Here is a 144,179-nt window from a genome sequence, read left to right on the forward strand (position 1 = left end):
AGCCCTACCTTCCTACTCTATTACTCTCTCACATGCACACACTGCCCCACACAGCAGTAACCAGCAATTACGACAACACCATGTCATTAGAGACTTATACAGACTCCTATTATCACACCCTCACAGACAGGGAGCATTAAAGTCGACTATGAATAAGAAACGCCATTTTAAAGAAAAACAAACAAATAAACCTAGTGCTGTGTAAGAGCCTATCTGTGTTCAGCCATGGAAAATAATTATCTTTTTTAGCATTTTAGTAATCAAATCAGCATGAAGCATGACTTCATAGGTCTTAATATAATGACTAAAATGCTATTAATTATTGTATATCATTAAGGATTTTGTTTCTTCCTTATTTTGGGGAAAATTGAAATGGCTCTGAGACTATTAGACTCGTATTGGTGGTTGAAAGCACAATCAAATTAGCCAAAATCTTTATTAAGCAAACATGCAAATGTGCAAGAGATATTTAGGATGTTATAAACGATAAGTGCTCCAATTGTATGGAAATATGTAGATCTTTGCAGTGAATCCTGCAGGTGCAGATTCTGCATGAGCTGCTTATGGCTGCTGAAGCTCGGTTAAGTGTTTGGATGGGGGTGAACGTTGGTGTCTGGCTCCTTCATTGACGGTTACGCCCTAGTTGTTCTTTTGTGATCTGCGGTGATGGGGGGCTACCAGTGACACATGAACTGACAGTCTGGGAAAGCATGACATCATTGATTTTTGCCCAAATATCAATGGACCATGACAAGTGAACAAAAAACTCACTTTTATTAAGTGCAACGGCTATTGACCAGCAAAAAAACAAAAAAACAAAAAAAAAAAACATGCATCCTTCAATGTAAGTTTGTGGGAATTTTCATAAATCAGATGGCTTAGAAAAGCTTTTTGGGCAGCGCTCCAACATGTACACTGAAAAAAATTAACTTTGAAGCAATTTTCACTCAGAAATTGCTAGTAATTTTCACAAATAATTATAAAGAAACTGCAAGGAACACACTGAATTAAACTTAGTAAACTGAAATAGTATTTTCTTGTAAAATGTACTCTTTGTTTTATACATAATTTTGAAAAATATATATATTTTTTTATGTAGCAACTCATTAAGGGCAACCTAAATTTGAGTCCCAACATTTGGTCCTTTCCTGATTCCATCCCTTTCTCTTTTCCAATTTGCTTTCTGTCAATTTTCTATACTTTCATGTTCCAACAAAGGCAAAAAAAATAAAAAAATAAAATAAAAAACAAACTGCAAGATTTCAGGCATCACTCATGTCAGTAGCACAAAAGTTATATGCCAACGTTTAATATATTAATATTTATAATATAAATATTGTGTAGATACAGTGTTTTGATTGGGAAAAAATATATATGCAATGCCACAAATTAAGAATTCTGTCCCACAACATTTTTATTCGTGGCCACGACTTGCTAATTTGTTCACTCGTTTTAGTTAAACCAATAGGGAATAAACTAGTACAACATGGCCAAGATTTCAAACAACAAGGAAACATATTTGTAAATTGTGGCCATGAATTAACAAATCATGGGATCAAGTTCTTAATTAGTGGCCACAACATATAATGTTTTACCCTGCGTGTCATGTGTGGGGCTCCGTAGTTTTCTCTGGCATCACAAGATGAAAAATAATTTTCAGTATTTGTATTATTTTAATTGACATATTTTTGATATAATTTACATTTTCTCTGCATGTTATCAAAAGATGTAGTCACATTATAATCCATTATGTATTTGCAATAATGTGATGCATATCAAAGTTACTTTCAAACCAAGCAATTTTCTGAACTCTTCGACTTGAACCTGTTGCGAAATCTACTTTGGAAAACTTTTCACCTTCAGAATTTTCACCAATTCATATTATGGGATTTTGCCCGCGAGCATTTGCTGGAAAAGGTAAAGATTTATGCACCCTACCAAAACTTTAATTTTGCACTCAACACATTAAAAATGCATGCAATGTGATTGATTAATTTTACATTTGTTATTTAAAACCTCTTTAGTACGTAATGCCCTATATTTACTATAATACAGCACGAAAAAAAAAATGTTTTATAAAAACATTCCTGCTGTGGTATTGAATGCAAAGGAATTACAGCCGTGCTGAACTGCTCTTGTGATATTGCTTAAATAACGCAATCCCAAACCCTGTGTCATTGAACTATTTCAAGAATCAAGTCCTGAACAAACTGTTCCTTTAAACTTCTCTGAGAGTGTGTGTGCTGAATGGAGTGTCGTTTTTCAGCGCTTAACTCCTCCTCTGCATTCTGCTCGTCCAGCACACACACAGCGCTGCTCGCGCATTCCCCATCAGCAGCTCAACGCACAGGGAAACGGAGCCTCTTCGCGTCTGAACGCACCGTTTTCAGTGCTCGTGCATTAGCTCAGCAAACATGACGGTTGTAATCCGCAATATGGAAGAAACGAGCAGCTGATCTGGGGTGGAATCTGTGTTTTATGTGACTAAAACACGTCTTTGGGATAGAGACTACGGAGGCGCGAGACCGTTGTTGCAACTTTTGTTGCAATCAGCACGCGCGTTTACTGACGGTTGCGCGTTTTAAAGAAAAAGTCGCTCAACTTTTGCGCTCGATTTTGGATGTAGAATCGGACGAGAATACGCCTGTTTCGACTTTTTTTACTCGTGTCTGGTGAGTTTGTCAGCGGAGGACACAGAGCTTCACGTCTGGAGTTTGCAGAGTTTGTTGCAGGGAAACTGTCGAGCTTTGTGTGATCGCTTCTTAAAGTAATCATGGACAAATTGGATTTAAATTCATGTGTCAAGGATTATTTCTGAAAGCTCCTGTGTGTTTGCTTGCATTGAGTGGACTGTTCCGTTCTCGTGCACTTCAGAGTCAACACAAACTCTTGATTTTGTTACAGTTGCAAGACGCTAGTAAACATGCCACAGCTTAACGGGGGTGGAGGGGATGAGTTGGGGGCGAACGATGAAATGATCTCGTTCAAAGATGAGGGCGAACAAGTGGATAAAATCTCCGAAAACGTGTCAGCCGAAAGAGATCTGGACGATGTGAAATCTTCTCTAGTGAACGAGTCGGAAAATACCAGCAGTTCATCCGATTCTGAGGTAAGTCAGACACCACCGCGTGTTGACAGACGCATGGATGTGGTTGTTGCCGTCGGAAAAATAACTTTTCTGTTTTGTTTTTCTCCGTTCCTCGTTCTTTCCTTCAGCAAAACGAGAGGCGCCCTCAACCAAGAGTTGATCTTGAAAGTTATGAGAGAGCCCGAGAGTATTTCACTGAAGGTACGAGGAAACCGCTGCTATGGCATGCCGATTTAACAACTATTCATTAAAAACTACTTTCTGTTTCTATATTTTTCAGTTTCACTCATAGCTATTCATTATATAAGTGTTTTTTTAAATAGTATAACTATTCAAATAGTTAAGTATCTATTCAGTAGCCTACTTCTAGTTACTATTTATTTGGTGTGCATACCAATAGTAACATTTTCTACTGTAATTTCTACTGAATTTATTTAAACTTAGGTAGCCAATTTAACTAATAATTGAAAACTGAAATTTGTGAGATGATAATTGTTATAGTTTAGTATATATAATTTTGATAGATGTTAATGTAATAAAACATATGTAGTAATATCCAATACGTTCTATATCTGGAATAGATGCTATTATTTAGATATGTCATTTACAATTACTAGCAAAACTAAACTCGGTAGCAGAAACCATTTTAATATATACTAGTAGGAAGTGAGCAGATGATAACTGAACCACAAGTTTACATAGAATTCAATAGGAAAATTGTGCAGTTTGTTACCAGTAGCAATTAAAAATAGTTACTTGCTACTAATGGGTTCTAGTGTTTAATGAATAATTACTGGTCATATTAAAAAAATAGATACTAGCCGATATTGGATTAGTAACAATTATTAACTACAAGCAACATGTCAGTACAAGTACAAATATCAGTAATATGAATAAACGCTGAAATAGCTTGCCATACTTGTTCTTTACTTAACTTTTGTGTCCACACTTTGATCCCTAATCATTTGTCTCTCCACTGTCAAGCTTTGAGAAGACAGCAAGATGGAGGATTTTTTAAGAGCCCGCATTATCCAGGCTACCCGTTTCTAATGATCCCAGATCTTGCCAATCCTTACTTGACCAACGGCGCCTTGTCTCCAAGCGCAAGAACGGTGAGTGCCATTGAACACACTGTCTGCCTCCGTACATCTCTGGAGTTTTTTAAGAGCCAGTGAGAAACATCTTTTGAGTTTATAATGGCCCTCGTGCAGAATGAAACCAGCATGTTTCCTTATAAAGGATACCATTTGAAAATCTGCACTGATCAACCACTATTTTGAATTTTGTAAGGTCATGTCGCCTTCAATATCTGCAGTCATGATCATTCTCAGTCAGCTAGTTGTGTGCTTAAATCTGCCTCTTTTCATTGAGTTTTAGCGATTAGGATTTAGTAGTTCACCAATCAGTTTTTGTAATTTGAAGTTATTTAAGGAACATGCATGTGGAAGTGGATTGCTAATGTCATTTTAGCATTAGCTCATGTTTGAGGCTATTAAACGGTTTAATTGGTTTTAATTGTGTATTTCAGCTATTTGACTTGTATTTGACAGATCGCTATTCATTTATTTGTGGTGTAGGAGATCATGTCTTGTTATCGCCAGCATTTACTGGATCAGATTTGCCAAAATCTTGCATCTAAAGTATTTTATGGTGTTTTGGCCCCACATTTCGGTGTCTAAATACACTGAAGATTCCTCATGTTTGTCTGTGAAATGGTTGGCTAATTGATCTAATACCCAGTGAATCTAATTCGGTGCTGTCTGCCACTGGGCTGTAATTAAGCAGTTTCAGGCTGCTTGTTTAGCCTTCTTTAAAATAAGATTAGTCTGGCCGAGCGAAGAAGTCTGTCAGTGAAATTCTATCTGGGTGTTCGCTCTTCTTGTCCGAGGGCTGCAGAATTTGTCGGTTCTCTCCCTATAGATGTGTTGGAGTTTTGTGTCCATGTCTGGGAAAGGTTGACTGCCATTTTAGCCCCAGCATTGGGTCTTTTCAACCCAATTTGCAAAGAACTCAGCAGGCATTCATGTATGGCTTTGCCGCAGTGTTATGCGTCAGCACTCTGCAGAAAAAAAAAAGAGAATGAACGGTTGGGTCTTTGAAAGCCTCAACTGGGAGTGTTTTTTGGCTAAACCGTGAGCCATCTCCCCAAATCAACACGTTTTACAGCCATTGTTTATTCCAGAGCTCAAATCCTCCTTCCTTACTCTCAATGGCAATGCGATTTGATTGGAGCCGGCCAAGCGTTTGAGCGAAAAGTTGCATTTTCTCCCGTGCCTCCTCCCTCTAGACACTCGCCCAAGTTTTACTTGGCCTCTCCATTTCTTTTCACTCGTCCTTACGAGCTCTCCCTCCTTCCCAATCCCTTCCATTCAGTTCCTGAGGCGTTAGTCTTACATTGTCATTCTGAGTGAATGCTGATGGCTTCATTGGGATCTCCATAGGCCCTCATTAGCCTAATGGCTGCTCCTTACAGACTAGTTCCATAGTAGTTGTGGTACTTTTGTTCCTTGTCCTATATAGTGTTGTTGTGGGAAGAGCCTATTGCTTAAATTATCCTGAAGGAACATGGTTCATCCCACCCTTAAACTGCAACGAGCGAACTTTCCTTTTACGATTCTCAAAAATGTCAAAAATCGCAGACTCAAATGGTGAATTAAGCCAATGTCAAGCACATCTCACGAGCACAGAAGCCCTCTGTTAACTCTAGCATAATGCGCATTAAAGAGCCAAAGGCTAATATGGGCTTACTAGCAAATATTCAGATGATGTCATTTAGGATAAGGATTATAACTTATTTTAATTTGTTTAGTTGATTGGAGACCGTCAAACGATTTGGTTCCCAGAGAAAATGACCACATAACCGAATGCATCCAGATGTGAGACAAATATCCACGCAAGACTCATCCTGTTTTGAAAAAGAGGCATCTAACTCTTATTATTCCTCACAGTATTCAAATTTCAGGAGTTCATAACCTCCAGACCCCGAGCAGATTGGCGCTGGCGTTTTATCTGAAAGTTCCAGAAATCAGATCATCCCGGAGTAAGAGATATCTCAAGCAGATCAGGTCTAGGCCCGTGTGGACCGAGTGAAATGGGAGGTCATCGAGGCAGATGAGCTTAGCCTGCCAGTCGGCACCTCTAGAGCGAGACGAGCATCAGACAATGTGTGGTTGGCATACTTCAGATATTTACACACTAATCTTAAGCTCTCGCTCAAGACAGCCTCAGTCACAGCTGTCAAAATCACATAAGGAAGTTTCCAAACAAAGCTGAGGAACCCGTCAGAATCTGAATGATCTTCTGTGTTACGCACAAACAAATGCACAAATGTAGGGTATGTTTGCCAGGGAAAAGCATGAGTCTGTGCTGTATCCTCTTTTTTTTCTTTCTTTTTTTTCTCCTCCATTCGGAATTTGACAATGTCATTCTAAAAGGTATTCAACAGGTTCAATATGTTTTGTAAAGTGGAGAATTTGAGGAACTGAATTGAATATAAAAGACCTCAGAGAATGTTCTTTGTCAGAATGAAAGCCATTAAACCTCTACCATGTGATGCAAAATGAAAAATTGAGTCCGTTTCAGAAGAAAAGGGTTTTTTCCCCCATGCTAATTTTTCTTTTTCTTTTACAGAAGAAAAAAAAAAAGTCAGAAGTATTTTGGTCTCTTGCTTTTATATGGTGCACTGCATATTTGTACCAGTGAAAATGCAATAAAATCATTCTTAGCTTCGCTGCATAGATTAGTTTTATATTTATTTTCTTAGCATGTGCTTTTCTAAGCAAACCGTCTGTTTGGTTGCTACCGTAAAGTGCACAAATCATATTACAGGAATCTGAGAATACACAACGCTTGCTAAGGCAGGCCTTGAATGCCAAAGTGAAGCCTAAAGGAGTCACAAATAGAGTAAACTTCTAATCATGCCGCTTCTAAACTAATATGTACGTTTCTGTTACGTCTGTTGCTCTGATATCACTGAGGTGGAATTGAAAAGCTCCTCTGAATTCATAGATTTCATGTAATATTTATAGTTGCAGGAAGGAAAGATTTGCCAAAGGGAATGTGGAGTTTTAGCTTTAGTTAAGAAGTGCAAACAAAGACCGTTGCTTAATCCTTAGAATTTCTTAACATTCTTCAGTGACAGTAATGCATATAGGGCATGCACACATGTGACATTGTGATTAATGTGTGTGTTGTATTATATTTAGTGCATGATGTGCTTTGGGATAGAAACTGTCGCAATGATCAACTAGTCTTTTACATGGATTGGCTTGCTTTCTATTTATATCTATTTAAAAACTAAATATTAAGAATTTTGAATAACTTTAAAAACATTATTTTAATGAACGTATTTTAGTTAATATTTAATAATATATAAACTTTAACAATGAGTTCACGATTTAATTCAGAATGTGTTTCCACAAGCTGTTTTTGAGAACATTATGTAAACATGGTAATTGACTAGTCGATTTTGAAATGTGTAATTTTGCACGTCTCTGCTTTGGGGCATTTAAATATCAGTCTGAAACCTGTTGCATCTGTAGGTGGGATTTGTGTGTGTATGTGTTGAGACCTACACTTTAATTCAGAGAACTAACCTTGAATGCAATTGTGAATGCTTAAGCCTTCATCACATATTAATGAAATCCATCAAAAGAAGAAAAACATTCCACCCCCACCAAAAACATAACTTTTAAGTGTTTTGAGGCCTGATAGTCAGATCCACAAGATTAGCCATTGAGCAGTTCAGACCTCACGCTTCTTGTTTGACATTTTAAATTTCTATTCATGTAGCGGCGAGGGCAACGGTCCAGATAACTTTGAAAAGCATCATGTAAGAGACGCACTTAGTAAAAACGGAAAAGAAAATGGTGAAAAAGAGCTGAGAATTGGACTGAAATAAGTGGAAGATGGAAAGAAACAGAGGTATGAAATGACAGAAGGGAAAGATGTGGGGAAACACAGGCGTGCAGATTTCCCACAATTGATTTAGGGCCTGCTCCGAGCTGACATTCCTCAATAATCCAGTGGGACTGTTTTGAAGGATCGAGTGTGGCGGCCAACCAGCTCTACTCTTCTCAATGCTTGTCACTGAGATGAATGCTCAAGCCTGGCTCGAGGAATCGTCTGCTAGGGCTTTGGTGTTGGAAACGGAGAGAACTTGATATGTGGAGTATTCAGAGTATATGCACAATGCTTTTGTTGGCGAAGCAAAATTTAGCCACATTGTGAAAATTAAGTACGCTTTTATGTGGCTTCCTAAAAATGTGAGGCATTAGAAAAGTGTCAAAATCCTTCCTTATTTTGCAAATTGCAAGTATGAGACCGATTGTGAACATATGAGAACTTTGGTGCTCATTTGAGCAAAATGTGTTAAAATAACATTTATCTACATTGTGAAACTTAGTTCCTAGTGTGGCATTAGAAAAGTTTCAATCCTTCCTTTGTTGCAAATTGCAAATATGTGACCCTGGAGCACAAAACCAGTCATAAGTAGCACATGTATTTTTGTAGCAATAGCCAACAATACATTGTACGCGTCAAAATTATAGATTTTTCTTTTATGCCAATATTCATTAGGATATTAAGTAAAAATCATGTTCCATGAAGATATTTTGTAAATTTCTTACCGTAAGCATATCAAAACTTAATTTCTGATTAGTAATATGCATTGCTAAGAACTTAATTTGGACAACTTTAAAAGCGATTTTCTCAATATTTAGAAATATTTTGCATCCTCAGATTCCAGATTTTCGGCCAAATATCATCCTATTCTAACAAACTATACATCAATGGAATACTTATTTATTCAGCTTTCAAATGTATGAATCACTTTTAAAAAAATGACCCTTATGACTGGTTTTGTGGTGCAGGGTCACACATGAGATTCTGAACGCATAAGATAGATCATATTGAAATTTGGTGCTCAGTTGGGCAAAATGAGTTCAAATCCAGCTCGCAACACATCAGAAAGCCAAAAACAAAGTTCTGTCAGTATAGACAGTCAAAGATAATCAAAGATAAACAGTCATTGTCCTGTATTACAACCTGTTCTGTGTACAAACCGCAGCAATGCCTTTCTTCGTTTTGATGACAGGTTTTGACACGGTGCCTAATAATGTGTTGTAAACATACTGAATGGATTCAGTCCTAAGTGTTTTTTATAGGCCTGTGGCGTTTCCTAACATTGTATTTTAATGCACATTTACATGCTGAAATGATTTTCTGGTCAAGTCTTCGCTCTCCTGGAAAAGCCATTGAAAGACTTGGTCGTAATCGGTTTTCAGACTCCTTTTTCATTCGATTTCGGGCTCTACCTTCCAATGCAAAAGCTTTCAGTACAATCCCGTGTTGTTTTAACGCTGTCAGGTTTTGGGCCCGAACAAGGAACCAAGCGACTCGCCAAACCTTGTAACTGCAGCTTTTGGGTTGCGGCGCCAACATCGGCAAACAAACACACCTCAGTGGAAACATATTTTAAACTGTTTAGTCTTGTCTTTTGGGGAAGAATAGCACGGGGCACACGCGCACACACAAATGCACGCTTTTGTAATGCCTGAGCATGTCATCACAGCTCAGGCCACATGTCTTTTACGGCATTCCAGACCTCCGCTGGGCATTTTTCCACATTCAGGTGTTCTCACTCTGCCAGCAGCTCTTAGCACTTAAAATCTTTGAGAGACAGTTGAGTCAATAGTGCTATTGTCTGTGTCTGCATGTGTGGCTTTTTTATGTTCATTTCTTGTGAGTAAACTGTTAGTGTGTTTTCAAGACAACGGCTGTACCTGTAAAGGAAAAACTGCCAGTTGTCTTCGTTTATGCACCCTCGTGTCGCTCATATGTTTTTTTTTTTCTTTTCCATCAAACACAAAAAGCAGACTTTTAGCAAATCTGCTCTATACAATGGAAGTGAATGGGGACGGATGCTGTCGAGCTCCAAAAATAACAAAAAACACAGTAAAAGTAATTGGCCTCTACATTGAGTGTAGCTGTACCTTCAACAGACTGGACATTATTCTTTGTGTATTTGCTCACCAGTGAGTGATCGAGAGATCTGTTGATGGCAACCTGAAATGTAGTTGCCAAATGTTGTCTTTGTTGATACTGGTATCACAACTGAGTAAACAGTCTTGACTGATTTCTACATGTTTTCTTCAGCCTTTAAAGCAATCTACTTTCCTATGGTCAATGTGTGACATTTGACTAAAGGAACATGTCTTGGAATATAATGGCATGTTTTTGTTCATGCTTTTCTTCATTCCATTAGATATTTGAGAAGACAACTAGTAGAATTTTAGTCTTAGTAGTTTTTCAACTGATGCAAATAAATGGCTGTGAGGGATAAAAATTAGGTGTTTAATATGTCGTGATTTCTTGAAGTCCTATTTCACATCTAATCTCGTGATTTATTGTCCAGTGTAAATTTTTTGGACCCTTTGGAAAATCTGGTTTATGTTTTGGAACATGGTTTGCTAGTCATTAGTTGGTAATTAACCGTTTAACCACACGCTAAATGAAGGTTTGACCACCTAATGCTATAAATTACTGGGAAGTGGTTTATTATTGATGGTCCACTTTGGACCAGATACAAGACTGTGGCCTTATGAAGTTGGTTATTCCAGCAGTGGAAAGACTTATTTCGGCGATATTCAATGACGTTTTGGGCCTCATCTATAAAGCTTAACACATTTGTGTACTACATTCATAAATCCATAGAGTAAAGTGTTAAAGGGATAGTTCACCCAAAAATTAAGATTATTTACTCACCCTCATGGTCCTCCAAACCCATCTTTGAAACACCGATAAAGGTATTTTTAATATTTTCACATCTTTTTTTGTCCATTCATTGAAAGTACACGTATTCAAAATCTTCACGCATCAAAAAGTACTAAAAGATCTGTATGAATCGAGCAAGCCTTCTAATTCGATGAACAGATTTAATTAACTGTTATTCACATATATAAACTATGATCAATTTACATACACTGAGCGCATTAAATGTGGGTTTGGAAGGACATTAAGTAAACGATGATTTTGAGTTTCTCGAATAATGGTTGAAGGTTGTATTTCTGTCCTTCACAGATTTTTATTTTAGCACTGAAATGTTGAGTTTTTTGAAAAGATGTTGCAAAATACAGAGCAGCAAACTTCTGTTGAAGAAACTTTTCTCAGTCATGTTGAAGGTTCTTGTCAAACACAAACTCTCCTTAATCCCATCAACCATTCAACTCGTGTCCTAGAAAAACTACCAGTGCATCGTGCAAGCATGTTCGCATGCTCTATACTCTGTGAATTGTCTGAAACACTGCCAGCCTTGGCCTTCCCTCCTCCTTCCTTTCTCTTAGGAGAGCGGGAGTTGGCGTCGACCCCTTCTGCCACCCATAGCATGCCCATCATCCCTCCCTCTGTTCCGTCCGTGCCATTACATATTCTGTTTAAAGCCTTCGCTGGCTTTTCAAGAGCCGGGCCCTTCAGGAGAGATTCAACCCCCCGTGAGGACTGGCAAACCAACCAGCCCTCCTCACACACACACACTCGCTACATTCAGTGACATCAATGAGAAGGCCTTTGAAGCTGCTTGGGATGAGCATGTGTATAAATGTATTTTTTCATCAATTTATTAATCTGAAGCGGGCGCTTCGGAGTCGGCCAGGTTCAGACAGCAGCAGCGCTTTGAGACGCCCACTTTAATTCCGCGCTGGGATGTTTTTGACAAGACACAAGTTGTTTATTCCATCTTTAAAGTCTATATCGGACTCTCAGCGGAATGGTGCTTATTTCTAGTAATACACATATATCAAGGACTAGTACAGTAACTCGCGTTTCTTTTTTTCATCTGAAACCAGCTGTTCATAAACAAGTGCGTAAGTAGATTCGCAGTAGATATTTATCATATTGGGTGGCCACATGATTGGGAATGTGTGTGAAAGATTGGGAATTTGTGTCACAACAGGTTCGAGTTCGTCACATGAATTTGCCAGTTTGATTTGAAATATTACTTCTGTGATTCATACTTAGGGCCCCATTGAAATCCATATTTTTTTTTCCCAAATTCTGTTTTTTTTTTTTTTTTTAACATTTTAATTTTTATAGTCTTTAATGGTTATAATAAATTATATTAATCAAAAAGCTACTTAATTGAAATCATGAAAGTACACAATTTCACAGCAATTTATGAAAAGTAAAAAAAAAAAAAAAAAAAACATTAAGACCCTATGAAGTGTTTTCATTTTATATTTTTCAAATTCAATTATTTTTTTGTATTCTGTTTTCCATTAGTTTTCTGAGTTCAATTTTAATGGTTTCATAAAATTTTAATAATCAAAAGCAAATTAATTAAAATTTGGCAAATTCCATGACTTTCCACAATATACAGTAAATTAAGTTTTTATAACCGAATTCTGTGATCCAGTCTGCGTTTTCCACATCACAGACCCTACATGCATTGATACAGTATTAACAATACACAATGGGCTTTCTTGCTCTCGAAGTTTCACCAAATTGTCACTAATGTGACCACAGTTTAACTGTTCACTTGTTTCCTGTGTTAGTTTTGCTCAATTTAGGGGAGCTGGCTAAAATCAACATTAGCTCAGCAAATACACCCACTAACCACTATGATCTAACATTAAAAATTACGGCTAAAAACAGGACGGCCACATAAGGATACAGTGACTTTAGAGGGGCCTTCATTACTGTGGGAGTTGATTTGTTAGTTCAGTGTCTATATTTGTTAGCTGGTGGTGTAGTGGGTGTTTTCAAACAGTTTACTACTTGTGATGGTATGCTCTCAAAGACCTGGCCCTGTCTCACTGATGGAATATTCCAGATGTCTTCTTTCTGTTAGCGGTCTATAGAGACTTTTGTATGAGAGCGATGCATTTATTGAGTGTGATTTGAAGAGTGACACTCCCCTGAGTTTTTAGATCTTAGTCAGGAATGATGTCATATTCAAAGTAATGCGAACACAAATGTGTGGAGGACTAGTAGTATCGCTTAAAATAAAAATGAATCAATCCATTATCAATGCGTTCAAAAAAAAAGTACATTTTCAAGTTATATTATTATAACTGAAGATATTTTAGTGTTACATCACTGTAAAAAAAATGCTTCATCAATAGTTACACATTTAAGATAACTTTAAATATCCAAATAAAGTTAACCAAACTTATAATTTTAAGTTAAGCATAAACACTTACTTAAGTGATCATCATTTTAAGTGGTTCTGCTCATCTGCTATTAAAATGAAGCCTTCCAAGTGTTATTTTATCACTTACTATTTTAGTAGTTAATATTTTAAATGACCTTTTATTTCCAGTTCTCATTTTCATTTGTCATTTTATTTACTTTTGTCCTTTTTATTCAGTTTGATGTTTTTATATATCTGTTTAACTTTAACATATATTAATATTTTGCAATTGCAGTATTAGTTTTAGTATTTTTAATACTTCAACTTTTATTTCAGTTGCCAAGGTAACATTTCTAATTTTATTTTTCATTTTTATTTCTCATATTTAGATTTTATTTCAGTATTTTTACAATTAATAAAAACTTTTCAAATAGATTTAGTTAACCGTAACGTCATGAGGGTTTTGAGGGATGAAAGAATAATGCATTCAATTTGTCATATTGGCCTACACCAGCATGAACCATTCACACCCATAGGGAAATGTATACCTCTGCACACAAGGACTCGGCCTAAACACTAGCGCTCTACAATGTGGAAAATGCTTGGGAAAACAATGCAATGCACTTAGTGTTGGTCCAACAAGAAATCGCAGCTGCTCACAAGTCAAAAATAAAGCCGACCATGATGAAATATAGGCCTGTTTGTCTGTGCATGTTATAGAGTTCATGCTTGTCGCATGTCAAAACTAATACCGTCTCGTCACGTGCACTTTAGGAATACAAATATGCGTGCATGCACTTATCGTATGTCCCGCTAATACCCGCTTGCCCCCTCTAGGCCGTGTGGTATCAGTGTTAGACCAGGTTAAAGCCCCCAACCGGTGGGCCAAGGTTAACCCCCTGTGGGCTGGAGGGGTGTGGGGGTCATCCATCTCTCTTCAGGGTGATAAGGGCTCTTTGCCTGATTGATAGCAGGGCTCTGCACAACCTCCACCCCCTCGACTACAGCGGGGCCCCTCCGGATCATGTGTGGCCCCTCACGTGGAGACCAGGGTTTTATTTCACATTAAGAGCCATCAGTGCTCTTAAAACCAGAACACTAAGTGCTGGAGTGTACGCTAATAAAATCTGATTGTGCAGAAAGAGAGTGAGAGTAGGGGGGTGTGAGCGAGGGCAACTCCCAACCAGACCTTCATCAGTCTGGTATTCCAAGCAGATGGTTTCAGTTAAAGCTTAGCGGAGAGAGTTGGAAAGAGGAGGCAGAGCGGGCCTGACATGCTGCACAGTTGGTGGGTGGAAGGAGGGAAAAGTGATAGTGATGATAAGGAAATAAGTAAAAGGGAAAGGGGTGAACGAGAGGAAAAGTGGAAGTGTGGATGGAAGAAATATTAAGCTTAGTTGTTTCACTGCTGCATGAAAAATGGGTTGTTTCTAAATGGAAGTTTGGAGTGTTGATACATGGAATATGTGTATTCGTAAATGTGTCTGCATATTTGACATGTTTGGCATCCCGTATTGATGGATCAAATTGATTTGCTGAAGTTAAGTGATGATAATATGTTGCAATTTAATCTGCACTACCCACAATCCTGAAATGGGCAACACCTCGAATTCCAGCAATCAGAAAAGCTGATTACCAAATAACTACTCCGAAACTCCAACTCCCATGATGCATTGCGAACATTATTGAATAAGTCTCTCTTTAATCTCAAGCAATTTAAACACTACCATTCAAAAGTTGTTAAATAATAAAATATAAGTATTAATTTTTCCAAAAAAATCTTTATTTGACAATTTTTTCCTATATTAATATACTGCATTTAATGCTTATGATAAATGTATATGAATCAATAGTTGTAGTTGTAGAATCAATAGTTATATTGTACTGTAGCTTTTTAATTTGATTACATCATTTGCAATGTTTCATGCCATTACATTTTTGTCTTTTTTATATATTTGTTATATATTTTGTATATTTAAAGCTTTTTTTGCTTCTAGATCAGGTTTATAATGTTGGTAAAGGCATACAACTCTGTAATGAATCCCTAAATTAGTGGCAAAATAAGCTGCTGTAAGGTGGGCGGTCACTGTTGTGCTCGTTCATAATCCAATCCTTGTATGTGCATGCCAGCCATTAACATAAAATATCATCATCCCAGTCAGTTCTCTCTTCAGGTCAAATACTGGCATGATGGAGCAACAGTTTGAAAAAGTAACAGTGCATATATACTGGTTTAATGGTACAGGCATCTGAAAGTAACTATCACCTATCAGTCCTGAGGTTTTATGCCAACAGTTACGCAAGAGCATGCATTAAGTAGAAGTTGGTCCACTGATAATGCCATGCATTTGCTTGTATATTGTAAGTATGTTTCTGACCTAATAAACCCCAGACCTCTATTTCACTATTATCAGTGTTGTCTCATTGCCCAGCATGTATACACGTGGCCCTCTGGCCCCTGCACACCGTCACATCCAGATGAGGAGCTCTGATCACTATCATATTTGTTTTAAGGCCCTGCTTCAGCCCACAGGTCAGACAGAGGCCACAAAAACACTCGTGAGCCGCGGCACTGGTATAGACAGCTGAAGCACAGCAGTGCCGGTATGCTAATGATAAGACGACACCTCCAGCGTTACACGTCCAAGAAAGAATGAAGCTATTCTTTCCCACTAGCTTTATTTGTTTTGTCTTGCTCTCGGTAGGTCACGTATGTCCTATCGTCACAGGATATGTCCCTGTGCTCGTGAAGCACCTTCTGAATATCCTGCTCTGTTTTTCCTGCTTCTCCCCTCCATCCCGACTCCTTCCCCTCCTCTGTGCGGAACTCCAGATGTAAACGATTAGCTCGTTTAACAAGGCCGCTCCAGGCAAGGCGCTTTGCAACAACAACAGTCCCAAACACTCGACTAGCTTTCTGTGCAAGTATAAAACCATGCTAGTCACCGTTTCCATTGGATCCGTGAGATCTTGGAGAACTAGTTGTGAATCTGTAAAAAGCACCTTTTTATATTACATGGAATGGCATCACCGGTTTCTTGATTTGGATCAGGATTGTCTGATTGAGGTGGAAATAGATCCAGAGTAACCCAATTAAACATCTCCTTAACTACGGTGACCTCTGGGCAGATAAAATCCGCCTAACCTTTGAACAAACCTTAGTGTAAACTTGTCTAAATCAATTAGACTCATTAGTCACAATGTTCCACTGTCTTGCTAGATTCAATTAAGACCCAGCAACAATTCCTATTTGTTGATTTAATGACTGGTTAAAACATTTGAGAGTAACACTGTGATATCTCTAAAACTATTAAGATCAACAAAAATGTTGACTGTCTCACATCTTGTCTGTGCTAATTCCAACTAAAGCCACTTTAAAGCAAGGTGGTTCACTTGGCGGCCATATTGGTAGGCAAACAAATACAGCTCCTTCATCCAATTTGTTTCCATTACCCTTCAAATTGTGCAAATTGAAAATGCGCCCAGTGGAAATGCATGAATTTTTCAAAAACTCTCATGTATCGCAAATAAGTTTTTATGCTCGCATGAGGTGATTTTTCAGGAAAATCAAAAGAGGTTTATTTTGCAAAAGTGCAATGGAAAAAGCCACAAGGAAAAAAATTACATCACATTTGTAAATCGCATCACATTTGTAATATAAATGCCATCATTTCGCAATTAGTTTTTTTTTTCCGACATTGTGAAAGCTTTGCAACATTTTCTAAAAGTCCTTTTAAGGCATGGTAGTTTACTTGACGGCCATCTTGGTAGGCAAACAAACACAGCTCTCTTAACCATCTTCATTGCGATTTAAATCACTCATGCAACTAAATTTTGCGCTTACGTGGTTAAATATTGTCTGTCATTAGCCACTGGCTAATAAATTGTTAGTTCACTCGCCACCTATTGAGTTATAGGCTAACAATAAGTTTAGTACAGATACATTGTCATCGCTATACACTACAACAATTTTTGACAGGAAAAAAATGCATACACATTTAACAACGTGAACAGAGGTAAAATATCAATGATTTACAGTTAACTGGTGGAATTCAGTTTGAATTTTCAGTATTTTAGCCTTTCACGTAGTAAACTGAAGCAGCATTCGTTAACACACCTATTGCCATCCACTTTTTGATTTTAATAAATCAGTCTGAGCGAATACAGACATCATAATATTCATACGCCAAGCTGTCTGTCACAATTTAGCATGTTTTATGTGATTCTTTTATTAGTTTTATTGTTAGTCTTTACAGAAACACTGAATTACCAATAATGTGTCAAGCACCACCACAAGCCCATAATTCACTAAGATTACTTTAATATCATATTTCAAGTCATTTCCAAATCTGAGAACAATGGTATCATACATTTATCTCAAATCATGCTAAATGAACTGAGGGCAAAGATGAGTGTGTCTTTTAAGTATGCCTGTAGCTGACGTATTAGGTATTATGATTTCTCTCATTCGTTTTCCTACAATTGATCCATTTCTTCCTCTCGTACTGCCTCTTCCATCGCACCCAAAGAAAACTGTATTTAGCTTGTGAGCTCAGGCCTTGGGATTCCCCGCACACGTGACTCTCCATTGTTAATTTCTAAGATGGGTTTAGCCTGCATTTGAGTTTCTAAGATAATTTTAGCGGAGCAGGAGCGAGGCGGCCATGGTGTGTTGTCCGCGCAGCACTTAAGAAGGAATGTGTGCATTACATTGGTCTGTAGAGAGTAAAGGACAGCGTGTGTGTGTGTGTGTGTGTTGGCAAGTGCAGCACTGGTAGTGAATGGGCTCTTTGAGAGTTTTAGACTAGCATGTGTGACAGGACAAAGAAACCAGAGCAGCAGCTCAGAGTCTTACAGCTGAGGCCTACACATAAACACCTTACACTCGTTTAAACTTTACTGCTAGTACTGCGTCTTTTTCTCCTCATGCATCTCCTCATCACTCCTGCTCACTCAATTATATAGCAATTCTATGCCTCATTCTTGAATGTGCTGTCATAGGAGCATGAGGTCTAGCTGAATGTGTTTTTCCATTGGACGGATATGCTTATTATTATTATTATTTTAATCAACATCGAGTCAGTTGACTTTGTTTCAGTGCATGTTACTCCAAAGGAAAAATAAAATGACTTTGTTTGACTTCACCCTTCCTTGTTGGATTTTTCAACTGCTTTAGTCCAGCCATCTGTCTACATTACAGTACTTTTGAGTTTTTGGATTGAATTAAGTCCTGATGGATATAATAAAATCCCATCCTAAACTCATTCAATGTCCCATTTCACTTAAATCATATCAAGAAGTAAAATTGCCTGATAATATCCAGTTTTGTTGATCTAAAGTTGAAGTGTAATGATGCACTGAGCTGTGGAGTGCATGCACAAGATGCAGGTTCGAGTACAGAATGCATTGTTTCCTGATCTAATATCATCATTTCAATACAATAATTGAATTGAATATAATATAGTAGTATATTTAATGTATAATTTGTGTATGTATACGTGTGTGTGACCCTGGACCACAAAACCAGTCTTAAATCGCTGGGGTATATTTGTAGCAATAACCAAAAATGCATTATATGGGTCAAAAAGATTTTTCTTTTATGCCAAAAATCATCAGGATATTAAGTAGAGATCATGTTCCATGAAGATATTTTGTAAATTTCCTACCTTAAATATATAAAACTTATTTTTTGATATGTAATATGCATTGCTAAGAACTTAATTTGAACAACTTTAAATGCGATTTACTCAATATTTTGATTTTTTTTTGCACCCTCAGATTCCAGATATTCAAAAAGTTGCATCTCGGCCAAATATTGTCCCATCCTAACAAACCATACATCAATGGAAAGCTATTTATTCAGCTTTCAGATGATTTTTTTTTTTTAATTGACCCTTATGACTGTTTTTGTGGTCCAGGTCACACATATATATTATTGATCAATAGTTTTCAATCAGTATGTTTTTTTTTTTTTTTAAATGTAAAAACAGTACTATTGTAAAATATTATAATTTAAAATATTCCATTTAAATTTTTTCGGATATGTTTTATTGATGCAAAAGCTGACTTTTCAGCATCATTACTCCAGTCTTCAGAGTCACATGATCTTTCAGAAATCATTCTAATATGATGATTTGATGCTCAAAAAACATTTCTTATCAATTTTGAAATCACTTGTGCTGCTTAATATTTTTGTGGAAAAAAAGTAATAAGTTTTTAAGGATTTCTTATTAGAAATTCAAAAGTTTCTGAATAGAAAGTTCAAAAGAACAGCACTTATGTGAAATGCATTCTTGACGAACAGAAATATGAATTTCTTTAAAAACAAAGTACTTCACACTTTAGAACAGTAGTGTATTAATGTATATAATAGTGATATATCTGCAAGTTGATAAATCAGACATAAATATTTGATCATTTTCTGTTATCCTTAATTTAAAAAAAAAAATTTATATATATATATATATATATATATATATATATATATATATATATATATATATTTTGCATTTGACCTTTTATTTAGATATAGGACCGTGTAATGACAGGAAGCAAAGTGGGAGAGCAGGTTTGGGAAAGCTCCACAAGCTGGGATTCGAACTCGGGACACCCGTAGTATAACGGCGCTGTATTTCAGCACACTGCCCATAAGGCTATCGGTGCCAATTTTTAAATATATTGAGCAAATATTGTTCAATAATTGTGTATAAAATGAGTTTATAGTGGTTGTTCTTGAGATGTTGTAGTTTTAGATTACAGCGCACATGAACTTTTTTAATTTGTGTGTGTTCCGCTGAGTCTGTGTGTACACACTTGTTTTATAGTTTTCCAGTCCCCTGCTGTGGTATTACTTATATTAGCTTAAGCTCAGTAAAACTCTTAAACAGGAACCAGCACTGTTTTAATAACTCATTCCTCTCTCTCCTCATCCTCTGTTGCTGTCTGTTTCTCCCCTCGTTCTTTAACGGTTAATCTGACATGTTTCGCTTAATGCAGAATAGTTGCCAAACAAATGTGATTAAATGGCGCAGAGACGTTGACCCAGAATTAGTCTCACTGAGTGAGAACTGGGGCCGCGGGGTAATGCAACACCTCGTAGAGCTCCGGTGCCAACGGCTCGCTTTGGGCCTGTGTACAAACACACTACGACTCTGCTTCAGCTGTCACGCAATACTGTGTTTGCCCTTCAGGTTAACGGTGAAAGGTCAAAGTTCAGGGTCAAAAGCTGAGTGGAGTTCTGGAGACGTGTGCTTCCCACAAAGCCTTTTCCTCCGCATTAAGATTAATACTGACTAATATTTGTGAACTTTCATGTAATTGTTCACTGCAGTTCAGCATATCTTCTAGAAGAAAACCGTTATTGCTTTTTCAATAACTGGTCCTTGACCCTGAAGATCAGTCTTAATAGTTTCTATATAGGCTTACATGTTTGTTTTTGTCAGCGATTCTTCATTCTGAAGTGAAGTCGTGTGGTAATGAATCTTCACAAATCTTGCATATCTTTTTGTTGTTGAAATTTGCCTTGATTTGAATACATCCTTCTGGCACTTCTGGCACAGTTCTCTTGAAGTCCAGGTCTTTGTCATTCATCAAATATTCATAGCTTTGGTCTGAATGAGGTTTGGCTCTTTGAGGAAGTTCATGTCAAAGTGGTATCTCTGTAATTGGCTATGTACTTAGACTGAAGTGTATTCACGTAAAAGATGGGTTGAATGGGTCATATCTCACTGGGACTATCTAAATTAGAAACCATTCTAGAGAACACATCAATATTGAAAGGGAAAATATCTGAGATATGCAGTCTTTAGAGATCAAGCTGAGTCCTCTTTAACTTCATTAAAAAGCATACGGCAAAAAGATCTTGGTTGCAACTTTGAGCAGTGGGATGTTGTATTTGGGTGTGTCTTCTCATTCTCTAGTAACAAAATAATTGAACAAAATTTATACAAAGAATTTACTTGACCCCAGTTCGCCTTAGTAAGATATATCCTGGTGCATGTCCTTTGTGCAACAGATGTAAGACACATAAGGGCACCATTATGCACATTTTTTGGAACTGCGAAAAACTAAAGGAGTTTTGGGATAGTGTACATGAATTCTCTGTTACAGTCTTGGGGAAGAAATATCACAACTCCTTTAATATATCTTTTTGGGGTGGATTTAAATGAGATATCAGACCGTTTATTTATTAAAAGGGTAGGGTTGATTTCTTGCGTATCAAAGAAATGTATTCTATTAAACTGGAAAAAGGAACACCCTCCAACATTTAAACTATTTAAAAATATCATAAACGACACACTATATATGGAATATTTAACATAGTTTAAACCCACATTTTCTTAGAGACCTGGAATATTGTTTTGAACCTATGAACCCTTTGACTCGTGCCTATACAACTTGACATCCATGATCACATTGACCATTCATGTTCTGTCATTCTATATCAGTTTTAATTTGCTAACACAAATTGGATTTGATGATGCATGTTTTTATATTTGTATACTATGATACCTGTTTTTGTTGTATTGTAAATCGAAAAAAAAAAAGATGGGTTGAATGGTGAGCTGCAGCCTTGGATGCAAAACACTGTCTGACCTCGAAGAAAAAGAGCCAAATGGATGAAAGCCAGGACTAAAGACATCAGCCCATATGCCCAGCTGTTTAACTGTGAAGAGAAGATGCACTTTTATATTATGTCTGATTTACTTCAATATGCTGGTCAGATTAATCTCTGGTATGTTTTCAGCAACTTCCAAGGAGGTGTGTACAAAACTTGAACTCTTTTGTGATACAAAGCATTAACTTTTTCATATTCACATTTTTGCTGCTAAAGCTGAATATATTCTTAAATGTACTGACTGTGAGGATTAGTGCACAGTGACATGAAGCCTCAGTTTCCTCCACTTTTCTTTCAAAAGATTGAATTGAATCCTGTAAATTGAAGCAATTATGATAGAAATACGACTACCACAATACATTATGAAATTGTATAAATACGACTATTGCTATTTCATAATAAAAACACGATATTACTATAATTTAATACTACTACTACAGCTAATAATAAGCATTAGTATTAAACAAAATATGACTTATTATAGAAACAATAAATATACTGTACTATTACTACTAATAATAATAAAACATTATAATATAAATAATAATATAATATAAATAAATAAAATACTATTATTGTTAGTAGTAGTAGTAGTAGTAGTAGTAATTATAAATGCGTTATCGTAGTTATTATAAAAACATAAATATACTATTTCTACTACTGCCGCTACTACTACTACTACTACTACTAATAAATAATTGTTTTTATTATTATAAAACATAAAAATACTTCTACTGCTAATAATAAGATTACAAACTATTGTTATTATTATTAAAGGCAATACCCCTTCAGAGTAAGTTCCTCCTGGCTTCAGAACAATGGGTAAAACTGGACTTTATTTGGAGATGAAAGGCTTGTCTTGTTTTATCATTAGACCGGCTGTTTCAGTTTGATTTTATGCCTTTTTCTTTTAAAGAAACCGACCTAACAGCAAAACAAGATCTTCAATGTTTCTCATAATGCAGTTCAAATCACAATGACTGTATTTGTATTTGGTCTTTTTTGTCGTCTTTTGAGCTCTGTTTTATCCTCTCCTGTGAGCGTATTGTTTTTCCTTTCTTTGCGTGAATGCGTGTTTCATGCTCTGTTTCTCTTAGTCAGACTCTCTGGATGGGTTTGGTGTAAATACCTGTGAGCCGATGCAGTCATAAGTGGCTGTAGCTGTCGCTGTAATAGGGTGTTGAGGAGATTTAGCATCAAAGCATATAGAAATCTTAATTCCTTCTCCATTGTTCACACCTCATTTTAATAGTGTGACACATTCTTGCTTTTTTACACAAAAACCAATTCCACCTTTACATGACATCACCCTTCTAGTTGAGTTGGAAGTCCTAACATACGTTATCAACGTGAGCAGAGCGCTGGGAGCTTTTACAAGGCCTTGAGGACGCCTGAGCGCTGACGTAAATATATTTAATAGTCATTTACAGTTTATGGCGTGGATATTTCTCGTTTTTTGACTACATGCAAAGTCTCTATTTTGACTCCCGCTGATGAAAAAAATAAGGCCGAAATAGCGTTTGTTTTCCAAACGTTCTCACCATTCAAATCCACCTTGCGACACAATGAATTTCCACTAACGCTAGGCTTCTAATCCCATTCAAAGTCTTCATTCGGGAATAAACACAATAGACTTTGTTAGCTTGTTAGTTTAACTTGTCCAGCTAATTTCTCAAATGTGTCACGCACACAGTCGGCTCCATTAGCGAAAAAGCTTATTCCTGTTCTGTTTGGCTTCCCATCCATTATCCTTTTCTCAGGGTGAGTTTGTGAACCGTGTTGAGGAGGTGAGAGGGCTCCTGACCCCTCGGGCCATCGACCCGGTCCACGGCCACGCTACGGAGATCGTCTTTGGACCAGAACCTCACGCAGTCAGTGGGGCTGGATGCTGTTTGCTTTTCTCATTGTGTTGCGAGCTTTCCTGTTTGTTCTGCGCTAAAACAACACCGATGATGGAACAGGTTTTGAAGAAGGCCTACTGGTGTTGAAAGCCAAAGATTTTGCCCTGGGCGTTATGAATAAAGATTATCTTACTCATTGATGAAGCGATCAGTGGGTAACAAAAGAAGTTCATCTGATAACTGAAAATCCTGTTGTCCTTTAGTCACCTTGATTTTTCTTTCTTCAGTGGAAGAAGAAAAACACGTTTTGAAGAACGTTCATGCTGCTCTTCCTGAAAAATACACTGGATGGGGACCAGAAATTGTCAAGGTCCAAAAGCATCATAAGCTGCCCATACAACTCAAATGTGGTATTGCTAGTTTCATGAAGTTATAGTATAGCATTTTGTGAGGAACAGATTAATGTCAGGCTTTACCTTGTAAAGCCTGACATGCAAAATAATAGAAAAATCTCTCATCAGGCTTTTATTTGATGCAAGAATATGGAGTTCATACTCTGGAAAAAACACCTCAGTTTTATTCAAAGAATGCAATGCATATGCCATTTTAGTGCAATTGCTAACATTTATGTGGCTAAAAATCTTTTTTTAACAGTAAGTTGTCACTCTATATCTCCCAATAATCTCTTTAAATGCTTACTATTTTTAAATGCTTTTATGATTAAAGCTCTGTAGTTTGCATTATTTTATTGTAGTTTTATTGGAGCCAAACATAATGCAATGCAATACAAAAATTACAGAGCAATGGACAAATAATCATTCATTTTACAATATTGCAAATAATAATATTTTTACATTTTACTTTGTAAAAATGTCCATCAGGTTTTGGTTCATGTGTCTTTTTGCTGTGATTATCTTGAAGATAGATTATGACCGAAGATGGATGGTGTGCAACAGGTTTTTCAGCTAAATTGATTGTTGATAAACTAGAAGCCTTTGAGTATCAAAACAGTAGGCTTTTATAAGGCATGATATTTACTGAAAACATTGTTTTCATTAAATGGGAAAAGAGCAGCTTGGACATTCAGCGAAACTTCTCCTTTTGTGTTTTTCTCCTTTTTCATTGGCAGAGAGACAGCCATATGGGTTTAGAGAGAGTAAATTATCTTTTTGGTGAGCTGTTCTTATATTAGTCTCTGTTATGGCTGCATGCGTGCCTGCAAGTACACGTTTTTGAGTCCGTAAGGGAGCTTCCCTGCTGTGTGTATGTGTGTTTCATGGCATAGAAGGATGTGTAGAGGGTTGTAAAGCTCAGTCTGCGTGCATAGGAGGTCCGGGCCTGTTTCTGTATGCCTCTACTGCTGAGCCAAACATACATCCAGCCCTCTATATACAGCTGTGTGTGTGTGTGTGTGTGTGTTTCTGTCAGAGCGGCTTAAGAACGAACACAATCAGTGCTCTGTTTTCATAAGGCTTGTGGTATGTGTGAGCAGAAACAAATGTGTTTAATTTAGCCCTCTCTGTTCCTTCCACCATCTCTCTGTCCGTCTCTCTCTCTCTCTTTCTCTAAAGTGATGTGTCATGGCAGTGAAAAGGCCGGTTTAAATGGTAGCAGTGTGTGTTCAGCCTCTCGTAGCACAAGCCCTCATTGAGGAGCTGCACGATCAGATTTACGCCCAAGCAAATATTCATTTTCGGCCGCTGAAAACTTTTTAAAGGCTGCATTTAAAGTGATACCTGTGCCTCATTTTGTAATCTTAAGTCTGTGTCAGCTATATAAACTAAGCACTCCTGTAAAATGGAGCCCGTAAAGTTACAGTGCCTCATACGTCACATCTGGACAGAATTTGTCAGACTGTAAATGAAGGTTTACAGATTTTATAGCAGAAACATAGTCTATGCTAGTTTGCAAGCATGCAGAGCCAATAAATACCAAGTATGTTGTTGTGTCATATGTACTTAAAGTTAATTTTATGTGTTTTTGTGATGGATCTGTTTACCAGGATCTGTTTTCATTTACATAACTAGCTATAAATGTTCAGTTTCATTAACAAAGTTAACTTGGACAATTTACTCAGCAGTGTCCTCCATCAGAACCATTATAGGACATTTGGTAACGCTTTATAATAAGAGTTAATTTGTTACACTACATTGGTTAACATGAACTAACATTAAAAAAACTTGCATTTATTAATCTTTGTCACAGTAAATTTCAACATTTACTAATACATTTTAAAAATCAAAAGTTATGTTACCATTAACGCACTATGAACTGACATGAACAATGAAAATTTGAAAAATTAAAAACTAATTATAAATCCTGTAAAATTAAATGTATATTGCTAATTAATAGTTAATTTCAGCTAATGCGTTAACTAACATTATAAATTATATCTTATATAGACCTTATACTTACCAAAATGTATGTTACCAAAATTGTATATGCTTATGGCCAATTCTATATATAAAAGTTTATTTTATGAAACTTAAAATACAAAAAAAACCCACAAATAAATATCTATGCATACATAAATAGCAGAAAACAAACAATGCATATGTGCCATGGATTTAAAAAATCTTGCATGCTCCAAGCAAATAATTAATTTTAATATATATATATATTTTTTATTAATAAAATGAGACAAAATAACGCAGGGTCGTGATCAACCTATCGCCCAAACAGATCCACGGACGATGCCATCTTGGACAGCAACGATGGGAGTTATGTAAGGCTGCTATTCATTGACTATAGCTCAGCTTTCAATACTATAGTCCCCATCAAGCTGGCTTCTAGACCTCGAGTCATAACATCACTTGACTCCATGTAAATATCACCATATCAATAAGCTGTTCATAATTTTTCTCTACCTCATATTGCTGCTATTTAAATACCTGTACAACTTTTTTGCACATTCTTTTGCACATTCCTCTTTATTACTATTTAAGTCAACAACATACTGACCTGCACATTTATATTTATATTTTTTATCTTTTTATTTTAGTCTTTTATTTTTTCTACTTTTCTTTTTCTTAATATTTGTATTCTATATAATTGCACTGTCCTTGGAGCGGACCTGACCTACATTTCACTGCTGGTTATACTATATAATTGTGTATGTGACAAATAAAAAAATCTTGATGCCAATCTATTGATCATCCATACAGAGAATGTTTCTCATATTTGTGTTATTAATGGCATTCTGACACACATTGACCTTGAGCTAGAAGTGTTTGCATTCACATATGTTTCAGCCCATAAACACACCTCAGTTAAAAATGTTTACTGTAAACATCCAGTCATTCATTTGACAGCCAGCTCCATCATTGAACAGCTGCAGTTTCTGGGGTTTGTTATGATAATGTTTGAGTCAAATTTCTGGCTTAACCTGGCAGACGGAAGAGTTTCTTAAGCTCAAGTCCCCCAACGAGCTTGAGTAAAGGCAGTTAATATAAAGTTATTTTTCCATCAGCATTAGTGGTTAAAAATATTGCCCCTGTTGTGAGGTTAATATTTGTAGAAGAATCTGTAACAAGATATGCAAGGTACTGAAAAACCTCAGAACACACTGGTAATTGACTGAAACAATATGGCCGCCTGTCCTCAGTGCTGACAGAGCGCCAGCTGTCGCCAGATGCCCCGATTATTTTCTTGTGCTTCTAATTATGCATAAGGTTTCGATTGACCTTGCGTTGTGTTCTTGAGTACAATAGCTCAATTATTCAATCGCGCTCTACTGCATCAGCTCTGTCTCTCATTCTACGAGTGTGGTGTGAATAAAAGCCTGTCCATGGTCAATGCAATGGTATTATTCCAGCTATACTGTTCCCCATTTAAAAAATATAATTTCCACCGTCTATTCTGATTCGCTTCGAGAGGAAGTCATTGTTGACAACTGAATCATAAGGACGCTGAAACGGGTTTAATATGATAACAATGGCATACAAAGATCCTAACTCCTAATTTAAATATAGCTTATTTTGTTGTGGCTATCAGAGCAAAATATCACAATGTTGGTTTTGGTTGTCTAAGTTTACAACAATTATTAAATAATGTGAAATTTGTAACTCATTTAAATCTTCACTAGTTGATTGCATAATGATATATTGTGACAATTGTGAATATTGTAGGAATCAGTTCCGTTTTACTTTTCCAAATTCCGTTTATTTTTCGTTTGAATTTTTATGGATTCCAGGGTTTTTTTCTTACTTTTTTCACAAATACTTTGTGTATTTGCATTTTTCTGCTAAAAAACTTCTGGTAAATAATTTGTCTGTTAAATATTCCTTCAAAAATAATGTTTTAATTAGTTTATTATTAGTAGTACTATCATTACATATTTCTGCCGCGTTTTCTTCGTTAAACCAACAGATTGTTGTGAAGACTTTTGAGTTTGTATATATGAAGATAGTTTTTCTAAAAAAAACAAAAAAAACAGTAAAATGCTCATGAAGTGACTCTCTGAGCAATTCTAGAGATTGTTGATGTACTCATATATTGAGGCGATGGGCTGAAAACACTGAGCGTCACTCGCGCTTCAGTATGTGTGTAGTAAACAAAACCGTGCGTTTGTGACATTCGTTCACACAGAGACAAATTATATTTAAATGGTCTTTTTGTGGCTTAATATTTACAAATACTCCTCCATATCGTGTTTTGATTGAAGTGTACTGACCTACCTTTGTATCAGTCCAAAATTTGCCAAATTGCATGACATTCAGTGTTATACAGTAAATTCAGTTTTTATGACTGGATTCTGTGATTCCAGCGTTTTCCGCATCGTTGAAATCATAGGGCCTAATATTGCAATGCTTTTAATTCTCTTTAAAATGAGTATGACGTTCAGGAAAGAGTAAGTAAAGTTTCAGTAAAATGTCTTTTGGTTCATTTTAGTAGCAAAAAAACAGTTGGATATGGTAAGTTTGATTAATTTCTATGAATCGATTTAAATTGTCCGTTTTCAGTGGACAATTCATTTATGTCCTCAGCATGGCATTTTTCCTGTCGTTTCTTAGTCTTGTTTTTGTTGATTTTCTAATGAGAATGTACTGCAAGTAGGTTCTTATTTCCATGCTAAAGAGTACAGAATGCATTTACGGTGCGATGAATGCGTTTTAAAGGAACGTTCTCAATGATCCTTGTGTTGCTTCATAGCTAATAAACAAGAGTGTTTTTCAATAGAGTGGGAAATGGGCTCTCCATGCTGTCCTGGCCCCGTTTGATGGACTATTGCTTACCTTAAAAGCCGAATCCATCCATCAGTCCTGGTCAGACCTTGGAATCTCTCAATTGTTCTGTTAAACCTTTGCCCCATCTCTGTGCTTCCCTTGCTCTCATAGAAGCTCACACGCATCTCCGTCCGTCCTTCCTTGCTAATAGTTCTTTTGTGCATAAGAGCGCGTTAAGAGGCCCGTGAGCTCGGCCTTAATAGGGCCATGTTACCATGGAGATGTGTTCACTCTGGCAGGTTGACCTTTGACTTGCTTTTTTAGTGTTTTCAGGCAATGAATGGACGTGCAAGGAGGGTGCGCAGGTCAAAATAGACGCCCGATGAGAGCAGCAGATCCCTGTCAAAGGCACTTAACTTCACTCGTCCCAAAGACTGAGGAATACTTCAAACATGGCAGCCATTACCGTAGTGCTAGATACATACTTCAGATACAGCAGCCATCAGCCTGTTGACGGTGACCTCTAGTCAAACAGTTGGAGTGTGTAGTTCTAATTTGCCAAGGTTTAGCGTTCTGCATGGATTTTTTTCCATTCATTTTATTCATTCATGCATTAAAGAACAATTTGGTTTTGAAGATGGAGATTTTCAAAAATGTGGCTTATGCTGGTCATGTGGATGCAGTTCGAATTTGACATTTCCAAATCATTTCTCTCATTCCTGTTCCACTATTACTATCATTAAAAGTGGTAAAATGGGAAATTGAAACTGAAAAACAAAAAACAGCTAATGACACTTTTCTGTCTGCCAGCTTAAAGATGGAACTCTAGGGTAGTTCACAAATATTGAAAGCTGTCTGTTTTATTGATGACTAACAAATGTAATATTAAACAACTTTTATTGGGAAGTATGAAGCTCTGATTTCAAAAACACAGTGAAACTGGTTTCATCTCCTCATGAGATGCTAAACACCTGCAGTCGGTAGTTGGTGTGGTACTCAAATTGATTATGCAAATGAACCTTGGCTCTTATGAAACCGGTTTTATTTTTCCCCCAATTTTGTGTTTTCCATTTAGATTTAATTTTATATATATATATATATTTTTTTTTATTTGTCATGCAAAGCTGAATATTTTAGCAGCCATTACTCCAATTTTAAAATTAAGTTTAAAATAAAAAATATAATGAAGTTTAACAGGTTGTCTAATCAATTCATTTACTAAAATAATTAACAAAATAATAATTTATTAATTTTAATAACAGCAGTACCCTATGAAATGCTTTATTGTTGTGCTGTCAGAATCCATTTTTTTTTTTTTGGATTCTGTGTTTTATGATTTAATACAGATTTATTACCAAAAATGGTGGTAAACCAAATCAATAGATAAACTTTAATTTGAAATTTAATCTAATTCATCTTTTAAAATGTAATCGAATGAAATCAAACGACTTTCTTTTTCACAAACAAAGTGATTTAACAAAATAATAGTAATACTGTTTTAATACACTGTGTATTATTGTTTGCATTACTTTGAGAAGTGCATTCTATTGTAGAATTGATATTTCTGTTCAATTATTTGACGATGCTTTTATCAAATGAAATACTCATAAAGTGACTCTCGAAGCAGCTCTGGAGATGAAATTCATGTTGCTGAATATGTGCAGTAGATGAGACACACAGAACATACAGACTTTATATTTCAATAGCAGTCTTTTTGTTCTTTAATATTCACATACACTAGTCCATATGGTGATTCAATTACACGTGCAGCCCTGCTTTTGATTTATTCATTCAAATTTGGCAAAATTCCGTGACGTTGCGCGTTATACTGAAAATTCCATTTCACTGCATTACATACTCAAATTCAGACCCAGATGATACAATGTGAAAACAGATCTGTGGAGGAAGGGAGAACGGGGTGGAATCGAATTGGGGTTTGGAAAATCGATCGAACGGAGTAAGAAAATGGCCTCAGACGTTGTTATGGTCTGAAAAGCTCAAATAAATAGCCTCATTGAAATGTTTCGTCTAGCCGTGCTGTAAACAACTCCTTCAGCCAAAACAAACATACCTGTCTATTGAGCGGACTCGCTAATGTGACAGCGTTTACCTATGGGAATGTGTTTCCGTCGAGGGAAATGGCTCAGGGATGTGGATCTATCGACATCCTGACTAAGTTAAACTAGTGAAGCTAGACCAGTGATTTTAATATTAACCGTAAACCTGTGTCAGTGAGCACTTATTTACCGCTTGGGTTTCCTCGTCTTTGAATGCCAGATGATCAGCACCCAAAATGCCTTGTCAGATCTCACCAGAGCTGCTTCAGGTCCGCCCAGTTTCACTGATAGTTAATCTCTCCCTCCAATTAGCATGATTGTATCTCGTTTGCATAAGAATGATTTGTATAATTATTTAATTACCCACAGCGCACTAACACAAAGGCGCCTGGTTTGAAGCAGGCGGGCCGTTCTCACCTCTATTGTGTGTGTGGCCTCTGGTAAGCGCTGGTTGTGTGGTCAGGTTGGACTAACAGTAGGTGTAAATGACTAGTATTTAGCTGACGGCATGTTCTGACAATAGGGTGTCATGTGGGGCAGGACGGTGTGTGTGTGTTTTCTGTGCTGGGCTGCTCAGATTGAGAGATGTGATTAACACTTTAACACACCGGCCACAGGGAGGCCCGTTTGGGTTCATCAGGGGGTCTTAAATACAGGCCACACGCTGGGTGATTGGCATGATCCGCTGGTGCGGAGGACATGTGTGGAGTTCAGCTGTGGTTATGAAGATCATTTTCTGTGCAGAATGAAATTATGCTGTAAAATGTGTCATTTTCATTATGTAATTGTACCATAAAATTGTGGTTACTTGGTGTTTCAGTAAGATATTTTTTAATTGTTTTTTGAAAAGTCACAAGTTCGTTTATTATTTGATTAAAGAATACATGTACATGCAACAAACGTGCAAAAATAGTTACTAATGTTCAAAAATATTTTAAAGTTTTTGAAAGTCTCATGCTCACCAAGTCTGCATTTATTTGATCAAAAATACAGTAAAAACAGTCATATCGTGAAATATTTCAATTTAAAATAGGCCTAACATAGGCTTAACTGTTTTCTATTTTAGTATGTTTTAAAATGTGATTTATTTCTGATCCAAAGCTGAATTTTCAACATCATTACTCTAGTCTTCAGTGCCACATGATCCTTCAGAAATGATTCTAATATGCTGATTTGATTATGAAACATTTCTTATTATAAATGTTGAAAACAGATTTTGCTGCTAAATATTTTTTTTTCTTTTCGAGAAAACTGTGCAATATTTTCCCCTCCAGATTCTTTGCAACTTCAAAAGAATAGTAGCCTATTTATTTGTAATAGAATTATTTTGTGTATATTTTTTATAAATTATATGATTTTTTATAAATTACTTTGCATTCACTTGTAATCAATTTATGATTTAATATATCAATTTCTTTAAATAAAATGAACAGATTTTTATAATAATAAAAAAAATTCTTAGGTACTTTTTGACTTTGTAATAATTATATGTAAATTACCATTGTATGAAATGTTCGATTTAAAAAAAAAAAAAAACCTTGCCTTTCACTTTTCAATTTCACAACTGATATTTATTAAATGATTTTTAAAAAATGTAATTAACTTAAATTATGTTCTTTGCTAAGGAATGTGTATTAAGAAACTAATAGTATTAAATAGTAATAGTGAAACATCATCATCCAGGCTTTTAGATTAAACTTTTTAGCCTAAAAACTTGGTAAAGTGAGCGACACAGTTCTCAAGCGGGCAATTGAAAGCATGTCAGCCCCTCATTACCTCCACAGCGGAGCTGTAAGTTTGTCAGGCCGCTTCTATTTGGGTGCTCTTGGCAGGCGCCGTGCTCTCCCTCAGTAACAAATGTCCCTCACATCTGCCTCACAGCATCCCTGGCAGCGCTGCCTCGTCTCCTCCGAGCTGACAAAGCCTCCTGGCCCCGCGTTCGCGTCTCTCTCCATGAAAGGAGACAAACAATTGGACTCTGGCGCTGGCACCTAGTGGGCCCAAGAGCATATGCCATATTCTCTCTGTTCACCAAACCAAAGGGCCCAGTGCTTGGCTTTTCTCTGGAATGTTCTCTGCCACCTTTTGTCGCATCTGTGTTCTGCCTCTCATTAGGAGAGCGTTCGACTGATGTTCGCTCTGAGCGTTGGAGGCCGAGGCAGAGAGCTGGAAGACAATTAGAGAGGACAGAGAAATGGATCAGATAGCTGGAGGATGACGGCCTGTGTGAGGCCTAGTTTTGAAGTTGAGAGACTATGTAGGATGAGGATGAGGATGAGCCACGACATAGAGTCTGTGCAGCTTGGAGAGAATATAGAGTACAATATAGTCTCTAATAAAGTGGAAAATGTTCCAGAATCCAAATGCATTGGAATGTTTGATTCGGATTTAAAATAAATGCAGTGTCAGCAAAAGCAGTGCGATTTAAAAGGCATAAATATATTCAATAAATAGGCAACTTATATTTGTAATAACAATAACAGTAATAAATACACTTGATTTTATATAGCAGATTATAAAACAAAATTTTGCTTTACAGATAATGTAAATGATAAAAAAAAAATCCACCTTGTAATAGTTTAACAAAGATATTCAGTAAATAATCACATTTATAATATTAACGTTAGTATATACATTCATGTGATATATTATACACACATGCATTATAGATATTAAATATATTTAATATGTATAAACAAATTATTGCAGCATTAGTACATGCATTTGATAATTTTTGTAGATTTTTCAAGCTTGCTTTACAGACCTATATATACATATATAATGTGTTTTGTATGTATATGTGTGTGTATATATTCATATGTATGTATAATAAAAATTAAATATAAAATATATCTAATAATTATAATCACTATAAACAATGCTTTCACTTTGTAATGTAGCTTGTGTAATGGATATTAGTAAATTTACATTTTACAGTAGTAATAATAATAATAACAACATTAGTAAATACATGGATATGTAGTATAATATTAAATAAAAATATACTCACTACAAACAATTCTTCTACCTTGAAATATAGTTTGTGTTAAAAATGTAATAAATTACATTTGTTATCTGTAACTATATAATTCATATAATAATATAATTATATTATGATAATGATAATAAAGATAATTGTAACATTAGTAAATGCATTTGTTTTTGTCGCTGGTTGTAAAATTCAACTTGCTTAACAGAGCAAAAAACAACAGAATATTAAATTGTATATTAAAAAATTATAATTGCTAATCAGTTCTTCTAGTATGTAATATAGGTTATATAAATGCACCTGGTTGCAGATTTTAAAGCCAGAACTGTCCATTTCATTTAACATTTTTGTAGTGTAATAAACACATTGCCTGTTGCATGTGACTGCTGCATATTGCTACATAGTATTGATGTGGTTTTTCCTCAAGGCTGCGTGAATATGAGACAATATAAACCTGATATGAAGCCGTTATCAGTGCAGTGGTTGATAAATGTTTGCGGTGCTCCTCCTTTCCTCTCCTCTTCTCCTCGCTCTCTCTCATGCCAGTTTTGTCTTGTTTTAAGCACAACTCAAGGGCACCTGCAACACATTAGCCCAGCGCCTGAAGTCTACTGTAAAAGCTAATTGGCAAATTGAGTTTATGTGTGTTTCCAGTCTCATGTCATTGTAAACACTTACTACATGATTGCATTCTCGTTCAGCCCAAAGTGCTTTTCCGATTGTAACCACCCTTGTCGTTAGGAGCTGAATTCTGCTGATCAGCAAGAGAGGTGATTTTTCACTGCTGACCCTCTGAGCCAACTTGAGGACAGTTTTAGTAGGCCAGGACCTGACCGCAGCAGCGGGGCAGTCGGCATCAGTGTTTGGATAGAGCCGAAGTGCCAAATGGACAGGATGCCAGCGTGCAACGGCCAAGGGAATTGTGTTAGGCTGAGGTGTTGAAAATGGCTGAAAAGCCAGAAAATGAGAATAGAAATAATTTTAGTTGAAGACGGGAGTGTTGAGTGGTGAAGGTTTTCCTCCTCATGGTCACTGAAATAAACTCAAACCGTCCTGTGAGTATATTGTCATTCTTTCATTACATTGTCATAATCTTTAATCCAAATGTGATAACTTTCTCCATTTCTGAAACAACTTTTTGTCCTTTGAATAATAACACATCACATCCTCCTTCCACTTTTTTTATCTAATCTAAATCAAGTCCTGCCCCACATTATTTTCTGCAGAACATTATATGAAAATGGCAATTATAAAAATACATGAATTTTACAAATTAAAAAATGATATAATGTGACACATTTTAAACTCTCTATTATGGAAATATTAAACTTAAACTAAAAAAAAAGTTTTTATTTTTAATACTTAATACATATTTGAAAGTCACTTATGGAAATCAAATTTTAAATTTCTTAAGTATTTGTTACATTACACATTTGAAATTTGAAAATTATGAAAATCTTACATAAAAAAAAAAAATACATAAATATTTAATTGATTTATGTATTTAGCATATTTGAAAAAGTTACTTTGGAAATCTTAAGTATTTAAAAAAAAAAAAATATATATATATATATATATATATATATATATATATATATATATATATATATATATATTTTTTTTTTTTAGTTATTTTATATATATATTTTATATATATATTCTTAAAGTTAAAAAAGATAGATAGGTTGTAATATTATGAATTTTAAATTCTCTATTACAGAAATCTTAAACTTTTTTTAAAAAGGTAATTTTTAATACTTATCAGTACATATTATCAAAACAAATTTTGCTTTTTCAAAAGACATATTAATGTAACATTACACATTTAAAATTGGAAAATTATGGAAATCTTACATAAAAAAATTCATAACTTTCATTCATTCAACATATTTTAAAAAAAGTTACTTTAGAAATCTTAAATTGACCAAAATTACCAAATTTTACATTTAAACAAGGTGTATGTAACATTACACATTTTAAAATGCCACTAGAAAAGGCCAAAAAAAAATCCTTATTAAAAATGTTTTAAAGTTTCCAAAAAGGTTTTATTTTATTTTATTTATTTGTAAGTCCTTAAATTTTACTTTCACTGTACCATGTGTTTTTAGGCTTGAGATTGCAGCATTTAATGTTTGAACAATGTAAAATCTTTTTAAAGCACTGGCAATGATGGGAGACAGATCTAGGGACCCTTACTGGAACTAGGCTTCTTTACTGGAAGCCATTGTCATGTTATCAATACTTCTTATGACTTAATATGTAGATCTGTGTGTGTTTATATCTTGGCCTGGATTCCTATAGTGGGATAAAACATGAGCAGCTAAAGAGAGTAATAATGGCTGCCTTCTGTTTCTCTTTAGCAGTTGTGTGGGCCCAGTATTCCTTCCCTAACATCAGCTTTCGGGATATATGTGTGTGTGTGTGTGTGTGTGTGTGTGTGTGAGTGTGAGTGTGAGTGTGGCAGGGACAGTAGGGGGAGATGAGTGATGTCAACCTGAAGAATTTCCTCTCTTTTGGATGGGAATGAGGGGCCCGCTCTGACCCCCCCCCCCCCCCCCCCAGTCCCCCAGCTGTCAGGAAACAATACCCTTGGCCTGTTCAGACAAAACTCATTCCTGAAAGTGTTTTTTTTTTTTTTTTTTTTTATCTCTCTCTGTCCTCCCGCTCCCTCCCCTCTTCCTTTTGTGCTATAATGTTTTTTCCATTTTTAACCGTAGCCGTGTAAACTTCCTTCCTCTGAACGTTGTGTTTGAAAGCAAGGTCAAGGATGTAAAGGTTCAAAAGTGGACTGGACCTCACATTAATTCAGTCGAAGCCTCGCATTTTCCAGCTGGATTTCCAATCATGAGCTGCATCCAAGTCTTAATATAAACACCAATTAATTCAATCCAATTATCATGTTTATTAAAGGCAAATAACAACATTTGGCCAAACCCAATGACTATTGATTTATTTGTGCTTCTAATCAGAGCAGGTGGACTGGAGAGTTTGTTTTGACCGAGTCAGATGTTGATTGCATTAACAATATGGATAATTAGCCAATAAGCATTAAGAAACACAATTGGTTTGATTTTAAGAGAGGTCATCATCCAATCAGTGTACAGTGAGCTGTTCTTCACAAACTCGTGTTTTTTTTATTTTTTCTTTCCTCAGTTGTATTTTGCATATAACCACATGCAATGTGGTAGAACCTAGTGGGGTTTTATTTTAGTGTAGTTTTAGAAATGCATGCATTAAGAAAATGAACCGGGGCAGTTTTGATTTCCTGCTGACTTGAATGCGCTCTGCTCAAACACTCCAGCAAATACTACTATGAGAATATTAGCTCAAACTGAATGTGTTTTAATGAATTTAAAATTCTTGAGCAGCCTTAAGAAATCCATGCACATGAAAATCTGCTGTATCCGGCAGTTAAAAACTGATATACAAACCAGATGTCTGAAGTGAACTCCACTGAGACTTCAGCTATGACCATAAGACCAAATGAAGCAAAACAAGAAGATCTGAACACAACCACTGCATTTATTAAAAAAAGCACATTGTGTGTTAGCAAGTATCAGCACACCTGTTTGTCCCACGTGCGACCTGGCCACACGAAGTTTGCTCTGTTCACTAGTTGACTTGATACAGGGAGAGGTCAAAAGTGCAGAGCTATTCACTTGAGCTTTATAGATGTGGCTGTGTTTTTACCACGGTCCAGTTTTCCCACCTCTCTCCATGGGATTTCCTCTCAGCTGTCCCCTACACGAGACGCACACACACACACTCCCTCGATAGTCGCCCACAGCTGGGCTCTGGGAGGAACACATTCTCAGACAAACACAGATTTCACACTCTCACTCTCTCTCCGTTACACACACACACAATACAGACACAGGTGTTTGTGAGTAGAATTGCTCTCTGCTGACCGTTCAATTTATTTATGAGCCTCTGAGAAGCAGATCTCATGCTGAAAGATTCTGTTAAGTCTCTTTTCAGTTCGACGTTTGTTTCACTCATTCATCCATGGTTAGTCATCAGCAAGGCCTGTCTAGACACACACTCTGTTTTTAAAGGTGCTATTGTAAACAGGTCTGACAAAACGTGTTGGTTGACTTTGCCACCCACTGAGGTGAAGTTTCTGCACCTGTTTTGTGCACAAACTTTTCCATTGACTTTTGATAGAGAGATGTGAATTAAAATGCGGTGTTGGTGTCTCATCTGTGTTTTGTCGTTGTGTTTGACAGTATCTGCAGATGAAATGGCCTCTTCTGGACGTTCCAGGCACAGCAGCACTCAGAGACTCACGGTCGCCTACTCCAGGACAATTAGTGAGTATCTCTGTCTCTCTCGCTCACACACACACACACACACACAGTGGCCATTATAAGTATGTAGACACTTCATATGTCAATGCATCAGATAGAAAATAAAAAACAATTATAAAGCTAATGGACATTTATTGTACAGACAGATGGCACAAACACCATGACTTTCTCAGAATGTATCTCAAAAAGTTTTTTTTTTTCTGCCAGAGTAAAAAAAATAATTTCTCACAACTCTGACCTTTTAGTTTATCTCACAATTCTGCTTTTATAGCTTGCAATTCAGTTTATATCTCATAATTCTGTTTGTCTCATTATTGACTTTTTCTTATAATTCTGCATTTACATCTCACAACTCTGCATTTTCTAGCTTGCAATTCAGCTTTTATATCTCATAATTCTGCATTAATGTCATAATGCTGTTTATATCACGCAATTCTAACTTTTCTTGTCAGAATTCTCAGAATTGTGAATTCATATCGCACAGTTGAGTTTCTCACAATTCTGAATTTAAAACTTGCAGTTGTTTATATCTCATAATTCTGCATCTATCTCCTAACTCTGCATTTAGATCTGCCTTTATATCTCATAATTCTGTATCTCATTCTTCTGGATTTAATCTTGTAATTATGCTTTTATGTCTCATAATTCTGCGTTTCTCAACAACTCTGTTTATATCTTGCAGTTCTGTTTATATCATGCAATTCTTTTTTCTTGCAATTCTGTGGGAAAAAAAATTATCGGAATTGCGGGGGAAAACTTTTGAACTGAGGGGGGGATTTATTTAATTTTTTTGATCTCGTGGCAGAAAGAAGCTTCAATTCCCTTATGTCATTCCAAACCTATAAGACTTTAATTCATATTCAGAACATGAGCATATTTTTAATATTCTATCATTTTTGTGTATCTATTGAAAGTCAGTACTACCAAAATTTAAAGCTTCAAAATGTACATAAAGACTTCAAACTGTAAAAAAATATAAATGGATGTAAATAAAACAAATCATTGGAGTATGTTTTACGTCGCATTTTTGGGTACATCAATGTTATCCATATTAATCAAGCATTTTATTCTGAAGAGACGCAATAACTTTGTTGAACATCATGATTTATGCTTTTATTCTTATATAAACGTTCAGCAATGCACATACTAGCACAACAGATAAAGTAAATGGAAAGTGCACATGTATATGTGCGCCGATCGGGCTTTAAATGGATTTAATATTGCTGTTTTTGTTCTGCAGATGAATGAAAGTCTTATGGGTTTTGAAGGACAGAATTTAATTTTTCAATGAACTATCCCTCTAAAGTTAGCATGATATTAGAATGAAAAGTAATTCCGTATTTTATTTCTGATCTTATTGTGAATGATTCGTTCACGTTTGTTTTTGTTGATGTATACAAGGCCACACTGAATTTAAGCAAATCGCATTTAGATGTTTTTTTTTTTTTTCATACCAAATCCGCGATGTGTTTTTAATAGTTGTGTCGGGTAATCTTTATTGATGCACATAAAGGCTACCTGAGCTTGTATTGATTTGTGTAATTGATGTGGATGGCCATGCAAACCATTTGATTTTGTTTGGTGTGGAATGAGAACAGCTTTTCTGAAGAGGAAAAAAAAAAACAGTGTTTCCAGCTTACAACGTATTTTAGAATGAAGTTAATTTATTTTATACTGTACATGGTCAGTTATAATCAAGCAGTTTTGGTTGCCTGTAAGTACATAACTAAAGAAAGCTGTTTTCTTATAGTGATTCTGGCTGAAACCAGAATGAGTGGTACACGTATGCCACTCCTTAGTGTACACTGATCGCTGCTGGATAAGAGCGAGCTTCCCTGTTGGGTAGATCTGGGTGAATTCCAGTCAGGCAGGTTGGAGGTCAGGAGGTGTGCAGGATGGTAGTTTGTGTCCTCAGCAGACCTGTGTGGTTTGATTCACCTCTGGTAAGCTGATGAGAGGTGATAAATTTAACTAGAGCGTTACATTCTTGCTGTGGTGGAGCATGTAAGTATGTGTGTGTGTGTGTGAGAATGTGTCAGGATGAAACATGCAAACACACAACATGAGGAACCTCAGAGGGAGAGTGAGACAGACTGACCCGTACTAAACCGATAGCAGAGTAGGTGAAGGAGTGACTTTTCTGCACGCAGATATAATCATCAAACTTTAAACGTCTAATACGTGATTTATCAGTATTTAATGTCAAATTTATTGTAAAAAAGCATTAACAAATTATACAATAGATAATCGGAATTTAAGAATAAAAAGTGTTTAATGTAAAATTTATTGTAACAAAATAAACATTATAAAATGTATAATTCATGTAGAATTTAAGAACAGAAAAGTGTTGTTAAATGTCAAATTTATTGTTAAAAAAATCAACAAACATTATATAGTGGATAATACACACTGAATGTAAGAATAGGAATAGAATTTAAGAACAGAAAAGTGTTGTTTAATGTGAAGTTTATTGTAAAAAATGAACAGACATTCATCATCATGGCTTGGCTTCGCAAACGAAGATTTAGGAAGGACATCCACGTCTTCTACAGGCATGCTGGTGGCTGACGAGGAATTGACAGGCAGGTCCTGCCACAGCGGTTGCAGGTAAAGGTCTGGTCCAGGGTGGGTGCTGGGGGGACACGTTTTTTCCTTCTCCTTATGTTCTCTATACTGGCCCTGCGGGTATCCTCAAAGAGTAAGATGGCCTGATGGACTGTGCGCCGCCAGGAGTCGCGATCAGCTGCTTTCGTTTCCCACTAACGGTGATCGATGCAGCAAGCAGTAAGGGACTTGAGATCAAGGAGTCTTTGTACCGCTTTCGAGGTGCCCCGATGTTGCGGTGACCAGAGGGCAATTCCCCATACAGCACGATCTTAGGTAGGCGGTATTTCTACATCCTGGAGACGTGCCCTGCCCAGCAAAGTTGTACCTTGAGGACCATGGCCTCGATACTAATGACCCCTGCTGTCTCGAGAACTTCAGTGTTGGCAACGAAGTCACTCCAACGAATGTTGAGGATTGTGCGGAGGCAGCGCTGATGGAAACGCTCGGCGTACATGACCCAGGACCCATACAGGAGAGTGGTCAGCACAACAACTTTGTATACACTGACCTTCGTGTCTTTTTTGAGGTTGTTATTGTTCCAGACACGTCCGTATAGTCTGCTGAATGCACTGTTTGCCTTGGCCAGCCTGTTATCAACTTCTTTGTCAGTATTGGTGTCAGACGGGATCACGTACCCCAAGTAGCTGAAATGGTGGACAAATCTTTTGTTCTGTTTGTTCAATGGAAATGCTTGGTGGATGGTACTCTTTTTGTGGTGCTGGCTGGTGCAGAACTTCCGTCTTCAAGCTGACTTCGAGGCCAAAGATCTGAGCAGTTTTTGCAAAACCGGACGTGATTCGCTGCATAGTTGCCTCTGTATGAGCAAGGAGGGCGGCATCGTCAGCAAATAGCAGCTCCCAGATCAGTAGCTCCATGGTCTTTGTGTGGGCCTGCAGACGCCTCAGGTTGAACACGCTCCCGTCGAGACGAAAACGGATGTATACGCCATCAGCGTTGTCGAGGTCCTCTGTGGTCTGCTGGAGCATCATGCTGAACAAAATGGTGAACAGTGTGGGTGCAAGAACACAACCCTGTTTCACACCGTTTGCAATAGGGAAGGGCTGCGAGAGGTTGTTGCTATATCTGACTTATCCAAGCTGGACGATCATGGTGAGGAACTTTGGTGGGCAGCCTAGCTTTTCCAGAAGTCCCTGCCTGCTCACGGTATCGAATGCTTTTGTCAGATCCACAAAGGTGACGTACAGCGCTTTTTGTTCCCGGCACTTCTCCTGAATCTGCCTCAGGACAAACACCATGTCTGTTGTTCCCCGGTTGGCTGTGAAGCCACATTGTGTCTCTGGAAGGTGAGCTTCTGCTATCGCGGGTACCACTCTGGCGTTGAAGTCGCCAAGGATGACAATCTTGTCATCGGCTGGGACGTCTTGAAGGCTGTGTAGATCGGAATAAAACTTCTCTTTGTCTGCAGGATCTGCCTGGAGAGTTGGGACATACACACTGAACAGTGTGGCATGTTGCTGGTCACGGAGTGGTAGACGCATTGAGATGATACGGTCAGAGTGGCCAGCTGGCAAGCTTGGTAGCAATGGAGTCCCTGATCATGAAGCCAACACCTGAAAGGCGTCTCTCTGTCGCAGGTTTGCCTGACCAATAGAGGGTGTAACCTGCGCCATGATCCCTTAGACTTCCTTTCTCTGAAAAGTGGATATTTTATTCTTGCCTGCGCGGAGGAGCTTTCAAGTGAAGTGCAGCGTGCGCAGAACTGACCTCACCCTTTAAACCCGGGGTTCATCTGCCATGGTCTAGCAAGCTGGGACCGAGACAGCGAGGTCCTCGGGCCGTAGGTTTGACATCTGAGTTTCCCTCTCCTAGGCAGATGTCCTGCAAAGGCTGGAGAGATCTGCCTTCCCTGCTATTCCAAACCATAGCTGGTAGGTGGCCGGTGACTCCGTCGTGGGAGATCATTCGCCCAGTGATGCAGTGTAAACATCACCCCCTCACGCCGTTTAGCCCGCCAGCTGAGGCGGTGTACCGGGGTGTGGCACTAGGAGCCAGACGTGAGAGATTTAGGAGGTGGATGAGGACCCAGTGCTTCTGTCCACCCCGAAATTGGGTGCAGCTGCCAGAAAACAAAAACAGAAAAACTACTTCTACCCAGAGCTCCCTACAACCCAACAAACATTGTAAAATTAATAATTCACATTGAATTTAAGAATAGAAAAGTGCTGTTTAATGTAAAATCTATTGTAAAAAATTAATTAACAAACATTGCAGAGTGGATAATCCACATTGAATTTTATTTAATGTAAAAGATAAGAATATAAATATATATATATATAAATAGTGGGAAATAAATAAATAGTGGGAAATTATAAATTGAATTATATAAAAATGGTTTAAATGAAAAAAATGTCTGATTATGTTTTTTATTTGGAGTAACTAATTTATGGATTATAACAGAAGTAATGGATTTTATAAAACCAAAGCAAAGTTACTCTTTAAATTGTCTAAATGTCATTTCTTTGCAGTTACTATTCTTCTTAGTTTTGTTTTTTGAACTTAAAATCTTTATGAAAAGTTTGGTTAATACTGTTTTTTTTATTTATTTATTATTGTTATTTTTTATTTATTTATGGATTTTATAATTGAAGTGTGCCGTTCGTGTCCAAATACTTTTTGGGCTCCCTGTACATGAAAATGTAAATCCGAGTCTCATGACACTGTAAACAATTAGATTTTTCCTTAAACTGACAATAAATATGATTAAGTTGTGACTAATCAAAGCGATAATTTAAAGCATTACCCCATTAGCAGTTATTCCCAGCACTTAAAGGACAGTTCAGCTACTTAGCAGCTATTAGTGGTTTTAATGATTGAATTGTTGCTTTTACTCAGTCTGAAATGTCCCTGTGACAGGGAGACATAATAAATTATGACATAATAAATACAGGCGGATGACTGACAATGTCATCATTGAGTCTTTGGCAGCCAGAGGGCATTCAGTTGCATGTGTGTGTGTGTGTTTGTTTCAGTCTCCTCTATCCGGCTCAGACTCGCTTTGTCACAGTAACCCCTGAACTCTCTCTAACCTCTAAGCACACCATGAGATTGTCCTTAAAAAACACAGAGCGCCTTGTCTCACCACCCAGCCTGGCCATTAGGCCTTTATTTTATTTGCTTAATATAACGTTATAAAATCATGCACTCGCATTACGGGATCAGCAGAAAATGCGACGTGTAGTCGGGTAATGGCAATCAAATTAGCTGTACTTGAACAGCGAGTATTAAGGATTTGATGAGAGCGCAGTCTTCCTTCCTGTGGCGTTCCTCCTCCCCGGACGCCCCCTTTTTACGGCCGACAGCTGGAGCGAAGGGATTTGCTTAACCTTGGCATTGGCTGGAGGATTGTTTGAGAAAACATCTGATCTTGAATGTCAGACTCGATGAGGGGAATTTGCATCAGGGCGTGAAGAGGGTGACTGAAGGGTGAGCTCAGGTGTGTTTTTAAGGTTTTTTATTTATGGAGGAGAATGGCGCCGTGAATATGACCTGCGGGGAGCGAAATCTATCACCAAACAACAAGTGACCACAGCATACCTGAAAAATATCTCACGTGTGATACTAAAGATGGAGATCAGTGCTAACCGTGTAGGTTGATCATTAGACATCTTTTTATTATTGAAATTGTAACTTATTCAGCCAATAAGAATAGCTTATTAAATTATTAAATTGTATATATTTTGGCCAATAAAAACCCACATTAGAATATAACATCGTCACAGCTGGAAGCCCAATATATGGATGCTTGTGTTTGCTTCGGTTAAAAAAATAAATAAAACAAAATAAAAAATAAATAAAATTGTAGTTGCTACTTTTTCCTTGTAATCGCAGCTATTTCTCACAATTGTTATCTAATTTCTCAATTGCGACTTTTTATCGGAATTGCAAAAAAATTTCACAGTCGCTACCTCATATCTCTCAATTGCCCACCTTTTCTCATAATTGCTACTTCATATCTCAGTTGTGACTTTATTTCTCATAATTGCTACTTCATATCTGACAGTTGCAACATCAGAATTGCAACAATTTCTTTTAATTGTTACCTTCTCGAAATTGTGACGACTTTGTTTTTTTTTTTTTGTTTTTTTTTTCTTTTATAACGCACAGTTGCAACAACTTTTCGGAAAAGCAAACAATTTCTCATCATTTCTACCTCATATCACATTTGCGACTTGTTATCAGAATTGCAACTTTATTTCTCATAATTGCTACTTATCTCATTTGCAGTTTTTCCTCAGGATTGCACATTTTTCTCATAAATGCTACTTCTCAGTTGCAACTATTTCTCTGAATTGTAACTATTTCATGCAATTGCAATTTACAAGTACAATTACAAGAAACTGCAGTTATGAGAGCTATTCAGTGACATGAGTTACAATTACAGGAAACGGTTGCAAGAAAAAATAAAATTTTCTTGTAAAAGCAACTTTTGTTTTTCGTAATTGTGACGTTATTTTTTACATTTGACCTCCAAATTCTGACAGTTGTACAAAACAACAGAGCTGGATTAAACAAACAGGACAATCCGCTGTTAGTATTCATCCTTTATTTCATTCCCAATCCCTCGTCCTCTCACAAACACACTCACACATTGAGCTTTGTCAGATTGAGCCCATAAGGTCGCTATGCTAATGTGTTATTCAGTTCACTCCAGAATGTTCAATAATTCAGAAGACCGGTTTGCTTGATATTCTACTGCACCACCTTTTGTGTGTATGTATGTGTGTGTGTGTGTGTGTGTGTGTGTGTGTGTGTGAGTGAATGCAACGGAGCCCTCACTGTTTTACTGTGTCAGCATGTGATAAGCTAGGCCAGTTGATTAAGTTAGTCTAGTGACGAGGCCTCAGATGGGAAAGCTTTGTGGCTTGGGGATTGGGATCCATATCGTACACAACCAACCACCGATTGCGTGGGAGTTTTTCAGTACAACACAGTGGAGAATTGTGGCTCTTGAAGTAAGGAACAGCCGTATATTTCCATGATCCTCTGTTTTTCTCACTCATTTTCTCTCAAACTTTTGAGGTTTGTTGCATAAGGCACTAAACAACCCAGAGTCCCATGCACAAAAAAGGCACGGAGATGTCAGTAGCATCTAAAATGTATATAAATATTATACATATGTGTGTGTGCTCTTTATGTGTTCATTTGGACCTGTTTTTGCTTACTGAAGCCCTTCAGTTGGGTCCTATAATTTCTGTAATGCTCTTCAACACTGCCTGCCAAAATAAGACTTACCTTTAACCTGAAGTAATTATGAGAGTAATTATAAAGTATAGCACTGTTACAGTAGAACGTACCTCAATAATAATGAGTTATTACAATTTTGTTTTAAGGAATAATCTCAATTTTTTTTCATGTCTTAATTTTAACAGTACTCATTTGTTGTGTAACACTTTGTATGCCAAAGTGTGATAAGGTTTAATTTTTATTAATTTAATTAATTTCTTATATCATCTTTTGATTACTAGAAAAGATTTAAATACAAAACAGAATTTCTGTGAAGAGAAAAACATTGCATTTGCGAATTCAGTTGATTAGACATTGTTTCTGATCATTAAAATGTATTTAAACCATTAAAATTAAAGTCCAAAAAAGTGGAAAACTGAGAATTTGTTGGAAGTAAAGAATAAATAAAACATAGGACTTATATAATACATTATAAAATAATGATATATATAAAACACATTTTTAAACTTTTAATAAATTGTTGTTATTGTTTCATGATTTTAATTAAATAAACATAGTTTAGCAACAAATAACATTGATTTCATAGGATTTGAACAACAGAGATCATTCGCAATTTTTTAAAATATATTTTTTATTAAAACATTGAGCTGTTGAGCTCATGCTGGCAGTGCAGGTTCGAATCTGCCTCAGTTTCCCATCAAAAAATGACTGCAAAAAATTACATAATCTATTGGATATTTATTTATCAGTAGATATTTAGTTTTTAATTTTTGTTTTTCTAGTACATTTTGTTTAAATTTAACAGTCATTAAATTTCAGCGATTGTTATGTTTGTTATATTTGTTCTGTTTTTCTGTGCGTGTAGCTGCTGTAATACTGAAAATACTAAGAGTCTTTGCTAAGAGTACCTAAACTTTCTGTGTCTTTGTTTGTGTGTGTGTGTCCCTCTAAATGCTGATGTCATGTTCTGCCCACTCTTACATCCGCTTCCTGCCTCAGTGACAAACAAGTCTCAGCTATCCCAGCATGCCATGCTTCTCCTTTTTTCCTTTTCTGTCCTTTTTTTTCTTTCCTCCTTTTTTGAAAAGACTCCTCAAAGACTCAGAACCTCCCACTGGAAAGGAAAGAGCAACACACACACACACACACACACACACGGCTCAGGAGGTTGTTTGGTTTGTTGGTTACTCTTGTACCCAGGGGCTGTTTGCCTAGTAATTTATCTCAGATGTGAAGGATTGAGAATCATGTTTGGCTGAGCGAAATCCTCCTACCCTCTTGAACACGGCCTCCACGGCCAACAGCAGGCCGCTCTCCTCTGCCCGGCCCAGCAGAGCCGTGCCCTCTTGGCCAGACCGCCACAGACCTCTGCCAGCTCCAGACCCACACTAACGCGTTTAGCTTTTCGTTCTGCAGCTCTGATTTTTCACGTACTCTCACACTCGTGCCCTGTAGATCGTGAATACCAAAGTGCCCTCAACTTGGCAGTGGCTGCTGGGAAATAGTTGACAGCTTGTTAGTGAATTTTAAAGCTGTTGGTCTTTCAGCGCCACAGATTGTACGTCCCCGCTGTAGTCTGCCCCCTGTTGACAGGATTTTGATTAAGACGTAAGAAAACAAGATATTAGACATGAAATTAAGACATGTAAGACACATTGATCTACTTGTTAAAAAGAAAAGATTTTGTTTTCAAATAACTTTCTCCACTTTCCTTTTCAGCTGACTTCACCAGGACCTCTTATTTTACACCGGCTCTCTTTCAAACACCTGTCATATCAATTTTTTTATCAACCATTTAAGTCTTTTATTGAACATTGTTGCATTCAAAAGCATGTTAAGTCAAGTCAAATGCATTTGCGACTTTGTAGGTGTAGCGTTTAATTTATTATCTGGTACAATATAGAATATTGGCCAATATTGTATAATTGTGCACACTCATTTTGCCATTTTTTGCACACTCAGTTCTCTTATTTAAATTACATTTGTTGTCAGAGCAGGGGTTTTCAACATTTTGACTTCCTCTGTGTACAACAATAATCAAAGGCCCTATGATTTTCCAGTTGTTTAGGATTTACTGGATAAGGATTTTAAAAATATTTTTTGCTTGCAATTTTTTTCCCAAATAACGTCATTTAAAGCTGGGCATAAGTAGAAAAATGTATATTGATATTATATATTGTAAACATGCCCATGGAGTTTTAAGATTGTATTAATTAGACTTTTCCAGGTCTACAAATCACACTTTAGAAATGATTTTAAAAATAAAAGATTTTATTTTATTTTAATGCTTGTTTTTTTGAGACAAGTTGAGAACCACTGTTACACTGTTAAATATAATCTTTAGCAATTTCAAACTTAATAACCATTTGTTCTAATGTTGCATTAACAATTCATTTTATTTCTAATCACAATATTTTATATTAAAACCATCCATTTGATTAGTTTTAGGCTATGACATACTAATATAAAATAATCAACTTCAATATTGGTGTTCCTTGGTGTTAGTTTTTATTTGTTTGTTTGTTTTTAGGAAAAAATGGCTTACTTGGTTATGTTTCCATATCACACTGGGGATATCAGTGTTGTAACAAAATCATATTGTACTTTGAAAAATAAACAACCAAAGTAGTTTTTCTACCAAACTGTTGTGCCAACATTATCCCGGCCACCAGATTGTCATGGAAATAAAGGTTGTGGAGTGATGAATGAGATGGTCTAGATTTTCTTTCCCCACCTTATAAAGCAAACTCCAGAATCACATCGCTGTGGTTTCAGCAATGTTTTCAGGATGATGAAATATTGATGCAGTCATTCCTCAGTCCTACAGATGTGTTGCCCGAACCACAACATCTCTCGCTCGCTTCTGCTAACAAACAGACAAATGTGAACTAGTTTGTGCAACTTCAGTCATTGGTGTAGATTCAGGTTTCATTACATTGAGTGTCATAATCACATGCTGTACGTGTGCATCATGCACCACAGTGTAATGTCGTCCTGTGTTGAGTGAGTGTTGTGAAGTACATGCTGTGTACACAGGGCTTTGGTGTGGCATTGGGTGTGAAGCTAAGCTCTCCCAGCATTCCTTGGAGCACGGCCAGATTCATGCTTCATGCTCGTCACACATACATACTGATATATTTCATCATTTATATGTCCTCTCATACACAACTATTCTTTACACAAGAAGCAGTGTAGTTTACAGCTGACACACTTCTGCTAAACACACAGCACAACTAATTAAGTGGAAACAATGGCAAGTGTCTTTCACGTATTTCTCAATTAAGTCATGTTCAAGCATCTACTTCAGATTCTCTATTCAAGACAAGTAAATAGTCGGTAGTAAAATAAAGAGCAAAGAAACTCATTACAAGCTATTAAGCAAATAGCCTAAAAACAAAAGAACAAAGATGCTAATTGAGTAAACAGAGCTTTATGGGTGTCTAGTTTGAGTCATGCATTTATTGCACGTGCATTTATATGTAAAAAAAGCAAAAATAATCTAATGTGAAATGGAGTGCACGAGTCAGATTCTGGAGATACCATTAAGTTTCTCTGTAGGAGAATTGATTTTGAACAATTTATATTAAAAACTTTTTGTAAATTATAGTGTTTAACATCAGAATTCCTGGTAGGAAAAAAAATAACATTTCACATGATTTTACAAAGAAATCTCCTTATTTATTTTTTTTGTTTCAAATAATAGTTTGTGGTATTGTGGTTGACCTTGTAGCTGGATGGTTTGATTCATGGCTTATAACTCTTGAAAGAATACTGAAAAAAAAAAAAGAACGGGAAAGTACTTCTGGAACCAAGACGACAAAAAAAGGGAACAGGCACGTTTGCATTCCATAGAATTACTTGGTCTTGAATTATTGAATTATTTGCTATAATTATTCCCATTTCAAACTGTTTAACTCATTAACCCTACGTGTAAGCAATAGGAATCCTCACCCTTGCAAACAATGCTGGAAAAAAAAAGTCTGTTTTGATTTTCTGTCTTTATAAAGAGTCAGGACCTGATCCTGTTTCATTCTCTCTTTTAGTCTAATAAGGTCCCGGTGGTCCAGCATGCTCACATGCACCCCCTGACCCCCCTCATCACCTACAGCAATGAACACTTTTCTCCAGGAACTCCTCCAGCCCACCTCTCGCCGGAGATCCTGGACCCAAAGACAGGTACTGCACACTCTACTTGGTTTTAACTGGACTCTTTGTCCTCCGTCATGTGACTGACTGACTGACTGTGTACCTCTGGTTCAGGTATTCCTCGGACCCCTCACCCCTCAGAGCTGTCCCCCTACTACCCCCTGTCCCCTGGGGCCATGGGGCAGATCCCTCACCCATTAGGGTGGCTCGTCCCACAGTGAGTATCCCACAGACTTAGCTACTCTCCACACACCCTGATTCATACTGATTCACAGTCTCTCTCTGTGCATCTCAGGCAGGGTCAACCCATGTATCCCATCACCGCCGGGGGTTTCCGTCACCCTTACCCAACTCTTGCCATGAACGCATCCATGTCCAGGTGAGTTGTGTGTTTTGCAGATTGATTCCATAACACATTTTTAACTATTTTCACAGAGTTTGTTGATGTATTTCCATTTAAATGTAGCAGGATAAATTTTGCATTAGCAAGATACAAAATGAAAATGGTGAAACCTGAAAACAAGTACAAATTGCTTTGAGTGATAAATGTTCAATTATAATTAGGTAACACTGTATTTAAGGTGTTACACGCGTTACATGTACTTATTATAGTAATAACAGTAAATTATGCAAAATCACAAGCAAGTAACCCTAAAACAAACCCTAACCTTATCCCTATAGTAAGTACATTTAAGTCATTAACATTAGCACTTATTTGTGCAATTACACAAACAATGTCACCTAAAAATAGTGTAACCATTTCATTTTTGTTTGCTAGTTTGTTGAATGAATGAATCTGTAGTCTTATTTTTAAGTTGTGTGAGAAATGCAGTGCCGTACAACTGCCATAATCCATGTTTTTCTTAATTTTTCCTCTTTTGGGTGGTCATGTAACCTTAACAGGGGATTCTTCTTTTAACATTTACTGTAGTCTTCCATTTTACCTCTGTACATCAGCTGCACTATTTAACTCTGCTGTTTCTAAACCAAGACACATGCTTGGAAGAGTCTGTTTGGAGTTTATTTCACAGTCGTACACGCTCAAGATGAAATGGATCTGAATCGACAAGAACTGCTCTTAATTTAGCAGTAGCACTGGATTAAATAAGAATGATCTGTACTGAGCTTCTCCTGTTGTGTGTGTGTGTGAGGGATTCTTGAATTATTCATACAGAGTTCATAGTGATCAATAGTCCGTCCTCCTCCAGACCTTTACAACCAATGTCAGTATAAGCGAGCGCAAGCCCAACCCTGCTCGCTTCTCCGTTGGTATTTTTGTGATACAGAAACTACACTTTCTGTAGTTACTTTGAGAAGAGACGTATTGAGTGTTTGATTCAGTCTCTCCTTCCATTTGGTCCTGAATTGAAAAGCAATATCTGCTTTACATTCATATGATTGAACAATACTGAAATTTCACAAGCAAAAAAGATCCATTGTATAATGCCAATGTTGTATATGAAATATATGAAGCACAGCTCACACAGAAATCGCTTTCAAACCCAGCAGCTTCTCACATGAAATTCCCAATCACATGCATTTCTACTGATATACATACTTTCGGTCTAAATTCTCCTTTTGAGGAGACTGCTTTTAGTCTGCAGAAGCTTATCATGTGGAAACATGCAGTTAATGAAGTCTCTTCCTGGTATCCTTGTGCTGACGCCAACTGTAATTCAGAGATTTTTTCATTTAATAAAAGAGTTAAAGAGGAAGGAGGAACATTGGTCACTTTTTCTGGCTCTGGATGATGACAGGCCTTCATTGTGCGTTTGCCTCAGTAGAAGCTCTAGGTGCTGGGATCAGAACCGTGTCCCATTCAGCTGTTGTAGGAAGTGGTTTCCTTGGAATTTGGTCTGGAGTGTTATGCTTTTTGCGTTACCACAGCAATCCCATACTTCACCTGTAACAGGAGCGGATAAAAGAGCTTTTCAGCTGGTACTTTATTTGGACTGAATATAACACATGAATAGAAACAGGAGTGTGCCTTAGTCTAGACACAGCATAGTTCACCCAAAAATGAAAATTCTGTCATTTACTTACCCTCAGGTTGTTCCAAATCTGTATGAGTTTCCTTCGTCTGCTAAAAACAGAAGAAATATTTTGAACAATGTTGGTAACCAAACAGTTTCTGGTCTAGACTTCCATAGTATTAGTTTCTATATTATAAAAATCAATGGGTACCAGTGACTGTTCAGTTACCAACATTCAACAAAATATCTTATTTTATGTGCTACATAAAAAAGAAACTTATACAGGTTGAGGGTGAGAAAAATAACTCATTTTTGGTCTTCTTAAAGACCTATCGTTGAATTTTAAGTATTATTATGGGATGTTTGAGTCATAGTAATTCTGTCATTAATTACTCACCCCCATGTCGTTCCAAACCCATAAGACCTTCATTCATCTTCAAATTAAGATATTTTTGAAATCCGAGAGCTTTCTGATCCTCCATAGATGGCAATGTAACTGAAGGCCCAGAAAGGTAGTAAGGACATTAAAATAGTCATCAGTGGTTCAACTGTGCAAAGAAAACAAAAATAACGGCTTAATTCTACTATTTTTTTCTCTTACGTGTCAGTCTTTGACTTGTGTCTGACGTGTGACAGAATTACATTTTTGGATGAACTGTCCCTTTAAGGGTTAAAGATCAAAGTGTGCAAGGTGAGCAGGTGTGTAAATGTACTCAGAGCAATGATTTAGTGGTTTGCACATGTTTAGCCTTGGTGCTCATGTGGGAAATACAGATTCAAGTTTAGCAAAGTCCAAAATCCTGTTTGGAGGGTGCAGATGTGCTTTCCTTTGTTTCAGAATACAGTAATGCTTATTTGCCACTTTCTTTCTTTGCAGTTTGGTGTCCAGTCGCTTTTCTCCTCATATCGTTCCTCATCATCCTCACGGCCTTCATCAGACAGGCATCCCTCACCCAGCCATCGTCTCGCCGGCTATTAAACAAGAGCCCAATGGAGAACTCAGCCCAGCGGCTAATACGTAAGCACACTCATACAACACGCTTCCCTTTTGCTTATAACTGACAAGCACCCTTTTTTTATTACTAACGGCTAACAGCATTTGCTTCACACCCTCACCTCCAAATGACTCGGTGATATTTTGGAGAAGATATGTTTATCACGGTTTTGTCTACCAGCTTGCCACCATTATACATACACTCCTCCATATCCGTTTTTCTCACTGTCACTCCTTCACGCGCACACACACACACACACACACACACACATCCTGTACAAAGGCTGACCCACCTGTCGTGTGTGTTTGCAGAAAGTCTCCAGTCCCGACTAAGAAGGAGGAGGACAAGAAACCTCACATAAAGAAGCCCCTAAATGCCTTCATGCTCTATATGAAAGAGATGAGGGCTAAAGTGGTGGCCGAGTGCACACTGAAAGAAAGTGCCGCCATCAACCAGATCCTCGGCCGCAGGGTGAGTAAACCGTTTAGTCCTCATATGAACACCCATATTGAATAAGTGGTCAGAAACAAATGCTGGGGTAAATGTGATCCAAACATACATTTGTTGTGTAAATGCTAATGTGTCCCACAACATCAACACATCGCCTACTCGCCTGTAAATCGACCGTTCATTATTTCATAAATGTGTATGTATATATATAAATATTAGTTTTTACTGCATTTTTGATCAAATAAATGCAGCTTTGGTGAGCATAAAGACGTACAAAAATGAAAATATCTTTGAACATTAGTGTGTAACTATTTTTGCACGTTTGTTGCATGTACACACAACGCATGGATGTGTGGTCACACTGGTACGGGTGTTGTGTTAATGGCGTGTGTGTGTGCAGTATAAGTGTTTTTTTGGCCTTTGGCTTACTGTGGTGTTTGTGTTTACAGTGGCATTCTCTATCACGAGAGGAACAGGCCAAATACTACGATCTGGCCAGGAAAGAGAGGCAGCTGCACTCTCAACTCTACCCTGGCTGGTCTGCGCGAGATAACTATGTGAGTCAGACAGTTTCAGCACACGTGCTCTCATTTGTATGCTGTCAAACGCTACTTTCCATCAATACGGTACAGTTGGGTTTCACTTGCTGTTCTTGTAAAGCAGTAGAGACACAAATCCCATGATTTTTTAAATAATGTGTAATACATCAAAAATCTGTACAACATCACCATTATTGGTCTTACAGATCTTCTTAAATCAATTATGCATCATAATCTGTTGTATACGGATCCTTGTAGAAAAAAAAATGTAATTAAAAAAAGAAAAGAAACATCAAACAAATATTCTTTTGATTTTTGGGAAATGTAAGTTTATCAGTAATAACTAATAAACATTCTGTCCTAAACTACCTAGCCTTAGTGTATTTATAACCAGTGTTTTAGTATTGTTTTTTATTTACGATTAAATTTAGATTTTAAATGTTAAGAAATTGTTGTTTTAGTAATTGTTTTGATTTGTAATTGTTGTAATTTTTATTAGATTTTTTAAAACCTCTATATAGTTTATTCATTTTTATTTCAGCTTTTAGTTATTTTAGTACTAAATTAGATTTGAAACGGTGACTTATTGTTTATTTTATTTCAAGTAACACAATTTTGTATGGTTTTAGTTTTAATTCACAATAATTAGAATGCTGACCCTGTTACTCTGTTTTTCTTGGATGATAAATGGTCTATGTTTTGTTATTGTTATATTATAACTTAGTCTAGTTAATTTGGATGGTTATTTCATGTTTTTTACTAGAATGAAAACACAGAGTGACTGGCATTTAGTCACAAACCTAATAGAAAAGGAACAAACTAATATTAATTTTAACCACCTGAGGTTGACATCTTCACTACCTCTATTCACTAATCATTTGTTAAAGAATATTAGGCCTAATTTTAAACCCTATTCATGGAAAGTGCCGAATATTCTTTATATTATATAACTGCACTTTGATGCTTTTGTCCATTCTGTATTATTATTTTACTTCATTCTGTATTTATCGCTCTAACTCTATTTCCATCTCTCTCGCCCTCTGTTTCTCTTTCTGTATTTTTTCTATTCAGGGCAAGCGGAAGAAGAGGAAGAGAGATAATAAGACAGACTCAACACCAGAGGGTGAGGACACACGCACACACACACAGCACAGCCTTTTCTCTCTCGCCTTGTCCATTTCTAACCGCGCTCTCTCCTCCTTGCTAACATGCAGCTTATGAGGTCCAGTGCTAGCACAGGCAGGTACAGTATGTCTGCAGGCTTAGGGGCTGTTCACACAGGATACGCTCTTTTTTCTTCTGTTGTTTAATCATTGATTTACATACACATGCAACAAATGGACGTCTTTGGCAGTTGCACCACGTCTTGCTGTATTTTCATCATCTTGCGCCATTAGCAATGAGAGGCCATGTGAATCAGTGTCTGTTTAAAACAGTGGACCAATCTGATGAATGTGGGAGTGAGATGTAAGCATGCATTGCTAAGTGTTCATTGTGACGGGTGTATGTTAGTGTGCCTTCTGTAGTGCCCGTTTAGCTGTTTTTAAAGCAAGAGTGTCCTCTTAGACAGCCAGTGTCAGAACTGTAGAAGTCAGCCCACTCTTCATTGTGATCTCATCCACGACTACGTCCACCATTTGAGTACCGTGACATCAATAAACGCCATTTCCATTTTGTGTTGAGTATTGTATGGGTGAATCTCATTAAAGCTGCAAAGAAGAACATGTCTAGGTCATATTTCACCCCAAAATCAAATATTTTGCATAAGGATAATGAAGCAACATGACAATTAAGTACATTTTCCACCAGATTCTTATTAATGTAATGCAAACCGCTCAAAAGAAAAAAAATAATCTTCTGCCGAAACTGTGCAGATACCCTCATGTCATAATTATTATAACACAAACCAAATTTGGTTAAAATACGCTTAAGCAGGATACAGGAGATGTAGCCTCACGTCCATTTTGGCGTGTTCTTCGTCAATTTTGTTTGTGTGTTATTCAAAAACACTTTGACTAATCAACTTGAATTCCATAAAATTGTTTTTTAAATTCAGCTAAGAGGTCACGCCTTGACATATCAATCTTTTCTTCAGATTCAGGTTTACCAAACTTGAACTTTAGAACGTAGCGAATTGCGAAACGTCTTTTGCGTGAACTTGCGTTTCCAGTCTTTAGCATTAAAGTGTATGAATAGAAGTCAATGGAGTGAAATGTGTGTAGTGTGATCGTCTCTTAAAATATTCAGATGCATTGCACCAATGAGAATTTGGTGGGAAAATGTGCTTAATTGTCCCGAAAATATCTCTGGATCTAAAAAGACTTTAAAAAACATTTCTTGATTTGTGATGAATTTTTTAAAATTGCAGTTGAGGTTTCTGTAAGTGTATCATGACCTCCCTGTTTCTGGGTAAATTTGGTCTCATCTCTGCGGTTGTTTAAACTCTGAACGGTTAGAAATTCTTGCCATTCATATTGCGTGATTTCCGTCCTCTTTCAGATTTCTCTGTACGGAATAAGAAGCCGTGTGTGCAGTACCTCCCTCAGGAGAAGATGATTGACAGCCCGGCCTCCTCTCACGGCAGCATGCTGGACTCTCCAGCCACACCCTCGGCAGCCCTGGCCTCGCCCGCCGCTCCCGCCCCTACTCACTCTGAGCAGGCCCAGCCGCTGTCACTCACCACCAAACCCGACCGCCACCATCACTTCCCTCTGCTCTCCAAACCCTCCTCCTCATCATCATCCTCCTCTTCAACATCCTCCTCCTCCCAGCCAACCAGCGCCTCAGGCAGACAGTCAACTCCGCCTCTTCTGTCTCGGCCACTCCCCTTGGCTTCCCTGCATGCCTCGCTCCTGTCTCCGCCCTCCCCGTTCCATCAGGCCGCTCTTCACTCCCATCATGCTTTGTTCCAGTCCCAGCCGCTCTCTTTGGTAACCAAATCAGCTGACTGACTCTTCAAAAGCAATTCTCTCTTAATGTCTTTTACATAATGCTGTATATTGCTTTTTACCGTTTGGAGAAATAGATGTCAGGTTAACTTTTTTGATAAGTGAAAAGGAAATAAATATTATTGGTCAATATTTGATCATCTGCTTTTCTGTGTCTGTATAAAACAATGTATTTTTTGTAATGTCTAATTTGGAACTGGTTTCTTATTTGATGCATTTATTCAGTGAACTTGTATAAATACATGTATTAAAAACTACTTTTAAAAGACAAGAAGGAACAAAAAACTTTAAGCTTGCCTGTAATTAATGGTAGTTTTGGAGTTTAATTCATAGTACTGGCAATTTATTAGACCTCTTTGCAATGACCCCCTCTACCCCAGTTTTGAAGTGTGTGAACTTGATAAATAAAACTTGTAAATGGTTTCTAAAAATGGAGGTTATTGTCGTCGTCGTCGTCGTCTTCAAATGTATTTATTTATTGAATGGGTCTTGTCCTTTTCTTTTTTCTTTAAGTTGTCCAGCCATAAATAAGTCATGGGAATGAAATCTTAAAATGTTTTTATTCTATCAATAAATATTAAATCAAATAAAATATTAAAAAATGTAGCCTGAATTTAGCTATCAATTAGTAAGGGTGAGTTAGTTTGAGATCAAATGTTGATGTATGATAAAACATTTATTTCCCATAAATGAAATAAAAATACACAAGCCTTAAAATGTTAGGTTTTTTAAAATGTTTTTGAAATGCATTGCTTCTGCTCACCATCGAATATTTGATAAAAAAATATATATATACAGTATTATATTGTGAAATATTACAATTTAAAATAACTTTTCTATTGAAATATTCTTGATGTAATTTATTCCAGCATTACTCCAGTCTTTAGTGTCACACGATCCTTCAGAAATCATTCTAATATGCTGATTTGATGCTCAGGAAACATTTATTATGATCAATCTTGAAACAGTTTTAATATTTTTGTGAAAACCGCAATGCATCTATTTTTCCAGGATTCTTTGATTAATGGAACATTCAAAACCGCAGCATTTTTAAAGTGATAAATCTCTTTATAGATTGACTTTTATTTTCATGTCTTCTCACCCTATTAATCACGGTCACTTTTGTTGTAACAATAACAGTTGCATGCCAAATGTGGGAGACTGCTCAATATTATGTTTTGGTAATTAAACTGATAAAATACAACTTGCTGAATGTCATGTGTTACGACTTTTTAGTTTATTAGATAAAAGTGCATATAATATTTCACGACAAAAAAAAATGTGATTAGTTCTAATAGGATTCAATTCTAACAAATCAATGGCACCGTATTCGTGGGAAACGCCACAATGTTACCTCAAAATGCAGGGATTTTGTAATACTCCTCTAAAAACGTCATCTAGAGCACAAAATGATAGCATAATAATCTTCTCGAGAAACCCTGCTGATATAAGAGGAATTAGAGTTAAATCTTTAATAGGTGGAATTTAGGCAAACCGCACTGGAAAATAAACAGATGAGCCAGAGCAACAAAAATTCCTGCCAAAAATAAACACGGGTTTAAAAAAAAATAATAGACATCTGTTCCTTCCTGGAATGCAAAGTCCCAAAACAACGACAAAAAGCAGGTCAAACCCGACTTTCTCGCGTTGCGTCTTTATTTGTGGCTTGGCGAGCCGCTGCTGGAGCTGTAATTACGCGCGCGGTAATAGGATGGAGCTCCAGGGAGCTCATTAGGCTTTTCAATTAGTGAAAAATACACAAGGTAGAGTCCTCTGCTTTTTAGGGACTTTAGAAACGGGCAGGGATGCCAAGAACGGTCCCTTTCACTTCCCCCTCAGCTGGGAAACAGGGCGGAGGTGTTCCTGAGGGAATCCGACTCGTATCTGTGCGGTGAGACCCCTATCACACTTAAATCAAGGAATCCCGCTCATAAACTTTACATTTCACCAAACCCGAGGCCTCAGAGTCAGTCGGGGCGATGATGCTCAAATATTCACAATAACCACGCAACCAGAGCCGTATGCAGGGCTTTATAAATACCGACAATTGAGCTTGCTTACGAGTTGCATTACACCAATACATTTTCAGTTTAAAATTGAGAAATTAGATTACAGTAATTTGCATACCTTATTATTTCAGTCGATATTTGAACGCTTTCTCGTAAAACAGCTGTCAAATAGCCTTCTCTCAGTAGCCTCAGTGAACCAGGGGTGCCAGGTTTGCATAACAGAATTAGAACAATAGTAGTCAAAAGTGGCCATATCCCAAATATCAAAACTCCAAATATATTTCCATACTTAAATATTTTACAGGCACATTGAAATTGTAGTGATCATAAACACAGCTCAAAGACTACTAGTATCCTAGCCCTCCTAGGCAAAACGTAGGCTAGCATCTTCCGCAATTTTATCATTAGTGGAATATAAAATATTTCAATACAAGCATTTCAGTCAAATATAATTTATGTGCAATATGTCCAAACCTGTAACCAGCAGGGAGCAGTCAACCTGAAGCAGCACAAAACTGGGGACTTGGCAACCCTGCTGTGAACAGTCTGTTTACTTTGATTTGATTGGTCATAGCAATCATTATCTCATCTCCAATTTTGAGTTTACATCTTGCAATTCAGTTTTTTTCTGCCACAGAATAAAAAAAAATTAAGGTAATTGCAATTTATTTTTTAATTACCAAGTTCTGACTTTTCTCTCGGAATTGTGAGCTTATACTGTATATATACAATTTGGTCTTTTTTTTTATTTAATCTTTTTTTACAATTTTAATATTTTCCTCAGAATTCTGAGTTTTTATCTCACAATTCAGACTTTTTTCCAATTTTATTTATTTTTTTCCACCACAGAATTTTTTTTAAAACGCAATTGCGACTTTTTATCTCACAGTTTGGTCTTTTTATTCTCAGAATTCTGAGTGTACATCTCACAGTTTTGTCTTGCAGAATTGCAATTGAGATACGTAATACCTATATCTCACAATTCTGACTTTTTTCTCAAAGAGTTTATATCTTGCAATTATATTTTTCCACCACAGAATAAAAAACAAAAAAGATAATTACGAATTTTGACTTTTGAGTTTTTATCTCACAATTATGATGTTTTTTTCTCATAATTGTGAGATAAAAAGATTTTTCTTTTTTTTATCCTGTAGTGGAAACAAGCCTCCATACCTTGCAGCACCAAATTAGACTTAATATTATGCAGTTATTTCACAATTTTGATTATACAAACCTTGGGGGATAAACGAGACCTCAATGGCAGGTACAGCCATGCTCCCATGAACGTATCTGTGTGTGTTCACTGGATGAATAATATTGAGCTGCAATAATGTGCCATAACAAGATTCAGACTCACTCCATGCAGAGCTGTGAACGACGCGCCTCACACTGCCAGCAACAGCCAATCAAGTCAAGTTTGAGGAAACGCAACACATCATTATCACTAATTGCTTAATGATGTCTTACAGTGTGTGCTGGTTCCCATATGATTCAACTATGAGCGGTTTTAACAGCATACGGTTGCGCTGCCCCCTCGGTCAGATGTATCATGTGACACGCCGTGTGTGTGTGTGTGTGTGTGTGTGTGTGTGTGCGCGAGCATGCAGACAGACAGGTTGACACACGTTGAGTGCTCATTTCCCTCTCTGCCCTCAGGTGAGGTACAGACCTGTCAGTCACACACACACACATGCACACAAAAGCTTATATTTTATTTTGCTTGGCAGTCATTAGAGAAGCGAGAAATATGGCTTGCATCATCCTGGGCCCTGCAATGCTCTCTGGGGCCCTGTGTCTCTGTGTACCCATAGCCCTAGACCCATCAACCAAATTAAAGGTAATGAGTTGTCAGACAACAGAGAAAGCCTTGCTCCTTAAGGCTGGGACTCTGATGCGCTGGCCTATTCTCCATACGCCCACCAACACACACACACACACACACACACAGAGTGCTCACATGCGACCCACAGCGAGCCAGGCTGAGTGACTTTAATATGACTTCCCTGTTAGAGAGATTGGCTGGAGAAAGATATCTGTGATTATTCTCCCAAGCTTGTTTTCTCCAAGTCAATTCTTGGAAAAGTGCTTGTTAACTCCAGTGGAGTTGCAGGCACAGCACAATTTTGTGTTTACCTGATGAGTTCAGACATTATTTAATTGTGTTGCATTTCGTTGCATTAGCATTTTATCTTGTGTCTTGAATACACCTTGCTGGTAAGCAGTAATGCTATTTGTGATTTTATAATTTAACTGCACATTTAATATTTTATTGAGCTTGTAATTATATATATATATATATATGTATGTATGTATATATAATTATTTATTTAATTCTAAAATCATATTTAAATTATGTAATTATAATTAAATATATAAATCTGTTTAATATTGTATTATAAAATGTTTAAAAATGTAAACCTCCAAAAAATGTATTAAAAATATTCTAATTTAAAAAGATGTATAATAATATATTTGTTTAAATGTAAAATTCCATTAAATTTAATGATATATAATATATAATTATATTGTATTCTGAAATGTTTAAAAGTGTAACTCCCAAAAATGTATTAAAAATATTCTAATTTAAATAGATGTATAATAATATATAATGTTTAAATCTAAAATTCTATTCAATTTAAATTATATATAAATCATATATAATTACAATTAAATATATAAATTTATTTAATTATTAAATAAAAATATTCTAGTTTAGAAGTGTAAACCAAAATATTTAATTAGAAAAAAAAAATATATATATATATACATATATATATATATATATATATTCAGGTAATCAGAGCCTTACTGATATTTAATACTAGAAAGTATGATGCTTAGTAATTACTGAGTAACTTTACCATTCAAAAGTTTTGGGTTGGTAATTTAAAAAAAAAAGAATAATATATATAATTTTATACACTATTTTCATGTATTTTTAATTTATTCTTATGATGCAAAATTATTCTTATGATGCATGAATTTTCATTATTTCAGTCTTCAGTGTCACATGATCCTTCAGAAATCATTCTAATATGCTGATTTGCTGCTCAAGAAACATTTATTATTATTATCAATGTTGAAAACAGTTGTACTGCTTCATATTTCTGTGAAAACCGTTATGCACTATTTGATGAATAGAAAAGTACTGACTCCAAATATTTGCATGATAGTGTACATTACAAACACAATACGGCCAGCTTGTTGATTTAAATCTGTAATACAAGTGCTGTTATATGAAATATCAGCACGCTTGGAATGCGATATAATAACAGATTTTTCAAAATAGAATGTATACTACACACTTGTTTAACCTTTCTATTGCCAAATATTTTTGGTAAAAAGAATTGATTTTCTGTTGGTGTTTGTTAAAAATGTTGCGTTGTCTAACATTTAACCCCTCACACACCCTGTTCTTACTATGAACTCCTTCGTTTGAGGGAGCGTGTCTTTAATAATCAGATGCGGCCGGAAGGAGACAGCAGGAGACCTTCCCCTTTGAATGTGTGCATTGAACAAAGAAGTGTGCGCTGAACTCTCTCTCATAAGAGACATCTGTCTGCTCCTCACAAGGTCAGAATTAATACATGTTAATTCAGCTCATTAGAGCACACTGGCCCCTGGCCAAGCGGCTGCCGGTGGGCCCGGCTTTGATCTTGAATTCGTGCCAGGTTCGGCCCTTTGATGTGTCTGAATCACTTGACATTGTGTTTACATTCCTCTACTCCGACAATCAATATTAAGACAAAAGAATACATAAATCAGCTTGAGTATAGCGCTTGAGTGCAATGCCAAATTAATAGACCGGCGGCCTGATTGTCAGCCTCTGAAAGAGGAGGAACAACGTCATCTTCGGTTTGCTGATTAACCAATCAGTCGATTCATATGTGGTTATTGCAGATGTATGAATCTGAGATGGATTTGCGATTGATGAAAACGGTTGTATTGTGCCACGACGGGAACTGAAGACCGAACATGAATAGTAGCCTTTCATGTCTTCAACAATAAGTTTCTATAAAGTGAGGCTGAAAACATGACTGAATGCTTGAACTTGATGATTCACAGAAACGGAGCGATGTCAAGTTGATGCAGAGTTTATATCTGTGACGGTCTTTCTTTAGACAGATCAGACAGAGCCGTGGTGTGGATTCAGAAGAGGCCTCCAAACACTCATTTTGTTTCTTTATATGAATAAAGTCAGCCAAAACTTTCAAATGTTACCAATTTTAGATAAATACATATTTGAGTTCATTCTCAGTGTTCACATATATGCTGCACACTTGTTGCTGCTTTACCGCTCATTTAAAAAAATACATAAAAATAATAACAAACTACTTTGCTTATATATAAGCTGAAGCCTTATAGATCACAAGAGAAATCCAGTCGAGTGTGTTCAAACATTGGACTGGTAGTGTATATGAACTATATGGGTGTAATAAGAATCCACATCAAATATCAATGTGATGGGGTTTCAGATTTTCACACAATTTATTGTAAGGCCTGTCTGTCAATGTTGATGTGTTAACACACAAAAAATCCATAAAAATAAAAATACAAATGCTATTTTTTTATAACACTGCCTTAGAACATTACATTACAGTGAAAAGCACTTTACAAATAAATCTGAATCACTGTCATTTTGGCATAATGTTATATTCTTTATTAATATTTAAAATTGTTTTTTTATTTTTAAGTAATTTAGTAAATTAAGTTATTTGGTTGTTTTGTCTTTTTTTTTATATATATGTCTGTATTTTTTCTATTTCAGTTTTAAGCTGAAATAGAATAAGTTTAAGTTTTTTATATTTTAATTTGAATTTAGTTAAAGTTTATTTTATTTTAAGCAACAAAAGTTTTTTTTATGGTTTTTGTATTAGTTTATTATTAGTTAATAATAACCCTGCTCTGGACTGAACTGAAAATGTTTATATGTGGGTTATTGCACAAAAAAATAATATTTTAATAATTCGGCTTTAATTCAGCATAGTGACAACATAAATATGTATTATGATATATCCTTACAAACAATGTAAAAAATAAATCCGTAAAATAACAGAAAAAGTACTGACAGCTCATTACACAGGACATTATCCATTAATTTTACGAACATTTTCATTAATTTGAAACACAAAGCAATACAGTAAAATTCAAAAAATACCTGTAAAAAATAAATTCCTTCAAATTCTACCCTATTTTTTTTTACAGATTTAATAATATGTAATAATAATAATAATAAATTTAATCTCTATAATATAAAATATAATATTTTACCCACACAGTACAAATGGATTTTTATAAATGAAAATATTGAGCTTCCTTTATTATTTTGGAAGGGGGTTCCTCATAAGTGGAAAATCATATTTGGGGCTCCTTGACCTTAAAATCCTTTCCATAAGCGGTTCCACCTGTAGGGAACTTCACAAAGGAGGAGGTCTCCTGCTGTCTCCCACTGGCCGCATCTAATTATCAAGACTCAGTCCTCCAAATGAAGGAGATCAGCACTTTTCCATAAGTTTGTAGATAACGGCAAAGTCTTTTGGACACTTACAGTACTGTTCCTGTTAATATTCATTGATTGTTTGATCAACACTCTCATTACATTTGGCAGCGTCTCAGCTGGCAGCTCCTCGTGAAGACAGGTATCACCTGGCCTCGCGCCCAAAACCGCCTCTTAATGTTTTATTTACGACCATTTGACCTTAAAGAAGGAAACGCAGATGAAGAATAAGAGGGATCGTTTTCAGTACTAAATGTCGGGTCTATAATTAGGCCTGGTGGAGTATTTGAGGCTGCGGGGGTTTTGTCTCCAGCTGAGGAGTAAAACATTTATTAACATTAACATGATTTGCATGTTGTGCAAGATCTTTGGTCGCCGTAACAAATTATTCATGGCAATCGTTAAGGTCATACAAGATAAAGATTAGGCCAATTGTTTCGCTGTAGAACATATTTACATGGGAAAGATAATCTCTCACACGTGGTCCATCAAAAAACAAAGGCGTTTTTTATTTAATGGGAGCCAGTTTTGCCAGAAAAGAAGTTATTTACTCACCCTCATGTTGTAACAAACCCGTATGGCTTTCAGTGTGGAGCACACAAAAAAAAATGTCAGGCAGAATGTTCATGCTGCGCTTTCCCACATAACGAAAGCAAAACATGAAAAATCTGCTAAATCTTCATGTTCCACAGAAGGCAGAGAGACATGCGGGTTTGAAACAGCATGAGGGTGAGCAAATGATGAGAGAAGTTTCATTTTGGCTGAGCTACTCCTTTAAGAACCCAGACAGAGGACTTGGAGAAACATAAAGCATCGAGTTTTGTTATTAAAATTAAAGAGGACATCTGCTGTGAAAGAGACACTAGAAAGCATTATAAATCTGCTGGACCGGTCTGCTTTCTCCGATTCTGTCGTCTTCTTCTTCTTCTTCTCAAGCCATATTTGTGAATTTGGCGTGAGTCTGGCCCTCGATCTGCTCATTCTAGATTCAGAGTCTGTTCTGTTCTCCTGGAGGAGGAGCTCCAGTCCGTCTCTAGAGAGTCCTGTCAATGCATGCTCTGAGATCTGAGCTGAACTTCAATCAGTCTTAAAAAACATTTCACTCTCTCTAACATTGTGTTCACTTTAGTGATGAATGAGAGTGTTAATTAAAATTAATTGACAGATCACATTCATAGTTCTTCATGCATTTGAAGTTTAGTACAGCCGAAATGAAAGGGGTTTATTTTTAAGAAACAGAGAAAGAGGAAAAGGGAGAGCTGCATTGGAAAAAAAGCTGAATTGGTAATGTAATTTAGACTGAATTACACATATTATCCAGCGAACAAAAGGCTTTTGACAAATGCATGGTCTTACACTGCCCTCTACGGTCCAGACTTACACCTCGTTTCTCAACTATATCCATTATTATTTATACATTATTATTAAATTAATAATTATTAAATAGTTATTTTGCTAGAATTAATAATATCATCATTTAAACACTTTTATTTTATCATTTTATTTATTAAATCATTTTAACTGACATTTTGTTAATTTAGCATGCAGTTATAAATGAATGTTAAATGTAAAACTGATATTGAATGTGATGTATTTGATATTGATATTTAAATGATATTGAATCTAATGAATGAATTCTGTATAAAAAATAATGTAGAAATATAAAAAAATAAAATGAAAAAAATAAAATGAAAAACAGGAAGAAAAATGAAACAAAAGAAAATAAAAGCAATGGCCTGTGTTTGTTAGCCACTATATTAATTTTGGTCACACTTTATATTAAGTGGCATTAACTATTACGTACTTACATCAAAAAATAAGTACAATGTACTTATTGTGTTCATATTGTATTGCAAAACACTTTTGCTGATATTGAGGTGGGATATGGGTAAGGTTAGGGACAGGTTTGGTGGTAAGGGTAGGTGTAAGGGATGGGTCAACAGTGTAATTATAAATGTAATTACAGAAATTAATTACAGATGTCATTACATAAAGGTATTATTAACAATATAAGTACAATGTAAGAACTTGTATGTACACAATAAGCGCATTGTCTCAAATGATTAATTTAAATGTAAGTGCATAGAAGATAAGGCCACCTAATATAAAGTGGGACCTTAATTTCCCTGATCTGCTGACACATATCATTTCACATCTTTTTTATACTGGTGGACGCATTCAGTGACATGTCACACGTTACGGATGGGGGTGTTGACATCCTGAAAGAGAGCACTCCCAGTAGAGGACTAAAGTATGGTGAGAGAGGCCTCTAGTGGGAGATGAGCAGGACATTAGGTTCATGAGATGGAATTAAACTGAATTTGCCACATCCCAAATAATGTTTAGGAATCTGGAATAAAAAGTAAGATTTAGAAGTCTTCACCGACTTCCATAGCATGGGGGAAAAACACTATGGAAGTCAATGAGGACCAGAAACTGTTTACCAACATTCTTCAAAATATCATATTTTGTTTTCAGCAGAAGACAGAAACTCATACAAGTTTGGAAAAACTTCAGGGTGAGTAAATGGTGACAAAATGTACATTTTTAAGTGATTAAGCATATTTAATCTATACTATATAGAATAGCTTTTTTCTCATCTAATTTGGGATGTTCAGTAATTAGGCCGTCCAAAAAAGGCCGTATTTTACTTTATAAAATACACTTCTGTATTATTGTGTTCTCTAGAAGAAGGCTAATGTAGTTCAGAGGGAAGAAGTAAAAAATGGTTGTAATTTAAATGGTTTTGATGGTTCTGGAGACCAACATAACACTTCTAGAGAAAAAATATATATATGTGACAACTAGCCCCAGTCTCCCTAGTATAAATAAATTAAATTCGAGCTTCCTAGGACATTAATATTTTTTCCACTATGGCCCATATAAAACAATACTCCAATAAATATAACGTAACTTAAATGCTCTAATATGCAGCAGGTATTTGGATTTATTATTATTTAATTGTACAACTGAATCAGGTTTGCTATTTATTCAGTCCAAGTGTCATGAATAAAATCGCGCTTAAAAGGCATTCTCAGTCTCAACTAGATGTGTAACTGCAGTCTAGTCCGCAGTTTCTATCTTACCGTGAGGCTTTTGTGTGTAAACACGGAAGTCGTTCGTTGAACCGGATTCGCGTCGGTTTTGCTGCTCGTGTCACTGTATCACTGTCTGAAGCCATGTTGCGCTTAACTACGCTGTGTATCGTTGTCCTCTGCTTGTATCAAGGTGAGTTAGTGTATTAGTAATATTAATGTGATGTTTGTGGGATTGGGAGATAATATAGATTGAATATTATATTATAGATCTCGTGGCGTGTTTACCTCTAAATCCTTGTCCTGGTGCGCACTGCATTTGGAAATAAAAAAGAAAATCTCTGCTATCAGGCTATTCTACACGTCTAATTATTCGCCTAAAGTACGACATTGATTTTGTAATGCGTGACAGTTTTTTGGGACAGAGGTGGTAAAGCGTGGATCAACCACATTCCTGCGTATATAGGATGTTAGGTCGCCATTGTTTACATCTGTGTGCGTGTGCCTTATTTACTGTATTCTCTCAGTAAATCAGTAAAAAATGTCCAGACAGGTGAAAAATTAAAGCAAAACCAAAAGAACAGCGTTGTTTCAGCATGGAACATCTCTACTGGAGAAATAGGACATGCTTCTTTCAAAATATATTCTTTTATTTGGGGTTTGATGATACAATGAGCTTAAACTGTGTGTTTGCCCAAAATTTTATTGTAATTTTTGTTTCTTCTTCCAGTTTGCTCCCAACCATTGCGAAGGAGCGCTCCAGAAGAACCTCCTAAACCGGCCACAGATGAGGTTTCACAGAATACAATAGATAAACCAAAAGATAATGACGGGAACACATCAGAGAATAAGGATCCAGCAAACACCCCAAAGGAAGGACAGAGTGATTCAGTGAAGGGTGAAAAGGAAAAAGAAAACCCTCAAACTTCTGAAGATGACGCAAAAGATGAAAACAACCAAACCCCTCCTGATCCTAAAGCAGAAAATAACCCCCCCACACCGGAAACTGAAGAAGATAAAGGAAAAGGTGAAGACAAGCCACCTACACTTGCCACAAATAAAATAAACGATCAACAAAGCCACAATGAAGCTGTTAAAAGTAGTGAAGAAGCACCAAAAGAAAAAAAAGATGATGAGGCTAAAGAGATCGTGACCACAGCTGAACAAAATAAAGATGATGAAGGAAAAGACTTGAAGAAACCTGATGATAAACCAAAAGAGGATGAAAAAGGTCAAGAGGAGCATAAAGATGTTGGAGGTGAAAAAGTTGACAAGAAGCCGACCCCAGCTGACCAAAATGAAGAGCCTGAAGACGATAACAACCTTGAAACTTCTGATGAGGATGGAGATGAAACAGATGGCAAAAGTGAAGAGAAGACACCTGAGATCCCTACAGATGAAAACGAACAAAATGGTGATTCAGAAAATGACCTAGATGAAGGTGCAGGTACTTCAAATGAACAGGATCCATTGAACAGCAAAAATAAGGACAGTGACACGAAAACTTATCCACAAGAGGAGAATACGGAGAACAGCCACTTCTTTGCCTATCTGGTCTGTGCTGTTATACTGGTGGCTGTGCTGTATATCGCCAGTCACAACAAACGCAAGGTTAGTGCAACAGACCGTTTGTGCATGCACCTTGTTCCATCCTAGAGACTTTGTGTGATCTTAGGTTTTTACTGCTGTATTTTAAAGATGTCAAATGGCAATTAAATGACAGTCATTTCTTTCGCCTTCGCCTGCAGATCATTGCCTTCGTCGTTGAGGGCCGAAGATCAAGAGGCACACGGAGACCCAAGACATCAGATTACCACAAACTCGACCAGAATGTAAGTAGCGTTACGCACACAGAGCGCGTTAAGACTCCTATCTATTTAAAAATATTTGAAAAATACATAAACGCACATAAAAAAATCATGGTAACACTTTATTTTAAGGTGTTCGTAATACAGAGTAATTACCTAATTAAGTACTTAGTAGTAGCCGTTGTACTTACATGAAACAAAATGTACTTATCATGTAACTAAGTTATGGCACAGCCTGGACTTACAGTTTGTAATTATGTAGATGTAATAGGCAGCTACTGTTACACAGCTAAAAAACACTATAATTTAGAAGCAATAAGCTGTTTTCTGTCCTGTTTTTGACCCCCCTCATCAGAACGCTCTGTTTAAATAGGCGTGGCGGGTTATAGACTCAGAAGTAAACGCCCACTGCTGTGATTGGCTAATAGTTGTGTATGTTTGACAGCAGAAACGCATAAATAACTCAATACATATCAAAAGATCTGTAATAACAGGCAAAGCAATTAGTGATTATGTAATTAAAAACGGTTACTCACACTTGTCGCAATATAGTTGGCACAGCATTATCTTTTAGTTTCAATCTTTTTGAAAATCGAATTGTGCCCTGTTTGTAAACAAATATGCTGTAAAATGAAGTGAACAAAGGACAAAGTTCTGGAGCTTCATTAAATATAAATTTCGTCAAGTGAAATTTATTGTGTGGTTTCTGCGTAAACCTGCATTTGTCACTATCAAAAACGTTTTGAGTTCTGAAGCTTCTGAAAATATTTTTATAGCACAACAATCTCTGTCAAAATATAAAGGGAGTTTTGATTTCTCAGTTCATGACCCCTGTAATAAAGCTTTTATATATTTAACAAAACCACGTTTTAGTTTTATAAAAACTTAGGTCAGCTAAATCAGTCATGTTGTTTGACCAAAATGCATGGAAAGAAAAATAAAATAAAAAACATAAAACAGGAAATGATATCAGAGAGAGGAGCTGTGTAGACCCTCATTTGACTTTTTAAGACAAGACAAAGTTAGTTCAGAAGGTAAAATGTCACTAGGTGTGAAAACTCTCCAAAACCTTTATTATATTTGTAAAAAGACTGATTTTTTTATGAACTTATTCTTGCATATATTTAAAGTGTTCAAGGAAAATGTCATTATGATTATTTTTCACTTTTTACTTGGATACACCACATAAATTTTTCTAAAATTCCACATTCTCTAAAAATGTCAAGTTCCTTATTTTATAAAAGGTTTTCAAAATAATGTGATGTGGATATGTTTTAAGCTACTACAGTCGTGGTCAGAAATATTGGCACCCTTGGTAAATATGTTCAAAGAAGGCTGTGAAAATTAATCTGCATTGTTAATCCTTTTGATCTTTTATTTTAAAAATTAACAAAAATCTAACCTTTCATTGGATAATAAGAATTTAAAATGGAAGGAAATATCATTATGAAATAAATGTTTTTCTCTAATACACATTGGTCACAATTAACGGCACCCTTTTATTCAATACTTGTTGAAACCTCTATTTGCCAGTTTAACAGCTCAGAGTTTTCTCCTATAATGCCTGATGAGGTTAGAGAACACCTGACAAGAGATCAGAGACCATTCCTTCATCCAGAATCACTCCAGACCCTTCAGATTCACAGCTCCATGCTGGTGCTTCTTCTCTTCAGTTCACCTCACTCATTTTCTACAGGGTTCAGGTCAGAGGACTGGAATGGCCAGAGCAGAAGCTTGGTTTGGTGCCCAGTGACCCATTTTTGTGTTGTTTTTAAGGTTTGTGTTTAGATTATTGTCCGGTTGAAACATCCAAACATGGCCCATTATAAGATTTCTAACAGAGTCAGTCACTTTTTGATTTTTTATCTGTTGGTATTTGATAGAATCCATGATGCCATGTGTCTAAACAAGATGTCCAGGACCTCCAGCAGAAATATAGGCCCACAACATTAAAAGTACAGTGGTATATTTCATTGTACACATGGGGTACTTTTTTATCCCTGTGTTCACCAAACCCATCTTGAGTGTTTGCTGCTAAAAAGCTAATTTTTTTAGTTTCATCTGACCATAGAAGCCAGTCATTTGAAGTTCCAGTCGTGTCTGATAACTGAATATGCTGGAGATTGTTTCTGGATGAGCTAGGATGTGGTGACGTAGGTGCTGTTTGACAATCTTTTTAAAGGTTTTCTGACCCTGAAGCTCAACTTTTCTCTAAGATTCTCCAGCTGTGATCCTTGGAGAGTCTTTGGCCACTCAAACTCTCCTCCTCATCGTGCATTAGGATGATGTAGACACACATCCTCTTCCAGGCAGTTTCGTAACATTTTATGTTGTTTGGAAATTCTTAATTATTGCCCTGATGGTGGAAATGGGAGTTTTCACTGCTCTAGCTCTTTTCTTAAAGCCACTTCACTAATTTGTGAAGCTCAATTATCTTTTGCTGCACATCAGAAATATATTCTTTGGTTTTTCTCATTATGATGGAAGATTAAGGTGCCAATAATTGTGTCCAACGTGTATTTGAGAAAAACATTTTCAATTGTTTTAGTTCTGTGGAAGGTTTTTTTTATATATATAAATAAAAGATTAAAAGGATTAATAATGCAGGTTTATTTTCAGAGCCTTCTTTGATCATATTTACCAAGGGTGCCAATAATTCTGACCAAGACTTTATACACTGTATATATATATATATATATATATATATATATATATACAATGTATTTGTCTTTATCAGTTATACTCTTATTTGTCATTAACACAAATGTAAGTTTAACTCAGCTATGGCAACTAAATAAAAAGCTCCTTTATAGTTAAATGTAACCTAATTAGGAACTCTGATTTTGCCACTTTTTCATCATCAGCCAAACGGTTCCATTCCGAAATCTAACTAGCTGTTCCTTATCTTTCTTAGAACTGTTCAGCCTGACGGTGGAAAAGCAGCAAATTCCCACTACGGTAAAAACTGTTACATAATTTAATGTAATAAAGTGGCAACAGATGTTTTCTTTTATAAGTTGGTTTTATTTGATTAACATTAATGTTAATGTTATTCAAATAAAACCATCTATTAAAGAAAACATCTGTTGCCACCTTATTACATTAAATTATGTAACAGTTTTTACGGTAGTGGAAATTTAGATTTTAGACCAATCAATTCTCTTACATTTATTGAAATTGTATTGTGTGTTCTGTATTCTGTTTTCCAGTGAGAAAACCCCGTCAGATGAGTCAGCGGTGGATGAATCGAAATATTTTAACTGTGATTTTGAAACTTGAAGTATCCATAATGAGGCGTATATCACTACTCAGCAACATTGCACGGCAACTGTCACTAACTCGTCCAATATGTTATTAATAATGACAAATTCTCAACCATCCATAGCATGTCAGGTATATTGAAAACAATGTCTCTTGTAGTTCTAAAACTTCTAGGATGATCTTCAGTCAGGTTTAGATTGTTACGAACACACCGGTACAAATTGTTAAATGTTGATTCTGTGGCCTCTCGTTATATTTAATTTCCGAGCCATTGTTGGTAGCGTTGCGTGGTTGTCTTTGTTTTTCTTTTTCTCAATTTATTGCTGGGTGAAATGTGTAATACAGAAGGAACCAATATATATATTTTTGAAAGTATATGTTGGCTGCTTTTTCATGAATATGAATGATGTTTTATGGGAGATTGGGAACGAATGAGTTTTGAAATGTTGTGAGGGCTGCTGTACCACTTCTTGAAGCTGATTGCACACATTTATGGAACAGGTTAATTCTTTCTACAGGTGTGGATTATAAAAGGAGTGGCAAGCTTTTGTTCTTATGTGACAGATGTTCAGAACACCATGAAAGCAACTTAACTGCTCTATGAATGCTAAATTAACTTTGAAAGGCTCAACAAAAAGGATTTTATTTGCTGGCCCAGTCAGACCAGTAGTTCAGATTCATACTTGCCCTTTTCACCGGCCCAACAACAAAAATAATTTAATTCGTCAGAAAGAAATGTTTTTACCCAAAAATATTATAATTTATTAGGGTTTAAAGCAATAAAAGCCAGAAATGAATTGCAAATTTAATTGCACACAGTGTGCTCGCCATCTATGCTGTGAGGTGTTTGAGTCTGGTTAGTCTGTTTTTATTGTATTTGAATTGATCAGTCAGTGGTTCGGTTGTGGTTTTCTAAATGGACTGTGTTTGGACACCTTGAGGAAAAAAACACTATAGCCCTGTTTCTGACAAGTTGCACTTTTCATTCTTCTTAAAGCTTTGACTCAAGTGACTTTAATGTTGAAAGAAGCCATCCAGTTCTGCAGTCAGTCCACTGCATGTTTAGCTGATGAAGAAACCAACCACCTTTGTTGTTTGCAGCAGTCAATGATGCATTTGAAAGAAAATAGTTTTTGGTGTATAGTAGGATTATAATTACCCACGCTTGATTTATGAAGCAGGATTTCTGTGCTAAATCTATATAATGCCCAAGAGTGAGAAACAAACAGATATATATTCATACTCCCCTTGATCCTAAAAGTGTGAAATATTGTGGATGTTTTATTTGGTGCGATTTAAAACACAGTGTCCCTACTGTGGTCCTCGCTGTATTCTCTGTTAAGCCTGTGATTGAGGATTTGACATTTAACCAGTGGCTTTGCACATCAGTTTTCTTGAAATTCTGGGCACTATTTTGAAATATTGCGTGGGTAAAAATATATGAAGGGGGTTTAACTTACTGTGGTCAATCTTTTATCACTATTGAAACTTTTTCACAAGTGATATTCTTTCTATGCTGAAAAGAAATGGAATAAAGATTTGATTTCTTTCTCTGACTGGTCTCTTCTTGTCACCTGGGTTATTATTGTAAACTATAAGACTGAAAAACTAAACTAAAAACTTCAATAAACACAACGTTGAATTAAAAAATATTTTTAATTTCAGGTAATAAGTACTAAAATAAAGCTAAATAAACCTTAATTTTATTTCAAATTAAATAGACGGCATATAAATAACTAATATATAAACTACCAGTCTAAAGTAAAAGAGAACTGGCAGAGAGCGAGAGAGCAAAGACACACTGGTGCAGTCCCATGTAGTGCTTTGTGTGTTGCAATTAGAATTTTAAAATCAATCATTAAAAGCACAGATGTGTTCCTGTGGAGTAAGCACACGAGCAGCAGGATTTTGAGATTTAACTGGAAGGCCAGAAAAATCATTCAAAATCTTACTGTTTAAAAACTTTTGACTGGTAGTGTGTGTGTATATGTATATATATATATATATATATATATTATAAACTAAAAATGACAAAAGCACACAAAATTACTCAAACTTAAAGTTTGAATGAATACACGAAATATGAAATTAAATAAAATTCAAATTATTAACAAAAGCTATGACACTAAAATAGCATTGACCTGAATGTAAACATTAAAATAATAATAAAAAACCCTAAAGTGTAAAATATGTACTAGTTTAATAATAATTAACTGCATTCTGTCATTTGATCAAAACGGATCTGATCATTAAAAAACAGCAACACAAGCGTATAATCACTCAGTCATAGAATAGAAGGTAATATTTACTACAGCCTGAGAAAAGTCCTCCATAAAATGTCTATATTTTGCATATTTTCCCATTTAATATATTAATTGTAACATAGTATCAATAATAAATTAATTCTATTGTTTTAACAACAACAACAACCCCATAAATTCTATTACTAATAGTAACAACATAGAAATGATTTCTTTAAGAATGCTTCCTGGGTTCCTGGCAGTAAGTAAACAGGAAAAGGTGATTAGTTACATATTAACTGACACACCTTGAATCTGATCGATCGTGGAAACCTTTCTCATACCCTGAGCCCCAATGTGCATACCATCCCACCCTATCTGTCCTAAATAGCACTGAAAATGACTAATATCACAGAATTTAGGATGGATAGTAGCTATTCACACAGTGGAAGCACAGCAGCGAGACCAAACTGATCTGAGAGCGGCTCCGTACCTGCTGCTTGCTTGCGTCATACCGGAAGAGGAAGTGAGTGAGTGGTGGAGATTAAAGCGAAGAGGATGGCTACAGAGCCACATAACGCGACTTTATTTCAATGAAATAGAGTTAAAGGCGATGGATGAGTTTCCCCAGCTAATGTGATCGTGATCTGGAAAACAGAGACTGTCGTTATTACCACGGTAAGACTTTATAAAGCTTTATAATCTAACATTATCCAGCTAGCTGCGCAAATTCATAATCTTCATACTGTATCACAACTATTCACCTGGTTATTTTGGGATATGATACAAAATAATGTAAAGTTAGTTTTTGAATGTGATATATCACTTGTTTGGAGTTATCTTTATGTCAGCACGGTATTGTTAACTACTTATTAGTGAGTATAATATAAACTACAAAGTAAGAATATATGAATTTTGTTACTGTACCTTTAAGACATATGTAAACTAATGTGTCATTCATTAAGTTGATGTATTTGTATAGTAAATCTGTGATTATTATCTGAATTATTAAGTGCAAGAGAAATCCAGTTTTATTTGTAACGTGTCCTCATTTGTATCACAGGTTTGGAGGCATAGATTGAGGACGTTGGCCACATGATGTTGGACCACGCCGATGTGAGTTTGACCCCAGATGAACGGGTGCGAGCCTTGACCAAGAAGGGCTGCGCGGTGGACATGAACGAGGCAGTGCCCCTCCGCCGATACTTCCGCTCGGGTATGGAGATGATCCGCATGGCCCACGTGTACGCCGAGGAGGGCAACACAGAGCACGCCTTTGTCCTCTACAACAAATACATCACGTAAGAAGACCTGAATGCCGCTCTAGCTCCTTCTGTTGCATTTTAAACAGACACTTATCATTTACTGACCTTCATGTCATACCAAATTATCTTTATTACTTATTCTGAGACTTGAAAAAAGTCTCAGTGTTCTTCTGCAAAAGAAAAAAATTAAAATGGGTTGGGAACAACATGGGAGTGAGTAAATTATGACAATGTTCATTTTTGGGTGGAGTATCTCTTTAACTTTAATGGGAGTCTCCGTTATTTATGTAATGTTGGTAATATCCAGTTGTCTTATAACAGGTTTAACTCTGGTTCTTTTTAACCCACCAGGCTTTTTATTGAAAAGCTCCCCAAGCATCCAGAATATAAGCTGTCTAATATTTCTGAGAAGAAGGAGACTTTAAGGGTAACCTAGTCTAGTGAACTCTAGATCGATAATCTCAAATTTTCATCATACCATGTTAGTTGTCTCAATTTTGCTGTTGTTCCTCACACAGAAGCTAAAGGAGAACGCTTTTCCTCAAGCAGAGCAGCTAAAGAAACATTTACTGAGGAGATATGAGAAAGAATATGCTGAGTTCATCAGTAAAAAGGTGAGACACGTTTTCCAAACATTGGCAAACCTTTTCATGGAATAAAAGCATAACTGATGAAACCAACTTGTTTTTATGACAGTTTAACACATTTTCCTAATTCTGTTTGCAGTAATGCATTCAGAGATGTGTTTTTCCCCAAATTCCAGTCTTTTTTTTTTTAATTCCATAATTCTAGGATATGCAATATATTTTTTGTTACCATGGAAATCCCCAGAGCCACCCAATCCCCAGTTACCACAAAAACAAAAAAGTTAAATTCTATATAGCCTATTTATGGGTGTGTGTGTGTGTGGTAATAATTTTTTCACGATTTGAGAAAATTAAAAGTAAACTTTTTACACAAAACATACTATATTACTTGAATGAATATCTAATGAGACTAATGAGAGTCACAATACAATTAATTTATTTATTTTTATTCATTATTTTTACTATTTAATTATAAAAAAAATAGTATTAGTCTAATATAGGGATGCAATGTTTCATTCAACTCCCGATTCACGATACTGATTTTACAATATGATTTTCTCACAGTTTTTTTTTATTAGATTTAAGACAAATGAAAAGGTGTACTGTCCTTTTATTATTGCTTGGACAAAATGCTGCACATTTCTTTGCGAAATTAAAATATGCCATAAAATGAAAATAAATATAAAATTTTAAAACAAAACTAAATAAATAACACAAATAAAAGAAATCTGTTCATATAAACAAACTAAGGCTTTGCCTGTGCTCTTTCTATTTAAAATTAGAGGCAACCACTGTTTTTTAATCACAATCCAAACAAAGATGCTGCATACATGCAGCACGAGCAGTTTTTAATCCAAATTAGGTTGTATAATTTCGAGATTTGAAGCTAAAACAGCAGACGGGCTGAATGAAAATGCAAAGTCACTCTCTGTCAGCAGGTGGCGCTTATGGAACAGCAGCGACACAGCGTTTCCTTGGTTATTGCTGTAAAACAAAGCAGCTGCGCTTATGAACACTATTCTAATATGCATAATACCAAAGACTATAGAATACCCAAGACGTGTCTTATGGCCACTCTATCAAACGAAGCCCCGCCTTCTGAGCAAAAGAGCCAATCCCTAATCGGTAATGTCAGCGCGTCACTGCAGCTGCCATTAAAAGTCCCGGTTTCTATAGAAACCGTTAGTGTTCTGAGACATGTGCCTAGGACTGCACATGCACACTGGCAGGTCTAGCCTGAAAAACAGGCTTATTTGAAAAATAAGTGCTATTTGAGCAAAATAAACAACAATTATGATACAGTTGTTGTCAGATTTCATTGGTGATTTCAAATATGAAATTTAATCGTAAGCATGGTGAACAGTTTTAACGAATTTGATGTTTCCCCATGGATGAGGATGGCGATGACCATTCAAAGATGGCCGCCGAGTGACATGACTTGCTTTAAAGGGACTTTGATTATACACAGACAAGATGAAAAGAAAATACCATCTAAACTTTTCTGAAGGCAGTCAGTTCCCCTCAGAGATGCATTCATATAAACTCTGATTGTATCGCAATTCGTTTAACATCAACTTGAATTGTCACATTTGTTTGGGGGGCGTCGTTACATCCCTAGTCTAATTTCCATATACATTATTGACGTTTTTGGTATGATTCATTTCAACGTTAAAGATGCACATGTTTTTTTTTTTCACCTTGGTCAGTCTTATGAGTGTGGTTCTGTCATCTTCTAGCGTGTAAAAGATCAGGCACTGGAGCGGGAGATGTCTCGGCAGCGTGAGCTGGAGGCAGAGAGGCGGCGTGTGGCAGACATGCAGAGGAGGCAGCTGGAGCAGGAACAGTTCAGTATGTTTGAGGAGATGATCCGGCAGCAGGACCGTCACAGCGTCAATGAGTTCAACACACCATCGCCCCACCAAGACGACACACTGCTCATCCCTGGGATCCAGGGTCCCCCTCTGCCCTACCTAGAGTCCCCCACTCCCCCTCAGAGCCCACAGTACCCCTCGGCCAATCCATCAGCTCCCGGCCCAGCTGCACCCCCGACCTATGACCGCTCACTTAAACCAGGTCACGGTACGGCTTGCCTTCAATCTTCAGCAAACATAGAGCAGCCTCTTGTTCTGTGTTTTCAGGTTGTTATGGTGTTTCTCTTTGTGTTTCAGCTACATTGGTCGATGGTTTACGGCAGATCGCTGTTCCTGCTGAGCTTTGCGGTAAATTTCTGCGATTGGCCAATAACAACACCATAAGAGCAGTGGAAACCTGTGGGATACTCTGTGGGAGACTGGTATGACTTTGTGACATGATTTATCAATCATTTTATTATGATTTTGTACCATAATTGAATGCTGCGAGTCACCTAAATTTTGCCTGTTACCAGCCTCAATATGAAAGGCTTGTCAGACCAAGATGAATGTTTGCCGTAAAAAATTAGCTAAAACATTTAACATTTAATTGCTAAAACAGATAAAGATAAATATTTAAACTGGAATAAACAGCTGTTAAAGGCGTAGTTCACCCCAAAACGAAAATTCGCTGGTAATTTACTCACGCTCAGGCCATCCAAGATGTTGGTGACTTTTTTTTCTTCTGTAGAACAGCAAAGAAAATGTTTGGCCCAAACCATGGTCTTTGGTGATTCATAATATGTAGGTCAGCGGCTACCGGCACTTTGAGAGTCAAAAAAGCATATCAGGCGGCACAAAATGAATAGTGGCCCCTGATGATATATTGAGGCCTTATGAAGTGAAACGATCAGTCTGTGCAAGAAACTGAGCATTATTTACAACCTCAGGCTACAGGAAATTCCAGGTCTTTTCCTTGAACTGGATCTTTTGGACAGTTTGCTTCTGGTTCACATAATTGTTTCACCAGTTAATTTACATAATCATGCAGTGTCACATATACCCAATGATGTCATGTATACCCAATTATGTCTAAATATAAAATATGAACATATAAAATGAATGAACTAGTCTTAATAAACTAATAAAAACTGTCATTTCGCCACTTCATTCAAGTGCTCGGTTCATACATGCTCATAACGGCAGCTTATCAGTTCTTCAGTCTCAACTTTTTCTTCAATTCAGTGACTTTTGGAGGAACTGGAGCACTGAATGAGTTGGAAAAAACCCTGCATCATAGGATCATGCGCCGGTATTTCGGCTCATTTCGAGTCGGAGTGACTGTCAGGCGTCCGAAAGTGAGTTTTGATTGAGTAAATTGTAGATCTGTGCTGCTCGAGCTGCAAACTGTTACAGACGTTCAGTCCGATTTGGTGAACTGGTTCATCCAATAAATTCTTAGTTTTCTCCTGTTTTCTTTTTAACCAGATTCACTCGATATAGAATCTAACTATAGAAAGTAGCATAGAGAAGATGCATAGCAGTTTAGTACTTATGAGACCTGTCACAGAAAGACTTGATATTTGCTACCCTAATCAGGCTGAGTCTGCAGACAGACAGATAGATAAAACCCTTTAATACAATTCTTGGATAAGCTTTACCAATACAATGCATTAAGGCATCTGACTGGAGAGTGTTTGTGTGCCTGTTGCAGAACAGGAACGCATTCACGGTGACACACGTGATTGTGCCGAAGCAGTGTGGAGGTCCAGATTACTGTGACACAGAGAATGAAGAGGAGCTGTTTCTGGTGCAGGACCAGCACAACCTCATCACACTGGGCTGGATACACGTGAGTTGCAACCTTACATCACGCTTCTGCCTTCTCTTGCTATATAACTGATATGAACAACAAATATGCAATAGCATGTAATATTTTAAAATGATCAATGACAAAATATCTTTTTGAAATGGCAATTTCCCTGAATGTCTGTCAGTACAGTGGAGGCATACAGTTGTCTTACTGCAGTCATCATTCAGATATCGCTGTCGCTCTGCTCCACAGACTCACCCCACCCAAACAGCCTTCCTGTCCAGCGTTGACCTGCACACTCACTGCTCATACCAGATGATGCTGCCGGAGTCCATTGCCATCGTCTGCTCTCCCAAATTCAATGAGTAAGTCCAGTCATGAGAAAGATGAAAGCAGTGACGGCACAAGTGAGATGCAATCTGGACACTTCAACTCAAAGTGTCTGAATCATTCATTAGTGAATCAGAAAGATTTCATTCTAAAAAGCAATGGGAATTTCTATATTGAGTATACATTTTAAGGGATGTCAATCTTTAAAATATTTGTTTGCTTAGAAATTCCTGAGGAAAAAATGTAACCGGTCAAAAACAAAAACATGATTATAATAAGAATAATATTATATAAAATATATATAAACTATCTAAATGTATATAAAAAAAAGTTATAAAATGAAAGTGAAATGAGGGCCTTGGAGTCAGAACTCTTGAGAAGCGCAGATGTAATACTGATGCACCTGTCCAGGACGGGCTACTTCAGGCTGACAGATTACGGCATGGAGGAGATCTCAACCTGCACTCAGAAAGGCTTTCATCCGCACCCCAAAGAACCTCCTCTTTTTACTGTAAGTGACATCAACCTCTATTATTTACCTGTGTTTTGAAAGGCCATAAGTTTTATGTTTCATGAGTCGTGTATGATAAATAGTTTTTTGTCTTGTTTTTTTTTTCCCCTCAGGGTGGCAGCCACATTAGAATCACAGAAGGCACTGTATCAATGCTAGACCTGCGATGATCCATCTCTGGTGTTCACACAGCGCTACCATGAAACTTATTTTTTTAATCTCTCCTCGCTAACTCCTCTGATGGACTCGCTGTCGTATGGCACCAGCTTTCACTGGTGGTGGGTTTTCTACAGACAGACACTCATCTAAAGCAAGCACTTTTTGGGAAATATGAAGACACTAACTGAATCAGCGTCTTTTGTGACCTCCGTTGGGAGCTCAGGAACGCAAACACCTCCACAGGACAGCAGCCCGTCCGTTTCGGTTTGCTTTGTCCTAATGACATAGTGAGCCGTATGCAAATGTTTTGTTGCCCTCCAAGCTCTTAGTGACGTCTCGCACACTAACATATCACATCTGCAGAAACGGCATTAAAGCAAAAGGTTTTATAAACTACTAAGTATCTTTGGGTAAAGCTGCACCTTTTCATGAATGCCAGCGATTATCAGCTCAATTTCTTATATATTTTCTAAAAGCAACTTCATTTTTGGTAACAACAATCAGTCCATGATCTCAGTTCTGATTGGTTGACAATATGATGGGCCGTTCACATAGAATACGTTTTTGCATTTAAAAAATGTGCGACACAGGACAGTGGAATAAAGAATGCAAGGTTTTTGGAAGCCAAACTTCTTTTAACCTGACTATCATGTATTTAAAACTGTGTTGTGTGAGACGCTGAAAAAGACACGAGTGCAACGGTCAAAGAGACCTTTAAATACACGAGACAGGGCTGTGGGATAAAGAAAAAAAAAATCTACTTTTAACTTGAGCCATGCTTTTAGAACAGAATTGCTTTCAGAATTCTGAGTTTACACCTCGATATTCTAAGGCCCGGTTTACACTGGCGTTTCCGCTGCATTTCAGAAACGATCTCCATTTACACTACACGGTCATCAAGGATACACAGTGCGAATGTGGGAAGCCACGCCATCGTTTTCAAAAGTCTCAGTTTTGCTCCGTTTACACTGAAATGCAACCCTGGAGTTTTCAAACTAAAACGGGGGCTGCAGCGTTTTCAACCTTGAAAACGCCGGAGTAAACAATAGGCATAACCGTAGCAGAAGTTATGTGTTTTAAAGTGAAAACGCACTAGTGTAAACGGGGCCTAAGTTTGTATCTTCTCAACCTTCTGTTTATATCTCACAATTCCAAAAAAGAATAGTTTACATCTCGCAAGTTTATATCTCAATTATTTTCCCCCTCAGAATTGTTTACACCTTGTGAGTTTGTATATCTCTATTCGGAGTTTATCTCTCACATTTCTGACTTTTCCCCCCTCAGAATTCTGTTTACGCATCGTAAGTTTATATTTCGCAACTACGACTTTTTCCCCTCAGAATTCTAAGTTTACATCTCGCTATTCTAAGTTTGTATCTTCTCACTGTTCTGACTTTTTCCCCTCAGAATTCTACATTTATGCCTTGCGAGTTTATATCTTACACTTTTGACTTATTCCTTCAGAATTCTGAGTTTGCAATCTCTCAAGTTTATCTCATAATTCAGAATTTTCTTCTCAGAATTGAGAAAAACAGAATTGTGAGATAGAATTGCAAGAAAAACATGATAAAAGCAGCAATTTGGGTTTTTCTATCTCATGGTGGAAACGAGCTTCTATACTATACAGAGCTACTTTTAATTTGAGCGTTGTGAATGTAGAATGCCGTGTCATGTGTCTTGGCGAGCGCGACCGTCAAACGTCCATCTGGCGCACATTTACATAAAATATGGAAAAGCAGCGCAAAGAATGCAAAAACGTGTTCTTTATGAACAGGTTTGTTTTGTATGCAAACAGTTGTACAGTTTCATATCAGGAGGAAGCAGTTAAATTAGCAAAAGCCCCTTCAGCTGGTGTTTTATGAATGAGACAAGTTATATAGATGAATTTGTGGTGAAGGTGATAAAGGCCGAATGATTGACGATGGGCCACTGAATTATTAATACTTAATGCACACTGTGTATTAATTCAATCTGTTCTTCCTTACTGTAACCCATATCACTGCTTACCTTTATTGATGTATTTGACTGGTAACTTTCCATGTCACATTACAGTTTTCCCTCTTTTAAGGTAGGACCTGATAAAGAAATCAGTCAAACACTAAAGAAACTGTGACAGTCCGTCTCATTTCTTTATTAATATGCAACTAGTTGCTGTTAGCACAATGTATAAATATTAAGAACAGAGACAGCAGGCTGAATTACACATCAAGACCCTGTGTAAAAGATGGGCACATTATATCATAAATTAAGATAAAAAAAAAGTTATGATTTACAGTATTTGTAGATTTAAAGATGATTTTTTTTTATGTGCAGTAAATCAGTTTATGAGCAGCAGTAGATCCATACTGCCAGAGAGATTTCATTCAAATGCTTTTTAAGGTTTTGGCCAGGAAGTTACTCACTGTTCTTTGATCACAGAAAATACTGAAATGTTTCTAGAACCATCCCAACCCGCTAATTAAAGTCCGTGTCCACTGCGGCCCGGCACACAAACATCATTTACTCCTGTCAGAGATTGTCTGGCGTGGTTGCCGGCAGTCGTCTGACATCAGGCACTGTTTTTATTTTTTAAGACTCGATTGTGGAAGTTCACATCAGGCCAGCCAGTCCAGGTCATCTTCATCATCACTGTCATCACCAAACAGAGGGGCGGGAGGAGGGCGTCCTTTCAGACTCTGAGGAGATTCACACAACAGCATCAGTCAGTTCACCTGAACAAAAACAATGTGTATGGCATATACTGATTAATAATCTCTGCTATTGGTCAAACAAACAAGAGTCCTGCCCCCAAAATCACACTATTGGTTCAATTTTATAGTTTGTTTTCACAACAGAATACACAATGACAATTCAGTTACAATTCTTCACTAAATCATGTGATGCATCATGAAATCCAGTCATTATTTAGTTTGATTGACTATTTTGTAATGATGCATTTGGGCATATTCATAATTATGCACTACTGTTCAAAAGTGTGGGTATCAGTAGGAGGTTTTTTGTTTTTTTGGGGTCGAAAGAAATTAGTACTTAAAATGCATTAAACCTTGAGTTACAAAGGTTTTCAGTTTTAAATGCCGTTCTTTTGAACTTTTATACTCAAAGGATCATGAAAAAATAGTTTTTACAAAAATATTAAGCAGCACAACTTTCAACATTGATAATAATCAGAAATGTTTCATGAGCAGCATATTATGATTTCTGAAGGATCACGTAACACTGAAGACTGAAGTATGATGCTGAAAATTCAGCTTTGATCACAGCAATAAATTGCATTTTAAAATGTTAAAATAGTCAATCAACACAAACTCAGCACACCTAAGAAATTGATAGGTTCGTAGGAAAAACACTCCAACAACGATGTCGAATCCAATCAATAAAAAATATCCCGCACACTATCAGTCCATGCTAAATATAGAAATGTATTACAAGAAACAGCAACGTTTCGGGCCACTGATTGATGAAGGTTAGTGGACCGAAACGTCACTGTTTCTTGTAATAAATTTCTATATTTAGCATGGACCAATAGTGTGCGGGATATTTTTTATTGATTGAAAATATTAAAATAGGAAACAGTTCTATTAAGTTGTAATAATATTTCAAAATAGTACAGCTTTTACTATAAATGTAACTGTGTACACTATATTTGATCAAATAAATGCAGTCTTAAGAGACTTTTTTTTTTAAAACATTAAAGGTCCTTGCACACTGAGTCCGAAATTTTCATATGTTTTTTCTTTTTTTTCGTATTCATCATCCTTTCCTATCAAAATGCTTGCTATGGATGAGAAAACACAGAAAATCGAACCTGATTCGAATTTTGTTTTATGACAGACGAAAGTTTCGGTGGCAGTGTGTAAACATGAGGTAATATTTATTTTTTACCGTGCAAAAATTTTGGACTTAAATCTTACATATCGAAAACTGGAGTGACAACTTGCTCTGTAGTAAAATATTGACAAAATACACCAGCTAAGACTGACAAACTCAAAAATTAAAATCTGAATAAATCATTGTTTAATGTATTTGGATATTATAATGGTAAAATTATAATAAAGTACTGCAGTAATATTAAATTATAGTACTGTAATAGTATTCGAGTAATATAATGAATGCACTGAATTTTCGTTATGGAATCAATGCATCACAATGCGCTTTAAATTTTAGAATATTATTTTTTTATTATAATATATTGCATTTATTCATTTTATTTATGACGACTTTCAAGTGATTATAGTCAGAAAGGAACCATCATTTACAGGAGAACAGTTTTCTCCTAGTATTACAGATCTGTCTGGAGTCGCATGTTCATGGTGGGCATCAAACCAACAACCTTCTGGTAACCAACTCTAAACCACTACACCGCATTCATTCACACTATATTAAGAAGCATACTGGGAAACTGTCAATATCAGAAGACAATCTCTAGACCTTTAAATGACAAACAATCATTAATTAGGTTAATTACACTTTCTTAAAAACGACTTGATTTGTCTACAAAGGACATTTTCAGTTTTAAATGACAATCAAATAATTAGTTTGTGAGAATGAAGAGCAGCAGATGGATGTGGTGTGTGTGTGTGTGTGTGTGTGAGTGAGAGAGAGAGAGCCCTGCTCACCAGCTCCTCCTCCTCTTCATCGGCCGCTGCGGCTGCAGGTGCGGGTGTGTGTGCAGGTGCGGATGGGGGCTGGGAAGGGGTGGGACTCTGGAAAAATGGTTCCTCTCCATTTTCCTCTTCTACCCTCTCAGACAGACTGAGAGAATAGCAGGATGAGCACAGATGAGACGAGAGACAGAGAGAAACAGGACAGAGCGTCTGGATGACACGCATGCTCACAGTGAATGTTAAAGTTGTGTAAGCTTGTGTTAGTTGATACGCTTAAGTTAATTTACAGTGTTATACAGTAATGGGAAGATTTCTGAGGTTTACCAACAATCCTAAAAATGATTCAATTAGATAAACTGTAGTGCTGGGACGTCAACAAACTAAATTTAATTACTTGCAAGACTACTTGCTGTGAAATCAAATTACTGACTGTATCCTGTTTGTGCTGCCATGCACTTTCGTGGGAACGAGACTGCTCTCACATATTAGAAGATGATCTGTTACAGAAATCTATTTTACTGTGAAATGAAAATCCAGTCCTCATTTACTCACCTTCATGTTAATCTAATGCTGTTTAACTTCTTTCTTCCGTGAAACAAAAAGGAGATATTCTGAAGAATGTTCCAGCTGCTCTTTCACACAATGATCGTGAGTAAAAACAAATGGGACAAATAGCATACCATAAAAGTGCTTTATAGGATTTGTGCACTATTTTTTAAGTCTACTTAAGTCATGCAAGATATATAGACAGAGAGAGTTTTTAAATATTTTAAATGTATTGTTTTTTTTCAGTTCTTAAATATATATAATATCAAAATAACTAATATTATCTCGATACTAAAACAACGTGAAGGTGAGTAAATGCTGATTTTCATTTTCATCATTTGCAGTGTTTTCTCTTTTTATCTGTCGTCATGACAGTGAAGCACATTGATCATGTTAGCGGTTGAGTGCGTACCTGGAGAGCAGTGCAGATGTATCGCTGGACTCGTCCTGGAGAGCGGGAGGAGGTGGTGGTGGGTTCTTGGGAGGTCCAGTTAATGTCATGTGTGTGCTTTCTGGTTCATCTAAAGGCCCTGAAACACTCTCATCAATTACCTTCACTTCCTGTGTGGGACTAATGTCCTCCGGAGGCTCTGTGGTCACTTCCTGTTTGGATGTGATGTCACTTTCAATCTCTTCTTCGCGTTTAGTTTCTGCACCGCTCTCACTGATCTCCTGATCTTGCACATTGCGTTCTGTAACTTCCACTTCCTTCTCTTCTCCTACTTTCTCTTCACTCTTTTCTTCTACAACTTCCTGTTCACTCCTGTCTTCTTCTCTTTCGAGTTCCTCCGTTTCTTCTTTCTTCTTCTCTGCAGGTGAAACATCTTTCTTCTCCACTTGCTGCTGTCCATCTTCATCCTGCCCTGCAGAATCTGTCTCTCTCTGCTCCTCCTCCTCCTCCTCCTCCTCTCTCTGGCCGTTTATATGCACCTCATGTCTAGGCTGTGCATCAGTCTCCCTCTCCTCCTCATTCTCCTCCTCTTCCTCTTCTTTTTCACTGTGTTCAGATGAAGATCTCTCTTTTTTGGTGAGCAGCTGCAGTGTGACATTCTGCGATTGGAGGAGAAAAACACACTTTGTGGCATGTTTTATTGGCAGAATGAAGCATTTTCAGATTCTGAGCACAAAGCTCACATTGTGTTGGACAGAGATTTGCCAGACCTTGATAGTGCTGACCAGCACTCGGAGTACAGCACTTCCTGCGTAGGTCTCGTTCAGATCAAACTCCCCTCTGAGAGACTGAAACACTCCATTCATCACGCGTTTCACCTGAAAATAAACACAGCAGAGCTTAGAAAGTGTGATCCATCCAGACTATGCTTACTATATGATGAAAATTAAACGCTTTAAATACTTTATTTTTTTAAATAAATAAAAAAATACAATAAAAACTAATTTTGAATTAAAAAAATTTAAAATAACTTTCTATTTTAAGGCATTGCAATTATTCCCAAAGCCGAATTTATTCCTGAGATCAAAACTGAATTTTCAGCATCATTACTCCAGTCTTCGGTGTCCCATGATCCTTCAGAAATCATTCTAATATGCTGATTTGCTGCTCAAGAAAGATTTCTGATAATTATCAATGTTGAACACAGCTGTCCTGCTTCATATTTTTGTAGAAACTGTATAAAACCATGGAACAGAATAAGTTCAAAAGTACAGCATTTACTTGAAATCTTTTGTAACATTATAAATGTCTTAACTGTCACTTTTGGTCTTTGCTAAATAACTTAAAAAAATGCTTTTGGGTTCAGCAAGACTTTTTTTTTTTAAATAACTATTTTTAGTCATTTAAAAAAAACTCTTACTGACCCCAAACTTTTGAATAGTAGTGTATACATAAATTAAAATAAAAACAGATTAGGTCAATAGTACCAGTGATCAAAATTCATGTTACATTTATTTAAATTAATATTTAAAACATTTATTATTTTTTTTAATAATTTAATTTAATAAATTAACTTTCAATGTACATACTTCCTTACATTTTTTTGTTTAACTCATTTATTAACTTTATTATACACAAAATGTATGTAAACGTTATTACAATAAGGCATCAAATTAATGTACAGTATAATAACACCAACATTAATAATACTGGAAAACAACAGTCAGAAATCTACGGTTTAAGATAATGATTCAAGACTTATATAAAACCAGTTTACAGAGGCGTAGCTTGTTTGAACATTTACTCTACTCTTGGTAAATCTTGTGCAGATTTATGACATTTGCTCCAAACTGAGAGGTTTTGATGCATTATACTGACACTGACACTACAGCATACACCCTCTTCTTCTTATTATTATTCACAATTATAATGATACCTTATTAATTGGTTTGTTGATGTAATACAGTTGGAGTTGGAGTGGTAGAAGTCTCACCTCTTCTGCTGTGTCCGTCTGTTGCTGCTGCTCCGTCAGTTTCCTCTCCAGCTCGGAAACCCGCAACTCCCCCTGCTGCTTCAGCAACGCCGCTCTCTGCTCCAGCGCAGAGCACTGAAACACACGCAAGACCACTGTCAACATGTTACACAACCTATACACAAGTCCTGAAGACACCGAAGAGCTTAGCCAATTATTTACATATTGTTATTTATATACTATTTAGTTACACATTTTTATTATTTAGAAGTCATTTACATTTAGAAGTCTTGAAAATACAGTGGCAAAAGGGTCAGAGAGAGGTTAAAAATTGTTGGGTAAAACTAAATAATGACTATTTTTGGTGCAAGAAAACTAACATTACAAAACCAACAGACTAACATTGAAAGAATTAAAGAAATTCCTTGAAAAAAAAAAGAAGAAGAATTTAGTCCTTTAAACAAATTCACAGAGTGATGAAGCCTGAGGCTCAACTTGATGTAAAAATTACAACAGGTGTTTTTATGCTGACTGGAAAACTAGAAACTGGTGAATCTGGTTTTTGCTCAGTGTTTCACCTTTTCTCTGAAGGCCTGTAGCTCTTCTCCCTGGTCCTGCTGCTGTAGTAAAAGCTGTTCCTCTGATTCACGGGACTGTTTGAGTGTATTAAACTATGGACAGGAGATTAAAAAAAATTGTGTTACGGTAGTTTGATTAAATAAGTGATTGTCTGTTCAACCGATTAAGAAAAAGACTAAATATGAATGAGTTTAACAAGACTTTTCTTGTCAAAGTATGATTAACAGGTGCAGACTTTCTTCTGTGTCCTTGCGTGCGTGTCTTCATCTATAGCATAGCCCTGCATCATGAAAACAATATAAGCTGATTTGCAAAAAAAAAAAAAAAAAAGGCCTATTAACATTTGAAATGCTGAGATTAAAAATATCAGTACAGACTTTCCATCATGTATAGCCTTTTTTCCCACAAAGAAAGATTATTTTTCAAATTATATATATGTATTACTTATCAATAAAACAAAAGCAGTCAAATGTCAGAAGCTTCAAAATGTATTTCAAAATTTTAAGGATAAAAAAAGTATTCAAAATGTATCATTCAACTTAGAATGCTACAAAACACACCATATTTTGTGAGAAAGTTTGATATGCTCAAGCAAAACAGCCACTACTTTTGGAATAAGCGCCCAAAAATTAGTATGAAGTACTGGATTTGATTCAGCACATGGTGTAGTGCAGAGGTCTTCAATCCTGTTCCTGGGGACCCACTATCCTGAAGAGTTTAGCAACAACCCTAATCAAACACACATGGAGCGGCCAATCAAGCTCCTCAAGACTGCTTGAAAATTGCAGGCAGGTGTGCTGAAGCCCGTTGGAAATAAACTTTGGAAATCAACCTAATGGTGTAGTGTATGTGTACCTTGTCCTGCAGCTGTGTGAGTTTGAGCTGCAGTGCGTCTCTGTGCTCTGTGAGTTCAGTCATCTCTCTCCTCTGCTGTTCACGTGCCGCTGCCAGAGCCTGATCACACTTCACCTGCCACTCCTGCTCCAGATCAGCCTGCAGCTGAGACAGCTACACACGGGCACAAAAGTAAAACTACTAACTTAAACATATATTCAGTGTCAACAGCTTTACACACCCAGTTACTGTTAGGAACGCGTAAGGAGAGTTGCCATGAATTCAGCATGGATTAATTATTGTCATCATGTGCGAACACATTTACCTGTTCAGCTGCGGCTTGGTTGGTGCTCGTTCTGGCTTTACGTAATTGGCTCCTGAGGTTGTCTAACTCCTGCTGGCCTGCCCTCCTTACCTCTTCCAGTTCCTCATCGCACCGCTGTCTCTCCAACTGCCACTTCCTCTTTCTCTCAGAGAGAGTCTGAATCACACAGTTTAATGCACAAGATGAGGATTCAATCATTTGTTGTTTTCCCCTCACACAGACAGAAGTGTGAATTACTCACTCGTTCCAGACTGTCTTTCTCGGTTTTCAAGTCCTGTAGCTCTTCCTCCATGTTGTTGAGTTTGTGCTCCAGTTCCTTTCGTTTCTGTTTTTCCATCTTGTATTGACTCTGCACTCTGTCTGCTGTCTCCTTCAGCTCTGAAACACACAGATACTTACATCAAGCCTTAACAAGGTGTTTTCCATGCAATTTTCCATAGTTACTAATGTTTGACAAATTTTTCCTTACTGAAAGCAAAAATAGTTCCAAACAATAAACAAAACAAAACTGAAAAAAAAAAAAAACCTCAAAAGATAAAACAAAAGTAATTTTATAAAGGCCAAATAAACAAAAAACAAAATAAAAAAACAAAACCGCAAAGCAAATTAAAAAAACAAGAATATTAATTAAATAAACAAAAAACAAAATATATAACAAAAGAAAAAAGGAAAACAAAAAAAAAACATGTCCTGGTCATTTTTCACCCCAAAATGAAAAAGAGAGAAGAATAAAAGCATATTTTAACTAGAGAAAATTAAGCATTTTTTCATTATTTTAGTGTAAAGAGACTGATTTTTGTGGTAAAAACAGGAATTCTGGGAATATATTCTTCTACATCTCTTTTAGAGAGACCATGGTGGCTTTTCCAAATGGTTGGGCCTTATTTAGGCAAAAAACTAAGGCAGAATCACGTGTATCCTCTATAAAAAAAGTCTTTAAGAAATAATTAAATCTAAAAAAAAAATAAAAAAATAAACTATTTTACTTAATGCTTTTTGGTCAGATTACTTTTGAACATTTGCTGATTTTTACAGACTAAAGTGACTGAATTTGCTGCAGCTTCTCTCAAAAATTACTGTGATATTTGCAGCATTTTGGTTGTATTTCAGTGTAAACCCACCAATAATCATGAAGTACCTATATAATTAGCGTTAGTGACAGTAAGAGAGAAATTATCTGGAAATATTTTTGTGCACAATGACTGAACTTCCAGTTCTGGTCAGCGATGCACATGGCAATGGTGACTCCAGCAAAGAAATACTCATAATTTTGCACTGCTGAAATCACAGCTTGCACACTGACATTAAATCAGTAATCAGTCACATTGATTATATAGTATACATGTTAAAAATTTATATTTAATTTTTAAGAATCGCAAAAATTATAATTTAATAGTGAATAATTATATATTAGTGTTGTCAAACGATTTAATCGCAATCGCATCCAAAATAAAAGTATTTGTTTACATAATATATATATATATATATATGTGCAGTGTATTTTTTATTATGTATACATAAACACACACAAAGAATATATTTACATGTATACATTTATATTAATAAAATTTATATTTCTAATTATTATATTTTTATTACATTATATTTCTAATTTAGATATAAATATATTGAATATATTAACATAACCTTTTTCTTAAATATATACATGTATGTGTGTGCATTTATCTACAGTATACATACTAAATATACACAGCACACACACATATATTATGTAACCAAAATTTGTATTAATAGTTTGACTAATATACATTAATATATACTAATATAGGAAAAAAGGAAAACAAAAAAAAAACATGTCCTGGTCATTTTTCACCCCAAAATGAAAAAGAGAGAAGAATAAAAGCATATTTTAACTAGAGAAAATTAAGCATTTTTTCATTATTTTAGTGATAATTTTCAAAACATTTTACCCACAAATTCATTATTTATGCATCATGATAATACTTGTGATGCTGCCTTTATTTATTTTCTTATATTTTAATGATGTTTAAAAATACTGTAATACAATAATACTGAAGAATACTGGAAAAAAAAACTAAAAAGGTAAAACATTTGCATTTATTATGCTTAATTAAAAATAATGTAAAAATCTATATGCAAATCATTTATTTTTCTTTTATTTTTTAGTGAAATGTGACCTGTACATGTTTATTGTGAAATTCACCCACATATTTATTGTTTAATACATATTTTTGCAAATTTCGATTTTGGACAACAGAGATTTCACTGCAAGAAAACTAGAAACCAAGCGATCAACAGATCATCTTGCAGTGAATCACTTGTTTAACTCATGCTTAACAGATGCTGCTCACCCAGTATCTGCGCCTCCAGTGTTGTGACGTGTGTGCTGTGCTGCTGACTGTCCTGCAGGGCCGAGTTGAGTTTGGTCTGCAGCGCTGTGGTCTTCTGCTGCTGAGAGCTCAACTCCAGCTGCAGCTCCGACACGCGCGCCGTGGACGAAGCCAACTCCTCTGTCAAGCGTGCCTTCCAGAGAGATACAGAGAGAGACGACATTAAACCAGCTCATCCTCAACTCATGTTACAACAGCATTACTCAGATGAAATGATGATGGGACTGGAAAGAAAAAAGATACAAGAAACAAAACCAGTGGCAAGAAGATACGTCAAATATGGTGGGAGAACTATCTATCTCTGCTGAGAGCTGAATGCTGATTGGTTAGTGAGTGGTGCCTGTTAAAACAAAGAGTGAAAACAGAAAGAGAAATGGGAAGTGCTTCACTGAAATAAATGATGGGAAACAGTGAGTGAAGACTATAAAGAAATGGATGAGGCGGGACAGCGCTTTTGCTCACCTGATCCCAACTCAATTCCTGTGGCAGTGCATGCTGGGAAAAGAGAGCAGTCACCGCTAAAGGCTCTCAGCCAATCAGAGCAGTGTTAATTAACCAATCAGAGCAGAGATACATGGCTTAGCAGCAAATGAAGCGTTAACAGTAGAGATATTTAAGAGTTTTTGCTAATGTTATGAATACCAGATTCTTCTGTAATGTTAAAATTTGTGTGTAAAGAGACTGATTTTTGTGGTAAAAACAGGAATTCTGGGAATATATTCTTCTACATCTCTTTTAGAGAGACCATGGTGGCTTTTCCAAATGGTTGTGCCTTATTTAGGCAAAAAACTAAGGCAGAATCACGTGTATCCTCTATAAAAAAAAGTCTTTAAGAAATAATTAAATAATAAAAAAATAAATAAAAATAAAAATATTTTACTTAATGCTTTTTGGTCAGATTATTTTTGAACATTTGCTGATTTTTACAGGCTAAAGTGACTGAATTTGCTGCAGCTTCTCTCAAAAATGACTGTGATATTTGCAGCATTTTGGTTGTATTTCAGTGTAAACCCACCAATAATCATGAAGTACCTATATAATTAGCGTTAGTGACAGTAAGAGAGAAATTATCTGGAAATATTTTTGTGCACAATGACTGAACTTCCAGTTCTGGTCAGCGATGCACATGGCAATGGTGACTCCAGCAAAGAAATACTCATAATTTTGCACTGCTGAAATCACAGCTTGCACGCTGACATTAAATCAGTAATCAGTCACATTGATTATATAGTATACATGTTAAAAATTTATATTTAATTTTTAAGAATCTCAAAAATTATAATTTAATAGTGAATAATTATATATTAGTGTTGTCAAACGATTAAATCGCAATCGCATCCAAAATAAAAGTTTTTGTTTACATATATATACATATATATACATATATATATATATATATATATATATATATATATATATATATGTGTAGTGTATTTTTTATTATGTATACATAAACACACAAACACAAAGAATATATTTACATGTATACATTTATATTAATAAAATTTATATTTCTAATTATTATATTTTTATTACATTATATTTCTAATTTAGATATAAATATATTGAATATATTAACATAACCTTTTTCTTAAATATATACATGTATGTGTGTGCATTTATCTACAGTATACATACTAAATATACACAGCACACACACATATATTATGTAACCAAAATTTGTATTAATAGTTTGACTAATATACATTAATATATACTAATATAGCACTAATATATATTATGAATTACATTTTTTTTTACTTATTTAATGAAGAATTCCATACAACTATGAATTGCATTTATATAATACAATTTACAACAGTAACAACAACAAATATTTAAAAAGTGCATAGCCAGTAAAATTATATATTTATTTAAATCTAATCTACTGGTGAAATCAGGCATTATTAAGACTAACAAATATCCACCCCAATATATGTTATATTCATTATTCCATATGCTTACATGTAAATATAGTGGATCTCTTGCACAGAATCGAACAAATTGCAAGTTGTGAATTAATAAAGATCACTTGGAAATATTAAATATTACCCTCTCAAATGGGCCTGTCCCATATCAGAACATTTCTTTCCTTTCAAACACTTATTAACCTAATGGTAAAGTCCCAGAGCTATATGCAGTCTGTCCATTATATTGCTTCACACAATTGTGGGAATTTAGACAAACTTATACAAAAACCTGCTGCAAAAATTTAGAGTTTGTTGGATTTCGAGTTCAATTCTGCACTCCCAAATTCGCACAATCCTGAAGCGACCGAGTATCACACCATTATATTCACAATATGCTAACATCAAACTCTATTGAAACACACTGGGAGTTGAGTCTCCTGTGCGCTTCACCTCAGGAGCGCTAACTGTATACCAAGTGAAGATGCTGCCTAAGAAGAGCACTTCAGATCAGGCACCTGATGTAGTTATCAGCCCAAGTAGGCAGTAGAAAGCATGGCAGCTCACTAACTTTTGAAACAGAGCTGTTCTCGTGTTATTGTGTGTGTGTAATAGATTGGACTGTTTAATAGAGTTACCTTGTCTTGCTCTGCCTGCAGTATTCTGGCCTGATTCTGTTCACTGCTGTTCTTCAGAGAGTCGTTTCTCTGCTCCATCAGCTGATTACTCTGCTCCATATACCTACACAAACACAAACACCCTCGATTCACAATCTTATTTGACATGACAGTCAAAACAAGACAAGAAGTGATGGGGATAAGAGCAGGTAACAAGACAAAAAACATAGAAAGATACAAAAAAGTAAGAAGTCAAATCTAAAGTGAGAGTGTTGAACTGAATCCTGACCTCTGGTTCTGATTGATGAGCTCGCCGATCTTGCGGTTCTGCTCCTCAATGCGGGAACTTTTCTCAAAAACCTCTTTCTTCAGACATTCATTCTCCTGAATGAATGAAGTCACATGACATGCAGGTCAACAAAATATTTCAGCTTTTTTTTTTTTTTAAGTATTTTATTTTGATTGATTGTTTTTATTTTACAATTATTTATTTATATTTTACATTTTTAGTAGCTTTTCATCAACTCATAATCCGTCTGTAGTTCCCTCACAAACTCTGCAAGTACTGACAAATATGAATGACTGTCAATCACCTGTATGATTCTCTGAATGTTGTGCATGATCATTGCTGTTTCCATGGATACATTCGATAAGCCCAACGAAACACTGCCTTGCTTTTGTAGGTCATCAATCTGAAAAACAAGAGAGATTTCTCAAAACATTGTGCAAGTATGTAATGTAGTAGTTAGAAATATTGACTAATAATATACCAACCTTCGAAGACAAGTGGTCCAGTTTGTCTGCCACTTTACCAACACCCAATCGGATTTCAGTGTTGTGTTGTCGAGCCTCTGTCATCAAGAAGGATGTGACTGAAGGATCACTAGTTCCTTAAAGAGACAGACAATCATTTACAATCCCAACCTTCAAACATTCACATCTGCACCTGAAAAAACTACAATTAAATGCAATATTTATATCGAAGCAGTAAGAGTTTGAACTGTAGGTTGTACAGATTTTATAGTGTCCAGCTATGATCTTTACCTTGGTAAGGCACAGTCTGTGTGGGGTACATCTGACTTACAGGCTGCAAAGAGGAAATCACAGTCAACTGATGTATTATATTTGGTGTTAAGGGTCTGTTCAGGATAGGGTTGCACCAGCCGTTTGTAAGTTTTACTTAAATTGGAACAATAAAGTCCACACTAGAGGTTAATGAACCACTAGCTAGTTTGTAATAAACTCTTTTGATTACACAATTTGTTCTTAAGGCAGAATGTAGCTAGTAAGCACTTTACTTTACTAAAGTAATGCATTGGTGCATAATAAAACATAATAAAAAATGCATTTGAAATTAATATAAAAAAATAAACACTGAAAGAAAAACACACACTGTTTAAATCAAGTGTGTGTTAAAGAGCTGCTAACAATAGCCGGGTTTCCATCCAAAGTTGCGAATTTAACAAAATTGGAATATCGCATAAAACATTTGCGAACAAGCACCGTTTCCATCCAACGAGTCAAAGAGAACAAAATTGTCACTTCCTGGTAAACTGGCACTAAATAGCCTATAGAAAACTAGGATAAGCTACTGAATATAATAATTTTCATATATGAAAAATTACTTGCGCCTCAGAACGAGCAGACGAAACACAATAAATGCGGTTAATGCTTTCGAGGTGAATGCTGCTGTTTGTGAACGCAGTTGTTTAAGACAATTATACAGAAATACTTTGATGACAGACTTTGCTCAGGCATTTCAGAACGACCATAACAACATTTCAGATGCTGTGGATTGAGATCAGTCCGCTGCTAGTCAAGTTATTCTGTCTCATAGCGCAAAGTCACATGACTTTTTTGATGCGCTTGGAGGAATTTATTCGCAAAATGCGTTTCCATCTCCCATTATTCGCATTAACCCTTTTTCGGACACAAGTCAAAAACCATCTCAAGTGAGCATAAAAACTTTTTTGTGAATTAAGGGATTTTTATTCTAAATTTGGCGTTTCCATCACTCGTTTCTCATGCGATACTTCAAAATGTGCATTAAAACAGGGTGATGGAAACCCAGCTAATCATTTATTTACATGTTCTCTCTCTTAAAAAGCAGATGAGTGTAAAAATGATCATATTTCTAAAGAATTGAAGTTTGCCTGGTAAAACATGGGCTTTCTGAAGCAGAGTTACATTTCAAGTTTTACTGTGCAATGCAAGCAAACATACTGCACAAGTTGTAACTTTGTGCCTCTTTAGGTTGCAACTAAGCTAAGTTACACACAGCTGGTGCAACCGGCAGCAGATCACTAACTGACAGTAGGTGAAATAATAATAATCATCATCATCATTTACTCACCCTCACGTTGTTCCAAACATGTATGAGTTTATTTCTTCAGTTGAACACATAAGAAGTTATTTTGAAGAATGTTGGTAACCAAACAGTTTCTGGTCCGCATTGACAGACATACACTTAGAAGTCAACATTCTTCAAAATATCTTTTTATGTTCAACAGAAGAAAGAAACTCATCTAGATTTGAATCAACTTGAGGGTGAGTAAATGACGACAGAATGAATTTTCATTTTTGATATCAGTCTTAAGTTACACAGCACTAGTGAGTTAGCCACCTGAAAGGCATGTACTGCTCCCGGCATCATAGGCTGTGGATTGGCTGTTGCCATGGCAACCGGTAGAAGGGCTGAAGATGGAATGAAGAGAGAGTGAATACAATGTCATAAAACTAAAATGAACTGTATAACAGTAAATAGCTCAGCATTTGGGCAATGGTTTTGTAGGTTTATTCTTAATTTCATTACAAAACAATAAGTATATCTTATAAAAAGTGCATTATTTTACACTATGCTACACTCCTGGCCTTGATCAGAATATGATTTGATATAGGCGTTACCCTGCACTGAAGGTGGTGGGCCGGAGGAGATGTGCACAGGCTGCGGTGATGGTGCACTGCTTCGTTCCTTGAGTCTGGACACACTCGGGTCCTACAGCAATGATAACAGGATCAGAGCGCATGAGGATTATCTCTCATATTTACACTGCATATCTTTATCAAAGGACAAAAACATACACTACAGTGGCAGATTTTTGTGCTGTGTCTGGTTAGGAGACAGAGTAAAACCACTGCAATGAAGCTCTGAATGAATGTCTCACAAAAATAAACCTTGCCTCAAGTTCGGAGTCACTAGAGTCTGGCTGTGAGGGCGACGAGGCCGGGCCGGTGATGAAGGGCAGCATTGGCTGGCCCATTTTAGCCATGCGTGAAATCAGTTTAGCTTTAGTGGCATCAGGATTCTGAAGACATTGCGAAATATGTCAGAAAACACAAAGACATAATTATTATATTGCAGAAGGTTTATTATTAGTGAAGCATTGATATTAAAATTCTAGTTGACAATTATTTTCATACTATGACTGATTACTAATAAAGCGTCTATAATAAAAGTCACTGTTTTATGTAAAAAAGAAATATTACTACAACTACTACTACTACTAAAAAAATAATATAAACTAATTTGGGCATCAAACATTATTATTAAAACTATGACAGATGAATATTCCCTTCTGAGATTTGATAAACATTTAAGAGTGTGATTAAATATTAATTAACGTAGACTGCTATTCCATTCCAAAGTTTGAGGTCTGTATGACTTTTTTTTGTTTTGTTTTTGAAAGTCTCCTATGCTCACCAATGTTACATTTATTTGACCAAAAATATAGTAAAAACAGTAATATTATGACATATTTGTAATTTAATTTAAATTTAATTTATAATTTAAAATAACCGTTTTCTATTTGAAAACATTTTAAAATGTAATTTATTCCTGTGATGCAAAGCTGGATTTTCAGCATTATCACTCCAGACTTCAGTGTCACATGATCCTCAAGAAATCATTTTAATTTGCTGATTTGCTGCTCAAGAAACATTTCTGATTATTATCAATGTTAAACACAGTTGTGCTATCTTCCCCTCAACTTTTGAACAGTAGTGTAAGTCTAAAGATAAACGACAACAGTAAAAATAGAAAATATCAGCCTGAATTATTAAAAATACAGTATATTTTCAATATCGACAGATACTGATTTGACAGACTAAAATCATCTTTAATGTTGGCCAATAATCATTTTGTTCCTGATATACCGTGCACACCTATTTGTTATAAATGCATATGTTCTGCACTAAGCCACAGCTCCAGATGTACTTATTTATAATAAAAATCTGCATTAATAAAACAAAAATGTGTTAAACTGAAAAAAACCAAATCTTACACTGAGCTGTTCATTGAGGGAGTTTGATTTTGCTCGAAGAGGCGGTTCACTGTAAAAAAAAGAAAAAAAAAAAAAAGAGGAAACAGCAAACCTCAATCAAATATTATTAATATAAACAATAATCTCCAGTCAGGCTACAACAGAAGGCATGTAGGGCTCACCTGGGTTTGCTGGATTGTGGGACAGTGCTAAGGGGCTGGATGAGCTCGGAGGGGTTCAGACTCTCCACGCTGGGAGCAGGAGACGGAGCCGCCGAATCTCTTGAACTTCCATCCTTTGCAAACTTAACCTGAGCATGCATCAAGAGAGAATACAGATGAAGAGATGAATCTCAATTTGCATATTCTACAACACTATAAACTGTATCGAGGATGTAAAAACACATACTTTTGAGTATGCATTAACATTAGACAATATACATTATACAGTCAACATGAGGAAGTAAAGGGAAGCTCTGAATATGTTAGAATGCTGTACCCGACGGATCTCAGCTTCAAAGACTAGCGTGCTGTCCGGTGGGACATGGCTGGCAACACCCTGCGACCCGTACGCGAGACTGGGGGGAATCACCATGAACCGTTTCCCACCTTTACGCATATTCAACATCCCCTCCTCCCAACCCTGAGAGACGGACAGACAGAGAGAGAGAGAGAGCTTTAGACTGCCATATGAGTGATAATGACACATGTAATCCAGCCCAGCCAACTTCCCCCTCACCTTAATGACTTTCCCAGCCCCGAGCTTCAGTCTCAGCAGTTTGTCTTTATTCAGATTTGAATCAAACATCTGGAGGAGAAGGAAAAAATAAATAAATAAATAATATATTACATATGCATATATATATATATATACATATACATATACATATATATATATATATATATATATATATATATATATATATATATATATATATATATATATATATATATATAAAGCTAGGTAGCAATAAATAAAACTATTTATCTACAGATTACTTCAAATAATATAATTTATCTATAGATATTTCATTATGCTCATAAACTACAGTCCAAAAGTTTTTTTTAATAAAAAGTCTTACTTTTATTCTGCAAGGACACGTTAAAGTGATCAAAAGTGACAGCAAAGACATTTATAATATTACAAAAAATGTATATTGCAAATAAACGCTGTTCTTTTGAACTTTTCCTGAAAAAGAATTTCCACAAAAAGACGTGTTTTTAACATTGATAACAATAAAAAAATATTTATTGAGCAGCAAATCATCATATTAGAATGATTTCTGAAGGATCATGTGACAGTGGCATGTGGAGTAATGATGCAGAAAAATTGCAAACAGGAATAAATTATATTTGAAAAATTAATCAAATAGAACAGTTGTTTTAAATTGTAGTAATATTTCACAGTATTAATGTTTTTATTTTATATCTTAAATAAATGCAGTCTTGGTGAGCACAAGATACTGAACTTACTGAACTTTAGTGTTGTTCTACAATTCTCATAAAAACCATGTTTACATTCAGAAGAATTTTAATCAGAATTCAGCCACATTCTCATAATGTATGCATCATGCAAATTCATTAACTTGCTTAGCACATAGTACATTTTGGATCATAATGGCATCTTATTTACTCACCAAAGCCATTTTTATTTACACTGTCCATATTGGACACTGTGCACACGTAAATGTGGTCATTGACAAAACATCTTTACCTGTCCAATAGTGTGGTTTTGCAGTAGCCAGCCAGAGTAGGCCACTTCTAAAGAGTCTCCGTTCTCCACAGACTGACCCTCACCGAGAACAAGATCCTGGATCAAGACCGAGTCTAACGCACTGCTGCAGTTTACTTTGGCAAGACAAACCTGAAACAATATTATTACTGCGTAAAAAGCTCCTCATGCAACACCACAGGAAAGAACCCATAAAATACAAACCTCTTTACAAAAGTCTGTAGCTGCTTTCTCAGATTCAAACATCAGCGACCAATTCTGTCTCTGGTCATCATAAAATGTGCAGTAGCTACTGGGCTGGACCTGAATGTGAGAGAGACAGTTAGAAAAAAAACATATAGAAAACAAACGTGTTGTCTGACTTATGTGAATAAGAGCTCACAGTGAGGACGAAGCCGCTGTGGATCCTGGCGGCCGTCACCTGCTTCTGTTGACTGACATACAGCAGGATCTTGTACTGAAATGGGTGCAGACATGCAAATGTGTTAAAAAAAAATAATAATAAATTCCATTTAAGACTGTCAAAAGAAGAAAAATGTGATCATTCGAACCTCTTTAGTTGAATGATTTCCAAGGACGGCTGCTCCAAGCTTGCCTTGTTTCACATACTGTCCGTTAACACTGCACAGAAAAAAAGTGACCACTGCATTTCTCTATTCATAACATCAGTCTGCAAACTTCACATTACCACAGACAACCAGTACACAAGATAAATTCTTGTAAACGGCACTTTGCTTCGGAAGACAGGTTTAAAATGTGCAGCACTATCTGTACATTTTTTTATGCTTTATTCATTACACTTAAAATGAAATAAATAAAAAAAATAAAAAAAAGCTTCTGCATCTTTTCCAACTTACTATCTGTATGCATGTACTGCAGTAGCAAAGAGAACAGCAGGAGAGTTTGGAGGAGGTGCACCCTTTTGGGTTGGGGGTCCTGTAAAACAGAATATGTCATAAAATGTCAAAAAAAACAAAATGCATTAAAAAAGGATTATCGTACTTCATATTCATTATTTTTTCCCTATGAGGTCCTCTTACACTACAGTTCAAAAGTATGCATTAAAATTATCAAAAGTGATAGTAAAGATATTTACATTGTTCATAATTATATTTTAAATAAATGCATTTCCTTTGAACTTTGAAAAATGTATTACAGTTCCAAAAAAAATCTTAAGCAGCACGACTGTTTTCAATGATGATAATAATAATATGAAATGTTTCTTGTGCAGCAAATCAGCATATTAGAATGATATCTGAAGGATCATGTGAAGACTGGAGTAATGATGCTTTGATCACAGGAATACATTACATTTTAAAATACTTAAATACAACACAGTTCATTTAAATTGTAATAATATTTCACAATATCACTATTATTAATGTATTTTTAATCACATTAGTGTAGTCTTCATAAGCCAGAAACCATTACAAAAGATTCTTATCAACACAAATTGTTTTTAGCCTAGGCTATATAAATATATAAATGAGATGTTTGAGTGCACTTTCACAGTTTTAGCAGATGCAATTCATTCTTAGAATATTGTGGTTTCTTTCCTATCAAACAAGAACATTATTGTTTCAGAGACTATTGATATGTACGTTTGCGTCAATGTTTTTTTAACCCGATGCAAACTGACATCAGTGCTAAATTCAAAGGTGTGTTTGTGCCATTGGCTGATTTGCATTGTTCCCTTAGCAAATCAGGCACTAAACTAGCACATTCAGCGTTTGTGGCATTTTTTCTCTCTTGGATCCTTGCAATTAAACCTTTAGAAACAACCCTTTCGTATGGAAGGTTTTGGGTGCTGTGCTTGCAGATTTGCTGTTGTGTTAGATATAGTTTGTAATTATAAATTATGTTTTTATGCAGTTTCTAACTTCCCACCAATTTATTTTATTTAAAACAAAATAGAAAAATTTGATTCCTCATGATATGACCACTTTTAAGCGTCAGTTCACACTTGCAGATGCTCCTACAGTCTTACCTGAGTTGGCAGAGCTCTTGCGGGGCTGTTTGGGTGCCGTGTACTGGAAAGATTCGTTCCCCTGGCTTGCTGCCTGATCCAGTCCAAACAGAGAGGCTAACTTTGCTCTGGAATCACAAAAAAAGCAGCAAGTAAGCCCACTATAACACTGTTCCACTTGTGTGAGATCACATGAGAGTCTGAACGACGCTCAATTCTCAAATTAAAGCTGACCTAATTTTAACTTTGAATGACTTTTTGATCAAACTTTAAACTGAGAACATCAGTGAAAACCTGCAACAACAAATGAAACTGAAAAAGTATGACTTCCACAATATCATCAGGAAGCTATAACGCATACGGCACTGACCCATGGATCTGTCTCCACTTGTAGTCATTGTCCCGCTGTCCTGCCATGCTCAGCTGACCTCTTTCTGACCTGCTGCCTGAGCTGGAAGCTATGCAACCAGTCAATCACTCCTCATGTGCATATTAGCTTCATGCCACATTTCCAATTCCATATAATTTCAGATCTCTTTAGCAGGTCTGGCAGGGACTACAACCACACAGCAGCTCCGCGTGACTGTGGGCGCCCCGTTCCCAGACCGAGGCCCTGCTCTGATCCGGGACGTGTAACTACCAGCATGTGAGCGGCATTAACACACTGACTCTCCACCTCTCTACAATCCTTCTCAACAGCTTCATATTCCCCAATCTCACGTGTGGATGCCAGCGCAGAATTGAATTAATGGATATAACCTCGGATAACACCAGAGAGAAGAAATGTAGTGGCTACAAAATTTTGTGGCACTTAAAGAGATTTGAAAATGGGGTCTGGGGACCTAATGTGTTTGGGAGTCGGTGTAAATGTTTAGAGAAAAACATAAAAACAATGGGTATATTTGAAGGTAATTTACTATCATTAAGCTATTTAATTAAGATGGCATTAAAAATCATGATAGCTTATCATTAAGAGTAATAAAAATAAAAGAAATATTATATATTAAAATAAGCACATGAGTAAATAACACACCTATCAGTATAGCACTATAAAAAGTAGAAAAATGTAATGTAATGTAATCCTGTAAATCCTGACATTTGAAAGAACAGACAGATTTCTTTTTTATGATAACACTTTATTAAAAAATGTAAAAAAAAATATAATATAAATTTTTAGGACAGGGATCTCTTGCATGAGAATCATAATATTTGAGGGTCGATGGCATCTAAAAAAAAATTAAAAACCCTAAACAACACTTAAAAATGTCTGAAAGTCTCACATTACATAAAGCAGAGTTAGTTCTGCAATTGAGAGTTTAATGTTTTTGGTGCCACTAGTGGCCCTTAAAAATGGGCTGTGACATTTTGGAATTTTTGGTTTAGAAAAAAATGATCTGGCATTAAAATACTTCACAGGCTGAGATGATTTTAGTGGAACTGACCACATCAACACCTCGAGCATGAGGTCTCTTCAGCAGGACTGCTAAAGATCAGACATCATATGATCATGGGCGTCATGAGAGGGACACATGTAACGTTCAAGTGTTGAATGTTGAAAGCAACTCGATGTTATTCAACACATCAAACGACTCACTTGTCTGTTCATGCACTTTGTCGCAACAAAAGTTCCTTCAAGTTGATCTGTCAGCCATTAGAAAGCTGCACTATATCTGCTATATTACTGTCCATTATTAGCCAATGAGTGACACTTCTCTTCTCTCTGGCTCCAGAATTGTTTTTCTTCCCCATACCGTCGCTGCATTTTAGTGTCGGTGTTACACATCTACCGAAACTTAATTTAAACAGTGAATGTCGTTTATCTGATGACTTTTGGCTCATGATTTTGTCTGTGTCCGTCAGGAACTCACCCTCCTGTGGGAGACAGAAAGTCTCCGTCCTCGTCGTCTGCAGCAAACATGGCCCTGACTAATCTTCACACCGCGAGGCGAACTGAGGCGCCAGATTTACTTATATTCCAGTCTAGATATGAAGTATTGATCGCCTGCATGCGGTGAATAAATATTAACGAGTAATAATTCTCTCCAGGCGCTTCCTAGTTCTGCTGGTGTCACCTGACCGCGCGCGCTTACGTCACGGCACTTCCACTCAAACTGGCGCGAGAAAAAAACAAAACAAAAAAAAAACTAGTCATTATTTGGAAAATCTAAAATATTTTAATGTGATTATAGTTAAATATACTGAGTTGTTTAGATTTATTAATAATACGAAAAATAATTTTAAATAAATTATTAAATATAACGGCTTTCCTTTATTTATTCCACTACGTATGTTTTATTTTAATTCCTCCTGTTAAAAACACATAACTAATTATTATTTATGTTTATTTATTATTATTATATTTCCTATTATTAGTTATATTCATTTCATATTGCATCAACTATAGTAAAACTAATATAGGTTTGGCGAAAATGTGTAATAATCTTAATTTGAGAACCTATTTTATTTGTAAAACGGATCTGATTTTCATAACAAATACCAGAGCAGCATCGCATCGATTAGCATTAGCGCGTTTACAGTGAAAGCAGGCCAGTGACGTGTTCCTGCTGCTAAGCAACCAATCTTTACACAAGCAGAGGCACAAGTTTGTTATCGCTTGCGACTCGCGAGGATGTACTCTGATGTTTGTTTTAACAAATGAGGTTAGTGTATATAAATGTATATAAGTGTTATAGTGCTATTACACCAAATGGACAACATTTTAGAACGAATCCAGTTCAAATAAAACGTTAAACTAAGCGCTTTTCTTTAATCCTAGGAAATGAATGATTATCACAGTAACAGGACATGGTCTGTTTTTATTGTCACATTGGCTTTTGATTCAGTAATTTAAATGAATAAAAGCCTGTGAGGTTATTTCCAACGTTTCTCACTAATAATATTTTATATGATAGAATATTAATAGGCCTATATAGGCTAAAAAAAAAGACTCTTTAAAGGAATATTTCAACCAAAAATCAAAATTTGCTGAAGATTTACACGCACTCAAGAGTCAGGCAGTCATCCGAGATGTAGATGAGTTTGTTTCTTCATTTGAACAGATTTAGCATTGCATCACATGCTCACCAGTGGATCCTCTGCAGTGAATGGGTGCCGTCAGAAAACAGCTGATAAAACATCACAATAATCCATCGTCCATCTAAGTGCTCTATCCATAATACTGTTTTCTCCGGTGAAAAAGTTGTCTCTCGTCTGAATCGGGAGGGAAATATGCCCAGATCAAACACTGTTTATAAGTGAAAACAGCCTGAAACAGTGGTGAAGATATGGATTTTGATGTAAGAAGGCAAAAACAGATAGACGTTCGTGGATTTGTCTTTTCTCTTCGCAAGACATTAAATGATGGACTGGAGTGGTGTGGATTACTTGTGGATCATTGTGATGTTTTATCAGCTGTTTGGACTCTCATTCCGACGGCACCCATTCACTGCAGAGGATCCATTGGTGAGCGAGTGATGTAATGCTACACTTCTCCAAATCTGTTACGATAAAGAAACAAACCCACCTTAGACGGCCTGAGGGTGAGTAAAGTACGTTTTCATTTTTAGGTGAACTACTGCTTTAAGTCTTTCCACTCACAAGTCAGATCAGGTTCACTGTAGTTCTTTGAAAACTCGTCTATATTCCCTCATTTTTCAGGGACTTTGAGGCCAGTGTGGATGGAGCTCATTGTTTCAGGGTGCTGTGTTCGCACCCATGCTGCTGGGACACCGAGCGCCGCTGCACCAGAGGAATCAAACGCCACACTCCAGCACGCCCGAGGAAACACGCTCTCAAAAATGGTGTGTTTCCATTCCAGATTTCTGGATATTGTGTCATTTCTTTGTGTCATCTACATCCATTCCCTTATTCATTTGATTTTTGTCTGTATAATGCCATATTGTTATTCTGGTCTCTTGTGATACGAGCAGAGGACTTTCCATCTCTGAGTATAGTTAATGTCTCTGAATGGGCTGGACGGGGGAGTCCGATTAAAGAAAGGCCACTGTATGGTGCTGACACAGAGGCGTCTTTGAATGATGTCTCTTGTATTTCTCTCAGCAAACAGACAAAAGACACTCAGAAGATTAATAGGTAAGTCTAATACATCACTGCATTAATACAACAGTGATCAGAACTATTATTTTTCTATCCCACTACTCACAGTCTCTGGTTATTGTTTGGCAGGGCAAATCTTTCCTTCCCAGACATCATGTTGCCCAGCAATAAACCAAACAATACTGTCAAGGTATATAGAGGTTACACTTGACTTCCAAAATATTAATAATCATATCTGAATCAAATAAATCTTGCCTTGTGATTACAGTTAAATACAGTTGACATCAGTCCTCTGATGGGCCGCTCTGAGTTGCCACAGTGTCCAGTGGTTATGTGGATTCCCAACCCACACCATGAGCGTCAGTGGCTCCGCCAAAACAAGTAGGCCTGACCTTACAATAATTGCTTCCCATTGTATCAATGTTGTTTTATAAAATATATAAGTAGTACTACATATTATAGTATTTTTAAACCACCTTTTCTGAGTTATGGATATCAAACATGTGATGACCATATGTCCTCTTTTTCCTGGACATTGTTTTATAAAATATATAAGTAGTACTACATATTATAGTATTTTTAAACCACCTTTTCTGAGTTATGGATATCAAACATGTGATGACCATATGTCCTCTTTTTCCTGGACATGTCTTGGCTTGTCCGGGGGTTTCTAAATTGCCTTAAATGGATGGGTTTTGGCTTTGTTTTCCTATTGACGTTCTCTCTACAATCCTCATACATTATATGTATGAAAAATGAAAGTGTTGTAAATGTACATATATTTAAAAAAAAAAAATTAAACAATTTTGCAGGATTTGCAATGCTGATGACCGTCTATGGTGGGTCTATAGGAATATAAATTCAAATCCTAGACATTTTAGGCAATTAAAAAAAAAAGTCCTGACCAGGACACATCTGAGAAAACGAGAACGTATGTCTACTTGAAAAATAAATTCATTACATGTCACATGTACAATGCTTTTTAATACTTGCATTTAACTGATGTTTGGCATCTGTTTTTCACTATAAAGGTCTAAATCTCCAAACATCACTGTAAAAGAGTTAGTCTGCCTTCCATCTTGTCCAATGACCAAGCCGTCCATAGTGGTGAGTAACCAGGCAAGGTGTCTGCTATAATTATGCAGCCATAATAATATATATTTACAAAAAAAAAGATTTATATGTCATTTAAAATGTGTATTATTAGTATTAATACATTTTGGATATATTCAACTCCTTAATAATAAATACATAAATTTGTCTCTCTGTATAATTATTACCTGTATTTAAAAAAAAATACAATCAAACCAAAAGTTATTCAGACACCAGATATCATTTTGGATATTATTTTACTAGTGCATGCAGGATACTATAGTTCATTTAGGCTAAGTGAGGATAGCAAAATAAAGTAATCTGACATATTATACCCAAAAATTCTTCATACAGTAAAACTGATAAAGAATTGGGAGCAAAAATTATTCACACTTTGACCTGACCATGTTTTGCTTAAGTTTTTTTTCTTTAATTGCTAATGAAACCTTTTTACACCACAGACTGAACAAAATGAAGCATTGCTTGGTAATTGGTTGAGCTAAATTTATATTATCTAATTTTGTACTTAAACTGAACATCTGACAGCTATTCAACCTAATTCATCATCATTACACACCTTTCTATCAAAGTTATCTGACATTATCAAGATGAATTTGTTCTGACACAGTTTAACTGAGTTCTTGTCATACTCTATTACTAGTTTCGAAACTATAGCCAATAAACTGTGATATTGTGAGAAATGTTGAAGGTGTCTAAATAAATTTTGGTTTGACTGTAAGTGATTTATTTACATTTTTATTTTTACTTTATTAATTATATGGAACTCCTAGACTTTTAAAGCATAATTCTGCTGTTTTTGCTTGTTTATGTTCAGGCCAACCAGTGGAAGAAGTGTAATGGTTGTAAAAGGAGAGGGAAGAGAGGAATTAACTCTACACAAGAGGGCGCTGGCAGCCCACGGTGGGTGGGCATTGGCTTTAATCCCGTTCCCAAAACCACCCCACATCACCTCTCCCACAGCCTAGCGTACAAAGGTGAGCATACATGTGTTTTGGGATAAAGCTACACTTTGCCTTACTGACCCATATTAAATGAAATAATTTCTCAGTTCTTTAATTGGAGTATTAGAGTACTACCAACTTAAAGGGATAGTTTACCCAAAAATGATGGACTGTCCCTCATGTCGTTCCAAACCTGTATGACTTGAACACAACAGAAAATATTTTGAAAAGTGGTTACCAAACAGTTTTGGTCCCACTGATTGTTTTTGTCCATATTGGACAATGGAAGTCAATGGGACCCGAAACGGTTTGGTTAGCAACAGTCTTCGAAATATCTTCTTTTGTGTTCAGCAGAAAGTCATACATGTTTGGAACGACATGAGTGTGAGTATAATATGATATAGCATATTATATTTCAGTGTTCATCATCTATTTCTTTGTTCCTTTTCTTTCTGTCTCTCCCACTCATCTGTCCACAGAAAGTGGGTGGGGATCATTGGATCAAAAACTGCCAAGCCTAACCACACCACACCCAAACCCAAAGAGCAGAAGTGTCAGTCCAACCTTGAGCCTGAGTTTAGGATCAGTAAAGTGCTGGAAAGGCCACTGAAACAGACCTAAACAGATCTCATACTTACTTACGCCACATTAAGAAGACAGGTTTTTAACTGTAAATGGAAAGTCTGTTCCAGAAGTAGTTGGTCGTGTCCAATGATTCAGTGTACTTTGTCTTGAAAGTCTATTCCTATTTTAAACATTTAGACTAGTTTCAACAAATAATTAAAATGTAGCCTACATAGTTTGTTTTTCACTGCCTGAACAGTTAATTTATTCACCAATGTGCATTATGAGGTGGCAGAGGAGATCAGAGAGATTCAAATCCTAACTGAACTGAACTTGCAAAGTGATTACAAATTTAGTGTGAGTTCAGTTGATGTATGCTATATGAATAGAACTGCAGTTGACAATGATCAACAACCAAAACATCCACTATTGTTGAAATGTATTTTTATGTTTTAAAAAGAAATCAGTTCTTATGTACAACCAGATAGTGTTTAGTATGTAGTTAAAATCATGTTTTTACCTGTGATCACAGTTTAGATCACTGCTTTCCAGACTTTCAAAAAATAGGGCTTTGCCAACACAGATAGTTTATAATGTATAAAAATACCTCTATAAAAACAAAAAACAGTCTCTTTTTTTTTTTTGCACCAACAAAATTTTGAATTTTAATCCTGTTTCTCTTTTACGAATTAACTTTTAACTTACATGTGAGGATGTTTAAATAATAATTAAAAGACACCTACAATTAAAATTAAACACAGAGGAAGATTTTAATCACAAAAAAGAACTAAAACTAGATCAACCAATCTTTTATTATCTCTAAATTTTGCTTCAATTCATCCTTAATGGTGCAACCCCCTTTGTGTTTTCAAAATTGTGAATAGTAGTGTATGAAAAATAATAATAATAATCTGGTGAAACATCTGCTACAGCATAACCAAGGGTTATAAGTAACTGTGAAACTACATGTCAACTAACTCTCATTAGAGTTTCAGTAGCCTGTTAGGACCATCAAAATAAAGTGTTAGCAGAAATTATGCAGACAGTCTTCTACTCTAATGGCTGCTAGTTGACATGTAGTTGCAAAGTTACTTATAGCTAGTCAAATGTGGAATATCAAAATAAAGTTTTACATAATAAAATATTGTAATGCATTCAACTACTTTTCACTGGCAACCAATGGAGAAAGAAGCTTTCTGGGTCCATATGATGTACGTATTTACTACGTCTACTGGCAGAGGTTAACAGGGCCATGCTAACAAGCCTAACCTTGACACCTTTGGTACAAGCACACACACAGCTGCGGTGTCCACCCTGGGTTGGTTCTCACACCCAGCGTCTGTCTCTGTTCCAGGTAACCTCCCGTCTCACCGCACTCTCATGTCCACACACCCATTGCACTTGTTTTTCCATTAGCACAGAAACATTGAATGAGTTTATGTAGGAGAGAATGGGCAAAAACACAGAGAGAGTGAGTTCTGTGCACTGGGATTTCCACAGCTGACGTCCAGGAGAGGATACGGTTGGTTCCTCACCGCTCACAGATGCTGGGATGCTATAAACATAACGTTTGTGACACGCCAGGTGTGACCCAAAAACTATTCACTGAATACAGCTCTGGGTGACATGCCATATCCACCCAAATGAATAGGTCATGGTTAGCATGAAATTTGTTTGTCACTGAGGTTCCTCCCAAGTGTGCAGGTGCTTCCTTTAATCTGAATCATAGAATTTATAATGGCTGTGTTTGGATTGGAATATTAGTTTGCTACTTTTTATAATCTACGTCTAATATAGCATTAAAAAATACTTTTGGAAGAGAATGTGTTATGCATTAATAACATAATCAGTAGTATGATCATTTAATTGTAATATTTAAGAATTATGGCAGAAACAGAGAAATTGTAAATAAAACAACATCTAATAAACACAATTTGCGCCTTTTTAAAAACTCTGTATTACATTACACTGTATTATCATGTTGAAATACCTTTGTCGGAAATTGGAAGGTCATGTTGAACGCATTGCATTGTGGAATAAAACAGTGAGTGCAGTGTGTTCACATTTTAGCAAATGTTGTTTTATCTGGGTATTTCATGCATACTGGACATTTGCATAAAGTGCACTGTATACGTATACTGCACAAATAGTAAGTGTGGTAGTACAATATGCTTGTCCAAATATAGTCTGTCTCCTAATTTAGTCAGGTGGTAAAACATGACTGGAACAAACACAACTCACAAAGACAAACTGAATAGAACTGCAGTAAAGCGTTACACACGCAACGGGCCCAGACACGTCATTGACTACCAGTGTTTGTTCAGAACAGACGCTCACAACCATGGGACTGACCACAAGATCCTGACCTTCAAACACACACTTAAAAGAGAAATGTGATAAAATGACAATGCCAGACAGATTTGTGTGATTTCTTGGAAGAGAACCTGACAACTGTAGTCATGTATAAAGCATACTGCCATATCCTTACTATTTCTGTAGTAGGGCCTACACTTTTTTTTCTGTATACGCATGTCATCCAGGTGACTATTCTAGTGTAAATTTGCCATTTCCAATGTGATGAATACACCAGTGTCATGAACAATTGGGTTCTTCTGTTGAATCGAATCTACCGAGGACCCCTGCACTGACCCCTATATCAGTGTGCACTTGGATGGGTTAAACGCAGAGCACCAATTTCGAGTATGGGTGACAATACGTCACGACTTTACTTTACTTTTTTTAGTAAATCTAGCAGCAAGTGTTTGCATCAAAACTGAAGTTTAGTTTGCTAGCGGTGTGTTAAGCTAGTACGCTCTTGCAAAACCTAAACTAACAAAAAAAAATGATTCGTGCCACAAATTAAAGCTTTGGTTATAAATTATATTTTGTAATATACGACATAAAAACATAAGTAGTCGTAATAGATTATAAAGTGGTTATATAGTATTCTAATCAGGCACTGAATATAGTACCATTTAAAAGTTCTTTCAGCTAGTGCAATCATTTTGAAGTCCTAAGCAATGTCAATTTTAATGGGCGGAACAAATATTTAAGGACACCAAAAGCAATAGCAACCTTTTTTTTACACATTTATTTGATCTGACTCCCAAAGTTGAAGACATTCTTACACAAAATTAAAAATTACCATTTTTATTTCCAACTCTTTTGAAATAATTATCATTTCATACTGTTTAACTTTAGTAGGCAATATTCAGTTTATACTGCATTTCAGCAGCACACTGGTGTTCCATTACAAATTCAAGTGAGGTGAAGCTCATTCATTAAGCTTTATAAAATGTGTGTATGTATGATTATATGTGTTGACCTAATTGCAGCAGATTAGCTCTGACTTTGCGGAGGATAAAGGCATCTTTTGATGGCCGGTGAGTCAGGGAAAGTCTGAGAGCCTCCGCAGGCAAATAGATTTCATTCTGTTAAATTAGCGTAGGCACCAAGCCGTTTGAGCAAATAGATGATCTGATGGGTCAAGCAGAAATGTGAGTCGTTAAAAAGTGAAATAAATAACCGCTTGTGGGATTGCGGATTGTAAAAGTGCCATAGCGGTGATGTGAATCAGTTTCTTGCATTTCTTGATCATTGCATTTTTTCTCCTGTAGTCATAATTATTAAGCAGGACCTTTGCTAGGGGTAATTGGGGACATTGAACTTGTCCCACTATGGTCCTCTATGATACAGACCACTCATTAGGCCTGGATGGGGAAGGGGGCCACCCATAAAAATGTTATCCCAGGATAATTTGATAAAGATATAGCCATAAGGTCAACCTTCACAGGCAGGCTTTCAGCGTATCCTGTGTGAGGATGTGTGCTCAGCAGTGTTTGTTTGCTGGTAGCACTGGAACACTCTGTGATAACATTTTTCCTCATGAAATCAACAGGCTGGGCTCTGTAAGAGAAACCGGCAGAGTGGTTTTCCCCTGTGTGAGAGCACGTTGCCTCACAAACCCTGACACTTTACCCGCTTTGAAAACACTGTTTACCTTATTTTCTGTGTGCTCAGCACTGCATAAGAAGTCACCTCAGATTCACCAGCAGAATGATCAACTGTTTTTGAACACTGGCTTCTCATAGTAATCAACTTATAATCAACTTGTGAGAAAGCTAACTAAGGTCTGACAAACCCATGGACTATTTACAGAGCATTCTTTGGTAACAAAATGGCAAGACATGACAAACTATCAAGTTGTAGTCTGATTGGCTGGCTTCTATGTAATTTCTTTCAGAAAACACAGTTTTTATCTGCAACAATTAGCATTTGTTGAGGTTTGAGTTTGGGGGTTAAAGGGGTCATCGGATGCAAAATTCACTTGTATATGTTGTTTGAACTTAAATTTGTGTTGGCAGAGTGTGTACACACCCACCCTAGAATAATAAAAATCTACCCAGTGTTTTTTTTTTTAATCCCTATAAATAATATCCCCTTTCTCAAATCAAACTGTTCTTAGCTTCTTGGCTGTGTGACATCACACATGCCAGTGCCCCTCCCACAATTGTCCCTAGCGTTTTACCTTAGACCCGTCCTGAGTGAGCTGTCATCAGTCCGCCATTGTTTCGACGCCAGAGCGATTGAGATGTTCTGTTGGATGTAATAATGTGTCATTGTCAATGTGTCATTTACCCCTGACATCTGAGCAGCTGAAGATGCAGAGGATTACCTTGTTTTTGAAGGGAAAGCACCCCCCGGTCTATCTAAATGCGTCTATGTTCGCGCGAATCATTCGTGATCCAGCTTCCCCTCCAGAAGAAGTGAGTATAAGGTTCTTTTTTGAATCTTTGCAAATCGCCTTTCCTAATAACGTGCTAGTTAGCAAGTTCCGTGGCTAAATGCGGCTAAAGTAAATAGTACTGCTCGTCACCCCATGGAAGAGAGGGGCGGGGTGAGCAGATCTCATTAACATTTAAAGAAACTTGCACTAAAATGGGTTGCTGTGTGCAGAGCTGTTTTTGACAGATTAAAAGTTTTTTTGTAACACTATTTTAACCAAAGTATGCTATATACTTTTCATTAAGACCCTAAAGAATCATATCAACTTGTGGAAAATGGGCATCCGATGACCCCTTTAAGGCACAACTCTAGTTTAAATGAGTACAAAGAGTTTCTCTCATAACTTTTAGAGAAAAATAGCAAACTGAACAGTGCTTGTGTTCATGCATGCTATCAAATGATGTGTACTTTAAAGAGATAGTCATTAATTAAGTACTTTAAAAATTCTGTCATTAATTACTCACCTTCATGTTAATCCAAACCTGTAAGACCTTCAGTTCATCTTACATGGACTATTTTAACGATGTCTTTACTACCTTTCTAGGCCTTGAACGTGTCAGTTTCGTTGCTGTCTATGCAGGGTCAGAAAGCTCTCGGATTTCATCAAAGATATCTTAATTTGCGTTCCGAAGATGAGCAAAGGTCTTCCGGTTTTGGAACGACAAGAGGGCGAGTGAGTAATTAATGACACAATTTTCAGTGGTGAATTATCCCTTTAAGCATTCGCATCAAACCTGAAGTAAACTTTGGTCTTAACAGACCATATGTCTTTTTATGCCATTAATTTTTTTTTAAGTTTATTTATATAGCACATTTCATACACAGTGGTAATTCAAAGTGCTTTACATAAAAGAAAGTGAAATAGACATTAAAATCAATAAAAACATGGAAATAAAAATAATAAAAACAAGGAATTTTAAAATGATATAGAAAATGATTTAAAATAAATTTAAAGAAAATGATTATACATAAAATGTATTGCAGTCAGTTCGGACATATAGCACAGTGCTCATTCAACAAATGCACAGTTAAACAGAACATTATTAACCTGCTTCACCACCTGCATCATTAACGACATTCCTCTTGTTAACCAGCGTGGTTCAAATAATGAAGGTGTGACCTTGTTCTTGTGGTTTTGGGAAACAGTTGTGCCTAGTTGGTTAGTGTTTCCAATGATGAATCGTACTATGATAGTTGGTCGGTGAGTTATAGGCCTACATTGTTGCACAGGAAATGCACTCCAGAGTGGGACATGGACAAGAGAAGTACTTTATACTTTCGGCTTTATACTTTCACATAGTACCTGACAAAATTAGCATTGCATTATAAACAGAGTCTGATGCTTATGTATGTTTTTTAGTCATCATGGCAGGAGAAATTCATCAGGTGATGGAGTAGTCAAGAACACTTTCGCATTTTTGAAAGTTAATTCAGGTGTCAAACACTAGTCCATAGTCAAACGCTGTTTGCCAACAGTCTGGCTCTGAGCTACTAGCTAAAATAATGTTAATACTCATAAAGGAGGGAATGGACCTCAGCTTGCCAAAAACATGCACACTCATACTCTTTGCATTTTTGTCCACTTACACACACTTGGCACACCTGTTCAGCCAGCTGAAAGAAAGGTGAGTTATTGCTGGGCATCAGCAGTGATGAAGGAGGTGATCTCAGAGGAGCTTTCATCACTGCTATTAGATCGATAGAGCCATGCAGTGATCTGTCAAGCCAACACAAAGCCACATTAAAACTCTATGTATGATCATAAGAACTCTTTATATAGAACTGAGATTATTGAATTACTTTCACTCTATCACACCTTTGGAATTATATGTTCATAATCTATTTTGAGACTTAGTTTTGATAGCAAATGTTTGTTATCATTCCAAGGAACAGTGTGAAATCATCCATCATGCTATGTTTGCACTGTGTTTTCAGTTTTTAATCTTTCGCCACAGAGACTACAACTGTTCCAAAACCAAGTGTGATGCTATTTACACCAAGTGCAAATAGCATATTTTTTTAGTGACAGATGCTATTTACACTAAGTGCAAATAGCAATGGATTCTATTTACACCAAGTGAAAATAGCAGTATTTTTTAACGATATGCTATTTACACTAAGTGCAAATAGCTATAGATTCTATTTACACTGTTAAAATAGCAAGATTTTCTGCTATTTATACTACTTATTGCAAATAGTGGCAATTATCTGCACCTCAGTATTGTAGTACATTATAAAACAGTATGCAATAATAACGTACTGAGTGTAAATTATAGTTTTAATTCAAATGTATTAAATGGATGCCACCTTATTGGGACAATAAAGCCCTCCCTACACCTACCCTAACCCTACCCGATACTTTATTTTCAACTTTTTGATTATTTCCTTAATTTTTATTGAAAATAAATGCCTTTCTGATGCGATATGAGATTTGAAAAGGGAGAAAAAAATGTTTGGCAAAAGGTGGGCTCGAACTCGGGTCGATCGCTTCAAAAAGCATGTGCCTTACCATCTACACCACTGAAACTGATGTTGCACTAAATTCTTTTTTTATTGTTGACTAATCCAATCACACGTTAGTGGGCGGGGTTAGTGTAAATAGCCTTTGCCAACAAGATGGGCTATTTGCACTTAGTGTAAATAGACACCCCCCGTTAATTTAATTAGTTGCTAGATGTTCTCCCAGCTGAATCTTTTCAGAATTTCTTGCATTTTCAGCCCTTTGTTGCCCCATGCCAACTTTTTTTGAGACCTGTAGCAGGCATCAAATTTGAAATTAACTCATTTAGTTTACTGCAGCCATGGAAGCCAGCAAACAAACTGGGTCAGAGATTGCACATTGTACCCAATCTAAAAAGCCTCTGCATCTATCTAATAAGCTCTATGACCCGAGGCATAATAAAACACACATAAATAAACTCATCAATTTACAGTGTAAGACTCATCACCTTCCATCATCAGTTGCTCTTGTTTCTGTTGCGTCTCCCCAATCTGGCAACCCACGTGTGATCATCGAGTCTGAGGAGGAGTAGGCAGGAGAAACAACTCTCTCCAGTATTTTGAATTTAGACTGCAGTACCCATTTCATCCACTAGTTGTCTTAAAGTCACACAAAAATGATATTCCAACTCAAACCATTGTACAAAACACACAAATACCATGAGCTGGTTAGGACAAAATCTGATTAAGATGAAAAAGATACCTTTCATTTTGTGTCACATCATGCTTGGTTTGAACGCAAAAAATAAAAGGGGTAAAACTGTCACTTTTTAATTAACGGTATACTTTCCTATACCGAATCAATTTTTTTTTTTTTTGTCTTTCCTTTTTGAATATCTTGGATAAATTTGTCACTAAGCTCATCACAATGCATTCTGGCATTGCATTTTTCTTGAATATAATCTATGAATCTAAATTTGTTTCAAATTAGGCAGTTGGAAATGGCATTTCCGTTGGGAGAGTGTCTTAAAATGCTGTCTCTGTGGCTTTTGGGACAAAGCCTACAACTTGTATTATGCAGTATGTGGATGAAGAGTGGTCCTTGCTGTTTCAAAGTGCAAGTGCAGTGTGTTTTCTAAAGTGTGTGATGACGCAGGAAGCCATGCTCTCAGGAGATCTTCAGGACGTCCTCATGAGGAATGTGTGTGACCTTTGACCTGTATAGGGGGTGTCAGCTGCAGATCGAGGGCTCTGTGAAGCGCAGATGATTCCACACATCCTGACTACTGACACCAGCATGTTCAAGAAGAAGACTTGCATTGCCTCAACTTAATAGATTGCCCATGTCTTTGGAAATTTTGAATTGGAACATTTCAAAAGCTTTTCCAAGAGAGACTTTTTTGAGGTGAAGTTTTATAAAGCATTACTTAATTGTGTAAATGGTTCTTTTAAGAGTTTATAATGTGTCAGTGTTGCTATAATATCTTTTTCTGTAAACATATCCTCACACTCTGTTTGGCTTGTCCCGATGAGTCAGTCATTGAAGCACAAATTCCATTACAGTGCTGTGGAAAAAACAACCCTTCCATCACACTTCACACACCCAACGTCCTGCTGACTCACTGCACCCTCTTATCCATCTTTGGAATTATATGATGTGTTTACAAACGCACTGGTCTGAACACAGGTCATTGGACCGACATATATAGACAAACATATGAAGCGTTTAATGAGGTTTCTTTATTAAAAACTGTGGAACACTGGTTTTTTAATTTATACACAACTTGATTTTGACATTTCTGAGGAAAGTGAGTGATGCATGCTTTGCAAAAGTAGCATATGTGGGTGCCTTTTCATTAATGGACGTCTAAGGATTTTTAAAAATTATATTATCTAATATAATATATAATCCACAGTTGTTGTTTTTTAATATACTTACAAGATTTGAAGTACACTACAAGTGCAAATTCAATACAATTAAATACACTTCTGAGAGGTTCTCTTCAAAATAAAGATTCTTCAGTGTTCTTGGGTTCAGTAAAGACTCATTTTTACTGCATGGGTTCTTGAGGTGATTGTGTGGATCTTTGGTTTCTCATATTATTAGTTTGGCTTCTTGGCTTTTTAAAGGATTAGTTCACTTCCAGAATAAAAATTTCCTGAAAATTTACTCACCCCATGTCATCCATGATGTTAATGTCTTTCTTTCTTCAGTTTAAAAGAAATTTTAGGATTTCAGGATTTTTCTCTATATAGTGGACTTCAATTGCGGTCAGTGGGTTGAAGGCCGAAATTGCAGTTTCTCTACACGATCTAGGCTGAGGAATCAGGGTCTTATCTATTGAAATGACTGGTCATTTTCTGAACAAAAAATAAACATTTATATACTTTTTAACCACAAATGCTCGTCTTGCACTATGAGGTTAGATCTCTGCCACAATTCTGTGTGCGAAAGATCACAATTTGAGTACGCAAAAGTGCATTTTGCACGCACGCAAACTGAGTTTTGTGGAGAAATGTTCGTCTCGCAAAGAAGAAAGTATTTTGATTCTACAAAAATCAGTTTTGCATTCAAAATAAGTTTTTGGATTGGTGCAGACCATCTTTTTTGCACATGCAACGTTTCACTAGCTTGCTCCCCTGATGCCCGTCCTCAGTGCTCTCTAAATGGCGACGGCTCGCTTGCTGAACACAACCCAGCATGTTACAATATGTCATAATTCCAGCCAATCAGAGACGAGGCTGCTAAATTCTGATTGGCTGACTTGACAACCAATCACAGCATTCCCTGCATTACCGACGACAGAAGAAGAGGAAAAAAAATACAGTGCGTGTGCATAATTATTGTGCTTGATAATCTGATCATATTTTTTTCAAAGAACATTTTTACCAATTCCAAACACATTAATCTTAATAACTTCTATTAATCTTGCATTTAATAATTTAAAACTGATATATAATTGTTCATGGCTAGAAATTAAAAACTCCTCATATTCAGGTGTGCATAATTATTATGCAGGTTTTCTTTAACAGATAAAATGAGCCAAAAAAAGAGATTTAACTCAGACTGAAAGTCAAAAATTATTAAATGCCCATGAGAAATATTCAAAATGGTGGAACTGGAAATTAAATGTAATTTCACACCTTAATTCCACATTATTTTGCAGTTAACATGCATCTTTTCTTCTCCACGTGTTTTTGACTGAGTCTGTTGACCCACTGAGCATTTTGTTGTCCAATGGTCATGCTTTAACTTTGCAATTTCTAGTATTGCGTTAGTACTGCAACCATCTCATGGGCATTTTTATTAATTTAAATAAGTTAAATCTCTTTTTTGGCTCATTTTATCTGTAAAAGAAAACTTGCTTAATAATAATGCATACCTGAATATAAGGTGTTGAACAATTATATATCAGTTATAAATGATTAAATACAAGATTAATAGTAGTTATTAAGATTGATGATGGAATTGGTAAAATTTTCTTGGGAAAAAAAATATGATCAGAATATCAACTTGCATAACTTGCTTTTTATAATCTGAAGAACCTTCTTTCGTAACAAAGGAACTTTTGTGAAACAGAAAGGCTCTTCAGATGTTAAAGGTTCTTTATGGAACCATTTAGACAAAAAGGTTCTTCTATGGCATCACGAAGCACCTTTCTTTTTAAGAGTGTAGTGCAAGACGAGCATTTGTGTTTAAAAAGTATTTAAATGTTTTTTTTTTTGAAAATTATCGATGGTTTTGCTAGATAAGACCCTTATTCCTTGGCTGGGATCATGTAGAGCCCGTTGAAGCTGCATTGAAACTGCAATTTGGACCAGTTGGCCACCATTGAAGTCCACTATATAGAGAAAAATCCTGTAATGTTTTCCTCAAAAACCTTCATTTCTTTTCGACTGAAGAAAGAAAGACATGAACATCTTGGATGACTCGGGGGTGAGTAAGTTATCAGGAATTTTTTATTCTGGAAGTCAACTAATCCTATAATGCACTGTTACGTAGATGTTTTCTTAAGAACTTGACAATGAAGACAATGCATTATTTGGTGTATATAACCTTGTCCACTTGACCTCTGCTTTGGAAAAGTTTGTCTGGTCCAGTAACAATGGCTGGGATTGGGCCAGACTGTCTAATAGCAAGTGTTCATAACACCCTCCCTCTCTCACCCTAGTTTTAATGACCTCTTCTCTCCGTCATCATTCAGCGTGAGAGGGCCAGTGCACATATCCTGCTTTTGTGGGACAGGAATCTCTGGAATTCTGGCCAACTCCTTCGCTTTCCCTTCTTCTTCTTCTCGCTGGATTGATATGTGGCTCTTCCAAATAGTGCAAGAATTACTACTGAGCTGACCCTCCTTCTTATGATTCCTATGTCTGGGCATTTGCGTAAAAGGCTGTGTGTGAGGTGCGTACTACACACACACATACACACTGAAATCACACTCACACTGTCAGCGCTGAAATCCTCCTCTGTAATGTCTTTATGCATTCTCTCACACACACACACCTGGTGCGCTCCTACCTGCAGATCATGTTTGGCTTCACTCCTCACTTGTCTGTCAAAGTTACTCGCTCACATTTCTCACCCTCCCATATGAGTCATTCCACAGTATCCAAACTCCCATGCACCACACTGAATTCAGGAGGAGATTTATATGTAATTTAATCAGTTTTAGTAACATCTGATGCGAAACACCTGTTCAGTGTTGCAAAGGTGAAATTTTGCTTCAATAACAAAATAGTGGATAGAAAAAATTAGTTATTTATTTTTATTACAGTTTATCTATTTGAATCTAAAGCATATCTTTATCAGCCATAAAATCTCCAGCACATACACAAAACGTTTGTTATTCCTATCTATATTCAGATTTTTTCTTTTTATATATACAGAGAAAGGTTTGTTCATATAACATTTGCCTGATTTATATAACATTTTTTCTCTAATTTTTATTTTTAATTTTCTTATTTTCTATATGGAGTGATAAAAAGAGATACCCAAATCTGTAAAGCACGTTAAACTGTAACAAAATCAAACAAAAATGTTGAACCAGGCTTCATCCCACGTTCCGATGGTCTTGATATATATGCAAATTAGTGCATTTTAATGAGAGAATGCCTCATTTGCATATTTAAACATTACATTTGTGAAAACTTACAGTATCTGCTCTTAATGTACTGTGATTAATCAACCAGGGGTTTGTCCATTGGTTTATTTTACCCTATTGACTTGATGTATCATTTTTAGTTAGTACTAAAGATTAAAAAAACAAAAAACAATAATGTCAGTATTTGTCAGTATTTTTGTTATTCTTCGAATTTGATTGTCTGAGTGGCCTGCGTCTGAAATCGAATACATTCCTACTTTATATGCGACAAACAGTACACCAAAAAAGAAGTATGTACAAATTCATAGTATTCGGAAAACAGTAGTTTTAGTTTAAACAAATGTACAATTCATATGGCTTTCATTCTTGGAAAAAGTTCATTTTGAAATCTTTGAGTTTTTTAAAGGTAGACTTTAATATCTTAACAAATCTGAGCCCAGTTTGAGACATTGTTGAGATGTCTTAAACTCTGAAGACGTGTGAGATTACTAGGATTTTTTTCTCAGGAGAAAAGACTGAAAAGCACAGAAACCTATAGAAACTCTTTCTTTGTTCTCTGTTTATTTGATTGTTTTGGAGGCTATTCCTAACACTTTCGATTTAAAAAAAAGCATATATTATTATATATATTAAAAAATCATAATAAAATTTGAATCAGATGTCAAATCAGGTGTGTCATTCCAAGAAAAATCAGCAGAAACGGTGCTGAATTGACTGCTTGAAAGCTGTTATATGATTTATATGAAAGCAGTCTCTGGAGGTCAGACGCTGGAGATCTTACTCCCTTCCCATGCTTCTCTTCCTGGGTTTCATAACACAAACCTGAGGCCCAGTGGAGAGCTCTTCCTGCAACTGAATAGAAAACACTTTTCATGTCCTTACAAGATGACAATGAGAATGTTTTGATTTTCCTACAAAAACACGGGAACCTGTGTGAACGGCCGGAGTTTCCTGAATGTGGCCGCTGGTAGGAAACGGTTAGAGGAAGTGAGAAAGCGCAACAGGAAGCGCTCGGTGTGCGAGGATAGTAGAAAGTGTTTCGTGTGTTCGCATATGAGTGGGAAGTGTGTGTGAGAGCTGAGTTGTTTATGGGGATTTTCCTTTGCATCTGCATCAGGACTTCCCATCCAAATGGAAAACAGCTGGAATTCCCTTCTCATTTGTTCCACTATTATGACAATGTTTTTATGCACTCCAGGGCGGCTTTCGTAACACACAACAAACGGCCAATTAAACCATGTGGTCAGGTGAACACCCTGCTGGACCTCTGTATTAAGTGTCTCGGTGGTTTTGTTTCATATAACTGTCCTTTGTAATCCACACTACTGAGATGGGCAGTCTCGTTTTGCAGTTTTGCATTTACACCCTGCTCCCTAGAGCTCCAGCAACACAAATAATAAGGGATCCCCTTATTATGAAGACACACTCCCACTGCTCCGATCCATGCTGATCTCTCTCTCTCTCTCTCTCTCTCTCTCTCTCTCGCTCTCTCTCGCTCTATAAGGTGACCTGCCTCTTTGGAAATGCTCTGACAAGGCATCTGCATTTGAGTCTTGCTATAGCTTAGTAACTAGACTGACTGATGCCCTTTGTAACTGGACTAGGTTTGGAACATTTGCCCTCTGAGGTCTTTGGAGTCATTTAGAATAAAAGTGGATAAACCTGCTTTTGCACTGGGGATTTTTACTTGTTTTTTACATTGGGATTCATTTTTTGAAAAGCTTGGAAATGTGTTCTGGAAGGAATCAGAGGACTCTGGCTGCTCTTTGCACCATCTTGATGTTTCTTGTATGTTCAGCTGAAGGAGAGGTGAGTAGATTTGAGCCAGTGTGTTGCACACATGTAACTTAGACATTGCAGAAGACACCTCTTCATGTTTGAAAGCTGTGCAGGACTACATGTTTCTCCTTCCTTACAAACATTTTATTGTTGTTGAACTCTGGTGCTAATTTCTCTTTATTTAGCATAAAACATTTTGAAATTATGGAACCAGATGTTTGTTTGATTTCAGCTCAAGTCATCTGATTTATTCTATTCTCATAACTGTTAATGAGGCAAACTGATATTGTTTTCTTGAAGATATTTATGAAGATAAAAAAAGTTTTAAAAATGTGTTTAATGTGGTAACAGCTAAATGTTGTGTGATTAAATTTATTTTTAATTTAAAAAAAAAAATAATATTTAAGATCAAAATATACACTACTGTTCAAAGCTTTTGTGTCAGAAAGGCAAGAAATTGATACTTTTATTCATAAAATATATATACAGTAAAGACATTTATAATATTACTAAATATTTATATTTTAAATAAATGCTGTTCTTTTGAGTGTTCTATGGATCAGAGAATATTGAAAAAATGTATCAGAGTTTAAATAAAAATATTAAGCAGCTTAACTGTTTTCAGAAATGCTTCTTGAGCAGCAAATCAGCATATTATAGTGATTTCTGAAGGATCATGTGACACTGAAAACTGAAGTAATGATGCTGAAAATTCAGCTTTACATCATAGAAATAAATTAAATTTTTAAATATATTAAAATAGACACCAGATATTTTAATTTATTATTTTTTATATATATAATATTACTGTATTTTTGAACACTTAAATGCAGCCTTAATATGAATAAGAGGCTTTTTTTTCAAAAACATTTATTAAAAAATATGTGTGGAATGCATTTATTTTTAATTTTAACATTTTACTTGAATATTTAAATTGTAGAAACATGACCTTTTGACCACAGGTTGCATCAGCTATTTGTTTAAAGAGGTCACATCAGATAGAAATAGCTCCTAATGGTAACAACGGCACAGTTTATCTTACCGTGTATATTTATGATTCAATTCTACAGTCACATTTCAAACACAGACACCTAAGTGAGTGTATTATATAAACACAGCCGAACCCACTCATACAAACTTACAAAAACATTGGCCTGATAACTCCTACACTGTCATCTCAGTGAAAGCCTTTCATTTCTGACTGCTGGCGTTATGTAATGAAGCTGTGTGCTCGTCTCTCATCTGCTGTTCCTGCAGGCGTCCAGAGGCTGTTCCCAGCCCTGCTCCTGCCCCCCGTCTCCACCCTCCTGTCCGCACGGAGTGAGCTGGGTGCTGGATGAGTGCGGCTGCTGTAAGGTGTGCGCTCAACAGTTCAACCAGGACTGTAGCCCTGACCGACCCTGTGACCACATCAAGGGCCTGCGCTGCCACCTAGGGGTCGGAGGGGACCCTCGACACGGTCTCTGCAGAGGTAGGAAAAAACACAATTATTAGAACACCTGACAGATCTGAAAATCTTGACCTTTTTTTGCCTCCAAAACATGATTTTTATTTCTCTGAGCTCTGAGCACAACAAATATCAGACAAATATCAGAGTCGTACTGTTTTTATCCACTTTTAACTTTAATATTTGGTATGTCCACCTTTTGCAGCAATTACAACACATTTCTCTGGCTGAGTGTCAATATATTTCCTGAGAACTTCAGCACTAATGTTATCCTATGCCTTCTGCAACTCAAGCCAAAGCCTTTCCTTTGAATGTACAATAGATCTGTCCAATTTGCTCGATGGGGTTGAGGTCCGGATTTTGAGGGAGCCAGTAAATCATTTTCAATATTTCAGTAGATTCCTTCCGTCGCAGGTAGCTCCGGCAATACTCTGTTTTATGGGTATTGTAATAGCCAATTCAACAAAATCAACTGAAACCTCTTAAATATGCCAAGTGTTCTGATCATTTTGGCCACCACTGTATATACTTTGTCTATGCTTATACTTGTATACTTAGTCTCTTAATTTACTTCTTCCTCATTTATAAAATAGAAAGGATAAACTATAGGGCAACTTCTGCTCTATAATAGATGAATAAGAAATGATGTAATATGTTTGTTTTAAAAATGTGACATAGATAGATAATTTGGGGAATTGGGGAATTGATAATTTGTTAGATTTGTTATTTGTTAAATAGTAATTTTAGTGCTGCATCTCTGGCTCTTGACGGAATGACTGAAGACAGTTGTCATGTTTGTTGTGTGTCTCAGCTGAGGCTCAGGGCCGTCCGTGTGAGTTTGCTGGTCGTGTGTATCAGCACGGAGAGGATTTCCAGCCCAGCTGTCAGCACCAGTGCAGCTGTATGGATGGTGTGGTGGGCTGCATGCCGCTGTGTCCACACAACATCCCTCTGCCCCGCAAACACTGCACCAGCCCGCGCCTGGAGACGCCGCCGGGACGCTGCTGTGAGGAGTGGCTGTGTGACGATGATAACAGTATCAGGGAAGACCCACCGGACCCCCGTCCCAATCACACCCCATCCAACCACATCAGCAAACTCATACAGAGCCCTAACAGCGTCCTGTCCCGAAGGGGCTCCTTTCAAGGTATTCTTATTATATACTTTATATATTATATAGTGTGACAGTGTTATTTTAGTATCTATTATTTTTGTTATTAATATTTTAAATTTGTTTTAATTTTTAGATTTTCTGTTTTAATTTTAATTTAGTTTAGTTAAAGTTTTAGTAACTTAGTTGTCTATATATATATATATAAAACTATAGTTTTAATTAATTTTTATTTAAGTTTTAGTTATTTTATTACATCAAGTTAAACAAGATTAAAGAAATGCTGATAAAAAAAGTTGACCATTTCTAAAATATTTTATTTTAATTTATTACAGTTAACATTTATTTTATTTCAAATAACAAAAGAGTTCCATCATGGTCTGTTGAGATTGAGTTATTATTTATTAAGGAATAAATTCAAACAACATACATAATAAAAAATAAATAAATATTATATATTATAAATAATATACAATAATTTATAAAATAAATACTTCACAAAATTAATAATTTTTCTAACCTAATTTAAACTTTTTGAATATGGGTTTTATATATGGGTTCTGTATTGAAGCAATTTTTATGGAAGATGTTTAAAGGCTGTTAAGATATAATCAGTTATCATATTAACTAGTAAATTTTGTTTTTAAATATCATTTTAAATGAGACTTGGGGTTGGGTTCTTTTGACTTAGACCAGTATGTAACTGCCTAACAACCACCCAGAACACCCTAGTAACCACCGTGGTGAATTGTGTTCTTCATGGCTTCTCGTTCTGCAGAGTGGGCGTCCCTGCCAGTGTCTCGGGTTCCCTTCCCATCATCCGAATGTTTCCCACAGACCACAGACTGGTCCAGATGTTCTGCTTCCTGCGGGTTTGGCATCTCGAGTCGTGTGACCAATAGTAATGCCCAGTGCAAGCTTGTTAGAGAGACTCGCCTTTGCCAGATCAGAGAGTGTGACATTACTCCAGCTATGAAGGTGAGATGCTAGTGAAATGAGTGGGTTCACTTCATTTCAATATAGTCAACTTTAGACATTTTACTAACTATAAGTAACTTTGCAACTGCATGTCATCTAAACAGTGTTGGGGGTAATGCATTACAAGTAATGTGTTATGTAATCAGATTACTTTTTTCAAGTAACTAGAAAATTAATGCATTACTTTTAAAGGGCAGCTATTATGCAAAATCCACTTTTACATGTGTTTGGACATAAATGTGTGTTGGCAGTGTGTGAACACAACTACCCTACAATGATAAAAAATTTTGCTTGTGTTTCAGCAAAATTTGGCCAGTTGCTTCATATATTTAAATTCACATTGTTCCAGAAGAAGCCAAAGGCTCAAGCTTATCACTCATATTAATGATTTCTTGTGGCTATTTATGTCATGTAGAAAGGAAAGACGTGCAGGCAAACCGTGAGGTCTCGGGAACCGGAGCAGATAACGTTCGCCGGCTGCTCTACGGCTCGCCGCTACCGGCCTCGTACCTGTGGTTTGTGTGTGGATGGCAGGTGCTGTCAGCCGTCCTCATCTCGCACGGTGCGTCTGCGCTTCCTTTGCCCGGACGGTGAGAACATCACACGTAACGTCATGTGGATCCAGCGCTGCCACTGCAGCAAGAGCTTCTGCAGGGTTCAGAGAGAGCGATCCTCACCAACCGTCAGCCTTCACAACGACATACACACCTTCTCTGACTGAACACACACTCACATACAACGCGCCATCACTCCATAATGGCTAAAACTCGCTTTTCACTCTCAAAGAACGTTCCAAAGGAGTTTCCTGAACTATAGAATAGTAAACTGTACTAGATTGTATATAGTTTTTGCACTTTATGTGTTCCTCCTTTGCTTTGACCTACAGGCCCTGATTCTTATGAAAACATGTCCAGGTCACTTTTCTTGAGGATTTGTCAGAAGGCGTTGTTAACTGTTGTTAGCCCATCTTTCTGCTTTTATTTATTCAGTTTTTTATAAATCTGAAGTGTTTATTGTATCTTGAAGGATAAGTGATTTATTTGGCATCAGATGAATGACTTCCTGTCACTCGATGGGTAAGAGAATGCACTAGTAGAGAGGGCAGTGAGATATTACCTGATTAAGGGATAAAATGAAAACTTTTTCTGTCCATTCTTCACACTGCAGAGTTTTTGCTCGTATAGTAAAGGGATAGTTCACCCAAAAATGAAAATTTGATGTGTATCTGCTTATACCCAAGGTATCCAAGATGTAGGTTTATTCAGTAGAACACAAACTTTTAACAGAACACAGATTTTTAACTCAAACCGTTGCAGTCTGTCAGTCATATAATGGCAGTCAATGGGACACACGGCATACACAGACAAAACAAAAATTAAACCCTGCGGCACGTGACGATACATTGAGGTCTTAAGACAGTTGGACATTGCGGTGGATCAGAGGTAAAAAATTATATAAATACTGTTCAGTTTCTTGCGCAGACCGATCGTTTAGACCTCAATGTATCATCACGAGCCACAGGGTTTAATTTGGTTTTGTCTGTGTATGTTTTTTTTTTTACTCTCAAAGCCGTGGGTCCTGTTGACTGCCATTATATGACTGACAGACTGCAACGGTTTGAGTTAAAAAAAAAAACCGTTCGTTTGTGTTTTACTGAAAAAACAAAGTCACCTACATCTTGGATGCCCTGGGGGTAAGTAGATAAACATCACATTTTCTTTTTTGGGTGAACTATCCCTTTAAGGTCTTTCGCAATTTTCAAGAGTTAATGTGTGGAGGAAAACATGATAGAGAAGTGTTTTTAGCACAGATGAGTGCGAGCAGATGACTGGAGACTTGCTTGGTCTTTTGTACAGTGTACAGGCTTCACTATGGGTGGAGTGACTCTTTGAGACTGCTTCATTTTTCGGGGCATGCTTTAAATTCTAGACGCTCTCTTGTTTAGGAGTAAACGACTATTTGTATAGTTAAGATATTGAATATAAATGACTTTGCCGATGAGTTTGTTGCAAAAAATAAAACTTTTTCAAATGCTTGTTTGTGTTGTTTGTAACTGACAAATTATTTCTTTGTTCTCAAGAAAAACTTCTAAGGGTATGGCTTATATTGTTAAACTGAATTAATTAAAATGTAAAAACTAAACATAAAATTAATTATTATTGTTTTTAATTGCACTGCTGAAAAACAGTTGTTTTATTAAAGAATATACTAAGTGAAGTTTGATGATAAACGTTGATGTTGAGTTTTAGGTTTTATTACCAGATAGACAGAAAGAAAGTCAAATGAAGACAGGAAAACAAATGACATCTCAGGTTGACATTTGATTGTATTAAACCCTCCAGAAACCATATCAAATCAGTTCAGACCCCAAGCTACCTCTTCAGACCCAATTAGACTACACAAAATCACTAAGAAATGGCACATTTCTAGCATGTTTCCAACAGTGTTTCTTAGCAAGTGTTGTTAGGCAGTGTTAGCGTGTTATTTGGTGTTATTAATGTGTTTTACAACATGTCTAATGAAATTGGCAAAGAAAGCTCTATCTACTTTTAATAGTGTAGTGATACATAGAACAAGCGCACACAAGTCACACGTCATTTTCAATTTAAATCCGCATGACCAACTTTCACCCTCATGTGTAATTCATGATTGCGTGGATTCCCATTGAAATGAATGGATTTTGAAAATTAGCCAAAGACACATTAGCAAAATAGCATGGTTAAATTATGGTTAGTGTGGAAAAGATTATGGTTGATTCGTAGTAGGCTAACCATGTTTTATTAGTTTTATTTGTAGTAAAACCATGGTTAATTTTCATAAGGGATTTAACTTTAACTTTAACAGTTAACTTTATGCTTCTAGCAAGTTTTAAGCACACTGCTAGCATGTTCTTCACATATCTTAGCACATAGCATATTTTAGCCAATTTTTAAACACACTGCTAATTTAATTTGCTTTTAGCATTTTCTAGCATGTTGTTAGCACACTGTTAGCATGTACAGTACAAAGCAAGGTTTTCAGTGAATAGCTTGAATTTCTTATACGTTTGAGAAGACTTGCTTTTTATGTTTCTTTTTTTGAAATTCAACAATGTGAACATTTTTTTAGACTAACTCATCTGGATTAAATAAAAACAGGACTTTCATTTTTTTTGGTCTATCCCTTTAAACTTGTACTTTATGTATGCATCTGAGAGAAAGAGACAAAGAGAAAATGACTTGGCTTCCCTTACGAAAAATAAGTTTATTCAAGCATGCTATTAGTATACTTCTTTTAAACTAAAAATAGGAAAGTATACTTTGTTTACTTTTTATGTACTTCTCAGAAATATACTTAAAATGACATTTTAGTATACTTGACCTTAGAAAAAGTCTAAATATATTTGACCTATACTGTGTTCCTAGAATCGGTGTTTTCATTGTTATATGGTACAGAATTTCAAAAGAAAAAAAAAAAACACAAGTGAAGAACAAAAAGAAACAACAGATGCTTCTACATGTAATCCAACACGATCATCTGACATAAAACAACATCAAAACTGTGTAACGTTATGGAATAAAATGTCGACCAATGAAGAGGTAATAATGACTGCAGAGCTTTGTGGTGTTGATCGACTCCATCTACGTTTTGATTATCATTCTGAATCCAAATCATAGTCTTTTTTCAGCTTTTTGTTCAAAATGTTGTTTATTTCTTTATTTTTTTATTTATGAAACTTACCCACATTCAAGTGTTTAAAAAAAAGAATGCATGACGCTAGAATAAAATGTTTTTGTTTCTCTTCTTTCTTTTGATGTTTTGTATGTTCAGATATTCATATAAAAAAATATATACACAAATTAATACCTAAATAGGGACATAGTAGTATGTATAATGTAAAGTTCACTTAAAGAAAACATACTTACGGTATAAAATGACTAAACTAGTAGTTTACTGAGACTGTACTTCAAGTGTACTAAACTGCTACTACAAGTATTTAATTAGCAAACTATCAGTATACCTATAACTTGCTTTTAATATAGTTGCAGTACAAGCTAAAAACTTTGATGAAAACTAGTTGTGTACGCAAAGTTTACTACTGTTATACTTAAAGTATGCTTAAAAGTATACTTTTATATACTAGAAAGTGGGCCAATTTAGTCCCAAGGAGTATGTAACACTTGATCAGGTCTTTATGCGGTTTAGAAGATCACTAAAACCCAAACCTCAACCGCAGTGCGTCTGAAAATGCTTGCTTAATTAGAAGTCAGTATGTACTGTAATGAGGCAGCCACAGCAGTCATGTAAAATACTTGAAACATCAGCAGCCTATCACTGGTCTTAAAAATTTAAAGTTGCCTTCAAGGATATGGGCAATGATTTTTGTTAAGTATATGTTATAAAATTAAAGTTAAAGAAGGCTCATAGAACTGCTTTCCATTGCCAGGGACAAGCTAACGTCATCACTGATGTAAAATGTGCCAGTTTCTGAGATGTTTGCTCTATAAGGCCCTCACAGATCCCCAAAAGACTGTTCAACTTGTTTGCCAAGTCAGAGTAATTGTTCTACTTCAATTGTGTGCAGGCTGCCTTTGTAAACTTTAAGACGTGTCCCTTGACAACGACAATCACCCAACAAAGAGAAAAGACTCCATAGTAGTACAATAGTACAAAATAGCAGTGTATGGAGCTTTGGGTTTAAACCCAAGTGTCATGTGACGCAGTAATGGATTCATACAATTTCCATAGGTAACAAAATAGCAGTTGAATCTTTTAAAAATTCAGAGAAAAGAGGGGCTTAACCTTCAGGAAGTGTTGTTTGTTCACCCCAGGTGGTCAAATTACATGTTTTATTTTCTCTTTATGTTATATTTATTTTAAAGAATGTTCCATTTAAAACATAAAAATGTTTATGGCAAAATATCGGACACACACGGCCAGTGTTGTTATTAATAACTAAAACTATTTATATAAATGTTTTTTATTATTTGAAATAAAGCTGCACTAAAATCTGAATATAAATATCACACGAAAAACTCAAACTTAAAAAACTTGTGATCGGCAGAGCTGCTGAATATAGGCTAAATAACATTATGTGGAATAACTACATTAAAAAATTAAAGCTCAATTGAAATGTTAAAAAAAGTAAAAAAACGTACTAAAACTTAAATTAAAAACTGAAATTAAAAATAAAAGCTTATTAGAAATATTAATAAATGATCAATATAATATATTACATTATTTATATATTATAAATATAATAGTATGTAAATAATGCTTTTTAAAACACTGCTTGGGTACACAGTTAAATATTTAAACATTTTTGGCCCCTGAAATAACACAGGAGAATTTGTGGTGTATAATTCCTCCGTTAATTAAAGGCCGGGATGATCCAGGTCTGCTGCAGTCTAACAGCGAGATGAGAGGATCAACACGGAGGAACTGGAAGTATGTCGGAAACCAGAACAGAAGGCCACAGGGTTAAAGGCTAGCACACATACATTTAACTTTCACAGCAAAAAATAAAACCTGCATCTTCAAGTTAGTTAGCTACAATGAGCATATTGATACTTAAACAGGAAAAACATCATATCAAATCTGGATAAATTAAGTCTTGGTGGAGCAGTAAAGAGAAAAAATAGGAAAAATGCTCAAATTATGTTTTTCAATAAAAAAAAATTAAATAAAAAATCGACATCTACAGAGCTTTTGATTACTCTACAGCACTGACCTCTAGTGTTACCACCAAGAACTTGAGGTGATTAGAACGTAAGAATGTAGCGAGTCTGCGAAAAGTGTTACTAAATGACCGATTTCACTGTAAAACTCTCTCTTGTTGAGATTATGAATTCAGATGATCTGTTTGTGATGTCAGATTTTTGAATCGTCCTTTTGAATTTTATTCTGGGGGTCAGATAATTTAATAGCAGAAATATTACAAATAAAACATCCTGGAAATTATATTATATATTACTTTAGTTGCATGTGAGTTCGTCCTTAAGGAGAATAAATATGCGCACAACTTTAGTGTAACGCTTAATTACAGTGAATTTTCATAAGGGTTACTTTATAAATACCCATGTTATCTGTTTTGTTTGAGAATAAAGATTGATTATCCGGTTTATATTTTTGTAAAGAAATTTAATATGGAATATGTCTAATTTGCGTGATTTAATATTCGTGATGGACAAATATTGATTATGTTATAAGCCACGCCCCGAAATGATCAAACCTATCAAGGTGAAGTGTACAGCTCTGTTACGACACGCCTCTGTTAGTCAGTGAGCTTCGCGCGACGCTCGTCTGCTTCATCAAACATCTCACGGAATAAAGTCCGCACTCTCGAGGTCTTTTGGAGCGCTGCACTATGCAACGGAGCCAGTAACTATTCACTGTCCAGCAAAGCGACGTTAATTAAACCGTGTTGCCGGTTATTGTACAATGTGGGCGTGAAGAGGAGGACGAGTCACTCTGGAGGTGGATAACTTCAACTTTATACAGTGCAAGAACTCACTGGAGTATCGAAGCTCTTCAAGGTCAGTCGCATTTGGATTTGATAGGTATTTGCACTATAAATTCAAATGGACTAAATTTCAATGTATGAGCTGCGAATTTAAAGTTTAGAATGCATGTCATTACGCATGTGGTTATGTAAAAATTCAACCGGTTACTTATTCTTACCTATACTTATGATCAGTTATCATACTAAACCTAGTGGTTTAAAGGGAAAAGATGTAAGAATTACAGTTAATTAGTTTTTTGTGAGTCATTTTTTAATGATTCTTCTTCTATGCCTGACACGATTTTTTGGTATTCTTACACTAAGTGGCATTGTAGTGGATATCATATAAAAAAATAAAAATGAAATATACAGCATTAAGTAAGGTTTACTCTGGACTTTGTCTGCTTTTTGAGGTTTTCTATTGCTTGCTTATTGAAAATAATAACAGTTTTATCACAAGACAGGATGTTAAATGAGACATTTTGTTTTAATATCCAAGCTTTCCTTAAATATAGAAAAACACGATGAATCATGAACTTTTTTAGTGTTCACTGTCTTCACTTTGGCACTATTACATTATATCTTATATAAATTTGTCATCTCAATGACCAATATATTTGCATCACTGTGTAGTTTAGGATGCATTTGATGGCGACTTGTTTATTTGGTTGCACAGCCAACAAATATTAATTTATTTGAGGTACTGAAAAGTTTAAAAAAGACATTGTTTAGCCACTGCTATACTGTTACATCTAAAGATTTGTTTATGTGATCCTGGACCACAAAACCAGTCATAATGGTAAATTTTTTTCTGAAATTGAGATTTATACATCACCTGAAAGCTGAATAAATAAGCTGGAAAAATGTATGTATGGTTTGTTAGGTTAGGACAATATTTGGCCGAGATACAACTATTTGAAAAACTGGAATCTGAGGGTGCAAAAAAATAAAATGCATGAAGCATGATCTTTACTTAATATCCTAATGATTTTTGGCATAAAAGAAAAATCGATTATTTTGACCCATACAATGTATTGTTGGCTATTGCTAGAAATCTACCCATGTGAATTACGGTTTTGTGCTCCAGGGTCACATATAGTTTGTTAATAATCATGCATGGTTAGATTAAGTTCATACAGCTGGTTTTCTCATTTGCCTTCTTGCAGCTGTAGCTATGGTGAACAGCCAGGTTACAGGCGGCACGTGTGCGTCCAGGTCGTGCGCGGGCTGTGGTGGTCGTATCGCTGACCGTTTCCTGCTCTTCTCCATGGAGCGCTACTGGCACACGCGCTGCCTCAAGTGCTCGTGCTGTCAGGCTCAGCTGGGAGAGATCGGGACCACCTGCTACAGCAAAGGAGGCATGATCCTCTGCAGAACAGACTACATCAGGTCAGACGCAAGCTCCAACACCAAAGAACCTGAGACATTTAGATTTGTTGTGAGAAGTGTTACAGTAGATCTATTTGATCAACTGATATTAGATGACAAAATTAATCGAGCATGATAAGTAGCTTGTTTAAAACAGTATTTCTTAGTTCAGAGGTCATGACCTTCTCAACCACATCTTGCAATTTATCATATTAACATAATCTGTTGAACTCATTGTAGTAAAACTCTTTAACTAATTTTAATCACTAAAATGGGAAAAATTATAATAAAAAAATAAAAAAAAAGTAGTCTGAACCCTGTTACTTTCATTTTTTCCCCTTTACAAATAATAATAATTCCTTAAATGGTGTCACCCAGGGACTAACATCATTTGGACCTTTTCTAAAGTATTGTATTGAGCATAACCCTTCCACCCTGTTACCCACATTTTTGTGAACAAACATGTTTTATTTTATTTTTATGTGATTTATAGGTTACTACAAACCAGCATTTGGTCCTAGACTAGCTGTTCCTACTGAGTTACGGCTTGATTCAACCTAAATTGTCAACCCTGTTACTTGTAACCGTTTACATTTTTCCAATTTTTTTTTAAATTGGATAAGTCTGTTTGATTATATTATCTGCTAAACTTTGATGCATTTTAATGTTTATATAGCTAAAAACACAAAAAAACAAGATTTTAAATTGTTTAAACTCTATCTTATTTTAGTAACAGGGTTGAAAATATGGAAAACCACATATATAATAATCAGAACATACAAACATTTTTGTATATTTCGTTTGACCTCTTAATTTTTACTACACTGATATAACTTCTACGCACGTAATTTCACTAATCAAGTGCTGTATGGTGTCATCATTTAATTGCTCAGTGAACCATAAATTGTTCAGAAAGTCTACAAAATGTAGGAGCAAATTACAAATGGAGAAATTCATCTTACACACTTAAAATACCATCCATGACGTGAGTTAGATTTAACAACTAATAATGAGTGTGAAAAAGGCTTTTAACTCATAGAGCCATGTTTTTTCACCTCCACATTTAGTAGTGACCACATCCGAAATCTTAATTATTATAACAAAGACGCAAGCCGATAATGAGACTGTTTGAGGCAAGAGTCTCCACAGTCATTTGCAATTCAAATAGCCTAGCCAAAGTTGTCTGAAGCTGTAGTTGTCATGCTATGCTGACAAGCATTTTGTTCTTGTGTTGATTTGCATTGGACTCATTTGCATCCACCGAGTGCTGATGATCTCTGCAGATACATTCTCACATGCTCCCACAGAGAACATCAGAGACACTGCATGCTGTCTTAGATGTATCACACGGCATCATTTAATGTTAAGCCTGTTGTGTCAACTCTGTGGGAGATAACACTGCTGAAGTCATAGCTGTTCTCCTGCAATAAAGCAAAACCAGGTTCTACGTGTTTCTTCTACTTCATTTGTGTTTTCTGTGCTTTCCAGGTTGTTTGGTCACACGGGGGCTTGCAGTGCATGTGGTCAGTCCATTCCAGCCAGTGAAATGGTCATGCGGGCACAGGGCAACGTCTACCACCTCAAGGTTGGTTATGTGAAGCACAATTATGACAGCGTTGTAAAAGTTCACCCAAAAATAAAAAATACTCACCGTCATGTCTTTCTAAACCTGTATTAAAAAAAGCAGTTTGCTTACATTTGTGTCTTTTTAAACCTGTATGCCAGACTTTCTTCTTGAAACACAAAATTTTTTCAAAACATCATCTTTATAGTCGAGAGAAGAAAGAAAGTCATACAGGTTTGGACGACGTGAGGTAAATGGCAGATTTTTCATTTTTTGGCTGTGCTTCTCTTTAACTTGAGTGCTATATTTAATGGGTTTCTAAATAGCAGCTGTTCATTAGAGCTGAATTAAACATGTGAATCTTTATTTATTTATTTGTCATATTACAGTATGGTACATTTATTTCTCTGGGCCAAGCCTAGATATCTTACAGCTTCTCATAATGTGCTCCTAATGCTAACCTTGTTCACTCTTGTTCTTTTACAATGAAACTGACCTTGATTGCATGAGGATTAACTCATTAAAAAATAATTTTAAGCACTGAGATGAGGCAGTTAGTTCAGGCTAACCCTGACTAGCAGCTCTGCATACTTTAATAAAACACATGGCTAATAATTCAGCACTTACAACACACTGCAGGGTCAAATTTACTCGATTCCTCTCTTTTCTGTTCTAGTGCTTCTCCTGTGCAACGTGCAGAAACCAGTTGGTCCCCGGTGACCGATTCCACTATGTAAACGGCACCATATTTTGTGAACACGACCGGCCAGGAGCTGCGCTCCTTAATACTCACCTGCAGAGCAACCCAGTGCTACCGGACCAGAAAGTGAGTTTTACTCTTTAAGGTCATATTACAATATGAGTTTGGTCTTTGTCTGCAGTCCATAACTAAAGTGTTTTCAAAGAGCATAAACATGCAGTTTAACCAATCTTATGTCTTGTAGGTTTGCTGAAGGACTCCCCGTCTTCTTTGTCCCTTCCTATTCTCCTCTCTCTGTTTACCCTCCAGTGTCCTTCCCATCACAGCTCTTCACTGACATCCTCCAGACACTTCTCCTTTGATGCACTTATGTTTTTACAGACTAAAATGAAAAAGTATCTTTGAGTGGGAGAACGAGTTTGGGCTGAGAGCGATGGAAGCATTTCTTTATATCTGACTTCATATCAAACTGTGGTGGATTCTGCAGTATCTCCAGTAACAGAAGTGACTTCTATTTTCTCACAGGATATCCTGTCTCTCTCACATCTAACCTCAGAGAGAAGGCTTCGGCTGAAAGCAATGTGTGCTTTTTCGAGTCGAGATGAAACTTCCTTCACGACCCGTTTTTGACATATATCTGATTTAAAAAAGATATTTAATCATGAACAAATACATCAAGAATTGTTTGGAACTTGAAAAGTGGCCATTACATAAGACAGACTGGTGATGTCAGCCTAAAAAGGTGAAAGTTATTACATTTTGTTGAATTTTTATGACTTTTTTTTTTAGTTTGAAAAGATAAATCATGCACACTAAAGGTGCGGTCATAGCAAATTTCAGCAGTTTTGCTGTAAAAAAAATATCTGTTGTCAATACTGTAGCAGTATACTAAGCACAGCTCACACTTGAATCACTTTCAAACCATTTCCAATTGCAGTGAATTTGCGTGACCAATTCAATCATGAGCAAAGTCTGTGTAGAAACAATTTTAACCAAAATTGTAACCTATTGACTCTTCGCAAAGGATTCAAGCTTGATTCAAAGGCGATCTGACCAATCATAACGCTGAATCTGCCATCTTGTCTGACAAACATATCAGACAGGGCTGCGTTTCCCAAAAGCGTCGTAAGCTTAAGTACATCGTAGACCCATTGAAACCAATGGAGCTACGGTCAACTTAGGCTAATGATGCTTTTGGGAAACGAAGCCCAGAAGAGTAGATTAACTTCGGTGGACTCAAATTTGAAAAATGGTGTGTATTGATGTCTTTCCGCGGTTGAAATAAAATATGTCCTGATGTTCATTCATGTTTATTTCATGCTTTAAATATGAAAAGGCAATCAGTTCATGTGCCGCTTGAACTGAGGCCATACAGTGACCTCTCGCGACACATTAAAGAGACATAAAACGGTATTGATTGTTTTAATTTCTTTAAAAAATTTGAAAGCTGAGACCTTGTTTCATACCAGAAGTAACCTGCTTTGTTTTGTCTGTCAGTGCGATGTCAGTTTTCTCTTTGTCTCTTGAGTGAGTCGGACATAGCAACAGTAACTAAGGTGGGTGGGTTTTTGCGAAGGGTCAAATGCCAAACAACTGGATTTCGCCCACAAATTTGCACCAAGAAGTAAATGTGACACACTTTAACATCAGAAATGTGCATTTAGAAAGTAAATGGGGTCGGTTTTGATTTCATGTTGACCAACATCAAAAACAGAATATCTTCGTACATCTTTTGGACATCGTTTGGGGTGTAGAATTGTAAATATGTTTTTATACCAGTACTCTCTGTAACGGTTGAATTATCTGCTCAACATGTGATGTCTATTTAAGGTGCAATTATCCAATAAATGGGAAATACAACAAAACCCAGCCGCCAGGAATGAATTTGTTGTCCCTTTTTACCATCCAGATTTCACTGTTCATTGTTTATTACTGTTTTTCTGCTAGTTATTAGCTTTGCTCTCAGTGGTGCAAACCTGATTACCCAAAGGGTTAGTATGAATAGGGCTTGAGCTCGGACCATTACAGAAGCAATTAAATGTGAGTGTGGAGTATGTAAGTTCATTGTGAGTGCCGTATCTGTGCTGCTATTGCACTGGGGAGGCTGAACTCTGCTCTGATCCCGTGTTTGAATTTAATAAGGACTAATCTGCCGCCTAGTTAATTAAGAGGCAGTCGCTCCTTTCCGTTCGCTGCCTCAAAACAATCAAACACGTTAAATGTTTACCATGTTGCAATTAAAGTACACAGCACAACTTTTTCACCCCCTCTCCCTTCCCACAACCTCCTGCCCTTGAGTAAGCCACCTCTAAACTAGTGGGAAATTGCTCTTTTTTTTAAAAGTTAGAGACAAGTAATTGACATATATATATATATATATATATGTATTTTTTTTTCAGTAGTAATTCTCCAGATTTTTGCAACCAATAAATCAACAAATTTTTGTAGTTATCTTATTATTTTGTATGTGTATTTGTTTTAAGAGAAAACATACTCTGCATTAATTTCTTGTTTTATATGCATTAATTTTATGTCTCATGCACGGCAGCAAAAAAGCAACATGAAATTCACAAGGACTTGTAGGAAAGATGCGGCGATACGTTCTTTAAATTAGCTCCAAAATGGCACCTTAATGCGCTTAGTTATAAAAAAGCATCCCTGATGTCGGTGTAGGTACTGATACTGCATCAATTATTTATTTCACATTCGATTGAAAAGCATCAGGCAAATTCATTAACGTATGCAAATGATCACAATTGCAATTATCTTCATATCTTGATAAGTAAGGAAATCAAAACCTCGGCACAATTTGAATCCCACCGTGCCTCAACTTACACTCTGTATTCAAACCAATCAAGCTTCATCTGCATATTCCTAATTAACCACGCATATTCACATGCCAATTAGAGGGTCTGAGGGAGAAAAAAAGCCTCTTAGTCAACAGGCATTATCCTCTATCAGACAAAGTTTGCAGGTGTATGAATTGCTATGCTGCTTCTGTCATGGAAAAAGTGTTTATACTCACTAATTAATCATATTAACACATGCAAATGAGTGTAATTGCCTGAGTTTCCATGCCTCGCGCTGTGAAAAAGTGGGAAAGAGAAGAGTGTGGATATTTTTACCAGCTAACAACTAAGAACTTTTAGAAACGCTTTGTTTTCCTCTCTCAATTTCTGTATCTAAATATCACACGGCCGCTGTCTTCCATTTCAAAACATTCACTTATTCAGCCTTTTCACCACTTTCCAATGCTTCCTGTAATTTCGCCATGCACAACATGCTCTCAAAAATGTTTTTGTTGGTCCTAGAACAACATTCTATCAACCAATCACATTTTGAGGTTAGGGTTAGGGAATGAGGTAATATGCTTTTTATATATCACATTTACAGTATATCATCAATATATGTCCCTTTCATTTTAGTTAAGGCTTTTGGATAGAATTAAGAACAAGTATTATGAACAATTGTAGGTTTAAAAAATTGCTTCAGGAACAACAAATTGATTTTGAACAGGCATAATCATGGTATAATAATAATGATCAGCACTGGATTGTAACTGATTACATGTAATCTAGATTATGTAACCAGATTGCAAAAAGTACTTGTATTAGATTATATTACATTTTTAAATACTTGTAATCAAACTACAGTTACGTTTTTGATAACATGATTACATATTATTGACACAATAGCATTACTCATAATTTATTGATTCTCCTTCTTCTTTTTCATCTTATAAAGTTTCCTTTCTAAAGTAGCCCATAGCTTATATATTTGCTTTCTCTTTGTATTTTTTATATCAATATGGTGTAAGATTATCCTATTTAAATCAATGTGATAAATTAGGTCAAAAGTGACCAAAAAGTAATCAGAAAGTCTGATTACATTACTAATAATCTGTAATGTAATGGGTTACGTTATGGGATTTCGGCTGCAACCATAGAGAGGACAGGAAATGACACCATCTGCAAGAGCACCATGACTTGTTAGCTTGTTTAGCCATTGTGCTCCACTAACATCTTGGTACCATGCTAACTGCAAGAGTACCATGGCTCAAGCTGCGTTCCAATCCACAGGCTCCCTATACAATGTCCGCTGCTCCCTATTCAGTGAGTAAGGGATATCAGTTGAAGTTCACTTCAGTTGACAGAATTCATTCATATTCATTAATAGTCAAACCTATTAGAGAAGTTTAAGTATAATACAGATCTGTAATATGTGTGTATATAATACATCCATGTGTGCTCATATAGTATTATTAATTCACTATAAATTGTCTTGCTTGAAAGTGCTTTTAAAAAAAGTATTTTGTGATGCCTGTTTTTTTTTTGCTTCTCAATAATTGTGGTAGTTTCAATGTAAATCACATCTCTCACACATTTTATACCGACAAACATCCATGTGCAAAACACACCTAGTATTAATTAAACTCATTTCCCTTCCTTTCTTTTATTCCAACTTATTTCTTATGTTAAATACTGGAGTGATGTGAGTGGTTAAATTTCCCTATAGGCTACAATTCATGTGAAGTAATGTATCAGTGTTCCCTTATTTTCTCTTCTTTTGGCTTTGTTGCCACTTTTATTGTTAGTGATAGTAAAGGCTACACAGGACATTATGTAGCTGTGTCAGATTGTACATGCTAACCGCTAACACACATCGCCAACCAATCTTATAGCATTCATTTTTTGACCCTTTCACATTAATTTGTTATTAATAGTATGTAGAAGATGAGAAATGATGCAGAAATAGGAATTGATGTGAAAATTCACATCCACTGCATAAATAAGTGCTGCGGGGATGACATACTGTAGGCCAACCTGTAATTTAGCATCGCCCTGTTCCATTGACTAAAACCCATTAGGATTTTTCCACTGGCTTTTGGATTTATTGTGGAAAAATAAGCTCTGTGACCAACAACAGTTTAGGATTCTTACACATTTTGTTCATCATGTTAATCAAGAACACAACTTATATGAGTTCTGAAGCCTAAATAAATCTGAGGTAAAAATCTAAAGTTATTACCGAATGTATTAGCATGCATGCTAACTGCTTAGATCTGCATTTTCTTTATATAAGCAGTGTGTTAGCAGGAAGTTATGCAAGATAAACTCACACCACATGAGCCTCATAGCACGATGTTCAGCCACAGCCTTGCCAAACCTCAGCGCATTCTCTTTTCTGGTCTTTCTGACACTTTTATTGATATATAGACAGGACAGAAAATGATGCAGAAATGCAAACTGACATGAGCTGCAACTCACGTCATTAGCCTCATAGCATTATTGGAGCATGCATGCTAACCCCTAAGTCTCAGAGTAGAGGTCTGCATGATTTTTATTATTTTTAGTCCCCCTGCTGCTAAAAACAAGTTCTATTTCTTTCTGCCCAATCTTTTACATGTTGTCAGAGTCTCACAAGCTTTCTCGCTCTTCGTGCGCACTATGGCAAGCCGTTTTGACTTTTATTCCTTCACATGATATGAATTCTTGATATCAACATTTCAATTTGTAATAGTTAAAATGCTAATTCTTGATATCAAGAATTCATATCATGTGAAGGAATAAAAGTCAAAACGGCTTGCCATATGCGCACACACATTGGAACATGCATGCTAACCGCTAGTATTTTGTTTTTGGCATGTCTATTGCTATTAATAGTCAAAACCAGGGACCAGGAATGGAGGTGAGCTGAGCTCAAATGCACACCGCAGCTCTCTGAACGCTAGGCCGCGGCTCTGGCAGATATCAGAGCAGTTGTGGTTTCGGTCTCCATCTCGCCGAGTCTCAACGTTTTGACAAAACAACATTCACATCAGGCTCTCTGCTTCATGATCCTACATGTAATATCAACTCATTAGACTTTCATATCACAGGAGGGTGCGGTCGGTTGTCGCGAGCTCCCTCAGTTCTCCATCAGATCGCTTTCTAGAACATGTCTCCTCAGTGTTAGCTAGTAATGAGCCACTTGTGCAGTGAATCAGTAGGGCCTCTGCGACAGAGAGACAGACTTGACAACTGTGAACTTCCCAGAGCAGAGAATGTCAGAGAAGGAGAGAGGCAGGGTGAAAAAAAGCAGCCTCCTCGCCCAATCAGAGCGCTTTGAATAATTAAAGCGATCGGCTTAATTAGCTCAATTACGTTAATTTGACCACGGAACATGGCCATATGGTGAAAGGAAACAAAAGAGGGGGGAACTAATTAAAAGTAAAATAATGAGGATTT

General features: G+C 36.2%; 7 protein-coding genes across 11 annotated transcripts; 6 read left to right on the top strand and 1 right to left on the bottom strand.

The window, feature by feature from the left end:
• The first annotated feature begins 2,301 nt into the window (after window positions 1-2,301).
• Window positions 2,302-57,487, top strand: LOC306848722 (transcription factor 7-like 1-B). The gene is made up of 13 exons (XM_079383448.1): window positions 2,302-2,767; window positions 2,905-3,109; window positions 3,217-3,289; window positions 4,073-4,200; window positions 38,110-38,193; window positions 50,046-50,178; window positions 50,263-50,365; window positions 50,444-50,527; window positions 52,999-53,139; window positions 53,428-53,587; window positions 54,016-54,123; window positions 55,177-55,228; window positions 56,605-57,487. The coding sequence occupies exons 2-13, from the start codon at window positions 2,924-2,926 to the stop codon at window positions 57,054-57,056; spliced, it is 1,704 nt and encodes a 567-aa protein (XP_079239574.1). The 5' UTR covers window positions 2,302-2,767; window positions 2,905-2,923; the 3' UTR covers window positions 57,057-57,487.
• Window positions 57,488-67,508: 10,021 nt separating this feature from the next.
• On the top strand, window positions 67,509-74,219 carry tgoln2 (trans-golgi network protein 2). The gene is made up of 4 exons (XM_079383476.1): window positions 67,509-67,787; window positions 68,325-69,205; window positions 69,343-69,426; window positions 72,612-74,219. Exons 1-4 carry the CDS (start codon window positions 67,739-67,741, stop codon window positions 72,612-72,614), a joined length of 1,017 nt encoding a protein of 338 aa, XP_079239602.1. The 5' UTR covers window positions 67,509-67,738; the 3' UTR covers window positions 72,615-74,219.
• Window positions 74,220-75,414: 1,195 nt separating this feature from the next.
• stambpb (STAM binding protein b) lies at window positions 75,415-83,518 on the top strand. The gene is made up of 10 exons (XM_079382771.1): window positions 75,415-75,581; window positions 75,967-76,204; window positions 76,520-76,595; window positions 76,687-76,782; window positions 78,492-78,834; window positions 78,924-79,048; window positions 80,320-80,457; window positions 80,671-80,783; window positions 81,160-81,259; window positions 81,373-83,518. The coding sequence occupies exons 2-10, from the start codon at window positions 75,999-76,001 to the stop codon at window positions 81,427-81,429; spliced, it is 1,254 nt and encodes a 417-aa protein (XP_079238897.1). The 5' UTR covers window positions 75,415-75,581; window positions 75,967-75,998; the 3' UTR covers window positions 81,430-83,518.
• fkbp15b (FKBP prolyl isomerase family member 15b) lies at window positions 83,185-105,625 on the bottom strand. Of its 3 annotated transcripts, none has more exons than XR_013782224.1 (30): window positions 105,390-105,625; window positions 103,543-103,649; window positions 102,413-102,491; window positions 102,107-102,176; window positions 101,938-102,012; window positions 101,760-101,858; window positions 101,538-101,687; window positions 100,563-100,631; window positions 100,323-100,466; window positions 100,007-100,134; window positions 99,846-99,894; window positions 98,745-98,870; window positions 98,470-98,560; window positions 98,189-98,259; window positions 96,610-96,652; window positions 96,340-96,455; window positions 96,159-96,257; window positions 95,855-95,949; window positions 95,587-95,689; window positions 93,003-93,174; window positions 90,911-91,047; window positions 90,670-90,825; window positions 90,366-90,518; window positions 89,510-89,602; window positions 88,953-89,066; window positions 87,730-87,837; window positions 86,911-87,618; window positions 86,575-86,842; window positions 86,035-86,170; window positions 83,524-84,093 (listed from the first exon to the last, which is right to left on the bottom strand). XR_013782224.1 is itself a non-coding variant. In XM_079382770.1 (29 exons), the coding sequence occupies exons 1-29, from the start codon at window positions 105,437-105,439 to the stop codon at window positions 84,013-84,015; spliced, it is 3,552 nt and encodes a 1,183-aa protein (XP_079238896.1). In that variant the 5' UTR covers window positions 105,440-105,625; the 3' UTR covers window positions 83,185-84,012. The 3 variants fall into 3 exon arrangements, 1 of the variants encoding a protein (XP_079238896.1); XR_013782225.1 differs by having other exon boundaries at window positions 83,528-84,093; window positions 86,575-86,649; window positions 86,981-87,618; XM_079382770.1 differs by lacking the exon at window positions 86,575-86,842 and having other exon boundaries at window positions 83,185-84,093; window positions 86,981-87,618.
• Window positions 105,626-106,065: 440 nt separating this feature from the next.
• On the top strand, window positions 106,066-111,330 carry LOC306848608 (uncharacterized protein). Of its 2 annotated transcripts, none has more exons than XM_079383252.1 (8): window positions 106,066-106,181; window positions 107,179-107,321; window positions 107,581-107,613; window positions 107,707-107,767; window positions 107,846-107,958; window positions 108,609-108,684; window positions 109,505-109,664; window positions 110,111-111,330. In XM_079383252.1, the coding sequence occupies exons 2-8, from the start codon at window positions 107,236-107,238 to the stop codon at window positions 110,239-110,241; spliced, it is 660 nt and encodes a 219-aa protein (XP_079239378.1). In that variant the 5' UTR covers window positions 106,066-106,181; window positions 107,179-107,235; the 3' UTR covers window positions 110,242-111,330. The 2 variants fall into 2 exon arrangements, with proteins under 2 accessions (XP_079239378.1, XP_079239377.1); XM_079383251.1 differs by having other exon boundaries at window positions 106,082-106,181; window positions 107,451-107,613.
• Window positions 111,331-124,049: 12,719 nt separating this feature from the next.
• LOC306848068 (CCN family member 1-like) lies at window positions 124,050-129,849 on the top strand. The gene is made up of 5 exons (XM_079382393.1): window positions 124,050-124,333; window positions 125,561-125,774; window positions 126,562-126,897; window positions 127,640-127,839; window positions 128,255-129,849. Exons 1-5 carry the CDS (start codon window positions 124,253-124,255, stop codon window positions 128,558-128,560), a joined length of 1,137 nt encoding a protein of 378 aa, XP_079238519.1. The 5' UTR covers window positions 124,050-124,252; the 3' UTR covers window positions 128,561-129,849.
• Window positions 129,850-134,052: 4,203 nt separating this feature from the next.
• Window positions 134,053-139,861, top strand: LOC306847928 (LIM domain transcription factor LMO4.2). Of its 2 annotated transcripts, none has more exons than XM_079382175.1 (5): window positions 134,053-134,354; window positions 135,487-135,709; window positions 137,177-137,273; window positions 137,929-138,078; window positions 138,197-139,861. In XM_079382175.1, exons 2-5 carry the CDS (start codon window positions 135,495-135,497, stop codon window positions 138,203-138,205), a joined length of 471 nt encoding a protein of 156 aa, XP_079238301.1. In that variant the 5' UTR covers window positions 134,053-134,354; window positions 135,487-135,494; the 3' UTR covers window positions 138,206-139,861. The 2 variants fall into 2 exon arrangements, with proteins under 2 accessions (XP_079238301.1, XP_079238302.1); XM_079382176.1 differs by having other exon boundaries at window positions 134,109-134,378.
• The last annotated feature ends 4,318 nt before the right edge of the window (window positions 139,862-144,179 follow it).

The sequence above is a fragment of the Barbus barbus genome, assembly GCF_936440315.1.
Source record: "Barbus barbus genome assembly, chromosome: 28".
In the NCBI taxonomy this organism is placed as follows: domain Eukaryota; kingdom Metazoa; phylum Chordata; class Actinopteri; order Cypriniformes; family Cyprinidae; genus Barbus; species Barbus barbus.

What these genes read in the sequence shown, in the direction of transcription:
- LOC306848722 (XM_079383448.1), top strand. Translation starts at nt 2,924, where the DNA reads ATGCCACAGCTTAACGGGGGTGGAGGGGATGAGTTGGGGGCGAACGAT. An exon ending in CGCCTACTCCAGGACAATTA is followed by an intron (nt 38,194 to 50,045) that starts GTGAGTATCTCT and finishes TCTCTCTTTTAG; the next exon opens with TCTAATAAGGTCCCGGTGGT. An exon ending in ATGAACGCATCCATGTCCAG is followed by an intron (nt 50,528 to 52,998) that starts GTGAGTTGTGTG and finishes CTTTCTTTGCAG; the next exon opens with TTTGGTGTCCAGTCGCTTTT.
- tgoln2 (XM_079383476.1), top strand. Translation starts at nt 67,739, where the DNA reads ATGTTGCGCTTAACTACGCTGTGTATCGTTGTCCTCTGCTTGTATCAA. An exon ending in TGTCCTCTGCTTGTATCAAG is followed by an intron (nt 67,788 to 68,324) that starts GTGAGTTAGTGT and finishes TTCTTCTTCCAG; the next exon opens with TTTGCTCCCAACCATTGCGA. An exon ending in CCAGTCACAACAAACGCAAG is followed by an intron (nt 69,206 to 69,342) that starts GTTAGTGCAACA and finishes CTTCGCCTGCAG; the next exon opens with ATCATTGCCTTCGTCGTTGA.
- stambpb (XM_079382771.1), top strand. Translation starts at nt 75,999, where the DNA reads ATGATGTTGGACCACGCCGATGTGAGTTTGACCCCAGATGAACGGGTG. An exon ending in TCACACTGGGCTGGATACAC is followed by an intron (nt 80,458 to 80,670) that starts GTGAGTTGCAAC and finishes TCTGCTCCACAG; the next exon opens with ACTCACCCCACCCAAACAGC. An exon ending in TGCTCTCCCAAATTCAATGA is followed by an intron (nt 80,784 to 81,159) that starts GTAAGTCCAGTC and finishes GCACCTGTCCAG; the next exon opens with GACGGGCTACTTCAGGCTGA.
- fkbp15b (XM_079382770.1), bottom strand. Translation starts at nt 105,439, where the DNA reads ATGTTTGCTGCAGACGACGAGGACGGAGACTTTCTGTCTCCCACAGGA. An exon ending in TTTCTGTCTCCCACAGGAGG is followed by an intron (nt 103,650 to 105,389) that starts GTGAGTTCCTGA and finishes TTGTGATTCCAG; the next exon opens with AGCAAAGTTAGCCTCTCTGT. An exon ending in TCACACAGCTGCAGGACAAG is followed by an intron (nt 89,603 to 90,365) that starts GTACACATACAC and finishes TCCTGTCCATAG; the next exon opens with TTTAATACACTCAAACAGTC.
- LOC306848608 (XM_079383251.1), top strand. An exon ending in GAAACACGCTCTCAAAAATG is followed by an intron (nt 107,322 to 107,450) that starts GTGTGTTTCCAT and finishes TGATACGAGCAG; the next exon opens with AGGACTTTCCATCTCTGAGT. An exon ending in CCACAGCCTAGCGTACAAAG is followed by an intron (nt 109,665 to 110,110) that starts GTGAGCATACAT and finishes ATCTGTCCACAG; the next exon opens with AAAGTGGGTGGGGATCATTG.
- LOC306848068 (XM_079382393.1), top strand. Translation starts at nt 124,253, where the DNA reads ATGTGTTCTGGAAGGAATCAGAGGACTCTGGCTGCTCTTTGCACCATC. An exon ending in TATGTTCAGCTGAAGGAGAG is followed by an intron (nt 124,334 to 125,560) that starts GTGAGTAGATTT and finishes CTGTTCCTGCAG; the next exon opens with GCGTCCAGAGGCTGTTCCCA. An exon ending in CCGAAGGGGCTCCTTTCAAG is followed by an intron (nt 126,898 to 127,639) that starts GTATTCTTATTA and finishes CTCGTTCTGCAG; the next exon opens with AGTGGGCGTCCCTGCCAGTG.
- LOC306847928 (XM_079382175.1), top strand. Translation starts at nt 135,495, where the DNA reads ATGGTGAACAGCCAGGTTACAGGCGGCACGTGTGCGTCCAGGTCGTGC. An exon ending in TGCAGAACAGACTACATCAG is followed by an intron (nt 135,710 to 137,176) that starts GTCAGACGCAAG and finishes TGTGCTTTCCAG; the next exon opens with GTTGTTTGGTCACACGGGGG. An exon ending in GCAACGTCTACCACCTCAAG is followed by an intron (nt 137,274 to 137,928) that starts GTTGGTTATGTG and finishes TTTCTGTTCTAG; the next exon opens with TGCTTCTCCTGTGCAACGTG.